This window comes from Meleagris gallopavo, chromosome 22 (assembly GCF_905368555.1).
Source record: "Meleagris gallopavo chromosome 22, MGAL_WU_HG_1.1, whole genome shotgun sequence".
NCBI lineage: Eukaryota > Metazoa > Chordata > Aves > Galliformes > Phasianidae > Meleagris > Meleagris gallopavo.
In genome coordinates, this window is record NC_139425.1 from 11,564,677 (window position 1) to 11,703,478 (window position 138,802).

Sequence of the window (138,802 nt, forward strand, 5' to 3'; positions counted from 1 at the left end):
CCAAAGGCTGTGTGACTCGAATCCCTTACATCAGCCACCAGTCCCTGCTGCTTTTCTCTTTCCTCCAGTTTTCAAATTCTGTTCTCCACAGAAGTTTCCTGAAGCAGTGGAGCTGTGAAACACTCCATATTGTAAATGTAAATCAGTGAAGCGTAGCAACAAAAAGATCACAAAAGCTATTGTAGTCATTCAAGTCAAAGGAAATAATTGTTGAGTTATTGCCAATTACTAGTAAAGGTTACTACAGTGATTAGCATTTACAGTATTTGGAAAATAATTGTGCACATTTTGATAGTTAACAGATTTCATTGCATCAATAAAATCCACACCTTCCTGTATGCCAAAGGACAAGAGCAAGATCAATGGTTGATGCTCCTGCCTTGCTTTTAGCATAGAGGAAAATGATGTTGTAATATAAAAGTGATGGAATGATAGCTGTGAGGGGAAAAATGGGAGTGAAAATTTAATCAAGGCGGGAAATGCCAAGCCTAGTCTCTTCCATTCAGTGTCTGTGGGGATGGTGGCTGCTTCTACCACTTAATAAATGCAGTGTCTCAAGCTGCACCTTATATGGATCTCTTCAGGGACCAGAAAGCATTGCACATGGGAGCAATGTATGTTTAACAACGTACGTTAAACAACGTATGTTTAGCACTTGCCATCCTTTATTGAGAGCTGAGGTCCAGGGCTGAAAAATGATTTTAACATTTACATTAGGATCTCCTAAGCACAAAGTAAGGTACAGATTCTCAACAAAGTTGAAGACATAAGGGAAAAAATGGTAAGATAGCACAGATGTGGTTTTGAAAATGAGAACAGGAAGTCTTGGGTTGATTAGGTTCAACAATACTGAAAGGCCTGCCCTGCTGAGTGCAGGGTCCCTTACTGCCAGCTGCGACATGAAGACCCAACCAGGCTGGTGAGGGTGTGGGTGTGAAGGTTAGTACTGAACTGTGCTCACTCTGACTGAATCCATCAAGTCAAGGGAGTCTCAGGGCTCCTTTCCAGCCTGGTCTCACAGCCAGTTGTACCCACAGATGGGGAGGTGCACAAATCGTGTAATCCTTGGAAGTCCTTGCAGTTTTTGTGACATCTGTACAGTCTCATAGACTGAGTGTCCCACATGAGTGTAAGATATGCAGCTAGGTGTCCCTGATCTGGAGGCTCCTTGCAGCAGATCTAAAAGGTATATACTCTGCAACTATAATGAGGCTTTCTCACTGCTCCTCACAGCCTCATGCCTAATTTACTCTTGCACTTACTGTCACCTTGGCTGCAAACTTCTGCGAGCCCATCAACAGTGACTAAGCTTCTGATCCTCAGGGCTGCCTTTTCATGGCAGGTTGAGACGTGTTAGCAGGAAAGCATGCTCTATGAATGCCTCTGCCTCGTCTGTACATAAACACCAGACGTCAATTCCTGCCATTGTTAATCTGGCCCTTTTGATGAGCATGAAATTGGTGTGATGAAAGACTCCATAATGAATTTTTCTTTTGCATAATAGACGTTTTGCTGGTTAAAGGCATACCAAACCCCACTGCAGATGAATGCTTTCACTACGTTAGCAATTTTTATATCTTATTGGCAATGCTCTAAAGCAGTGAGGATTCAGACTCCTCAGTTCCCCAGAGTTTCTCGTAATTACAACACTGACTGCTGGCGCATGAAAAAATGTCATTTGGCAAAATGGCCGTCTTGGCTTCCTCTGTCTCATCCTCCCCTCTCTCAGACTTCCAAGTCCTGTTTGTTCAGTTTACTAGACAAACACATTGTTTGCTATTTGCCAGGGCAGATGTTTGTTTAATTCGGCACCTTCTGCTTCCTTCCTGAGACTGAGGAAACTCATAAAGTCATACTGTTCACTGTACTTTCTTTTCTATTTAAAACACCTCTCCACTGCCAGCCGAAGTGTAGGAAAGAGAAAGAACAATGCTTGCTTTGAAAATTATTTATTCAGGTTATGAAAAGTGATTCCATGTGCTAACATTTCTACAACCTTAATCATCATCTCCTCTATTCTATAAAGGACAGATGACAACACAGAGAGTATCTAGCTGGTCTGTGTCCCTGTGCAAAGAGGTGATATCCAAAACTGGATGTTTTCACATAGAGAACAAACCCTCTTTTTCTTTGAAAGAACATAATGATCACAACTCCAAGTGACTCATGCTCTCATCCAGCTAGGTCCTGCCTGAACGATCCTGCTATGGAGAACCAGTGTTGCTGAGAAGAGAGTTTGCCTCGCAGTACGGACTGACCAGCTCCAGGCTGCAGAAAGCCCGCATAAAACTTCTGTGGCACTTTAATGCTGATTTGAGGGCTTAAAAGGTGCAAAGTCGGGGACAGCGCTTCTGCTATTAGATGACAGCTTGCCAATATGAGTGCCTGATGGAGAACAGAGGGATGGCTTTACACACCAGCAGATTACTCTCTAGATGCTCTCGTTTTACAACCCATCTCTGTTCTAAATGAAACTCTTGTTACTGAAGTCCATATTCCAGTAGTCTTAGCAAGGGTTTGTATTTATTCCCATTCCTTTTTTCTCCCTTCCTTTTTTTTTTTTTTTTTTTTTCCTGCTGTGGTTGGCTGTGATTGGCACAGTGTGCTTTCTTCTTCCTTCACAAAATTTTGGCATTTTTTCATGACCTCCACTTCTTGCTTTACATGTGCATCTGGTTTCTCTGAAGCTCTGTGGTTTGCTTTGCCTTCCCTCCTCAAAGCACGGCTTCACATACTGAGTGCTAGAAAACTCTGAATTGATCCAGTACAACAGGAGTATGGAGTTGTGTTCTTCTTTTAATAAGTAAGATGGTGCTATTGGTCCTGATAGGTTTGTCACTTTTCAGCAGATTCAGAACTAGGCCTATATCTACATACTGTATGCACCCAATTTTCTGTTATGTTTCTTTTCTGAATGAAAAGAACACTCTAATTGCCATTAGAACCATTTGTTGCAATTCAGCAACAAGTAGGCAATGCAGATTATTCGTTATAGAGTGGAAAACGACATGCGTTGACTTGTTACTGCCTCATAGAAACCAGGCAGGAAGGATGGGGGCTTTGCATTAAGGAGCTGATGTGGTCATGAGTGAGCTGTGCAGAGCAGCGCTGCCTGAGATTTACACTGCTGTGTGCCACCTGGCACTGCAGGCCTTCCTGATAGCGCTCTCACATTTATTCCTGCTGCGCTATGAACTAACAGACTGACTGGAAACTTCAACAAACCTTGCTGTGAGTTTCACATTTCAATTTTTACTCCAGACTTCTTCGCTTTTCTAGGTTTGTATTAGCAGAGAAGCCAGTGGAAGCAAGTGCTTTGTGAGCGTTTGCAGATCGGTACTTCATTTATGTTTCCCCAGTGGTTGTCTCAAGAAATCAATATAATTGCTTTGCAATTAGTTCTGCCTAACATCTATTGGAAAAATTCCTATCTGCATGATCACAAATTTTCTCACAGTTCATGAGATTGTCCTGTTTATGTGGCATCTTCTGCACAAACAGAATAACCTTTCTGGAAAAAAAAAGAAAAAAAGAAAAGGATTGCCCAAACTAATCAATGTAACAAATTCTCTAGTTGTTAATAGTACAGAAGTGGTGCCACTGTGACCTGGAGCTGAGTTGTGCTCAGAGCTCTGCTGAAGAGTGAATCAGAGGTTTCTATATGGCATTTGTATATATCATTTCCTTGACTTCTTTTCTGTCTCATTCTTACCACGTCCTTCTTATTCCTTGATTTATAACTGCAGTACACCTGACAGACAGCTTCAAAGATTTTTGTATTATAGCCCCCTACATCTTCCTTTCTTGACCATTATTTTTTGTAGCTGGTAAATTTAATAAGCCTTTTTTGGTTTCATTCATTGCCCCAAGACTTGTAGCTGGCACTGCTTTCTGCTTTCTGTCTCATTCTGGAAGACGAGAACAGCTCTATAGAGTGCTCTGGCTTCTCTGTCTTCACTGTCTCTACACCTGCAGTTTTAGTTGTCAGCAAATACAAACTCCTTGCATTATAAATTCCTATTTAAGCTATACCGAATGGGTATCTTTGCAACCCTCTCGACAGTCTTTGATAATAGATAAGGTTGTCTCAGGTTTTGTGGTGTTTCTTTATGAAATCTGTGGGAATTTGTGGAATGCAAACCTTTCAAGATGTTACCTGGCTGAAAAGGTAAAAGGCAAAAGGACTGCTGGAAGTGAACCAAAACACAGTGACGTTATTGGGAATCTTCTGTCAGATTTCAAGAGCCTATAAAGCACCAGTGTCAGTTCTGTAGCTAACAGAGGATACCCAGGAATTCCCCCTTTTGCCCAGAAAGGCTTTGGGGTGCAGCTGATTTCACTTTCTTAGACAACAGTTGTATGCTGAAATACTTACCTCCCTCAGGCAGAATTATTCACTTCAAACCATGACTCCTTCTAATAAAGTGTAATAGAAGATGCTGTCAAAAAGGCCAGCAGCCAAATTCTTCTTATTATTATATGTTCATAACAAATCAGTGAACAGAATTCTCCTTTCACTTCCATTGGTACAGGGGAGTTAACTCCAATTTAGGCTTGTGAAAGTCTGCTGGGAAAAAAAACCAACATCTTATGAGAGGAGTGAGCCTGTTGATTCAATCTCAGTGCATAAATATAAGTGAAGGCAGAACTGAGTCCTTATTATTTCCTGTCTATAACATTTCTTTCATTTCTTCATGGCAGCTGTGAAGATCTCTACATCTAAATCATCCTTCACCAATAAAACTATACTGACTCACATAATAGATTAGACTTTTCAGACTAAATCTAGTAAACAACATTAAATAAGTCTCAGATTACTGCTGCAGAGATATCCCTATGAATGGCCATCTACAATGCAGATGTTTCCTTTCTCTTTAGGAATCACTTTGGTGCTCATGCAGATGCTCATTTGCCCCTTCCCACTTTGGAATGTACTGCTGGGCTCATGGTGCTCCCAGTCTTTCCTTTCTGTGAATGTTTTTATGCATTTTGTCACTGTATAGCTGCTGTTCCAAGGGGAAATGCATTAGTGATCTCTACCCTCCTCATTTGTAAAGACAGAAACAAAATTAAGCAGCTGTCTGTTGTTGGAGGCCTCCTTGGGTGACTCCTGCTTAGGCTGCCAAGGGTCTCCTATGCTTTTGAAGGAAATATTTAACAATTTTTCCTAGTTTTCCTTTTTGACCTTTTATTTTTCAGAAAAACCACTTTACATTTTTTTTCTAGAAAAAAAAAAAAAAGAAGCCTTTGAACAACGTAGAACTGTTATTAGCTGTTCTATATTTCTTTTCCTTCTTTAGCTATTCTTTTAACTTGCTCCAGCTCTGGGATGTGTTTTTTTTAACACTAGTTCTCCCCAATCTGCTTCCTTCCCAGACTGTTTGTGTTTGAAAGACTTCCACATTTTGCTGATGCTAATCTTCCTATCCCCACTTATTCCCATTGGCCTCTCTTGCCATTTTTCCTGTTGGGATGGATTTCAGTTGTATCCTCTCCAATTATTTAACATTTTCCAGCTCTGTGCAGTCAGCTTTCTGGTGCACCATAGAACTCCACATAGAATTCCTCTGGGCAGTTCACATTTCCTTCAATTTCCATAGGGTAAAGAGCATTTGTGATTCTTGAATTGAGGAATATTTCAAATGTAATGATAACTCTGTCCCAGGTGTGTCTGTACAAGGGGAGCAATCAACAAGAGGAATGCAGCACAGACATTGCTTACCTGGTTATGTGTGTGTGTGTATCTGATTGTTCTGTGTGAGCAGATCAGCCCATGGGCAAATGTAGGTATTTCCCACTTGGCAGGGATACCAGAGGACTCTCAACCAACCTGCTGCAGAATTCAGTGACAGCCAAGACTTCTCACTGCACAGAAGCCCTGAATACTCCCAGTGAAGGGAAAGACCTTTAGCTGCTTGCTGTGGGCTAGCTGCTGGAAAAGATGCTAATCAGCACATCATACTCTCTTTTACTCAGCTCTATTGCTCCAACAGATCCCAGGATCATTTTTATTCATCCTTAAATATGAAGTCTAAACCAGTACAGATTTTGGTGCATGATGGTGACTAGATGCCAGGTTACTAGTTCCAAGGAAGTCAGTGGCAAAACTCCAGCTGAAATGAGTGGGTGCAGGAAGACTATCTGGTGCAAGCCAAGTCAAGATATTTGTAGTCAGGACTGGATTTTTTAAGGACTGGCCTTTTAAAGCTTGATGTTTGGAAGCAGACAGCAATCACAGTGTGAGCAGATGCTCTGTCCTTGACCTCCCATTTCCTTTCCTTTGTTCACGTGTGCCAGGGATCCAGAGATTCACAAGCAGAGTACTTCTTTCAAAGGCAGGGCTTGTTTTTCTTCATCCAGTTTCACATTGTCTTTAAAAAATAATAATAATATGTAAAACTAGTTCTGTGAGGCTACAGGGAGAAGAAAGTATTTCTCTGGAGTCTCATCAGGATCTTGGCTAGAAGCACAGCAAACACCATCATTATGGTTAGCAGCAAAGGGCACAGCATCGCTTCCAGCAAAATCACCGCTTCCTTCAGCGTGAGCAAGATCAGACCAGGAAAATAAAACAGCCCCCAGTTTAATAGTTAAAGGAGAGACTGACTTTGGCTAGACAATAACCATACTCCAGGCCAGCAGTGACACCATTTAGATTCAAGGCTCAAGGAGATACTGCCTTTTCTCTGTTACCTTCCCCAGTGGATTCTGCTCATATCTGTAACAACACCAGCAATCTCTCTTTCCCTCTCTCCTAACGAGGTGTTTTGTCCATCCTCATTCTAACTAACACTTTAACTGAAGTGATGAACTGGAGGTCCTTCAGATAAACACAAACTGTAATTTGGTCATATTCTGAGTAAATAATGTGTGGGTGGAAGAAAGAAGAAAGAGGGAGGGAGGCAGTGAGCAAAAGAAAAAAAACAGGGCTTTGGCAGAGATACAGAGCTGCAGATTCTTGAAAGTCTCTGGTTAAAAATGGGAGCAGTTTGCATTAAATAAGAACTTTAATTCCATCATTTTTGGTGATTAGAGAGTTTTTTAATTTTTCATAATTCTTAATGCTGAAACACTGCTGTTACTCTTCTGCTACAAACTTCCCTTTCAAAGGGCAGCAGAGGAGGGGATCTCTGGGAACTGTAGGTCTGAATGCTTACAGAGAGGTGGTGGCAATGTCTGGTTGGCTTTGCAGCTTTGTAGCCCGCCTGCTACAGTGCAATCCATGTTATATGACCTCATAATTTGGACCAGAGAGAATATGTATACTGGGTCATCTGTCTTTAAACTGAGGAGCATAATGGGAAGCTTTGTATTGTTGTGGTCAATGAAGTGCCAGTAAGGAACCTGCCTGTGCTGCCAAGGCATGGAGAGAACTGCTTCCACTCTTTTCTCAAAATTCTCTAGATGTCTACACGAGGAATGATTCCCTCCCCAGGAATAATAGGCAGCAGCATATTATGTATGATGCCTTTAGTGGATACAGCCCAGATAAGTATTACATTCACTTCACAGCCTCAGGGCAAACTCATCCTAGGATTTGAAAGACAATGTAATGTCTTTTTGAGGGACTCAGCCCTATCTTCTTATGTAGCTATCACTGTCAGTATTCAGTCCTGGCAAGATCTTGGCTTTTCTCATTACAGGTTTCAGGCCCAGTCACTCCTAAGCTATCTGCTATTTTCAGCCTGCTGCTCCTGCTCTCAGGTAGACAGACATCAGCCTCTTTTGAAGTCAGGTTCATTCTCAAGTATCTTCCTCTTCCCTGTGCAAACTGGACTGGGAAGCCAGAGAAGCAAGAGATGGAAATGAACTTGCAGACTAATGTCAGTATTGGCAATCAGTGCATGCCTGCATCATCTGAAATGCTGGGTACATTATGTGACTGCTCATACTGAAGCCTTCCAAAACTGTCATCTTAGACACCCAATCTAATTCTCTACATTTTGTTATGATGTTAATAATGATGAAGTAAACAATAACATAAAATATGTTATATTTTCGTTCATCCACATCAACAAGTTACTTGCTCTATGCAAGAATTTCACAAAATTTTCTTATCTTCTTCCAGCCACTAAAGAGAAGGTGCAGCTAGTACTGTTGAACAGCACGAGTACCTTTTCTTCATGGCATTCTCCCATAAGTATAGTATATATAGCCTGTATTTCATCTGTTTCTCTATGAGGTTGTCATGGGAAACAGCACTGAAAGCCTTACTGGTGTTGAGATAAATAACATCCACAGCTCTCCCATCATCCACCAGGCCAGTCTTCTCATCATAGAAGGCTATTATGTTGGTCAGGCATGATTTCCCCTTCATAAATCTACGCTGACTACCCCTAATCACTTTCGTGTCCTTCATATCATTGGAAATGGTTTCCAGGATTATTTGCTCCATCACTTTCCCCAGACCAAGGCGAGGCTTGTAGTTCTCAGGATTCTCCTCCTTGCCTTTCTTTGGAGGCTGAATTGAAATTTGATTTTCATTTTTCCCAGTCCTCAGGAACACCCCCCGATTGCTATTACCTTTCAGCCATAATTGACTGTGACCTGGCAGTGACATCAGCCGGCTCCCTTGGCTCTACTGGGTGTGTGCCATCAGGTTCCCCGGACTTGTGTATGCACAAGTGCATGAACAAATGTAACCTAACCTGATCCTCCTCTAACCAGCGTAAATCTTCTTTGCTCAGGATTTTTGCACTGGCCTCAGAGGCCTGAGGCAAACATTATCACTAAAGACAGAGGAAATTAAGGCATCGAATTCCTTGGCATTTTCCATGTCATCTGCCACCAATCTCCTGCCCCAGAAAGAAGTGGGCTCAAATTTTAACTGGTCTCACTTTTGCAGTTGGATTTGCTGTCAATAAATTTGCTACACCAAAAAAAAAAAGAAAAAGCTATCTCATTTGGTGGGTGCAGAATATGGTCAATGTGCATGTTTCTTGTCACTAAAATACCTTGTGTTCTGCTTAAGTTCCATATATGAGATTTTGGCTTCCATGGTGTTTGCACTAGAAGATAGTTTAGAATATATTTTTTAATATATCAGCGGTTTTCTTAGACTCAAATCTTATCTTGGATTTTAATCTAATCACAACATTCAAGAGGGTATAAGTTTACTTCTTTACTTTATTATACCCTTAGAAGACATTTCTTCCCAATGCACAATGCTAACCAGCTTTCATTTCTGATATGTCAGTTTTAGAAATATTTATGTGACTTGGAAATGGAGGCTAGAGGACTGAGCATCCATGAGCCATAGAGGGTTAACAGCACCAAAGCCTTCTTGCTGCTGCAGGACTTAGTGTGTTCTTATTAGAGTGGGAGGGAACCATGACTTAAATTTGATTTATTTTGCATAGGCAAACTCAAGACAATAGAATTTCCTTTGTTTTCATCTGCAAAACCAATAGAAAGACCAAAAATAAATAGAGGTGAAGGGTTACACAAGTCATATTTTTCAACCCTGTGTGACTGTGTCTTCAGTATATCTTGTGACCTGCAGATATTGCTTTCAGCACAGTGACCTTTGAATAAACAGGATTATGGTATCCAAAAAGGAGTGAAATAAAAGGCACAGACAAATTTGAAAATGCCATCAGGTCTGTGACTTCTTTTCAGCTAAACTGGATACTCAGAGTGGACTTCAAATATTAAAATAATAAGACAGAGAGATCTAGAGAAGACTCCCATGAGAATCTCTTTCTTTAACTACTAATCTGCTTCTGCTTAATTCCATATGGAAAGACTAGTTCAACTGGTGACCTTCCCGTGCCATTTTAAGAGTGAAAAATAAACCCACTGCACATTTAGCAAACATTATAGCTGTGTCAGAGAGGAGAGAAAAAAACTTTGGACTCCATGCAGTTGTTGGAAAGTTTATACCCCATTTTCTCTTCTGTAAACATAAATATAGCCAACATTTTACTTCTGAAACTAATAATTTAAGCAACTTCTCATGAAAGCTAGAATTGCCTTTCCCAATTGTGCACAGAGCCTGAGGTTTCTATTCTTCAAATCAGTCAGTCAAAAGAAGGGAAAATATCCATGCATCTGCACATCCCATTATATTCTAAACTCTGAATGTAAAAATGGCATCTGAGTAGTGAAAAGCTGTAAAAGCCATTGCTGAAAGGCTGCTATGGCTTGTTATGATCTCTACTTGCCTACCTTGCTATCGTTTCTTATTTTTTCCACATGAATACCTTTCAGGAGGACTGCTTATTACATATCCATACTACAGCAAAATGCATTATTTTCTGTTCCAAACACACTTTCACATTACTCACAAACTTTCCAGCCATCAGAAAAACTTTGTTATAGTCCATCTACCTCCCTGGAATACGGCCTTTGAGGCTGTTTTAGGGGTTGCTTTACATGATATGCTGTGACTAGGTACATAACTATTTCCTTACAACATGAACTTAGCACACACAAATGCAAGGCAAGTTGTCCCGGATCCTGGGCCTCAAGCCAGCCTTTTTGTAGTACTCAATGGAAGTTCTGAGTTGAAAGTAAAACTCACAATAAAGAGAACTTCTGAGATGGTAAGCTGCTATCTATCTGACCACAGTGGCAGCAAAAGCACCTGGCAAGCATGCAGCCATCATCTATTTTCAAGCTCAGTCTGACAGCAAAACCCATGACCTCAGTATGGATTGTGAGCAGGAAGTCAGAGCAGTGTGTGGAGAGGCTTGCGAGGGAGGGCAAGCATTTTTCACTTCATATATCATTGCTCACAGCTCACTGCTGGGATTCCACAAAGTCAGCCAGTGCTAAAATGTTGTGGAAAATGACATTTCCTGGGTTATTGTTTTTGGCAGTTCTAATCGCATTGGACAATTGGGCATTAAAACTAACATGAAAGTTCCTCATGTTAATAAGAAAAAGACATACGTTGAGAAATCTGCTCTGGTAACTAAGCAAAAAAAAGAAGACTGAAGCATTACTGAAACAGATGCAGGGTATTTTCAGCATCCAAAAGGGTCTTTGCATCTGTCTGTAAAGTAACAGCAGTGTATGCAGCACTGCTGCAATAAGTAGAAAATGCAGCACCTGCAGATTTCAAAGCGAGATGCCACCTCACCTCACGCACATTTCTTTCTCATAACTTCTCTTTCCAGCAACCTAATGACTTGAAGCCTAACAGCAGCTGAGGCAGAGAAATAACTGATAGGCTGGAAAGGGAATAAAAACAAGGCAGGAAAATTTTTTTGCTCTCTCACTTTTGACTTTCAGTCTTCAGGAACTGCAGGCATTTGTGTAGCAGCAAGCAGCCTCAAGCTAGATAAAGGCATGGAGCTCAGCTCCTTCCCTCCTTGCTGCAGCCGTGTTCAGACAGAGGGTTCAGACAGTACGTCCAGAGTCACAAACAGAGCTGTGTGTGTGTGTGTGTGTATATTAGTTCTGTGCTGAGGAAATCCCAAGAAGAGGAGCTTCAAACCCACGAGCATGAGCTGAACCTTAAAGAAGGAGGTGAGATTCCATGCAGCAGTTCCGTTATTCATGGCAGATGTGATGGATGTGGGATGATGTTTAACAGTTCCTCTCAAACAACTTGCGTTGGCATTTTGTTTGCACTGACCTGGGAGGGACTGCTGTGACTTATTTTGCCTCATGTCTCAGAGGGCATAAAGAGGGAAAAATGCTGCTAGAGAATAAAAAAATATTGAGTTTCTCTTAGCACAAAGGCAGGGAGTAAACAATAAAAACACTTAGGATAATTAATTAGCTCTTATTACCACTCTGCAGTTGTCTCTGTAGACTGTCTAAGGATGACCTCCGGTTAGGCCTTCTTCCCACTGATCTCTCCCACCTTCCAGCTGGGTGCAGCCAGCCATCTCCCCAGGCTCTCCCTGTAGTGACCCGAGCTGTCAGGAGGCGGCACTGCTCCTCTGCCCACTGCCCCTTACTCACTCCAAGCTGCCCCCTGCCCATTGCCCCTGCCCATTGCCTCCTACACCCTGCCCTTGCTCTCTGTTCCCTGCACGCAGGCTCCTTCTGTCACTGCCTTAGCTTCCCAACTGCAGAGCCAGGGGCCGTGCCCTCAACATCTGTACAACCCCCTGGTGATTTCTTATCAGAGCTGCTCAGAACTTGCTACAGTTTTATTTGCAACTCTGTAGGGACCTTGGCACTTTGCAAGACTGCAAATAAGAATCTTTTCTGCATAATGACTCATATTTGGACTTGCTTCAGATCAATAAGCCCTCTATGGAATAACCCCAACTCAGCCCCAAGATACACTCATCCTATTACTCATTCTCATTTTGGAACACTCATCAGCAACGTAGGCTTCACAACTTGATCAAAAATCCCAGGCTCTGATGGATCAAAGTGGTGACCGGAATGGGAGCAGCTGCTTCATGGCAGACCGCTGTGATGCGACCCGTGTACAGAGGAAGGTTCCCTCATAGGATGTGCTGGGATCATTTGGATCCAAGCTGAGATGAGCAGTGTCATTTTACATTTCCTATTGAAAATAATAATAAATAAAACAAAGCAAAATCAAACCCTTCTGTTGGAAACAGCTGATATGGAGATTGCATTTCCCATTAACAGGAACTTGGAAAACTCCTGATAGTTGCTTTGAAGCTCCACCTCTGAAGAGGATGATCAGCATTTTCATTTCCTTCCCTTTACATCCCATCATACTGACTGAAGGGATGTTACACTCTGCAGCAGAAGCACCATCCTGGATAACCTGCATGGGTAGTGCTGACTTCTTCATACTTTTCTAGTTCCTAACACAGTTCCTAAAACAGCTGAAGGCCAGCTGTTTTTAATTCTTCTAAATGTGAGATTAAAAGCACAGGTGACTAGAAGAACTTGCTTTTTCCCTGAGAGGTAGCCAGTTCTCAGAAATCAATGTGCTACTAGACCTAAAGGTTATAATCACTGATGGCAGCACTGGGATCTATACAGTCAGTCATGCACATGGCATTTCTTGACTTGTCATGAAGTTAAAAGACAAAAGCACTAAAGAAGTGCTGCACCCCAATGTCAGACAGTCCCTTCCATAGGGAACAGATAATCTAAGTAAGTAATTACAATTTTACTGAGAAAGAAGTGCAGCCCAGAGGCTTTGCTTGCTTTCATGGGCTTCTGTTGGAAGTTTTTTATGGATGCAAAGCACAGAGAATAATTTCAGCTCAGCTGCTGTGATTTGGGCAGCCTGACTGCTGGAGTGGAGTGGGTCAGTGCAAGTTGGACCCTGCCAGCAAGCAAGGCAGGAGTTGCAGAGCACAGCTGGAACGCTTTGTTGCCAGATGCTCTGTTTCCTTTCCAGTCTTCTCTCCTGTGAAAGAGGTGGACCAGTAGAAAGGTCCCGCTGGACCCCGAGGGAGATGGAGCTGCTTTCTGAGTTATCCCCTGTCCAGGTCTGATAGAAGATCCCAAAGTCTTGGCACTCGGTGTGAGGCGATCAGGCACCTATGCATCTTCACTTGGACCCATCATTTTTATACATCGGTGTCCATTCTTCTGTGAGCTCAGGATAAGTTTCTTCCATGCCCAGTACAGTGCTGCAGTCACAGATGTTGTACTGTGGAGAGCTGGAAAATACCACTGTTGTTGCTTGAGCTGTGAATGCTGAAGGGGAGCTGGTAGCTCTATGTTTAAAATGCAGCAGACTTTACAAACTGTCACTGGATGAGAGCAGAGCAGTCCTGGCTGTACAGAATGCTACCTAGAATAGTATTTCTGAGTTGTTTTCTAAAACTTTCTTTTCTCTTTTATTTTTGTAAAATAACTGCAACAATAATGCTAAAGAAAACCTCTTCAAACACAGAATAATTTATGTTGTTGTAGAATTTGTTGAATGCCAAATACCTACTGTGCTAATCTTTGGAAGAACAAGAAAAGTTTGTTCTTTGTATATGTAGATTTTTTTCAGGGTATTGTTTGATTCTGTTTTTGATAGGGGTCATTTTTCTGGGCTTAGCTGGATAGTTTGTTTGTTCCTATTCATTAAAAGGGACCCTGCAGCTATCTGGGGAGGCAGTGTGTATTACATTATTGTTGCTCCAAAAAGTAAGGACAAAAATGTATTGTAAAAGTTCCAAGGTTTCTAGTAGGAGTTCTCTCCGTAATAAATACTCTCAGTCTGCTGGAGTGTGGTTAATGTGCTAGCATCATGTTGGGCTAATTAGATTGATCCTCGAGGTAGAAAGTTAAAATGTACAGATAATTCTGTATATAAGCTCTCGGCACATCAGATTTGTGCAATGGATTGGGGGAGCAGCAATTTCCAGACTCAGTCTTTGCTTTGGTCACCTCGTTCCATGGGCCCAGTGCTTGTGATGCTGCAGGGCCCTGTCTCCCTGCTGCAGGATGAAAGTACAGTGATGCTGATAGAAGTTCTGCATACTGTGGGGCAGGAGAGAAAGGCCTTTGGAGGAGAACAGCACTGCAGAGATCAAAAATGCTTTTAAAATATTGATTTAAGTTGTTCTGGTTCAGGGTAGGGAGTACGAAGCACCTTGCAGGACTGTGGTTGATGGGCTTTACTTCTACCAAAAAAAATTAAAAAAGGAACACAAAATTGTCTCCTCCTCTCGAACTCTGCAGTTTGCCTATGGGGGAACACTCACTGAAATAACTCTATTTGCTCAGGAGTAGCAGTAGGTGGAATGAAGTGTCAGTGCTCTTGATTCATTGTGTCCAATGATTTCTTTTTCCTGGAAGAAACTGCCACCAGCAGGGAATTGTTTTGGAGTTGTTTATCCACAGCAAATCCTTCTTGCTCACCTTCTGCCAAAGCCACACCTATTTCACCTCCTCTGAGAAGTTCCACCGTGCCTTCCCATAAGTGGCCTTTCAGAACTGCCATCATTTCACTTCATGAAACAATGAATGATTTCATTATTTCACTTTTCTAATTGTTGATTTTAATATTTACTCTAGCTCAGAGGTGAGTGCAGTCTGCAATCTCTCTTTATATGGCTTTGTCTTCACTCTGTCTAGCTCTTTACTCACTCACAGGATTATCCCACACCGCCAAAGATGTTTCCCTGCCAAACGGTAACTTTTCCATGAAGACAGTCACAGGAGATTTCAGCTTTGCTGTAATGGAGAGTAATGACAGCATAATAGTATCTAACCTCCTACCAAGCACTCAGCAAACAGGGAGGTTGGCTGAGATTATTCAGTGCTGTGAACAAATCACTGCATTCCACGGGCAGATAAAAACGGCAGCCTAAGAGTTCTGAATCTATCAGAATATTAATGCTTTTAATTAGAAAAAAAATTATAAACCAGAGTCGCAGTGAAGAAAGTCATAACGAGAGTGCAGAGAGCAGTCCAGCTTACAGAGATGGAACAGCACTTGTGTCAGTTCTACAAATGAAACTGAAAAAGGCCACACGTTCAAAACTAAGGCGTCTCCTCTTTCATTTTCTAATTTTCCAGGTTTTCTTTCAAACTCGGAAACCTCAGGGTTTTTGTATCTTTTTACTTTTTTTTTTTTTTTTCATTTTTCCTTCCTTTGTTTGTGTCTGCACATAAATTAAGAGTGAGTGCAAAGCATGTTGTCATTCCTTTCTCCTTTCCATGCCACTTTCCAAACAGATGCAGAGTTTGTCTAATAGCAAAAGGCAAAAGAAACTTGTCACTTCATAAACTCTGAAGTTAAACAATAAAAAAGAGAAAATTGAAAGTGAGAGAATTTGAAGCAAAACTAAAACTGTTCAAAAGCAAAGAAACAATATTCTCTATTTTTACCATATTTATTGTCAGCAGAGTCCTGCCTTCTCTTCGTTTCCTCTTTCTTCACCACAGATTAAAGCTTCATTCACAGTCTGACACCTTTTAGTGCCTTACAGTGCTTAGATAAGATTTTAATGCTGGATGTACAGTTAGCATATTAATAATTATCATTATCAGCCATTATCATAACTCATGTTTCATTAGTGAGCAGCGCTGAACATTCCTTTGGAAAGTCATTGACTGTACCACATTTGTGACTTCAAAGGACCATTTTGTAATTCTAAGGATCATATTTCCCTTTGACAGTACATGAGCAAATTCCACTAAAGCCACCAATGGTTAAAGCCATTCTGTTTTCATAGAATCACAGAATGGTTTGAGTTGGAAGGGACTTTTAAGGCCATCTGCTCCCACTCCCCTGCAGTGCGCAGGGACACCCACAGCTCCATCAGTGCTTAGAGCCCCTTTCCCTGACCTCGAGTGTCTCTGGGATGGGGCACCACCTCTGGGCAGTGCTTCACCTCCCTTAATGTAAAAGATTTTTTCCTTATATCCAATCTAAACCTCCTCTTTTTCAGTTTGAAACCATTTTCTTGTCCTATGACAACAGTCTCTGCTAAAGAAATTATCCACTGAGTATGGATGATTTTGACAAACACCTTCCACTTAAACCACTGAAAAAGCAACTTCTACTGCCCCTGCCCTGCTGTGAAAATCAACATCTACTCACATAGTATGAAATCAGGAGAGTAAGGTCAGACATTTTGTTCTGTTTGGGTGAGGATCTGTAGTCTGATATTTCAGAACTCCTCATGCCCTACTTGCTAATTCCTCAACTGTCTTAAAAAAAATAGGATGTCACAAAGAAAAAGCAAGAAAACTCCAGAAAAATGGCAAGAAATAGACATTGGAATAAGCATTGTCTATTCTATTGTCTATTCTGTTGCCTATGTCTGTTTTTTGCCATTAAAGGCATTGGCACCCAGTTCTCTTCCAAAGACATCCACAGCAGGGAGATCTTTGCATGAGCGGTGGTTTCCAGATGGTCGAGGTGTAGGGCAGCTCTGAGTAGGGGACAAAGTCTTTGAAAGGGAGTGGTGTGAGACACATCTCTCCCTGCCACTTGCTAATGCTTGTGCCAGCCCTGCTCTCTTCTCTCATTTTGGCCATTATCTGATGCACTTAGTTCTACCCATGCTCTGCAGACAACCTGTGTGTTCTGGAGGGCTCTGGAGCTCTCATGGGGACCAGGGACCCAATGTGAAAGTTTGCAATACGTGTTGTCACTTGTGCATCTCAAGCCTGAGATGTCAGTGGGACTGGGCTGCATGAAACAGCTATGGGTTCAGAAACCAGAACTGCAGATTCTTTTTGAGTCTCATTGCATCCTCAGATACTAAATGTTGGATTAATTTACAGTATTGCTGGCAAACCCTCCTTCTTTTTGCCTATAGCTAAAGTGTGTGAATCGGCAGCTTTTGCCAATTCACAAACTTCTGAGATGCCCAAATTCTCCCATTTACCTTGCTCTTCAATTCACAACATGCTGTTCTCTGCATGGGATGCAAAGATTTTGATCCATGCCACATGCTGCACATCTTCCCAATGAAGCAAAAAAGCCTCCCTTGCTGGCTGGTACCCTGCTGACATCCCATTTCTACTAATTAGGACCCTGAGTAGTTAGTGCAAAATAGAAATGTGGCAGGATTCCAAGCTGCAAAAAGAAGAGAAAGTGGGGAAAAAATAGTTGGACAGCTAAGGGAATATGTAAATATATTTAAAATAGATGATTCTAACTGCAGTGAACAGATGAATTTTATTTTTTTTTTATTCCAACTGGATGGCTTTAATCAAAAATGATAGTTCATACATCTGCTCTTTGAAGATAAGCCTGCAGTTACACAAAACACTTAAAAAAAGAAGCTGTGGTGTGCTGATGAGACCTCAAAAATTCTAACCATGACTAGGAAGATTACAGTCTGGTTACTTCAGCAAGTTGCTAATTCTGAAATATTAGAATGAGTTATTTGTCCTGTCGGATTCATGAAGGGATGCCTGTAGACCGTGTTGAAGAAATTAAGACATTTTATAAATCATTAGTGAACTTGCTTGATTGAACAGGCATTTCCCCTCCAGCATCTCCCTGACTTTTCTACAATTGTTTGACCTAGAAAGGCCACTCTCCATCATTCTGGCATTTACTTTACAATGCAAGGTAAAGATTATATATTATGCAAGCCTTAAAGCAAGCCTGATTTGGGGAATGTAGGGCTTCTCTGGAAATGATGAGCTCAGATTTAAATTGGAGTCAGGTTCTCCACCTTCATAAAAATCTTAAAATCAGATGGATACTTGTCTGAAACAAGTGAATTGTTTTCTGACCAGAGAGAGGGAGAACACTGAGTCAAAGGAGAAAGACTCTATGTTTGCTGAGAGCAAAAGTCTACCCATAGTACACAGTATTAGTAGTTACAGTATTAATTGCATGTATTGTCTTGCTTTATTGGGAGAAGAATTTGCTGTCCATTTAAAAGCAAGAATGTGGCTCAAGGAGGACAGAAGCCTGGCAGCTGGGAAGCTGCAGCAAGTCACCAGTTCCTGTTCACAGAGCAGGTCGTGGTGCCACTGACCCCACAGGAAGTGTGTGAGCTTCTTTTACCATTCCCTCTTTCACAGCAGTACTTAGAAGTCTCTGATTCTGAGAAACTTTCACTGGTGAGACTCTGTAGAGGTATTCCTATTTAGGGTTCAGGGATGGCCAGCCTAACCTCTCTTTCCATTTGCTGCCATTGTTTCCCCATGTTCCCATTGTCTCACACCTTCCAGGCTCTTCGGCTCTTCTTTCTGTTTTCCCACACATCTCAGCTCTTTAGGAAGGCACTGAGATGCTGCACTTACAGAAGATAATACTCTCAGATATAGCAATCTGTTTTAACCTTCCTCTAATTTAAGACCAGAGCAAAGGAAATACAGTGGCATTTTAAAGGGTTGCCAAGATACCCAGCTGAATAATGAATAACCTATCACTGGTTGAGAACACAACAAGCAAGCTGGGAAAATAACAACCATGTTTAACACAAGGCGAATCTACTCAGCACCTCAGAGAATTGTTCACCCTGCTGCAGTGATCCTGTGGGTAGCTTTCTGCTGCTCCGTATGTTTTCCCTGCAGAACAAAACTGCAGGCAAGAACCAGACAGTTCTCCCCCTGGATTTACAGAACGTTATTAGAGGCTGCTCCACTCTTGACAACAACATTGCAGTTGCTGCAATTCAAATTATTGCATTATTAGTCACGATAGTTTGGTTTAAGACTATGTGGAGCAGTTGCTAGAGGGGTAGCTTCCCTGAAAGTCTGTCTGATGTGCTCTGTGATGCCACGTCATGGTGACCCTTTGTTTGTTGTCTTCCATAGAGAATGGCACCCATTTCTCCAAAGCTATCCGATTACTTCCTTGAAAGAAAACATCCATTTGCCACACGTTTTCATCCAGCTAATTAGTAGCTTTGATGGATTAGGACATTTGCTTTTCTATCTTGAAAGCCTTTTCAAGAACTGGATGCAGTTCAGTCACACAGAAACCTGTCTGAACTTTTGCCCAGAGGCCATTCTCTCTGGCAGAGGGCAGGTATTGGGCAAATTCACAGCCCAGAGCCCTGCTCCACCACTGGGAAAAGCTCCCTGAGGCCAACAAGTCTGCAGAAATCTCTGCAGGAAGGGGCAGAAAGCTGTGAGCAGTTTGCACGGCACTGCAAGTTCCAGAGGAAGGTTCCTCTTCCTGCCAGGCTCCAACACCCCCAACCATCCCAGTGCCATAAGGCACGGTGGTCATGATGGCATTGTCAGACATGAGGTCTCCTTTTAAGCTCTCCAGTCCCACCATCCTGAGCTGTGAAATAAGGATATCAGTTGTGCTGGGCGTTCTCTGTAAACTAAATTGTTCACTGCTTCAAATTATTTCTCATAAATAGTGGTCTGGAAAATATTATTTAGGAACCTTGTAGGAATCATTGCAAATACATCATTCACACGAACGTTTTATGTTATTCAAACTCTCTGCAGTCTCATGGAAGTGTTTCCTCATTTGATTGTGGTCATCTTACACCACAGTTATTAAAAATGATTCTTAGGACAAAGTGGACGTTTTGATATCTACTTGTTTAAAAAATGTGAGGATCTTTCACTGCCAGTTGTTAAAATGTTCCTTATTCATGTGACTAGGTACAGGGTTGGGTCTATTGCTGCTGTTCCCAAGTTGTTTCTGCAGATATTCAGGGAGATTATGTGATTAGATAAAGCAATTCAGTAAGTTATATAACATTTTCTTTCACTTATCAGTCATAAAGCTGCTAATTAGTCCTATGACTCGACAGCTATTTCAATTCCTAATAGTACCATCACCGCATATTTATTGAAACGTGTGTACTCTATCATCATTCTTCCAGATGGAAGGGAACAACCAGCATCATGCTCGTTTAATTCAGTCTACCTATTCTCAATTGTATCTTGAATCTCACTGTAATTTAGGTTCTAGTATTTGGCTGTATCACTGCAACTAATAAATATGTAGATGCTGGGACTGTAGCAGTCTTTGTGCTGCTATCAGTGATCATTTAGCTTCATTATTTCCCATTTATTTGTATATATTGCCCTGCACCAATACAAAGGGAGCTGCTAATTTCATTTTTGCAGGCCAGCGTTGCTGCCGGTTTAATGCCCACTGGCAGTAAAACCTCCTCATCAGTGATATTCATTTGCCCTGACAACCTCATTTCAAGTCATCAGGAACACTGTGTCAATTGTAGACTAAAAAGAAAAAAATAGAAATAAAAAATCGTCTGTCAAGGGGCTTCTGAGGAGCTGAACAGGCATGCACATCTCTCTGCTACATGTAAAATTAATCATTATATTTCTGCTGCTAACTTGCTTTTCTATTTGTGTCACACAGGGATTCTTAAATGACCTAATATTGAATCTGGTGAATTATATGCTGGAAGACCACAGTGTTTATTATGCACTGACAGAGGATGGATTGATCTAGTGCTTGTGGAGTTTTTTCTCTCCCTTGCTCTGGAGTCTGTTTGCCTCTGCTACCACCTCATTAATCATCCCTAGAATTTACCTTTCCATAAATACTTGGAAAGGACTTGTAATTATTCTTTTCTTTACCAACTATATTTTTTTCTATGTGATAGGGAGAAAAATCACAACAAAGTCATACAGTCACTTGTTTGTTCCTACAAAGTGGAATGTTGGGTGCAAAATTATTCTCAGGTTCGGTGTTGTGCCGCTATGCAGTTAAGTACAAATTTTGCATATGCTAACGTTCTTATGGCTCCTCAAGGGAAAGCATTTGCTAAACAGCTTAGTGCAACAGAAATGTGCTTCAGCAGTGCTTAATTCATTTGCTTAAGCTGCAGCCATAGTGTGTAAAGCCAGTAGAAGTAATTTTCATAACTCCACTTTTAACTTCTATATTACACTTATATTTCAAATTGATCTACTCGGAAACTACAGAAATGAAAGACTGGGAAATACAGAGTTTTGATATTAACGTTGGCATAGAACTCAGCCTTTGGTCTTGTCAGACTCGCCTTTCTTCTCTGGAAAGAGTTTGATCAGCCTTGGCACGTTGTTGCTCTTCACTGCTTTGAAGCCATTTCTTACACTGTTACTAACGCAATTAAACTCAGCGTAATTTAACAACATTTCCTACTATCAGAAATACTGATAGCAAATATGTATATACCATCCTTTTTATTTAAACACTTCATTTTGTGTTTCTTTTTAAATTCTATGGATTTCTTTAACTGGGGTGCCACATAAAGGCACTGTGCTGTAGTGATTTTCCAGTTGCTTAGCCTCATTTTGTCATACAGAGTTTTACCAGCTGGTGTTTCCTGAATACTGCATTGTCAGGCCACCAGTTCATTAATTACAAGTGCACATGTAGCCACTTGTAATTTTCTGCTGGATAATCCTGGTCCTGCTCATACTCAGGGCCTTCTGTGTGGCACAGAGCAGGAAGAAGATCAGGATATGGTTTTGTTTTTATGGATTTCTGAGCATTTCATTAGCACACAAACTGGTTGTGCTTTTATTTCTGTACAACATTTCAAGGCAACTTATATTCCTTCAGTGAAGCTACAATGCATCTATGTTATAAAAACATAAATGGTTTTATTTATTTGTTTATTTATTTATTTATTTATTTATTACTTGGTTCTCCACTGTGGAAAAAAATTATACATGAAAATCCAATGGACAGTTGTTTGTTTATTTATTTATTTATTTATTTATTTATTTATTTTCCTGAAAAACAAAATGTGGAAAAGAAATTTTACATTCAAATATATCCTGGTTCTAAAAAGTTTGAGCAGCTCCCGGAGCTGCACAGCAATGCTGAGTGTTGGGTAACAGAATCCTCTTTGCAGGAGGCAGAGACAAATGGAACTTACTGTTTTGAGATACAAATGCTACAGAGTTAGGAAGATTTAGCAGAGCAGGTGTCCCATTTTAAAACTTTTCCTACAGAAATTCATCTGGATTTACAAAGTATTCCAGTGTTTGAATCATAGAACTCAATAACTGTGATCCATTACAAATGACATTGTGGCCAGTTACAGCCTTTTGTCAATATTTTCAACAACAACATTGAAGCCATTGCTCAAATTCCTATTTAGAATTAATTAAAACTTCAAATATGAGTTTCATGAGTACTGAACATACCTGAATTCTTACTGGAAATTTAAGCATTCTAATTTGCAGATCCTGCACTTTGTGTCCTCACTTGGTTCCATCACTGTGTCCTGAGGATACCCAAGTTCTGCACTGTAGCTATTCTTCTATAGGTTTGATTCTCTCTCGTGAGATGGTTGCTGCCACAGACTCAACACAGCAAATTAATTTTGTTTGGGTTAAATTAGATGCTCCATTCTGGTGAGATTCATGGTAAAATCCTTGTGAGATGCTGAGCACCCTGAACATCTGCCAAAAGTAGTAGAAATTGGAGTTAATTAGTGGTTCTCAGAAAGATTAGCAACATTCAGGTTTTCCATGGAACAGAAACTTCTACAGAAGCGTTCTACATTCTGCAGAAATGTTCCTTCTGAAACAGATGGCTTCGTCTCGTTTTTGCTTTCCAATGGAGAAATTCTTAAAATTGCCATTCTGCACACTGCTGTCCAAGCCTCTTTAATCGTTCCCACAACTTGGTGCATGCACCTCTGTGTGCACGCTTTCAGCTCAGTATTTGAAGCTGGTATAAATCTAAAGTTCAGGTAAGAAAATGTACTGCTGAATTCTAGGAATGGCAAAACAGTTCTTTCTTGAACTTTTTTTTATGACACTTCTCTGATTCCACTATTGCAGCAACAAAGCATTTAATGACCTGCCAGTAAAAAAAAAGAGACAGGCAGGCTTAGAAACTTATAACTAAATAGCAAACTGGGGACTTTGGAACCACAGCTGGTGATGCCATCAAATTATCTCTGGATCAGACTTTTACAAAATGACAAATATTGATGCTGAGAGCAGTCAAAGCGGAGAGAAACTGTCACAAATTTAATTTACTCCTTAATCTTTGTAGGCCATTGCTCCAGAAGAATATCTTGGGTGACATTCATCCACTGCCCTGCAAAGCTTTTAGCTGTTTTGTGTAAACAAGTAAGCAGAACCTGTGTGTTTCATACTTGTGTGGTATAATGCACTGGATTGCTCTGCCACTGCTTGTCCTACACCCCTGCCTTGTCTGCGTGCAGATCTTCATTCTCCACGCTAATCTGTTCTGCTGCACCCGTTACAAAGAATTATTCCAAAGACTATTGCTAAGTTATGTGCACAGTTCAGTGTTCATTGCAGTGGATTTCAGATTTCATTACTGTGTCCACGTTATAATCAATAACCGTCTTTGCCACCCACCTACCACATGCATGTGCACTTAATATTGGAATCGCCCACAGAATTAATGACTCTCTACTAGGCAGACAAAAATACAAAAAAAAAAAAACAAAAAACAGAGTAACTATGTACTGTAAAATGCTCTCTTTCTTGGCATAAGTTGATATTGATTCACCCCAAGAGGAATATTCCTGTCACACTTTCTATAAAACACAGAAATTATCCAGTAATTGCTAGGGCTGGAAATTAACATCAAATGGCTGCAATTTAAGACAGAGCACCGTGGAGGAGGGATGGACATTTGGGTACCAGCATTCAGCCACCATTACGTAAAGGAAATGCATAGGGATTACCTTTCTGTTTTCATGAATTAGTGGGTGGCATGGAAGCAATAACTCCCAGCAGCCCACAGAATCTCTTTCACACACTTCTCTCCTGCAGTGGATATTTGTGCTTGCAGAGTCCAAAGAACTGGCAGTAGTGAGGAACCTAATGTTCTGTTTACTTGTGGGCTTTCCTTTTCAGTACTGAGGGTGCCTTTCTCAGACACAAAGCCTCAAAGCACATTTGTCTGCCCTGTCCTGTGGATGACTTTGAGAGTCCACCTGGCAAGGGTGTCTCATTGGCAAACGGTCTCCATCACTACACTGAAAACAGCCTTTTAATAGCAAGACTGTCCAAAGTGGAATGTGATGTGGTCTTCTGTCTAGTAGGTAGAAACCATATAATGTGTTTAACTGAAGACAGGGCTGGGGGAACTTTTCCAATAGATTACCAGCTCTTTTATAAACACTTACAAGACTGATGTCTTTAAAAAAATAAAAATAAAAAAATAAAAAATACCACACATCTAAATCAGGGTGAGAGTATTCCTTATATCTTAGAAAAAGTATAAGATTAGGGGTGGTAGTGAATTTTGCCTCTTGCATCAATGCTTTGGAATATTTAGATTTCTCTGCACACAGTCCAGTATGTAGCTATACAGGTACTGAACATCACTGAATACAGCCTTGCAGAAATGCCTGGTTTCAGCAAAGGATGAGGTAGGCTCGTGCTGGGTAACATTACATTGCACTGTTAGTGTCTTGCTCTTTATGAAACAACTGGGCAAGGCCTTTTCCATCTTGCAAATATCTATTCCACAGAAGTTGTCTCAAGTCCTAGGGTGAACACTGACAACATGGGGCATCTCATGTGCAACTGCACAGCTGATGTGATCGCTGTGTTTGTAGACAGGAAAACGTGAGCTGAGCCAAACGTCTCAACCTTCCTGTGGTGTAAATGGCAGTGCCTTCTTAGCTGGACTGGGATTGCTCTCCAGCTGGGATCTTTTCTGGCTGTTTCTCAGGCCTAGATTCTGTAGCAATTTTTCCTTTATGCAGAATTGCTAAACTAAGCCTAGAGTTTGCATTCAGATTGAAGATTTTCTTTCATAGCAGAGCTGCACCTGTCAGAGTTGGATCAGCCCTTGGTGTTTCTAGGTGGGAGAAGAGTAGCCTGTATTTATCTGTGAATGATGAGGCTGTTGTCAGCCACAGCTCTGATCTGCTGGTCACCTCCCGCCCCAGTCTCGCTGAATGGCAGAAGCGAGCTGCACCTCTTGCTCATGGTCACACAGAAAGTCTGTGGCAAAGTCAAGAAAAAAACCAGTCTGATGTGTGTTTTAAGAGCTTCCCCTCAACTCAGGAAAGAACAGCATTCATCTTTACCAGCAAACCAGTGTGTGGCAGTCTGTTGTCCTCTGAGTCATCACTCCTGCTGAACGCCGCCCTGGGGAGGGCTGTTAAACTTCTACAATGCTCACAAAATCTTAATGACTTTTGCCAAATGAATTAAGGGCCCTTATAGCTTTCGTGCTGTACTGGATTTTGAAAACTTATGTCAGTAGAGCCGTAAATCTCTTGGAAGCAAGAGGAGGTGGTGAGGAAAGTAACACAAAAAGTGAAAAGTGCTGTCACTTTTGCCCAAATGAAAATTATAAGAAAACATTTTCATGGGGAACTGTATAAATCAGAGATAAAAAGTTGAATAATACAAGAAAAAAAAAAAGAGAGAAGAAAATAACCCAACAACCAGTTTGGGAACCTTTAGAACTGCTGAAGCCCCAGAGCAAATCTGATATTATTTTTCCTTGTGCTTCTGAAGCTGTGTTACTCCAGTGATTGTTAAAAGCTGCATCCTTATCTTAAGGCCAAAAGACCAAGGAAAAGGCTTCTGCTCTCGTTTCCCATTGGGATAAATAAGAACTGGGCTGATATCATTCATTGACACTGAAGTTGTTATGTCTTTCTCTCTTGCATTCTTTCTTAAATAAGCAGACTGAAGGATGGCACCCCTTACATTTGGCAGTGTGACAACAGATGCATTTCTGCTGAGATGTGCAACTCTGGATTTTCTTCCTGAGCTTCTTGAAATGCGTCATTGCAAACGTCTTATCATTAAAAGACTTATTCTTTCAGGTTCAGTAATCATACCAATAAAAGCTGGACCTGGGCTGGAACTGAGCATCCAGAAGGTCAGTTTTGCAGTGGATGTATTTTTTTCTTTTCTTTTCATTCCTTTCTTTTTTTCTTTTTTTTTTTTTTCCTTACAAATGAGAAAAGAAACAGCTGAAAGAAAAAAAAAAGTGAGAAAGTGAGAGACAAAACAACAAGCAGGGGCAACTTGAACTTCTTAAGTATAGTTCAGTTTCTGAGCTGAAACAAATATGGTTTCCTTTTTTTTTTCTTTTTTTTTTAAATTTAGGTCCACCTGCTCACATGTCAGTGAAATTCAGCTCTGGCTTTTATTGCTGGTACTTATTTTCTGCTTCTGTACTCAAATCTCCAGTCACTGGTCCAATCCACTCTTCCGATACTGACTTTATTATCAAAGTTTAATGTTTTTCCTTTTATATTTTCAGATGAAACCCAATGAAAACATTCCAGCCAGACCTAATAATTGAAGTGGTATGTCTGATCGCTTATGAAAACTCTGGTGTTGAGACCCTAAAATATTATATTGTGCCTATCTGCCACCAGCAGCCTGACAGCTCACTTTGAAGTAGCAGAAATAGTCTCGATATGGTCGGAGCCCCAGATGCACATTTACAGCCTTTCCTGAAGGCTCTTAATAAATAGTGTCTAATTTCTTCTACTCTAAGGTACTGTCAATAGGATTCAGCCAATAGGGTGGTAAAAGGTCTGTGCTTTCTGTGAGAAAGAAAAAATTGTGATTTTTGCTGTAGTTTCTCCAACTGGTGCTTTTTATCTCAGTACATCCTGATCTTACAGTTCTTGCAGCTTTTACCTTAAAGGTGAAATTTAAAATCATACAGTCCAACTTAAGTGAGTGCTAAATCTAATGCAAATTATGATCATCATAAAATCAAATTTATTATAACGTGGGCTCTGCTACCACTGGAGCAAGCTCTCTTTACCAGAGTTGCTTCTCAGCAAGGTCTGTGTACCTGCCAGATGTTCAATCAATAAACCTGCCTCTTGTCAAACTGCGTATCATGTCAAGGTCCTGCTGGATGCGCCTTCATTCTAGGAGTCTGAAATGATATCTTGGTTGTTTTACCTTTCAGGTCAGGAATTGACATGTTTTTTCCTACCCTTAAATGTTAAAATCGAAAGGCTTATCTGCTTCGAAGCAGGCCGATAGTGAAGCCTTTGTACCAGGGAGGAATCTTGAATGCTGACCAGCAACTTGGTCAAATGCTGAATCACAGCAAAGCTGTTCGCCTTCCAAGTGGAAGAGAACTTCATTATGCTTCTGTTGTATTCTTCACGCTGTCTGAGAGTCCTGTGTGAAATCTGAAGTGTTGATCTATCTACACAGCGGTGCTAGACTAGTCTGAATGACCTAATATATCACTTCTCTCTCTCCCTGACTTGTTGCAAACACCTACGCTTGTCAGGAAACTTCAGCTAATCATCCCCTTCAAGATGGGAGTGGGAGCTGGAATTCTTACTCAGAGCTGCATTCCTCTGGAACTTGCTTCTCCTGGATCTTTACCTGACCTTTAGCTCAGAAAATGTTTCTGGGTAAGTTATTATCCAACTCCTAGCCTTACTTCCCCCCTTCCTGCATAGCAGAAGGTGAAGTAAACACATAGAGGAAACATGGGTTCATTTAGCTACATACCCATGATGACAAAAGATGTTTTAAGACTAAGGCTTCTGTTTTGCCTTCTAGTGTGATGAAGCTGGATAAAATTTTATCTTCTGTTTCGCACTCCAGAGATCCTTGGGTCTGCAATTTATATTAATCCAGATCTGCTTATCGAATATTATCTACTTCTTCTGCCATCTCTTCCTACTTAGTAGGCTGAATGAGAACACTAATTAGATTCTGGTACCAATTTACTGATGCACCATCTTCTGTTCACCCCGTGAAGAGAGAGATTAGCTGAACACCACAGCTCCTAGTCTGAGTTACTGGCATGTGATATTTGTTGTAATTCTGTCACGAATGGTATCTGCACAGCATGCAATTATAGCCTCCTTTCTGTATTGAAATCTATATAATATTCTTTCATTTCCCTTGAAGGACAATCGTACCCTGTGCAATTATCTTCATAGTTTCATGGCTACAAGAAGTTTCTAGACAGTTTTTATGGTGGGTGGGAGAGAAACATTGACTTTTAAAGCCCCATATAGTTTTTCTTTCTTTACAGCTATGGCTATACAGACATTTGTTAAGCTATTCTTGCAGCTCACTGTAACAGAATTTAAAGTGAGAAAGTTTACAGTTTTAACACGGGCCCACCACAGAATGCAGAGTATCATGGGATCTGAGCTGATTTTGAATAACCCGTTTTATCTTTCTGCATAATAGTTATCAGCAGCACACAGGGAGTGAGTTTTGAAAGGCGTGGAAGCTATTTTGATATAAAACAAGGCAAAAGCAATACCTAATTCTAAATATTGTGAAATTCTGTGCATGATCTGATAGGAACTGCAAAATATGTCACACTGTCAGCTCTTGTAGTTCAGTAATGCTAAAAACCCCAGCCAGAAACATGGCTGCTGCAATATTTACTGTACTGGCATATCGAAAAAGAGCATTTCAGGCCCAGCAGTCCTGCAACAGGACATAGCAGTAGCAGAAGAGGTGCGATCAGGCTGGCAGACACAGAGGTTGTGTCAAAGACAAGCAAGGACAAGTGTAGTTCACTGATTAGCTTCTCATCAGGAGTAGCTCCCTACACGCTAAATTGGCCAGTGGGTATTTTATTTCTGGTTTCTGTTTGGCTCTGTTTAGACCAGACCAAAGCAAACAAATACGTTTTGTTTTCCATGCTTGAGCTCTAGCGGATGGGTTTTAACAAACACTCTTTCCTCTGCTCCCTTCTGAAGTTCACTCCATAAAACAAATCCTCTGACCTTAGCGACCTGTGTTACATGAGCCCTGACAGAAAGGAAGTTCACCTCTGTGGTGTCTTGCAGAAAGGCACCAAAGCAAACCATCTTCATATTTAAGGCATATTATTATGAAGTTGCTTTTTCATATGCAGTGCCACTCATGCAAGCACGTAGTAAGCAGCATGGTGTAGCCACAGTGAGCATAGAGGTTATGGCAGAAGAGAAGAGGGAAAAATCAAGGAATAGGGGGTATGCATATATAGATTTTTGCTCTAAGTTGGGAAGCAGATAGGTTTGTTTGATTTAACCTTGAGAAAAGTTAGTTATTCAAAACACATAAAAAATAAGAATCCAAGGGCAGGAACAGTGGGGATGAATACATTCCCTTAGCAGCTGAAGAGAATCATAATAGCAGCAGAGGTTTCTAGGATCTTGCTGTGGAATTTTTGTCTTTGAATTTGCAGAACTGGAAGGTTTGTGTTCCCCACACAGTGATAAATTGTCCTTTACAAAATGGACCGAGGAGGAGGAGGGAAGGAACTGGGTGGAATCAATTACAAACCATATCAGACATTTAAGTTTAAACACAAGACCTTGCAAAGGCTTGCATGAAATCTTACTAGCAATATAAACAGGACTGGTGCCAAACTAAGCACCAGAAGTATTCAATAATAAAATACAGCTGTCTCCACTGGCACCTACCCATGAAAGTTTGTCATTTTAGTGTTAGAAATGCTGACAAAGAGAAATCTAAAAAATGAAAACATTTTTTTTTTCAGAAGAGGGAGGTTTTCATGAACTACAGCCTAAATATTCATTTAACTTTGGAACATTCCATTAAAATAATTTATAACATAATTTCTTCTTAGAAACACATTTTGACAGAGTTCGTTTCAAAGACTGTGGCCGAACTTGGCACCACTAATAGCTTTGCTTTCATATCCATAATTCTTAATTATTAAAGTACTCTCTGTACACTTTTCTTGGCTCCTAGTGAGGCACATCAAAGCCGGGGGGCCCCTTTGCTTTGGCTTTGTGCACACCATGTCAGCTGAGAAGGAAGCGAGCTCTGCAGACAAGAATTGGGGTATGCAACCCCGATATGCAGAAGCAGGCCCAGGAAAGCTGCACAGTTAGAAGTGCTTTTAGGAGGAGGCCTGTGCAGAACAGAACCCTGCATGCAGGCTGCTGCAGTACCTGTGACTCACGCAGTGAGCTTTAACCTTTGGGAAATGAGCAACCTGAGACCTGTTATCACTTGTAACTTTTTTACACCTGGATCAATCAGGAGGGACCTTCTTAGGAAATAGTTGCGTGCTTAAGTCCTGAGAAATGAAAGACATACATGCAGCCACACGTGCTCTCACACAGAGATACACAGGCGTGTGCTTATTGTTGCTCTGCAAGTGCCATCTGCTGTGTGCATCTCCTTTGGTAGATAAGTTCTTTCACTCCTTTATTTGGCTTTAATGCTCTTGCTTTACTTTAAAACTGCTTCCCAGATCAGCTGGATATATGATAGCAGTGTCTTCACCTTCGCATGTAAGGTCTTCCACAAACTCTGTTGCTCTTCTTTGCTTTTAGGGTCTCTACAGAAGGGAGGATAGGAAGTAAATTTAAATGGTCCCAGTTCAGAATTCCCTAGATTTCCCTCTGACTATAGTCCTGTGTTTTTAAGGCATAATAATAATATATAATCGTTTTTCTGAACTCCTAGTGGCAGTGATGTGTTTGCTCTTCCGATGACCTACCCTGAATTGTAATATGTTGCTTTTCTTTGTTCCGAGACTGAAGTCCTTAAACTAAGAACTGTTAAGTGCCTGAATTCCAGACTAATGCATAGAAAAAAAACCCAAACACATAAAATGTTCCTCTTGTTAAAATTACAGTTACTGCACTGTTCTACTTAAAATACTTCACAGTCCTGACATTCAGCTTGAAAACTGTATGATCAGCCTCAAAGGAACTGCTGTCAACAGTTCTTCTTGTCAGTCCCATGCAATTTAAGTACTGATTAAATTCTTCAAAGATGGTCAGAAATGACATTTCAGCATTGTGGAGTTGGGCTCTGGGATTGCTTTGAGCTTACAGGTAGTACTCGGGACAGCAATTATTGATGTTTTACTGAATGACATTGGAAGTGATGGGAAGACACTGTAACTTTAAAAGAATAATTTCTTTAACAGCTAAGAGTGACTGTTGGTTGTTGGTTTTTTTTAATTCTATATTTATTACAGCTTAGTCCTTAAATCTGAGCCATGCTATGCAATAATAATGGAACTGCTCAGACAGCAATTTGCCAATGTGCTTGAGGCTGTGTCAAACCACATGGAGTGATGCCATAATCAAATTCATAATGTCTTATCTTTTTCAGATAAAGTAATCATCAAAGGAGTGCTGGCACGAACAGAGAAAAAATTCAGGGCTTAGACATTCTCTAATGTAGTGAGCTGTGACATAAATTGGACTGTCTCTGTTTGCCTTTCTTCTCTATCTGTGTTTCCAATTGGTCTGCCAAAGAAACCCTTCGGGCTTTGTTTCATTCCATCTTTTGAAACAAGAGTCTTAAAAAGAAAAAAACTTGAAAGGGTTAAAATTTCAGAAATGTGAAATGTTGGTGTTCCCCACCACTCTCCTCCCTTGGTTTTATTTTAGTTATTGGCTGGCATTATAAAGAGCAAATCCACAGACTTGAGATTTTCAGTTAAATCAATAAAATATTGTTTTAAAAAGTGGAGTTAAGTGCATTATGTGTCCATTACTCCATTATGGTTTGCCCTCAATCATGGAAGTGAGACAAAGGTTCCCACAAGGCAAATCACATTTGTAGTTAACCTAAAACAGCCTTCCCGTATCGGGAAACTATTTAAGGTTTTTCTACTGGATAATTAAGCATGTGCCCAACTCTAAACATATTAGTAAATATTGCTGAAATCAATGGAATGATCCTAGGGTTAAAGGCAATTGCTTATGTATGTAATGTCCATGCAGAAAACAAGAAAGGAAAATGCTGTTCATGGCTGACAAGAATTTTTAAAAAATCTTTTATATTATAAATAAAATGTACAGGGTCAGAAGAGAAAAAAAAAAAGAATTTTTGTTTTTGAGGGGCTCTATTCATAAGCTAGGATCAATACAATGTTTTTTGACTTCTTGGTCTTGTTTTCTTTTTACATTTTTTAAGCTGACGTTCGGCGCTGGATCAACTCCAACGTCGCCTTGATTGGGTTATGCACCTTGAGTTGCTTCTCTTTTAAATATTTGCTCAGGTCTTGATACCATATCTGACTTGTGTGCTCCAGTGACGTATATGAGGCCCAAGCTTTGCAACAGTCTCATAGATCTTTGTTGAATTTTTGTGAACTGCAAGGTAGTCAGGGCCCGATTCTCCAGTGTGCTGAGCAACTGCAACTGCCACCAAGTGCAGTGAGAGTCGCAGTGAGTGCTCAGCACTGCTCAGGAGATACTGAGCTCTCTGCAAAGCTGTGTCCTTGTCATTACGATAATCGTACGTCATTAGGAAATATCTGTTTTCCACAAACGTATTGCAGAAATAATTAAACTACATCATGTTTGTGATGTTTACATTCCTAGGAAATAAAAGCACATAGAGCTGAATATTTTCAGCCTTCTTTCCAAACAGCGTTACTTACTTTTGGCCCCAGAAATGTAGTTGCTGACATTTTGTCTTCCTAATGTGAATACCCCTCCTTCAAAAGTTGCAGAAAACTTGCAGAATTACGGGACCTAAGTGTAGATTTTAAAAAATGTTATCTTCAATCTATTTTAAGACATGTGGAGCCCACAAATGTACTATTCTGAAGGGGCAAAAACACACAAAAAATCTGTATGAAAATGTACTGCGACGGTACAGAATACTAATCACTCCTACACAGAGAGAGCCTTCATTTTATCTGCTTTTGCAGAAGGTTTTTATTAAGTCAGATTTTAGAATAACTAAAACCCAGTACAACTGAAGGAGACAAAGCTTCACGCTTGATCAAAGGAATGTTTTCTCAAAAAATAACAATGACGGTCTGGTTTGTGCTTTTATAGCTGTGCATATACTAGATGATGGATAAATGATTACACAACGAGAATATATAGTGAGCTGAATATGCTCACCATTGAAAAAAAATCCCAGGCAACTATGCTTCAATGCAAATTCATGTGATGTGATGGCTAGGAGATTTGGCTGAAGCTGTGTATGTATTAGGCTTGTTACTGCTCTGAGTGATGTTCAGACATCCTTTATAACTCACCAAAGAGGGAAAGATCCCTCCAGGGTTCTGACTGTAACAGTGTAGGAGGAAAGTTCTCCCTTTCATTTGGCCTTGGACTTCCCAAGACTTGGAAGTCTGTTCCCATCACTGTTATTGGGCTGGTTTGCCATGCTTTCCCCTTTCTCGTGGCAAAGATTTCCTCTCTTTTCCTCCACTCCTGTGCCCTCTTGGATGTCTTCATTGAATCAACTCCTGACTGATCCATGAACTGAACAGCAAGGCAGGAGAAGGAGAAAACAGTGCTTGTCTTCTTGGCAGATGGATTCTTCACCAGCTTAATCTTACAGGAAAGGGCACAACTGGAGGTGAGCCAAACTGTCTCTGCACTTACATGGAGTGTGCAGGTACTCCATGCTGCAAACAAGAACCACAGTCAAAGAAGGACAGGATTCTGTTATCTTACTGGGGATCAGGATGGAGAGTCCCAGAACTGTTCTGTAGTTAGGAGCTGATTTTCTAAGGCACTGACAGCTCCCACAGGGAACAGGAAGTGGAATAACACACATCAAATAAATAACCTTTGAGACTTGGATAAACCATTTGACTTGATGAATACCTCAGCAGAGAAGCCTTCCAGTACTTACCTATTTTTTGGAGCATGTTTGTCATTTTGGCCTGTGCCTTTATAGTGCACAAGCTCTGACCTGTCCCTCAGATTGTCACTATCCACGTGCCAGAGTTAACTAAGTACTGGTCATTGCAGAATGGGCTCTGTTTTTCTGACGAGGGCAATTGTCATTTGCCACCGACTGTAGTCTGTGAGAGCAGTGGTACAAAGATAAGAAGAATGAGATGCTAAAAAAAACTTCAGTTCATAAACTTTTTTTAAAAAAGAAAGCCTGTTTTGAATTATTTTGATGAGGTTTTAATAATTCTCCTCTGTATCACATCAGTACTTTAATGGTGAGTTTCTCTGTCAGTAGCTCCTCTGAGACTCTGGACAATAAAACCATCAAAAGGCTTTAGAGGGATTTTTTAACTTCTTGTTGTTGTTGTTGATGATGATGATGATGATAATGAGTATGGAGTTTAGGCCTCAGATTAATCAGTCTTCATTGTGGGGGTGGATCGACTGTATTTCAGGAGGAGCTGTGGCCAGTCTGGCTCCATCTGAGCCAGCACACATCTGCAGCACAATAACCACATTTGTACTGAATCCCGCTATGTGGAACCGCTGGCTGCTCCACTGCTAACTCATGGCTTTCAGCATTCCATCACTGATCATATTCTCTCCTCCATTACATCCCTATGGTATATTTTTGTAGATTGGTTCACTGTGGCTTTTGCTTTAGCCAGCACCATCCAACACATGAGGAAAAAAGAAAAGAAATTCTCTTCATTTAATCTGAAATGGTTTGTTCGTGCATTCTAAGTACTGTTTTCACATATTTTATGTTACCAGCTTCTAAAATCAGAGAAATTGCTTGGAAAGCCAGAACACTTAAATTGGGTAAATGAGGTTGAGGTGGAAGAATGCAAGCGATGCTTTGTCATTAGTTTCCATTTATTGAGTGAAGATACTACTTCATATACATTAGCTGATTTCTGTCAATTGTGATTCTTAAGGAGCTTACAGTATTGCACCAAAGAACTATGGTGAAAGAGAGAATGACCTACATCAAAATGTCAAGGTAGCAAAGGTAAAGATTTTATTTCCCTTGTGCATGTTTCTAGAAACATAATCCAAAGAGCAGCAAGAAAAAGTAGGAGATTCATGCTTGGCTTTGGAAAATTCTGTTTCAGCACAGGGAGAGCATAATTGCCCTCACTGCATAATAGTTACCAGCAGAATTTAAACAACCAGGATAAATCACTGTCAGTGACAGCAAAAGGAAGTTAATCCAACAACCTTGAGAACATTCACTACAATTTTTTACACAATTTCTGTCTTTTCAGTGTCTAAATGAAATCTCGTTTCTGTGCTGAAATCCTTGGGGCTACAGAAAGCAAAACTATCAAAGTCACCTACATATCCCTGCCTTTAGCAACAAATGAAAAGCCAACACAACATAAAAGAAAGCAGATGGCCAAGCAGGTGCCCTGGAGAAGATGGTCCAGGTCCCATTTAGTAGGTGGTGAAGAGAATCCAGTCTTCAGCGAATTACACCTCCTGTAGACTTCATCGTGCTTGTCTTAACCTGTGCTGAGTGTTACCTTTTGTGTCTGACTCCAATTTTATCACTGTTTCATTTATATAGAACTATGAATGCTTAGCATAAGACAGCAACCAGGCAAAGTCACTACCTGAACTAGATTCCCGTCATTGCTGATAGAGAGAAATAGGATGCATGTGGCCTATTTAAGATCCCTACCATAAAATAATGCATCACACAAGCATGTTGACATTAAAGGAGGCTGTGATGACTAGATCAGACAGGGATTTCAACAGTGTAGATGTCTCAGACTAGGTGAGACAAGACCTACCCACAGCTATGTGGGTATTGCCTTAATGAATCACAACCACGGAGTTTTCTCCAATATTTTTAGAGATGGTGGAAATCCAATGCTGTTAGTTTCCTGGCAATACTTGGATGGGAAATGAATGAAATGAAATTCTGTGATATTTTGAAATTGTTTTTTTTTCTTAATTTTCACTCACATGAAATTTCTCAAGCTTTCAGTACTTGGGAGAACATCATTTTGATGTTCTGCTTAGGACTGTAAAAAGTGCATTGGAAACAAATAAAAAACTGATTTCAAACAGAAAAGGGGGATGTTTCATGTAGAAAATTATAATGAGCCTTTTTGAATTCCTAAGTTTTGTTTAAAATGAAATAATTGTTAAAAATCAGAGTTTAATTGCTGCTAAATTGTTTCTTTTAACAGAAAAAGAGACCAGACTTGCAAACATTCCTACTCTGCATATCATGATTCTAGATGGAATAGTGCTTAGGAAAAAGATGCAAAGAATCAGTGTAGGGAATAGATATTCCTTATAGATGTTGATCCTGACTGATGTTTGTGTCATCCATCTAACTCCATAGTTCTCTATTACACCGCCTAGGATCTTAACCCCTTGACTTCTTGAGTCCAAATGTGTTCTATAGAGATACTCTATTAATGATAATGAATATCTGCTAGCTATAATCAGTCAAGTTGCAATTGAAAAGAGCTGTCACTGCTCTACTGCTTCAGCAGAGCCCAAATCATGAGCCCTGTTGTACTGCTTCTCTTGGCCAAGTTGCACCCAAACAACAGAACCAAAACAGCTGTCATGTCTCTTCTTTTCCATCAGTAAATAAGTAAAGGGACATAAAACAACTACTTCAACATCAAACATGTAGAATGCTTTCATTCATAGGTCTGAGAAAGTAAAGCAACTGAAAATAAAAGAAAGACTACAGCAGCTGGCTGATGTCCAGATTGGTCTCTGGGGTGGACTTTATTAGTGGTAACTAAACATAAGTGCCCCCAGCCTGGCAGTGTTATGCAGCATGTTGGCAGACACACTGCGTAGTATGAATGAATTAATAATGGTAATTAATTAATAATAGTTTGCATCCATGTGACACATTCCTTTCTGCCATTTAACTTCCTTTATTTCTTGTCCAGCTAAAAATGAACATGAAGAACATTTTATTTCCTACAGATTTACCTTTGACTGGAGTGCTCTCATATCTTCCTCTCATCTCTTCCTCTCTACCCTAAGCAATCTATGTTCCATCAAGATTTCCTTATGTACTTGAATTTCTCATACTTTCTTAGCACTCCTTTGGATTCTCTCCCAGTGGTCTACAGCCTTTTGGAAGTACCGTACTGAACACATAGCACTCAAGGCAAGGCCTTGGGAGTGATCAGTTGACTGGAAAGATGGCTTCACATGTCCTGGAAGTGATGCCACTTTCCAAAAATTCATATGATGTTATTGGATTTTTCTCAGCCTGTAATCTGTGGTAATATCTAGATGCTTGTCTGGTCTCTACAGGGTGCTCTGTTCTTGCCTAACTGTAGTGTGCTCAGTTCTTGCCTAACTGTAAAGCCTTGTATGTCTCCTTCCTGAACTGATTTTTTCATTCATTCTTTCACTTCTTTATCCAATGCACACGATGTTTTCTACTGTGTTCTCATCATAAATTGAACATGTATATGCTGTATTCTACCACAAAAATCTATAGTGAAAATACTGTCTAGTAAAAGATGAAGCATTGTACCCACATATCCTTCCAGTGAACCACTGATCATTACTACCCATGGAAGATATTACGACCAATGTTTCATCCATTTTAAAGACCAAGACTATGTTTTCCCCATCTAGTCTTGAGTTGTCATATGAAACAATGTCAGTATGGAATCTACACCTTTTTCCTTATCTGGAGCAGACTTCCTACATCAGTAAGAGACTGACCACATATAAAATAATCAGTAGAAGTGCAGCAAAGGGAGGACTTCTTCCTTTGATGCTGACAGTTCTTGGGTCAGGTTAAATTTCATACTCATCTTCTTATAGATACTTATAAAGTTATATTTGGTAGTTTATTGTGATACTTCTCTGGCAGTTCTGGATGTCTGGCCTCTTTCTTATTTCCTGGCTCTTATCCTGGTCCCCCATTCTGGGGCCTCTTTGAAGTCTAGGTGTGAGGACCGACCATTTTCAAACATCTGCAACTCGATCCACTCTCCATAGAGGGCAATATCTCCATGGAACCAACTCGCAGCTCTCGTATTGCTTCAGCCAGCTCTGAATGCAACCTAGCAAAAAATAAATCAGGCACTGGGCACGAAACATTGCACTGGATTTCTAACCTTCTGTAGCCTGAGATTTCACCATTAGGGAATGAAACAGTGCATTGGCCCAGCTTATTTATTAATTAACCTAAGCCATCTCCAGATTTATAGCGTGTAACTTTGTTTGGCTGATGTTATTTCAGGAAAAATAGGCTTCTCTCCCAAGTGTTAATATAGCTTCATAAATATAAAATGGAGACCATTCCCCAACCAAACCAAGTCACAGATGTATGTGTGAATTGAACCCTCTGGTGGTGAATAAACTTCAACAAAAAATTTAGACTGTGGCAAACACAGAATAAAATCCATCAGCTAAAGAAGCTTAAATTAAATCTCATGTTTGACGTCGAGTAAAAAGTACATTTTGCTATCTAACATTGTTCAGATGATGCACAATCATTTATTAAGATGCAAGAACCCATTTATGAACCTAAGAAAATACAGAACAAGAAAACTATTAAGCACCAATTCTAAATTCAGACAAGACTTCTCTCCCTCCCTCTCTTTCTTTTAATAATAAAAACCAAGATAAGAACTGTTGAGAGTTCAACCAAAACTGAACTTTTCAGAGAAATGCTAAAGCTGCATTTGATCTATGGGAAATATTTTATTTGACCTGAAATGAACTATTTTGTTTCATTTTTGAGCTATTTAGCTTTCAATAAAGAAGGTGATTTTTAAAAAATATTACCTGAACTTTTGAATGAAAAATGCCAATTTGCAAAATCTTTCAATTAGGAAAATGTCAAAATGATTCTTTTTGGCATTTCTGAGACAAACATTTCACATTAAAAATGTCAACATGAAATGTTTTGACATTTTGAAAAATGTCTCCTTTTTTTTTTTTTTTTTTTTTAAATCTGAAACTTTACCAAAATTAAATTGAATTTACTATTAGTCTGGAAAACAAGAATTGCTTGTGTTGGTAGTTTTCCCTGGGTAAGCAGCTGATCTTTGTGCCAGGTTAGCATTGAAGCATCAGTCAAGCAACTGTACAAATGTATACTGCAGAGCAGTTCTTGCCTTTGCTGCACCTCGGCTTTGGACTTGTTAGTGGTTATCCATCTATCTTCACTCTTGTGCTTTACACTGTCCAGTTACCAATATTGCAAGCAGTTATATGGCCCACAGAAAAATAAAGAATGAGAAAACTGATTACTGTTTGACATGTGAGTAGCATTCCGTTATATTAAAAGGGTATTTTTAATTAAAATCCTGGCTAGTGGCAGATTTATAAAAGTTCAAATCAGAAAAAAACAGTTTATCCATTAAACAGAAGCACGCCCGTTATTCTGAATGAATTTTATAGACTGTTACAGTTAAAATCTTAAATTAAAGCAATCCCTTCTAGAGCAAACTCACAGCATTCCAAAACAGGATTGCAAGCTGCAGTGAAGTAGCATCTTGAAGTAGCTGGCGCTTGCACTGCATTTTTGGGAGGTTGTAGATGCTATATGCTAACCATATTAATTATACGTAATTATACAAAAATTAAATCTCATAGTTTACTGAAAAACAATGTTTTACTCTGGCTGAGAAGTCTCAGCTGTGGAGCAGTTACAGTTTGTATGCAAGAGCTGCTTTTTGTGACATAAATTCTGCATTCCCTTGATTTCACTATTTCTTCAGCGTAAGCTTTAAGAAAATGCTGTTCTACAAGCAGCATGAGCTGAAAAGGGAGCAACAAACCCACATCAGACCCAGGCCAAAGTCTTCTACGGATGCCAAAACAGTGATGTCTGCCCCCTTCGTGGGATGCCCAGCCCTGAGCAAGGAGCCTCAAAATGGCTGCCAGGAATGGCAGCGCTGACAGGGGCAGTGGCACACTCAGCTGTAGCTCAGGCTCCTCGCTCAGGGCTGGGGCCTTGCATCTCTCTCCATGTGGGATTAGTTGCTTGGAACACTCTTCTGAAGGTAAGTTTTCCAACTCCTGTTTTTTCCCCTTACTGTAAAGCAGGACTCGCTATCCTTTACAGTGTGAGGAGGGATGTTGGGAACCATTTCTTTTCTGCAGCATCCCAGTGGTATCGTTACCTCTAAGCAGGGAACGTCTCTGGAAAAGTGGGTTTGAATCCCTCCAAACAAAGAAGAAAATTCTGTCTGTACCCTGACCAAGCTAACCATTAACCAGCTGGATAAAGGGGATTTCTCTGCCCTTGCTTTTAGTACTAAGAACAGATTGCCGCTGCATTTTGCTGTATGGCAGGCACTGACTGAGGAAACCTAGGTGAGGCAGGTATGGAAATGGCTCAGTTCAGAATCCCTGAACAGCATGGATGTATGATAGGTGCCCTGTTCCTCAGTTTTGCACAAATTTATGCACACGTTCAGCAGGAAAACTGTACATACTTGGTAAGTTCTGTCTTTGTGATCTTGAAGTCCCGTAGGTGTAAGGCATTCAAAGAGGGGCTCTGGGGAGCAGAGTCTGGATGGATGTGTTCCACCCCAAAGTCCCTCCTGCTGCCTAGGACATAAAATGCTGGAGCAAAGCAAGAGCATGTGTATGGTGCACATTGGTTTGGTGAAGGAGGTTTTGGGAAAGTGTTAATTCACCCTTGTGGGGGCAGGGGAGGATGCAGTAACACAGCTGCCTGTCAGGACTGCAGAGATCCACCAGCTGTAAGGAATTAATGACTTCCCACAGGAACACTATTAGAGTTTGAGATGGGAGAAAGGAGTGGGTTTGTGCTGCTGTTGATAGTCTGCATGAAAGACTCTCTGGAGTGCCACTAAGGCAAGTGGAGTGGGCTGTGCAGCCTTATCAACTTTTTTCAGTGTGCTTTAGTTGAGAGAAGCCCTTTGGTGCTCTGGAGGAGACAGAGAATGCTTAAACTTGGCACTTCTATTTTACATCTCTTAACTCTGATTTATTGTTTTCTTCTAAGTCAGCTACATGCAGACTATTTCTACTGTTAGGGGAATCTCTCAATTCTCTTGTTTCTAGTTTAAGTACTGCTGGACTTCTATGTTTCTTATTAGCGTGTTTAAGGAAATCACACAACTTGGCGTTGCCAAAAATTACCTAGGAGTTTAGGGAAAGAAAGTATGTCCGTTGTCCATTAACTGTCCATCAGCTGAGTTACACTGATCCTGTTAGCCAGGGTTCAGATGCTATGTTGTCATGTGTAAGTTATCTACTTGAGCGTAGCAAGCTATCAGATGCTTCATACTGAGCCCTAAACTGACACCAAAAGGGAAACTTCCACCCAGAATAGGAATGTAAGGAAACGGTGCAGACTAACCAGAGCTCAAAAAATGCTGAAACCAGAATGGCTTTTATATAATGCCAGTGTTTCTGTGGACACTAAGTCAGTGTTAAAAATACAAACGTGTAGATAATTAAAGGAACTTCAGCTCTTTTTTCATAGTGTTTCAGTGAATGACATTGTCAGCTATTCTATTTTCTATTGATTCCCTCGAAGCTCAGTTATTCCCAGCCTTTCATTTCAGATGCAGCACCTTGTTTTCCTGTATCTTAAAGCAAAGAAATTAGATAAAAACTATTGATTAGCAAGGCACAGAAGGGAGTGATGTCTGTAACCTTCCTTTGTCTTGCAGCTCTGCAGCTGAGGCAGCAGTAATAGGATTCTGTGTGAGTGCGACTGTGATGAGGTCACACTGCTGAGAAGGGAATGAAAACCCCGCAGTCAGCTGGATTGCTTGCTTTTCTGATAGTTGTTGATATTGTTTGTCAAATTGTGATTTGAAGGTTATTTCTCTGGAGGCTGAAGTTGCCTTGTTTTTGTTCTGTGCTTGGCTGGACTTTTAAATTCACGCATTCGCATAAACACCCCTTCCTTTCAAAGTTTCTGGCTCTTATTGGGAGCCTCTGTGATTCTCAGTAATATGGAAGAAAACAATTTTCTTCAGAAATTTCTCATCATTACGAGATTACAGTAGTTATTTGGAGCAGTAAGTCAGGCTTTTTTGGTGCCTGTCTCCTTTTCTCCCCTCTTTTTCACTAGTGTGCTACAGTCCTCTTCAGCTAAAAATAAGTTGAATAAACACTTTCAAGACATATGAGCCATGAAGGGTTATGCTGATTTAGTACATAGTGGTGTAACGTTTATTGGTATCATTACTCAGGAAAGAAATGAGGAATTTCCTTATTTCAGTTCCTTTGAGAAGGTAGTGACCTACCTAGGGCTTCTGCAAAGCTGTGCAGAGACTGCAGAAAAATGAGCAATGCTTTTTTCATTCTAAATGAGCTCTACCATTTTCATTCTTAGCTGCTTCGTTACTATGAAGCAGTATCACTGGGATGGCAAGGAGGAAAGAGACACAGTAGATCTACTGTAATAGGATGTCAGGTGGTGTCAAGTGTAGGATAAACGCTCAAGAATACCTGGCCCTCGGGACTCTACTTTTGGAGCGTAAGGCAGGCTGCATTCCTCTCTTCCCACAGAGGAAGGAACCATGCAGTGTCTTCCACTAATCAGACCTTCAGGGTTCTTTCTCCGTTGGAAAGCTTGCTTGCCTTAGTTCTCCTGTAACAAGACACAGGAAGATTGGTATGGAGATAGCTGGCTCAGAAAACACTCCAAATACATTTCTGCAACTGTAGAAATCCTGTAGTAGGATGCTTTTAGTGGGCAGCTGCCTTGTCTGTCTGAAAATTACTGTGCAAAAACAAGTATATCAGGTCAAGCTGCATGTTTTGAGGTTTGAAGTCCCACCCCCTCAAATAAGTGATGTGGGAAAAAGTCTTCTGGGAATACTCCTTCCCCAGGCTTATTACTGTGGGGTTTCCTGTGGGAAGCAGCGAGACTTTCCCATCCCCTCTTTTATATCATGTGATGCTCTGTGATCGTAATATATGGAACTGTCTCATGCTTCCAAGAACTCTTCCAGAGCTGAACAAGCATGTTTTGGGTGTTTTTCTTTGTTCCCTTCTGTATAATCTTGAGGATATCATTCTTTGCCCCTTGCTTTTGTCATCCATGTGAAGAAGATGATATTTCCTTTCTCAAAGGCTGCTGTGGAAATGTTTAGTTTCTGTGAGTCCCCAGCCAGATGGAGGGTTCTATTGGAGAACAAATCATTTGATATCAGTGATTTCTTTTGGGGCAAAGTTGATGCTGTTTTAGAGAACTTTTTTCCCCCTCTGAATAATCTGCTGAAAATAACTTTCATTTGCCATTGCTGTTCTACTGTTTGTATCATTATCCCCATTAGATATGGCTGCTTAAACACAGCCTACCTCTACGTGGTGTACCTGTAGACTGCCCACTGAGTCACCAGTGATTGCACTACTAGAATCACCCTCATTCCAGATGGACTGTTTGTCAGCTTGCTGCTTGTGGTCGATGAAGTTACACCCTGGTGGTCCAGGGCTGCAGAAGGTATCATCTCTTTAGCATTCAGTGTTACCTGTACACTCCCAAAGAGGCATTAAGCATGAAGGCTCAGAAAAGGAGATATGTATGTTGGTTGTTTTTTTTAAGTGAGAAATAGTGGTGTATGGAATAACACAAACCATATTCTTTATGTCTCTAGAGGGGCAAAACTTGGCCAACAGAACCTTTTCTTTTTACCCTGGCTTGTTTCAAGGGATAAGTCTGTTCTTTAATTCCTGCTTATCTTTTTTTTTTTTTTTTTGACAGATTTTTCCACTTCTATTCAAAATATATTGCTAAGGGTGGCTTACTCCCAAGGGCATGTGACTGTGTAATCACAGCAGCATCTGCTGCTTTAGAGAAATGAAGCCCTAATCCAGAACAATGAGTAAGGTTAGAATGGCACATGAGTAGGCATCCTTAAGGTATTCAGAATTTGGCCAAATTAAAAAAAATAATAATCTCTACTCGCCAGACTTAGGCAAATTTCATATTTAATCTCTTAAATATTCTTGATCACTATTTGGCTCATCTATGTTTGATGGTCATCTATATGGTCATCTATATTTTAGCAAGATCTAAAAGGACTCAGCCAGGTGCGAAGATAATTGTTTCCTTCTTTCAGCCAGCTGAGTAACTCATCGTCAAAGGGTGACAGGCTCAGGTAGCAGCCCACAGATCCTGCTTCTTGTGCTCTCTTGGCATTCAGCCCTCCCAAAAGTCTGTGTGTAACCTTGCACTGGAGAGCACCCTGCAGAAGAGAATGCAGTTCTGCTGAGAAGGAAGTAAAAAGCTGGGCTGGGTGCTTAATGAAGTAAGGAGTTGAAGTTTATCACAAAGGAAGACTGCAGTCTCTGTCTTTCATATTTTGCTTTGACCCCAAATATCCTTCCTTCATACCAAATGCATGTAGTTTTCTTCACACATTATTAGTTTTTAATTTCATAAGGTTCTTTATTAACAGCCCATGTAAGCCTTGACTGCCAATTCTCCAGGTCTGCCATCAATGAAGAAACATTAATTAATGACTTCCATGATCTGCAATTCTACAGATCTGTTGCTGGTGGCAGTTAGACTTCTATCCTGATGCTTTGTTATTTTAGCAGATGGTTTGTAGGAAATTATCATCTTGAAAGTCAAGGAGTGGGAGCTTATCTAGCATTGTACAGGATGGACGGAATAGAGCCTTCAGCATCCTCTGAAGCATAGCCTTACTGAGACCAAATTCCTAAAAAATAGACAACATTGCAAAGGAATGTTCTTCCTACTGAAACCAATGAGAAGCTTACGTACAGTGTAGATGACCCAGGTCATATGTCATGTATTCTGTTACAGATTTGGAAACGTGCTCCTTTTCCTTCACAGCACTGATGCTAAACAGACATTTTCATTTCTAAGTGCTTGCTCTCTTTCCTTTGTTACTCCAAGCTGCCAAAATTAGAGGCATCTTACATAAGAAAGGAAGTCAGTTTTGTTTAATTTATCTCAGATTTATTTTGTGACATTTCCTGGATACGTTTACCCATCGCATTATTAAACAAGAGTTTATTTTCTGGGGGCTAGAGCTTCAGCTTTGGCTATATTTCAGGAAGACAGGAATTTAAATAATGTCAACATGCTGAGAAATTAGAAAGTCTTTCAGGTGTGTTTTGCAGGAGAAAGTTCAGAGCTCCCCTATCTCTCCTAATGTCTGGCCTGGGGCTTTTTCAAATGTATAATCTTATTTTTCCACTCATTTGAAATGTAAACAGAGAATTTTCACAGAAGACAGAGGAATCCATCTGCAAATAATATTTGTTTTTGGCAATTTGTTTCTTTAATTATGATGATAAATATCCAGTATTTGGCAGCAGCGCAAAGAAATATGCCCTTGCATGTCCTTATTCCTCCAGGAGGAACAGAGAAAGTGGGTCTTCTTCAAAAAGAAATTCCCCATCCATTCACATAATTCTTATAATTCACCCCAGCAAGTGATGAGAAACCCCTCTGTTTTCCTCTCTCATGGGAAGGCTATTTGGTATCATTCAGAAAAGACCCCTTGTCTTTCGGACCAACCAGGGCTGACTAAGGGCAAGGCCAAACTCCCGAATCTGTGCAAAAGTGTTGATGAAACTGTCCTGAGTACTGGTATAATGGTAGAGTAGCTGACGCTTAAATTTGGCTTTGTTCACAACTGGGATACCTTATATCAGCCCAAAGCCTTCAGTGTCCAAGAGGTACTTCCTAGAAGTGATGACCCAAATACAAATTGTGCTCATAAGAGTCCATCTCTAGAACAGTGGATCATCCAAAAGTTGCTGCTGACTTACTCAGATGCCGTCCTGGGGATTGGATTTAGCAAATTTGCTAATTAATCTTTAATATCGCCCAGTTCTGTAGCAGCATACAAATTTGTTATTTCAGCCTCCTCTGTAAATGACAGCCAGAGGTGTGGGAGAATGTAAGGGCTGAATCTGAGTCTTTTTTTTAACCTCACATTTATTGTTTTGCCTCCAGATTGAGCCACATCTCCTCTTGAGACTTAAAATGACCTATCCTTTCTACAACTGCATTCTATTAAAATCTGCATTCCGTGGTGCATGTGCTAATATTGAGAAGGAAAGTGATCATCTTCTTAGTGTAAATATTTTTAAGATAATAATAATATAAAAATAATATGTTAAATGTTTCATAGAGGACATTTCATATTCAGAATACATTAATAGGCTTTTCTTCTGGATGAGGAAGAAGGAGCAGAACTGGATGAACTGGATATATTAAATACTTTATTCAAATGTTTTATCCCTTTTCTGGTGCTTTTGGATTTCCCACGACCGAACGTTCTTAGTTTCTCTCTTTTGTAATGTTTGGCATACACTTGGCATATATCCTTAAATACTGGATCAGGAGCCCTCCACATCTGAGTGTTTTATGATGTTTAGTTAACTATCTTGGCCATATAGTTTGGTAAGATTTTTATTTTTTTTTTTTCCTTTTTAAAAATTATTATTCTATGTCTTGTGAACTGTAGCTTTTATGAAGAAATGGGGAAAGTCATAGAGACAGTAAGACAAATCATTCCCAAAGCAAACATAATGAGGGAAATGCAGAGATGGGTTGGAAAAACATTTACATGACTTGAATTTTCTGTCAGTGTTCCTAAAAATAGGAGAAAAAATGAAATGGAAATTTTCAGATGATTTGTTAGTGAAAGGAATAAAAACAATTGCAACCATGAGAAGAAATGTTGCTTTTTATTCCAAGAAGTAGTTCTTGGCAGCATTCAGGAGGCTGTAATAGAAAAGACGAAATGTAGATTTTTATCCCACTTGAGCATAACTCGGTGTACTAGACTAAACAATACCTATTGTAAAATGCTCTGAATTCTTCTCCTTTGTACAAATGTGCAGTTAAGGCTGTAAGCCTGACAAAGCTACAGTTAAAAAGCCAAACAAACAAAACCCCAAATATGTAACTGACTCAGTAGGTGTCTTTTGTACCACATGGGCAGTGTGTTCTTTCTAGGATGTCAGGCACATGGTTTTCATCAGACTGCAGCAATATAAATTGTGCGGTCAGAGATTCTGTGAGAATGTATTCATACAAATTACATCATGATATAAATAACGTGGGTAAAATTCTGGTGATATTTCCCGCGTATTCCTTTTGGGGACTTGAAACCATCAATGAAGAGAGATCTAATTTAACAAGGGTACCAAGAGATTGGTTTATTCAGTGTCTCGTCAGCCAGTCTTTCTGTGCATCACCTGTCATCACCACCACCTTTTTGGGGAAATCTTTTAGTAGCATTCAAGAATAATAGCAATTACCTAATTACTGTTTTGATCATGTTAAAGGTTACATTAATAGGCACAAATGATGATTTAATATGAAGGCGGTAATGTGAATCAAATCATAATCAGTACACTATGAGGCAGGTGTTATGTCAAACTTCAAAGGAACAAAAATATTAATGTGCAGGTTGAATAAAATGGTGTATATTTAACTTAATATGCAACAGAAGACAAGAATTAGCCTTACTTTAGTTTGCCTATTTGAAGAAGTTAAGCCAATTACGAGTTTACTCTCTAACTAGGAAAGCAAGGAACATCCTCCTCGTGTGCTGCGTATGATGCACCAAGACCTGTGCTGTGTCTTTGAGGTGCTCTATAATTTGTAACAGCATGGTTGTGTTCTACACCCATCCCTCTGCATTTATCTTCACAAAGTGTAGCACTGTAGTTGCTTCGAGAGAGTTCATCGGTCACTGAGAAATAAGGAGAAATCCAAAGGGAGCAGCAGGCCAGCAGAGGTGCTCCAGGTCCTGTGGAGCTATTCAAGCAGATGATAAATCAGACTTGGATTTCCACTCCTCAGCATGTCTAGAAAGGCTTTGATATTCCGTGCCATTTTCCAGTAGTATGTGTCACACGTGTGAAAAATTAGCTATTATTATGCTAGGTATCAGAATACATCAATATTTACACTATTTAGAGGTTGCAAGGATTTCAGTCATTATGGAATAGATAACTTTTCATTGTTGGAATGTATGCAGCACTAAGATGTCATCTTACGCCTGTTATTGATTTCCCCAATACCTCTTATGAAACCAGTGATTACAGCTGTATCTTCCCTCCATTTTATAAACCTCAGCATCTCCTGGCCTGACTCTGGGAGAACTACCAGAGACATTTCTAGTTCCAAAACTCATGGAGGGCGTGGAAATTGCTGTGCCTAACCTCTCTGTTTAGAAGGAAAATAGAAGTTGAACCACCCATTTGTTTTGCAATTAGCATTTTCCAATTCTAGTCATCTCCAGCCTATTCTTGCGAACTCCAGTCAGTTTAAGATGAAAGGTTGCACCCTGCTGTAACATATCCAATAGAAGGAAATCATAATATCAAAATAGAGATTTGTAATCAAATTAATTTAATTTGCTTGATTTTCTTTTCTTTTGTTATGGACAGGAACAGGCAAACTGTCAGAGGAATTAACAGGATCTCAGTTGCCATCATGGAAAGCAGTAGTGAGGTATGTGCATTGCTTGACGTGCACAGTAACAGTTCTGAAAAATATGCCCTTCGGTACAAATCTCCTCCTTTGGAGACAAAAGAAAACAAAATCTGAATTGTTCCAGATATGAAAGCAAATTCCCTCGCTTGCCCTACATATGACAGTAAAACTGGGTCAGATGGATGATGGTTAAGGTCTGGTGTGGGTGCGAGGAACAAGCACGCGAGGAGTGCTAGGAGCTGGGATGTGAGCGCAGCGCTCGGAGGCAAGTGTTCTGCCTGTCAGCTCCTGTCTGTCAGGGCACGGCCGCAGGTGTGCTTTTGAGCCCTTAGTGCAAGCTCCTCGAGCTGCTAATTTTGAGGGACTTTGATTCTTGTTGTTACACGGGATGGAGATGAACTGTTTATTGCTGTTAAATAACCAACTGGAATTCAGTGATTGCAGCACATGCAGACAGTACTGATGCAATCTTACCAGACAGGGTGAGAAATGCTGCTGTTGAGGATGCTGGGCTGTGCCCTTTGGCTATTCTAATATTTGTATCCTCTGGGCTCAGTATTTTGCAATGAGACTGGAAGTTTCAGTCTCCCTCCCTGTGCTGGTATCTGTGGGACAAAAGCTTGTGCCTGACTGCCTTTCATAGTTGAAGTGCTGTTGTTTCCCAGGTTCAAATACTGCATAACTTCTGTTTTGTTTCTTTCCCAGAGATTTGTGGAAATACGAGTAATACAGTCATGTTCTGCTCCTTAGGTCACACGTGATAGATTTCTTATTATAGTAGGCAAGGAGTAGCATTATATAGAATCATAGAATCACCAAGGTTGGAAAAGACCAAAGGCAGTTCAACTACCACCTACCACCAATATTTCCCTGCTAAACCATGTCCCTCAGTACAACATCTAAACGATTCTTGAACACCTCCAGGCACAGTGACTCAACAACCTCCCTGGGCAGCCCATTCCAGCACCTGGCCACCCTTTCAGAGAAGAAATTTTTCTTTATATCCAACCTGAGCCTTCCCTGGCACAACCTGGGGCCACTCCCTCAAGTCCCATTGCTTTGACTGCTCCGTTCTTGGTGGCATTTTGTGAAAGCAAATGTGTTCAGCCTTGTTAGCGAGCATGCATCCTAGAACTGATAAAGGTGACTTGTGATAGATGCCTGCCTTCTCTTATCTCAGATTTCTCTCTGAAAAGCTACTTTGGCAAGAAGCCCAAGTGCAAGGGAACAATTCTTCCAACTTAGGCCAAACTTCTAAAGCATATGAAAAGCTAACAGGCTTTGTTGACTTCTTTCCTTCCTCTGCTCTCTAGATGATTTTTTTAGCCTAAGTGTCTGTTTGCTTCTCAGCTTCTCATTTTGCTGATGTGAAACCTCTTAATATCCATCGAGAGAGGTCCTTGTTGCTTTCAGTAGTCTTTGGATCATTCCTTCAGCTTTATTTAAGCTTTGGTATACGAAGATTGAGCTGCATAGTTGAAAGGGTTTACAGTCTCTCCTCCAAGTCCTCATCCAGCTTTTCTCAGTTCTCCGTAGTCCTTAGAGATGAGAGGTCTCAGATCTTCACCTCAGTATCAGCCGTATCTACTACTAACCAGTAACCCAGACATGTGCTACAGGAAGGAAGGAAAAAAGGACGTTGTATCATAATGTTTAACTTGTGAAACAAGAGGAAATATCTTCAACCTGTGAACCATTTAGGTTGCATAAGCTATGAATGAGGTATTGTTAGATGAATATTAAATATACATGTATGTATTAAATATTTAACTCAGTCTTTGTTCAGTTTGCCTTTCTTGTAATCCCTTTTCAATGTTCTTAGAAAACAAACACGATTTTTATATTGCTTGCCAGTTGTGACCTCAAATTTTCTGTTTGTGTTAATAATATCAATTACCTGCACACATGAGTCACATTGAACTTTGTCTCTATATTTGAGGAGTACTTCTTGGAATATGTCCACAACATTTTTGCCATGAAAACACCCCCTATTGCCTGAAATGATCTCAGAGTGGATTTACAGTTTTATGTACATAAATTTTGGATTTTTTTTTTATTTTTTTTTTTAGGATAAATCCTAGAAAGGTAACTTTTCCAGTAATTTAGAAAGGGAAGATAAATAGATTTAGCGAGACAAATACTATTATCAAATACAGAAATGAATGCAACCTGAGATGCCTTTGCACAGTCACTGGAATCCCCAAGTTTGCTGCAGACCTCCAGTATATTTAAACCTTAGATTAGTGTATTCCCACAGTGTGTCCCCTACAGCTGTGAACTGCTACTCTTTGTTTAGGACTGGGCAAACCTCCAGTGGCTATGTTCTTACAAGGAATGCATTTTCCAGTGTTTTGATTTAATGACTATTATTCAAGCTGAAGTCAGTTCCTTTCTCACACTATTTTCAGCCCCGTGTGGTAAACCTTTGTGCCACTGTTCTCTTCAAAATAAAATAAAGTAAAATAAAATTAAAAATAAAAATAAAAATTTAAATGGTATTTTCTTTCTGTGCTAAAACCAGTACAAATTATACACGTTCTGTAACTTATAATACAGATCTTAGTTATCTTTTTAATGAGCAAATCCTGAATTTAAATGAAGCTTGAAGTTTGGTAGTTCTCCTGGCCTCCAAGCCCCCCCTTCCTCCTCACTGTCATTCAGTGCAGTTGTGTCAGGAAGTTCCTGTTGCATGTTTGGTGATGAACAAGTAGAGAGCATCCTGCCCAAGAGGATGAAAGTTTAGATGTTTCTGTTGATGGAATAAATACTGGAAATTTATCTTTTCTTGCTGGAAAACAGAACATGAAGGTAACTGTTACCTGGGCAGATAAACTGTGAGTTGTGAGGGTGGAAAGGAGTCCAGCTTGGACTGCTGTAATGAAGGCCAATAGGGGGAGGCAAGAGTGCGACTATGTAACCCTTCTCTATTCCTTTTGTTTTCATTCCCACATGATACTTCACTCATCAGACTCTCAACAGGACTACCACACTGGCATTATCACATTTTTTAGCCCTTCCTCCATCCTTGTGTCCCTCTGAGATGGTTTCACATCCTTTTCTCACGGTTAGGAGTGAGTGCAGCGGCTGCAGCCTTTGCCTTTAGGGCTGAGACCATGCTCTGTTCCTCACATTTGGGCACTACCCAAAACCTTCTGGATGGAGGGGGAAACCTTTCAGGAAAGTACTTTCCTTATGTAATTGACCAGCACTGCATTGCTGAAGGTGCATGCTGATTTAATTCTTTGAAGCATGTTAGTACCGATTTATGATTCAGAGTAGGTTGAAGTTTCCACTTAATTCGTTCAGAATTAATAAAATTGAACTTTCTTTTTTTTTTGAACCTGTACAAGGAAAAGTCTTTTTTTTTTTTTCTTTAATTTCTATTTTAAAGTGAAGATACCTCTTACAAATTTTATTTTTAGATCTTTTTCCATACGTGCTTTTCTTCGGTAGGCTTAGTTACACAGTAAGATAATTTCATTCTGAAAATTTAAAACCTATTAACAGAAGGAATAAAGTCAAGAAGACCTAATCAGAGAAAATAAGACGTTGGTCCCATCTGAAGGGAGAATAAAACTAGTTTTGAAATCATTACAATTAAAAAAAAATTTGACCAGCTTTGCTCTCCGTTCAGTGACAGCAGATCTGATAAAATGTATCTAATTAACACCCAGCAGATAACAATTATCTTGTATAATTATGATGAGCTCGTTTGTTCTTTAATTGACAGCTTAAGCAATGTTTTATGATGTTTATTTGACCTTGACGCTAATCTGCACCCTGCTACTGTGAGCTGCCAAGTGCCTGGCTGTTTGGATTTCCATCTCCACCACTGGCACTCAGGGCTCGTTACCATCACTGTCACTCTGCAGTGCGATGTGTCCCAGCCCATCTCTCCGTGGCTGCCACGGTGTCACTCCGATCCCTCGCACGGCGCTGAGCTTGCACCCAATTGTTGCCCCTCTGCTGCCTGTCCAGCCACGTCTGCACACGCGGTGTCAAACAGCCGACTGCAGCATCCTGATACTGGGAACCAGCTAAGACGTTTGCTGTTAGAAGCTAAGTCACCGAATGGTTTTACGTGTACTTGATACAGATTTCACAACAGTAGACCCACAATCTGCTGTTAAAAGCTACCTGGTAGCTCAATAAACCTGAGCTGATAGAATAAACGCATTTGGTGTTAGTGCATCCCGGAGTGCTTTGAGAGGATTTTCATTTTTCCAAAAAGGAAGAGTAAAATGTCTTTGCTGTCCGGCAAATAACTAAGAGTTGTGTGTGTCGTACCTGCTGCCATAATAATTCCTATACTCCATGATGTTCTACCTATAGAAAAATTTCAAATTCATTTCTGAGGTGGACTTTCCATTTGGTAGAGAGAAGCAAACCTAATTAGACTGGCATTCTGGGAGAAATCTTAGTGTAGAACAATCACCTGCTTCAGATACTCAAAGAGGACTAAGAACGTCATTGCTTTAAAGCCCAGTCTTTGGTGTACCAGATCACTTAATCTGTGTCTTGATTTTCCACTGGCAAAATGGTGTTAAGCACACCAATTTCTTATCCTCTTTTGGAGGGGCAGTGGTAAAGCTTTGCTTTCTTGCGCTGCATATTTTACAACATCATGAACTTAACTTTCAGGAGCTTCAAGGCTTCTAATTAAAGGGCACTTCTGCAATTATTTTTCTACTGCAAACAAGGGGGATAAAAAGTATTTGGAAATTCTGAGCTCATATGGATTTTCAAACTGATTTTACAGTGGTGGCTTGTTTTTCAGTGTCCACAAGCCAAGAATCTTTAAACAGCTGACTAGCAGAGCAGTCTTCCCAACATGGTGGACTTTATGTTCCAATTCCTTCATCTAAAGTGTAGCTGTATTACTGACAGCCACTGTTTTCCATCTGGAAAGGAGGAAGGAGTTTCTCCCTCCTGAAATCTTTTAAACCTTCTTCCAGAGGGCTCTGGCATAAGTGATGCAATCAAGTTTTTCCCTGTGAGGAATCAACCACTGGAGGAGTCACCAGATTGGAAAGCAAGACGAGTCCATGAATTCCCAGTTCTAACTTCTCATCCTCATTTTTCATTATGACTGCTTTGACTGTTCTCAAACTCCTGCTATGTTGGTTATACCATGATATACATTACATGCAATCTTAGCGAAACTTACGTATGTTAAAATAGCATAAGGGCTATAACATAATCAGAGAATAGCCAGTCAACAAAGCTGCAGTTCCCCTGTTTTCTCTCACCATCCTTGCCTCTGAAGGTTCAGAATGAAGAGGCATTTGAGTTATGAAAGCTGATGCAATCCTGCTTTGTGCACTGTGTACTGTATGAACAAGATTTATGTTGGGGTTACTTATCTGAAACCAATTTGAAATTAATTTAGCGAAGAACAAATATGGAACATCCCCAAAAGAATGTTTTGTTTGAGATTTCTGGATTTGAGGGATCCCATTGAGGAGGGCAATAGCCTGGGAACAGCTTTGCTTACCACACCATCTTGTTGCTTTCATTTCAAGGCAGTATTACAAAGTGCAATGGTGCATAAGGCTTTCTAATAACTATTATTATTTGTTCAGCGTTGTCTTACACATTGAGAACACTGGGTGTCTGTCCCACATAGATCATTAATTTGGGCATGTGAGATTTCTCAAATAGTAGGTGTTCTTTTAATTAGAGAGGGATTATAGCAAAGTGCTCCTTTTTTTAGAAATTGGTTTTTTTCTGCTCTTTTCCTCTTGATGAAGGAAAAGATCTTCAAATTGAATTTAGTTAACTGTACTAGATTGCTGTTTTCTTGAGGTGAGATTAAATATATAAAGCCCTTTAACTCAGTCCTTTCCTTTCTCAATGTGAATTGCTGGTTAGGAAGGAGACAGGAAGATCTGCATAGGTGGGCTATTGGTCTTTTATGTCCACAAGTGTTGTGTACGACCTTCCAGTTTAAGATGGCAGTGCTGCTGAACCAAATTCAGGTGTGCTTGTGTTCTCAGATGTTATGGTAACAAATCCTCTTCCTACACAATGATTCCTGTCTGCACTCAATAGCCAAGGTAGTAGACAGCTGGAGTCTTGGTTCCAGCAGCTGAGATACACCATTAACACCCACCAGTAGGGTTTGGTTTGGCAGGAGAGGAAGATATTTTTCAGATATTTTTGTCTCCTTTTTGGGCAGGATTCTGTGGAGGCAAATCTCTATTCAAGTTAAATCAATGAGGATTTGTGTATCTGCTACTGGTGCATAAAGGGAACGAAGTCTGGAGACGTATCAAACAGTTTCATAGTAAAGAGTATCACCTGACCTCTAAAGTAAAACAGAATTTACCCAAATAGCACAGGAACATTTTATGTGCTTTTTTGCCTGAGAGTTCATAAAGAAACTCTGGCAGAATTAATAACTAATATTTCTTCAGAAAAAGGCAACATATGGCTTGTTATTACTGACTTCAAACAACGATCAGGACATCAGCTAAATAACTCCAGAATATCCTCAGTGTGTTCTCAAGCATCTAGTACATTAGAGCACGACTCCTCACATACTTTGAGACAAGGCTTTACCCACTACGTATGTATGTTCCACTGTTGATATCCGAACACTTTTTTCTATGTTCTGATCTCTAAGCCCATTAAAATTCTTTAGCTTGAGAGTTTTATAATGGTACCATAAACATTTTAAGTGGGCTTGAGGTGACTTGATGATTTTTTTAGCTTAGAAACATTTTTCAGAAACTGAAAAATTCATTAGTACCATTCAAAAATCCCACAAGTCTTTGTTTTGTTTTCTTTTCTTCTCTTGTGGTGTTGGCTCTCCTGTCCCTTAATTGGTCTGATTTTTTTTCTTTTCCCAGGGTAATTTTTAAGTCCTTTACTCAAATTCCCTCTAATCTTCATGAACTGCGTAAACAGATGCAGTGGGATGAGCTGAGAAAACCTAAGACTTGCAAAACTTCTCCCAGTCGCAGGGACAAATAATGCAACTTTTCTCCCTAAGTTTTCTGATATTAGTCACCAGAAGTCTTCCAGCCTGCTCTGGTCAAAGACATCTGATTGTCAGAGCCAGGCAGAGAAGTGCCCAGGGGGCTTCTCCTGCCACCAGGTTGCCTTGTGGCTCTGCAGAAGGAGAAGGACTGGAACCAAGTGCTTAGGGGAGGAGACTTGGAGCACTGGGAATTTAAATCTCTCGCTCATCTAATTTGGCTGTCAGCCATTTTATTCCTGTCTTTGATTGATGTATCTATTTAATGCTATAAGAACCAGGGCTCTTTCTCAGCAGGGGCTTGTCCAGTGCATTGCATAAGGGATCCTGACCTTGTATAGGGTTTTCTGTGTTTCTGAGAATGAAGCAGTAGTATAATAGACTCCTTATACACTGAGGCAACATTTTAAAAAACTTGTTTCTGACATATGCAGTGATTACGAAGAGCTGCTACTGCTCCAAGTTAGCCCTCTTTTCTCTTTGTATATGCTAACTTTAGCTCTCTTTTCCAGGTCTGTAAGCTCAGAGAAAGAGGATTAACTGGCTGTTGAAGGATGGAGTGGGGTGGGCAGAAAGAAAAGAAATAATAAAACAAAAACCAACCCACCCCCCAACAGCTAACAACCAAAAAGCCCCCAGGCATCAAGCTCTGTGTCACAGTGCTGAGCTGAACCCACACTGCAGAGGCTTCCGGTTCCCTTACTGCATTTTGAAGCTTGCTCCCTGTCTTTGCCATTAAAATTATCCTTAGGAGACAGCCTTGTGTCTTTGCTTGGCTGCCTTTGCTTTTTTTTTTCCTATTTCTTTTTCTTTCTTGATGAGTCATCCTACCAGCTTATACCCTATCATCAGATAAACCAGACGATGAAGTCACTGGGGTTGCCTGAGAGCAAAATTGGCCCCATTATCCACAACTGCTCTGTCTGCACTGTCACTGATAACACAGCACTCAGGGGATGGCCTTCCAAGCTTGATGGAAAATCACCAGGAACAAGAAAGCTCCTACCTAGACTAAAATATTTGTGAAGTTTTTGTGTGTGTGAAATGCTTCCATCTGAAAACAGGAAGTCGCACACAAATAAAACTGGGGTTGTATTCTGACATGGCAGGAGGGAGACTGGATTGTCTGATAGCATCCCTTTGATTGCGAGCATCAGAGTCACTGCAGGGACTAGCAGTGCCAGGATACTTCTAATAGACTTCTAGTTTATAGTTTGTCAGAATGCGAGGAAAGCAAGATGCTTGGTTAGAAGTATGAATAATTGTTTAACTCAGTACAGAAGTAAACTGGAACTGTCACTTCTGTAAGGACATGAGTGGAGAAATGATATTTGCCCCACAGAATTTAGCATCTAGAAAAAAAGATGCACCAAAGATGAGAAAAGAAAGCAAGGAAAAGTGAAGTGACTTCCAAAATTGTATGTCAGGCCAATAGCTGCCTAGGCAGAGTAACAAGGTTTTTTGATTCCCTTTGAACAGAGAACTCTTCAAAGTGAGCACAGAGCTTTGATAATGCTGATGCCTTGTGGTCTACTCAGCTGATAATGCAAATGGAAATCACAAAGTGCAGCTAGTCTTTAGGGATCTATAGTAATCTGATGAGGAATTCCATACCAACTGCTAATATTAAACCTTCTTTACAAGTCTATCTACTTGCATCAGCAAAAGACAAAAAAAGCAGAAGAGGAAAGACAGTAAGCCCAGCAAAACTAGAGTCTCTTTAACTTCCTTTTGGTATTTTTAACAAGAGGAAAATCTTCTGCTTTTCTAGCTCCTTCAAGAGATATGCCTATCGGTGTGCATTGGTGAGTCTGAAGTGGCTGAGTTTCATTATCTGCCAGAAGCGATTGTCCATTCGTTTCACAACTGGTGCACTGTCATCAGTTATTTTCTTGAAGCAGCCATTCCGCCAGACACAGCTAAGCCCTGTGCTTCTGGGCACTATACAAACCTGGTAGGAAAGGATGCTTTCCGTTCCAGCCCCAGAAAACTCAGAGCATCTCCAAAGACCGCCAAATAACGCTAGGAGAAATCAGAGCTCCAAAGAGCTGCTTTCTTACGATGCTTTTTTGTGCCATGCAGAGGCCCCGAAGGCAGACCTGCTATCACTGGGACAGCCAGTTCAGCTCTCTCTTAGATGGGAGAACCCCATGGTTTGCAGATTTGCCCGAGGTGTCAGGAGTCCAGAAGCTGACTAAGTTCAATTGTATGTTAAAATTATCATCTTGTGCTATTTTTCCAGCCTGATTCTATCATCCCAACAAGCTGGCCATGCCTTCCGTGCCTTCCTAGCCTTTGTTGTTTGGCTGTGATTCTTGCTTACACTGTCACACTGATGGAAGTTGAGCTCAGTGGGTTTTTTCTCTTTTTTCTTTTTTCTCTCTCCGTTTTTTTCTCCTCTCATTTTCCCAATGTGGCATTTAGGAAGGAGGCTGAAAATATTGAACAAACTGCTGATGTCCCCAAGATTCAAATGTGTGAAAAAGACTCGTAAATGAGTCTAGCACACTCAGAAACATTCTTAACATCTGTTCAAGCAGGAGTACCAACTCCCTTTCTCGGAAAGCACAACTTGTCCTCCCAGTTATTTAAAACTGCAGATTCCTTTGGATTTGAATAATATTAAAGGCTAAGGAAAATAAACTCTCCGATTATGGATATGATATTTACAGTGGGAAGTGTGGATAATACAGAATTACAGTTTTAAATGCCAGTCACCTTCAGCTTCTCCTCTTTGTTCAGCAGTATGGAAGGGGACATGTAGTTACCATCTGCAGTTGCAAACCCTGTGGCTCATGTCCCCTAAACTCATAGACATGGGATTAGTGCCTGCTCTTACACAGCAGGAGAATGGCGTTTGCTTCTGAAAATGTGCTTCCGACAGGATGAAACAGAAGTGTCCTAGAACTTAATAAAAAGAATTTTAGGCTTGATTTATTTTCATCTATAGACCTAGGGAGGCAAAAATCTCACTGACTCACTTGAATTTTGTCTGGCAGTAAACACTGCAAGATTCAGTCCCCAACACATAGTTGCAAAACTCTGGCATCTCTGCAGATCAGTGAGAGAAGGACTATAAATAGGCAGCCGGGCAGACAGCACAGCAGGGGAACCCCGGGCTCAGCGCTTCCCACCTCCTCCCAAACCACAGGGAAGAACTGCAGGCACAAAAACAACCGGGGGGAAAAAAACACCGAACAATGATACCCTGAAAATAAAGGGGAAAAAAAAAAATAAGTCAAATAAATGCTGCATTGAATAAAAATGCTGAATCGCCTCAGCTGCTTAATGGGCTTCGGTTGTAAAACTGCCGCAGTAACCTTCACTTGCTGCGGGATGCAGTTGGGGCACAGGGCGGCTGCTGAGATCTGCCAGGGCTGCCTGTGCTGCTGGGGGGCACCGGGGGCTTCACCATTGGATCATAGGGAACAGATTAGAGCAAGGTTACCCCGAAATCTCTGGCTAAATCTGATTAAGGCACTGCAGCATGCTGTGAGCCCATAGGTTTTGAGGACAGAGGTGGATGAGCAGTCTGTGCAATAGTGTGAGCATTTCAGGGAATGGCACAAGTTTTATTTAATTATAATTAATCAATTAGCACTCCCCATTCGAGTGACTTTTATCGCTACAAATGTCTCGTGACGGTGACAATAATGGCTCTGCTGCAATTATTCCACCTTTTAAAATCCATACCACTGGTTTTAGTTCTTTTTGATGGAGAAGTTATGTAAGACACAAGTTTTATTGCTGATGCAATACTGAAAGATGAAGTACTCTCCCTCTGGAAGGTTAATGTGCTGCAAGTTTCCTTATGATTAGGAACAAAAATATACCAGCAGGTGGGATACAACCGAACAGAAAGAGTTCTGTGAAATTCAAGCTTAAAGCAGGCAATAAAAACTTGCTATGGCATTTCATCTCAGAGGCCTCCTGCAGGAGTGATCTATATTAGGGAGGCAGAGTCCCCAGGAATATGCCAGTCGTTTTGAGAATGATGAGATTTTGCAATTTTGATAGTTTTCCAACGTTGCCCCTAAGTGCCTGACAAAGGCTCTTCCCTGAGACAGGGATTTTGAATGTGACCTCTAACGCCAGCACAAGGACAACCCTTAAATCCTGAACTGCTCCTGTCTGCCACCCTAGTGTCTGCATGACTTGTGCCTTTTTCTGTCACGATTTTTCCATTTGAGATTTTCAAAGCCTCCTATGCAGTAAGCGCAAGCATTCAGCAGCCAGTTCACAAGCCTTCTGCAGTGTGGCTGCCTCGTTATTCGCAGTCAGGTACATGGCTGTATTTTTATCACTGTGTTTGTAGGAAACCCTCAAAGTGGTCCCAGATCAGGAATGCCTTAATCCAGGCAAGTGTGTAAATGCCCATGTGTGAGCCGTCTCAGCTGACATCAGCAGAATTTCTTGCAATTTCCATTCATTCTATCACTGTTTTGAGCTTGTCAAGGGAAGGTTCAAGTGGGAAAAGTCAAGCTTTTTGGTTTGAGTCAGATTTGAAAATAACCTCAGTATTTCACAGTAAGAGGAAATCAATAAAGCCAGAGGGAAAGAGAATAATAGCTATATTAATAAACTAAGACTCTGAGTACAGTGGGGTCATGAGCTAAATGTAGCTTTACCTGTAACCTGAAAGATCATTCCAGGCACCAGAGCCAGTACGTGATGGGAAGCTTATAAATATGACCTACTTGTGGCTAGACACAAGGAATATGGATTACTGGCTTCTTTTTTGGGGCTGGAGGAGCTGTGCTTCTCCATTAGGATATAGAAATACTAATTCCCCAAAATAAATATGACATGCATAATTTCATGACAAATGACATGTTAGTATGTAATGAGATTCTGTGAAAGCAGCAAAGCATTTAAAATGGTCAGAGCATCTCTAATGTTTCTTATCATTTGATCTGGGAAGATAAAGAACATCCAGGACTTGTTTTTCTATATATCTGGAACAGGTTGATTGCATCTAACTTGAACATATATATAGAAAATACTGAATCCAGTTAGAGGCCAAGCAGTGGCCTCCTGGAGACCACTTCCCTGTCCAGTAACTTCATGTTTGTAACAGCTGCAATTTACAGAGACTATATATAAACCTTATAATTTGTGACCAAACTGCATTTCATGGCACTCCACTAATATGATGCTACATATAAGGAAGCACTTGCAGGATTAGGGCCTACAGGCTTTGATCAGTAATACTCTACCATAATACTCTTTTCCAGAAATATGCTTACTCCTGCCTAATTCCCTAGCCTTATTATAGTTTCTATTAGCTACTGTTGCTTACCACATTGCTTCAACATATTTCTGCCTCTTTTCGGTTGCTATCATCTTGTTACAACAGGTGATGGCTTATTATCATACTAAATAAGCGTAGTTTCTGGAATGCAATGAAACCACAGAGCAAAGAGCGGGTGATTCCCACCCATGACCTGTTTTTCACTCCTTGCAGCACCACTAGCTCACCGTGTGACCTTGGATGAATTTCCTCATTAGGAAAATGGGGCTGATTATTTACCCCCAGGGCACAGTAGTACAGCATTACAAATGACAAAAGCTGAGGAAGTACAAATTTCTTTGGAATCCGCCCAGACTCTCTCCATTGACCATATGCTAAAAGACATTACAGGGGAGAATCTTACCTATGCGCAGCGTGGGGTCAGGAGAGTATTTCATGTGCTAGCAGAGGAATGCTTAATGGGCCAGATTTGTTACTTGATATATTGAAGGAGATCTGCAGCAGAGTAGGTTCATAAGACTATGGTGTCAGTGCAGTTCATGCAACCAGGTAAAGGATGGTGCTTAAGCTATAAATATACACTCTGCTCTGTACATTACTTATGCTAGTTCATCTTTTAAACCCTGGCTGTACATGAAACAGCAGAAAATACATCAGCATGTTTGCTGTTACTTGCTGTAAACATGGGGAAGACAGATATTTTCCAGTTAGCAAAGCAGCAATCGTCTGGCTTTTCTTTCTGATTAGACAGTGAAGGATTTGTATCTTTGACTTATATCTCCTTTTTCTGCTATTGGAAGGGCTTATGTACACCAGAGCTAATCTGGTTCTGTTTGCCTGCTTTTAATTGTATTAGCTGCTCTGATTAATGCAGATTTGTTTCTTCTTGCACAGCTCACCTTTTCACTTTGTCATGTACAATAGTGAACTAAGAGGCAAAGACAAAGAGGTTAATTTGTCAGAGAATTGGAAGAATTTGATGCTCAACATATCTTTCTTGTGCACCTAACTGTGTGTTAAATGCAGAATGATACCAGCTGAGGTTTCTCCTTTGTGAATGTCAGCAAAAGAATGAAAAAACCAATGCGCACATTGCTTAGAACAGGACAGGTAAAAAAGTTTCCATCTCAAATTTATTTATTTATTTTATTTTGCAGTAAGTCTCTTATTTTATAAAAAGCTTGATGTGAAACTGTAACTCTTGATTTAAGCTTCCAGAATCCTCTGTGGGCACAGTTCTCTGGCTGGACCACCGTGTGCCTCAACACACCCCTACCACAGGGCTGGCTTCCCCTTTTCTGCTAAAAAAGCCTGGCTATAAGTTACAGCATGGAGAGCTCAGCAGAAAGAGGAGGATGAATTTAGGAAACCTACAAACACTGGATCTCATGTCTGCACTGGCTTTTCCGGATCCAAGCTTTATTTCCTCCTCCTCTAAAATGTCAAAATACTGTTGAAAACTGTAACAAGTATTCTGTATTCCCTTGCTTTCTGACTAGGTCAAGCTCAAGGCAGTATTTACAGGGCTAAAAGTGTTAATAAAAATAAAAGAAAAAAGAAAGAAGTAAGAAAATAATGAATTTGGACTCCTTGGAAACCGAACTTTTCCTGTGTCCGTAACAGGTGGTTTTGGCATTTTGGATTTCACTTTCTGCAAGGTTCATACTAGAAAGAATGTGCTGCAGAAAATATTCCCCAGTAACCTGTTCACCGACTTGTTTCCACTGTCTAATGCTGGTTCCATTCCAACACTGGTATTCTCTTGACTCTTATCTAATCCAAGTTTCACTCAAATACAAATTCCTCTTAGCTAAGCTGTCAGAGCACTTTCACAAGCAAATATAAAACAAATATCTTAAAATATCTTATCTGAAGTAAGTCTGTGTTCTTAACTTCCATACCGACTTGAGAAGTGAGAGGATGTTTGCTGCTGCGAAGGCACTTGACAACCCCTACCCTCTTCAGCAAATTCCCTTTAGTATCACTAATCCAATGTGTTCATGTTCATGTCAGGGTTCTCTTTTTCTCTTCCAAACCAAAGTCTCTTATTCTTTTATGCTGATCTATCAGATTGCCTTTTTTAAACAAAAGCTCATCTGCATTTATGATTTTGATTTGCAAGATGCCATAAAACTCGAAGCAAATATTTGCTCTGCATTACACAAAACAGGAATTTAATTACTTGCTTTATGTCTTCTATATATCTTTCTTTAACGTCTCCAAAAATAAAATATGATGGCAGCAATGAAACGTACCTTCCCAAATGTCTGCATTCATTACTGATACCGATCATCAAGGCCCTGATTCAGCAAAGTTCTCAAGTGCCTGCCCTAATTTTAAGCAAAAATAGTCATGCAAAGTCAATTCATCATTTTTCATATCTGTTTTAGACTGTTTTATTTTTGCTATTGCTGCTGTTCTAGCCAAGCTGTCCCTCACCACAGGCAGCATGGCTTTCTAGGTGGGCATGTCTCTTTGAGTTTTGTTTAAGTCAGGGGTTGGTAAATTGTGTTTAACCTATTGTTACTCATGATGCAAATGCTGCTCCCATGAAGTCAGCAACGTTTCGTACCTTTGGTTATAATAGAAAAAGGCTGCAGCAGAACAGATTATGGGAGCTTTATTTATTTAAACAGGAATATTGACTGGTTAGTTAGACACACAGGAGGGGAAAATACTTCACTGCTTTGACAATCTAAGCATTTCTCTGGGAAAATAGACTGTTATGCTTTAAATGCTACAACTGTGCATCATGTCCCACTATGTAACTACATAGCCCCTTGGAAACAGTCTGAAAGTACAGACTGCTGAACCAGAAGAGACACTGAATGGCAGCAGGGTTGGGGAAAGATGAGGAAGACTCTCTCTGTTTTAGCCACTTTTAGAATGCAATGAAGCGATAATGTCAGAACAAGATGTACTTTTTAGGAGCACTCATTCATTCACTACTGTCAAGATTGCTATAACCTATAGCAAATGCATCTATTCAGTGTTCCTGTATGACCCTCGTGTGGGGAAATTCAAACCAAACTGTCAGATTTGTGCTTTGCAAGTTCGACAGCAAACCCACTCACCAAGTTTGATGTGAGTGTAAATATATACTGGGAAATCGAGCTGTCACTGACAGACTTACCAAACCCAGACTCTTATTTTGGGGCAGCCCTATCACCGACTGAATTAATTTGCACCATAGTCATTTTAAAATGCAAGGTTTAATTGTCAATAAGCCCATGTGTCTGAATTGTTTGCTTGCTACGTTTGTTTTACTCGATATGATGAGAGGAAGTGACCCAGATGTAGGTGATTTTATATATATTTTTTCACACACATGAACAATATATGAATATCCTTCCCCTCCCAATTCCAGGAAGGTTTTATGTTGGTGCAAATGAGTGGCATTTGTTTTGAATTAGCAGACAGACAACAAAATAGCTCTATTGCTGTTCCTCCAGCTGCAGGAACAGAGGTGATCTGCAGTTGCTGGCTGCATCAGTCGCTTTGGATGAAAGCAGAGCAGGCTCGTGGACACCCTCCCTGGCACATGTGATTCTAGAAATGGTGCTAAGGAGCCCCTGTGGAATATCTGCTGTGCACACACTGTGAACTTTTTCCTTTTTCCTGCCTCTACACCAACCTCAGAAAGGGAAAGGGTCACCCAGGAAGGCCATCAATCCTGTCCGCACTTCACTGGCAGGATCAAAGTGGATCCTTAACCATTTTATGCCTTTAGAGAAATAAATCTCCATCAGAACACACGCAAGATGGTTTCTGTGCAAGAAATAATGCCATTGAAAGGCATTCAATTTTTGTTCCTAGCCACGCATTAAAGCAAACAGCCTTCCAGCATCCTGCACTCACGTGTGAGGGAATGAATGGTGTGTAAGAGCTCAGGGTCTGCCAGCACCACGGCGGACCTCCTGCTGTGTGAGGCGTACTGCTGGCTCCACAGCCGCTCAGTGCGACGTGGGGAAGGGCCTGCAGTGATTTAGAGCTGCTGGGAGAGCAGCAGCTCCTGACTGACTTCCTCCATTCATCTGGAGAGCCGGCGCAGCGGAGGAAGCGCTCGTATATTCTTAAGTGTTCTGTACTTGAACATCATTGCCTTCTAGATTTAATTTTCGATGATAAAATACAATTTGTATAATGTGTGGAAAGGTCTGATACCAGTGTGCTGGGAGGAAACTCCAGCTAGGAGCTTGATCATGTTCCATTTCAGGCTAATTGAGTACGAAAAATGCTGCAAGATAAGAAGAGGGAAGGGAGAAATGCTCTCTGATTCACCCAGGAAACCTAATAAAAGGGGAATGCCGGTATTTGCAGCCCGACCTGCGCACATCTCTGGAGACAAGCCCATGTCTGCAGCCCTCTCGTTCTCAAGGGCTGCTGCCTAAGACAAAAGCACACATTCCATTGTCTGGAGGAATCCCCGATTTACTTCCAAGTCGGGCTTGGAGCATGTGGGACTTTTATAAGCCCTCGGCCTGGCCTGCCGCTGACCTAACCCTGCCCAGCACAGGTCACCGCCATTCAGCACAGAACAATGCCATTTGCATGCCAGCTTCGTCAAAGGCCTCTTCAGCGCCCAGAACGCCAGTCACACCCGATTTTGCTGAATAATGCTGGATAGTTTTGTGAACGGTGCCTGTGTTTCGCTAGGCCGTCCACCAAACAGCCACGAACTCAGTTTGCATAGCAACTATGAGATCAGAGAGGCCAAAATCTCCATGGTTGGGGGCACCCGGCCCCATCCCCACCAGGGTTCAATAACCTGGGCCTGGCAGCCAGCTGGAGGGCTGCTGGGATGCAGATGGCTTTTAGCCACCTCTTGTGCTGCAGAGAGAGCTGGGTATGCGGCAAGCACAGGCCCGAGCTCCAGAGTGAGGAAATAAAGTGTGATTGATACCATTTTAAATCCAGGGGCTAAAATAGCCGACTTGAAAATGTCAATACCTCTTTAAATGTGGGTGGCATGTAAATTGCAACCACATATGCAAAGAGCGACAAAGATTTAAAGAGTGCTGGGGCGAAATGAGTTTACAGGCTTGCGTAAGGGACTGAGCAACACCGAGGAAGGAATTATTTTAACCACAAGGATGGTAACAGTCCTTAGATCCTGACTCCAGGGTGCCTTTTTTTTTTTTTTTCCTAAGCCCATCTATTTTTAAGAAATAATTTTAAAATAAGTTTGACATTTTGTGTAAGGATCTGTTGAGAAAATCCTTATATAACGTTCCCTCAGCAAAATATTAAAAGCTTAGCTGGTCTGAATTGGAGTGTAACTGTTTGTTCCACTTACTGGAGTCCCTCCTCCGCCCCCACCCCTGCTCCTTTTTCCACATTGAAAAATAGAATATAGGTACAGCAAACTGTTACAAATCTAAATTCTGCAGCCATAAATACTGCAGTGAATATTCTTTTATACTCTCTTCACTTCCTCTTCTCTAAAATGTATTTGAAACACAATTACTGTGTTTAATGATTCAATTTGTGAAGACTTTGTCACTGGGACGATGAAAGTGGCTCAAGTGTGATAAAGCAAACATACCAATAAACCTTGTTTTTATTGATTTGGAGGAAGCTCAATTGTCTGGGAGAGACAGAGAGCGCTGACATCACTGCCTGGTCCCACTGGAATGCAGTGATAAGTGTCAGCCTATTTTTCATACAGGCAATTTCTCTGGCTATGTGATGTCTGGCTGCAAATTTAAAGTAAATGACATTCCACAATCTGCTAGGGATGTGAGGTAAAGTCTGCATTATTTGTTTTAGCATTTAAAATAATTTTGTGTCTGAAAATTTCCCCGGTGTCTAGACAAGATGTATGACTTGCCTGCTGAAAGTATTAAAACTTTGTACCGTGCACTCCACACAGCCACTTTGATAGTAAACATACCGATTCAATTTAAGATTTTTAAACTCCCTTTTACAGCATATTATATTAGTATTGTTATCTCTGGGGGAGCCAGATTAAATGTAATTCAAGCAGTCAAACACAACTTGTGTTGCAGCACTTCCCTTAAATCCTCTTAAGCATCTTCATTTGAATCTTCTGCAGTTTGTTGTCTTCGGTATAAGTGCACAAATGCAGCAGCATATCTGATGGGGAAACTGCTGGGGCAGCTGTGCATACAAAACACAGTGTGATCACAAGAGCTAAACGAGCAGTCTCTTCTATTTCCAGCTGCTTTATTCTGCATGTTCCTTTACTTTTCATACTTTATTTGAAAAGGCTAGGCAGGCAATTTTAGGCATACAAATGCCTGCCACTTTATAGAAAGATCTTCGGTAGAGACATCTTGGATTCATTTTCCACTTTCTGAGCTTTCCGGTAGCTGTATTCAGGCCCAAGCAATTGCCTTGGTAATTTTTCATTTGTGGGTTTGAAAGTGCTTGAGTCTGTGCCTTAGTCTGACACAGGCAAGCTAGCCAGGCCTTCTCTGTTTCTGTCTCAACATCAGCTCCTTTGCAGCTACTTGCTCTCCCATTTCATCTGTTCAGGATATACTACCTAGAGCCCAAAGTCTGCTCTGATGTAAGAGCAAAAATGTGAATTTTACCCACTTCAGTTGATGAATGGGTAAGAGATAATATCGAAATATTTTCATCTTCATGGGAGAATGTAAGATATACTACGGATTTTCAGTATCCAAAGAATGCAAAAACCATCTTACTGAATTTCAGTAAATAGACTGATTCTGTTATATCTGTAACATTTGGTATAGCAATCTCGAGGCATATACATGTAACATATCCATCAGTGTGGGTAGACAAAGTTGTTCCTTTTCTTGGGATTTAACGATGGTAAAGATTTGGTATTTACTTAACATGATAAATATTTAGGTTCTTTGGACATCTTTAAATAGGTCAACAAAGGCCCTGTGATAAGTTTTGATAGTGGAGCTCATTTAAAAAGAAAGACTTCTATAAAACAGCCTGCTCTTAGGGCGGTTTTTAAAAAACAAATTAATTCCATATTTGTTTTTATATCATAAAAACATATATAATAAGATAAGGATTCTTGGTAGGGGTAAAATAAACCAGGCCAGCAATGTTCTATTTGATGTCCTCTGACCTGATTGTTTTTGTTAAAAGATATCAAGCCACATATTTTTGTTAAAAGATATCAAGCCATATATAGCCCCCAAATGCCCTCTTCTCCAGTGAGCCAAATGACTTTACCGTGTTCAAACCATCAAACTGCTGGTGAAATTAAGAGTAATAAAATGATGGACCTTTAAGTCACCAGGGACTGTGTAGGAGAATTGCTGAGTATGAGAGTAATAGAATTTTGCTAGCCTTTAACAAGGCTCCCTCTTCAATTCTTTAATGCTCACATTTTAGTGAATAAATCTTCCTTCTCTTCATGCTTCTTAGTAACTCCCCCTGTTCCCTACTAAGAGTTTTATGTTTCCAGCATTTCCAAATGCCAGTTCTCAAAAATCATGAGCCAGGCCTTGGGGAAAAAGAAATCATGAGATTGGCTGAAACTAATATTCTTTGAATTCCTTTTATTGGCCTTCTCTCTCTGGAGCTCTACAGGGGCTTCATGTTTTCAGGCTCCTTTCCACAAACTTAAGAACTAGAAGATGAATTTTTTAAAATGAAAGATGAGAACATTTTGCAATGCATGAATTGAGCAGCTGGGGCTTTAAAAAAGAAAACCTGTGGAATATCGTGAGACTTGCAATTGAATACAGAGTGCTGTAAAATCAGAGAGTGATTAGAAGGCTGAGGAAACTCACGTTATTAAAATATCCCTGGAGTCCCTGCACGGACTTTAAAGAACTAAGAACCAGGAGCAACAGCACTAAGAAAATATCTTTCTATTAGTATCCAAGTTTCCACCTTCCTTGGGTGCATCCCTATGAGTGGATGCCAGCAGCACAGCCCAGCACACAAAACTTGTATAGCCAAAAGTGAGCAGACAAAAAAATTATGTCAGCATTAGCTGAGCTTACATAAGCTGGGTAAACACTGGAAGAAATATTTATATCAGCAAACAAATAATAGAAGGTAAGCTCTGAACCTAGGAGCTTCCTATACTGAGATACAACACTGAGTAAACAAGAGGCAGGTGCTTTAGAACAGGTGAAAACAACTGGGAATGTGTGTGACCAGTCATGAATTCAGATGTATGCCCCTACAAAGGAGAACATCTTTACCAGAAGCATGCAGAAAAGTTAGTAGTGTGCACCTCTCCAGAAAGGAGCTTCTTCGTGCTGCTGGAAACAGGGATTCACTGCTCTGGGAGAGCAGACTGTGCCATCACAGAAGAGGAGGAACAGAACTGATGTTAACCAATAATTACTGGGGAAATGAGTTAATCCTCATTCCTTCACACAGTTGCGTGAACAAAATACCTGACAGTGGAACTAGTGACTAATTAAAAGAGATGGCCCTCGTGAGACTTAAGTCATTTGAATTGTGACGGGTAAGAAATAGGTTGGCACTATTCTGATAGCTTTTCGTGCCGAGTAGTGCAGACAGCCGTGGGACGGACTGAAGGTTAACGAGGTTGTTCTTCGTGACAGCAGTCATCTCCGTGAAAGTTTTGTTGACATCACCTCTGGAAAGCCACTCAGACTACCCTTTGGCAAGTAGCAAGGCCTTCAATTACAAAGTGCTCAAAAGCTCATCCAACCATTGCGGGTTGTCTCCTCTCCAAATTGCTTTTTTTTTTTTAATTGTAAACTCACGGTCAACATTTGATGGGGAAATTAATTACCGAAGAGATGATAGAGAATGCCACTCAGGAAGTAGCTGTTTTAATTTTCTGCAGCCAAATAACGTATGACACATCTGGAGGATAAGCGCTGTGGTTCTGCAATTCCTATAACAGAGTGCCACACACAAAGGGAGAAAATGTAAATGATTTAAAAGTCAGACATTGCTGCAGGATGACTGAGGACTTTGCATTTGTGCAAAACTAGAAGAATAAATGTTCCCATCTCTTCTTCCAAGACATGCTATTATGATACAAATTAGCTTTTCCATCTTACTGCATACACTGCAAAAAAAAAAAAAGCAGGTTGTTTGATAATACCTTTTCCTCTTCTTTTACCTTAATATTTTATCCTGCAAGGAGTAACCATGTAAAGAAGGTGTTTTGTGAGAATGTAAAACTGCACTTAAAGCAGAAGACAGGCAGTACATTAGGATTACATCAGAACTATAGTTTGATCATTCCATGGCAGACACGTAACAAAAAGAAATTCATAGGGTGCTGCTAAATGCTTTGCAGCAATTTCTCAGCTTTGTGATTTTCCCTTTGCTCATATAAATTCTGTCTGGGATTCATCTCACCTGTTTGGAGATGTCCACAATGTAGGCATCTCTGTGTGAAACGGTCTTTTCAACTTCTTTTGTACTCAGTGCAGAGAAAGAGACACTTTAAAGGTGATAGTCACCTTGACTGGCAGCTGGCTACTGAAAGAGGTTGGATGAATCACATCGCAAGTGTGATTGCCCACTGACTAGAAAGGAAGTCCAGCCAAGCAGATCAGATGGAGACATCTGAAGTTTGGTACTGTTTAACCTTCCTTAGGAGCCTGTGCATACAAGACCTTTCCCTTTCAACATATAATATTAAAGCAGCTGAGATGTGTAGGTGCAATGGCCTAGATGATATATACTGTGACAGTCTGGAGTTTGGTACCTCCAAAAGAGAGCTGTGAAAATTCAGGGTTATTTGCCCTCTTAGGATTTCAGAGCGTTCAGACTACTCCTAGAGGAAGGAATGGCAGCACAGCCTTCATTCTCACTCTGCAGAGCCTGGCAGGCACGCTGCCCTGCATGACCCCTGCTTCATCTGCTGGGGCTGCACAAGCAGTCAGCAGAAACCTCCTCCCGGCTTTGGCAGAGCAGCTTTGGTGTATTTCAGGAACAAGAACTGTGTCCCCACCACCTTTGTGCTTCTCTGAAGAAGCAGAGGCTGCACCTTAGTGGGGAAATTAATTACCAAAGAGATGATAGAGAATGTCACTTAGGGAGTAGCTGCTTTAATTATCGTAATGCTTGTAACATTATTGTAATACTTATAATAGAGAAACCCAGTTACAATCTGCAGCCAGCTTCTATACACTCAGTACTAAGTACTACAGGACTATTTTTTATAATACGATTAGAACACTTTAAAAACATCTCTGTAATACTATAGATCTCAAACTCTGTGGGATGCTCTGATTATTAGATATTTTTGTTTGTTCTAATGTAACTTTGCCCTACGTTTGAGCATACAGAGGCTCACATTTACAGCTGATGTGTGTCAGGAAGGACTTAGGATCTTGGGGCCGTTCTCTCCCATTTGCTTGCTGCAATGCAGACTGATAAAGGCAGCTTTCTTGTTAAAGTGCTGCTGAAAATCGGAACATCCCATCCCCAATAAACCTGGAGCAGTCTATGTTCATTGCTGGGATGCACCCTGTGAGTCAAGTCAGCAGAGAGAAAACAGCCTCTTGGCTTCCCTCTTGCCCAGCACACAAGTTTTGTATCAGGTCATAACACACAGGTGGGAAGGTGAAAAGCTGACAGACCTTAAGAGCACTGGAGAGAAAGCCACCAAGAGGATCTCCTCACAGCAAGGCAGCAGCAATGGGCGCTCAGAGCATGTGTCAGGTTGTGCCTGCATCATGGCAGTGCGGGGAAGGAGGGAGGTGGGCTGCAGCCGGGTGACTGTCCTTCCACAGCACATTAGAACAAACATGTCCAGAGTCATGCCTCTGGGGATGTGGCTTTTATGTAGGTGGTTGCCTTTATTACTTTGGCTACTGTACAGTTTTGCTCTCATTTCTCAGTGCCTGCAGGTTCCTGAGATGCTCCTTTTTTTTTTTTTTTTTTTTCCCTCTTTTCTGGATAGATTTTCTGAGCAGGATCTCACAGGATGTTTACGGACTGTGGTTAGTTTGCTTTTAGTCCCTTAAATCTGTGATAGATTACTGGGTGAAAGGCCAAATAATAATTTTAGATCTTGCTCATCCCTCAGTGAATGCTGTAGGTAATTAATACACGGAAGACAATGTCTGATTTTCACTCACATGCTTTCCGGGTTCCTGGAACACCTGCCTTGAACAAAAATTGCAGGTGTCCTTTGACCTTTGTAGAAAATGAGAAATAGAAATGGGCATGCAGTGCATATCTAGAAAACAGTGTATTTAGAAAGCTGCAGCGTAGATGGATGTGTCTAGTTAAAACATCAGTCTTCCTATAGGACTAATTGGCTTGATGCCAGTCCTTGAAGAATGAAGCTGTTCCAACATGTAATGAAGAAACTCCTGAGGGCCCTCAACTGCTGCCTTAATATAGCCATACCTGCCACAGCGACGAGATGGCTTTCATTCTCAGCCAAGCAGAACAATCTCCCTTTGGAGAACAGCAGCTTTGGAGCACAAATATATTTGTAGCTTTCTCCAGCCTTGGGGGAAGGGAATCCTCACACTATAAACAAATTGAGATTCTTATATCAATTGTTTGTGCCTTAATTATGGCAAAGAATAATTAACTAATCCCACAAGGGCTTGGAACGGGTTGTAAAGCACACAACACTTCGTCTTTCACTCAGTGCTAGCAAGCTTGAGATTTGTGATGAAGAGAAAAGGCATTGTTCCCCAGTCTCATAGGGGATTTAACCTAGATTTCATTAAATCCATGATAACTGGGTGACACTGAGTACATCAGCTACTTCTGGAGCTTGTGCACATGCATTTTTCATTGCAGATGTCTGCCACATGCTCAGATCAAAATGAAGAGATGTTGGTGCATAATGAATGTTAGTTGACCCCAACTTTTTCTGGCCCCTGGGCGACAGTGCTGTGCAAATACTTAATCCTACTTTGGCACTTCACTTCAACTGCAACGTTCTATTACTATTATTATTATCATTTTTATTATTACTATCATCATCATCATCATCATCATTATTATTATCATCTTTTTAAGTTTACGAAGACTATGGGAAGGTTTATCCAGCAATGTTTTTCAGAGTTCCTATGGTTGCCCAATTCCAAACAATTAACAGCAATCTGTTAACTTCTGCTTTCTAGAAATTGCTCTTGGCACATGGAAACTCTACTTCTGCAGAAAGCTTCCACTGTGTGCTGAGGGGATTCACTGTTTATCTATCCCCTATGATAGCAGTTGCCTTTCCTGCCACCCCAGACTGTTGGTGCTGTCATTGCTGCAGCTGTGTCTCACTAACTCTGACTGCACCCACTGCTGAGCTGCTTCATTAAGAGCGAGAATCTTTGCTTGCCTATAAAAACATCTTGTGAGTCAGAGTCAAAAGACTTGCTTAAATCAAGCCGTGACAACCATTTCTCCTCTATTCCTGTCATGGAAAGAAATGAGCTCAGTTTGATGCAGTCTCTTCCCAGTAAGTGTATGTTTGTTCATGCTTATTTCCTTGTTATCTTCTGTGTGCTTACAAATGCTTTGATTCTTTCATTTCAGCATCTTTCCAGAAGCTGAAATCTATTTGTCAGCCAGGAAGTCCTCAGTTCCTCCTCATGGACAGGGAAAAAGGAACAAGCTGGATATAGTCCACAGTTTACCTGATGTTATTTTAATTTTTTGTTAAAAGGGAAATTTTCTCACGTATGGTTGCTCAGATGAGTTGAACTCTGAATGTTACTTTTGACAGAAATAAATAAGTTTAGCTTGTCAGTGGGGACAAAGCTCGCACATTCGAAACTCTGGCAAAGATGCTCAATATGTCTCTTAAGAAATACTTCCAAGTCATATGCTGGTACTGTCCAGGAAGCCATCCCCTGCTTCACTGTGTGATTTCTGACCAGTTCTGATGAGAAATATTTTTGTTTTGTTAGGGGAAGGAAAAGGTTTAAAATAGATTTGTTCTAGTTGGGAAATATTTATTTTGACAAATATAACTGCTCCTAAGAGAAAACTTATAGTATTGATTTGTCCAGTTCCTCCTGAATCCAATGGAGAGTCTCTCATCTACTTTTCTGGGTATGAGAGTAAGCCTCAAAAGGCTCAGGCTGCAGTTGGAAGGGAAATAAAAGCCCTGGTCTGTTCCCAATCCTCTGAGTGCAGCTCCAGTAGTGTTTTTAATGCTGCATGTCAGAATGTGCTTCCAAACTAACTTGAAGTTTGGTCAAAATCCATTAAGTGCTAAGTTTCCTCCTTCCTGAAAACAGCTTAGGCCAGGTATGTACTGAAAAATGAATGCTCTCTCAATGTGTGTATGGGCACTCATACTCAGTGTGTGTGGAGTTGCTCCAAATTTTTGTTGTTCCAGCATGTAAGGCCATACAGATCTGTAAGGGAAAATATATGCTTTGATCTTGGTCCAAAGCTGAATTTAAAACTTTAAAACTTTTTGTTGATCTGAATAAAACAGCAGACCACTAGGATGTTATCCATAAGTGAAAGTGGCTGCTCATTTCAAGGTAGCACAAGATGGACGGAGCCAAGCCGTGCATGACAGAAACCTCAGCAGTTTCTGCCTCCGATTTCTAGAGAATTACTGCATTTGAAAAATAAAACAGTGAGAAAGAGGGCACAGATATAGAAAAAATATATTTATTTTAGTGTAGGTGACAGCAAAATGCCTAACTGGTTCCCCAAGCCATGCCCTTCTTTTCATTACCTACATTGTCCACCAAAGTGCCATCCTCTACAGCCTTCCTCAAGCAGCTCCAGGAGCGTGCGCTGAGTTCATGAAATAGAACAGACAGAAAAATCCCTATGGAGGGGCTGTTCAGTGAATTCGTGGAGCTATCTGAGCAAAAACCCTGCCTAGGTTTCTGAGATGCAAAGGAAAACCAGACAACAAGAACACTGAAAAAGCTGGAGACAAGAGACTGGACGTCTGTCTACTTTCCATCCAAATCCTCTATGCAGCCACATCAGTTTCCTGTGCAATGATGTTTCAGATGCTCTTGGACAAGTCTGACTTTTGTCACTGTCTCTGGATCATTGAGATGTTTTTGCATTGTGTGCCCTCTTCACACAGGTCTTTGATAGTATGGGTACCACGAGCCCAATCCCAAAGGCTCCAAGTGGTCAGTAATCTCTAACGTTGTAGCTGTTTGAGTGTGGCACAAATTTGGAATTGCACGCATAAAAAGGACTGAGTCAAAATGTAATCAACATTCTTTATTCCATTCTCCAACTTCTGCTCATTGTTTCATATCTGTGAGCATGCTGAAGCCTGGAGTGATTGAGGGGGCATGCTGTCATCGCTACTCAGTCTGCTCTTCACGCTGAGCACTTTATGTTTCTCTGCCTGGAAAATTTCAAATAAAATGTCAGTCTGTGCATCTCATTAATCTGCTGACAACTGAGCTAAAGGTCTGAGTGCTTTAAAGATATAACACAGATTTTAAGTTCAAGGATACAGTTGAGGTTAGAATCCTATCCATCCATCCATCTATCCATCCACCCCTTCTGCCAGCAATCTTGTTATAATGCAGTCTGAATCCAAATCAGCCCAATTGGAAAAAGGCAGCGAGGTTATATTGGTTAGTTCCCAAGCAGAAGGAAAGGTAGTTGAAGCAAAATCAATAATTTTGAGAGACAAAAGAGTTACAAAGCCTTTCTCCTTGAAGACATCTGTCCGTGCATCACAAGAAACCGCCGCCACATCTGACATTCACTTGGCACCATTGCTGACATCGTGGCTGAGCCTTTCACCTCTGTAAGCCTGCAAGATGGAACTCCATCTTCCCTTCAAGGAGAGGGACACTGGGTCAAATAAGCAAGATTTTGGTGTGGCTTGGTGAAGCCCTACTCAGCCTGTGCTTCGAATGGACACTCGGTCTCCTGGGAAGCTGTGTTAGCTTTGGATGGACACCCACTCCACTCATCATGTGCCGTTTCAGTTCCTTAAGCTCTCAAAAGACCCGTGTATTTTCTTTTTCTTAATCCCATGTTTATTGATTCATGTGTGTGTGTTTGTGTATGCTCCATATTATTATTTACTGCTAACTTTGCATCCTTTGCTATTTCCTTCTCCCTCTTTTGTTACATTATATGCCATATTTTCATGCCATATGCCATTTAAGCTGCACCTTTATGTGTACAAAATGTGTACCTAATTTGCATGCACAGTTACTACCATTGTAGACACAGGCACAGAGTGAGTAGGCATATTTGCATGCAATTATCTGATTTGCTTGCCCAATTGCAATGATTTGCATATGCAGATTTTGTGCACAGTTGTACATTTACATTTTTTAAGAACTGGCCTCAGTGGTTTATTAAAATAACTTTAAGCTTCCTCTTATAAAATATTGAAGATCCTAGAACCACTATGGCTTTTCAGTATTATATCCCCTCAGTAAATGATTTCTGTATTTTTACGTTCCCTCTCTTCCTCGTCTATCCAGTACTCAAAAGTTCAGTCCACTGATTTATACATCCATTATTTCAAGGTATATTTGATCTCTTCCATATGCCTCTGTTAATCCATCTTAGATGTAAGTAGAGAGGAAAAAAATACCCTTGCGTAACTTTCAAAGGATATTCCACCTATCCAAGCTTGTGTTTTCCAGTTAAACTCAAGGTTTTTTTCAATGAATTAATTCTGACTGAATCAAAAAGATTCTTTTCATAACAGTGATTTCATCGGGGCAAATCCAAGATTCTCACGTGTGCTCTGGGATTACTTTAGCACAAAGGGACGAAACGTGTCTCTGAAAGTATCTGAAAGTTTTCCTGAGAACAGACTGAGTCAGAGGAAAGCTGCCAATTTGGTTTCTGTGCCTTAAGTTCTTACAGACATGAAGTTTGCTTTACTACGATTTCCCAGTCTATCAGACCTCCAGCACCCTGGACTTAACTTCTCCCACCCATATCACTAGAAAAATTCTTGGTAACTTCACAAGCTGTAGCCTGGAATAAATGATCCCTTAATGCTTGGTGCTGCATATACCTCTATTATATGTGAGCCATATACTGATAATGAATTTAGCTCAGCAATCTGCAGTTTTATCAGGCCACATTGAAACCTCAGATATTGCTGCTGCTTTAGACAGCTCTTCTGTAATAAACATGGAAGAAAATAAGGAGAAGATGGCATCTCCAAACATACAGGAAAAGAAGGATAGAAAATTTTTATAATTTTTAGAGGGCATAAAGAAACAACCACAGCAGTGTTTTATAACTGCTGCTAATAACTCCATTGGAAATTGAGCCAGCAAAAGCCTGTATGTTTTACAATTATGGCTCAATTCTAAGTTTTGGGAGAACTGGAAGCCATCTACGTTTCCTGGAGATCCCAGAACTAAGTTTGTATTTGTCGCACAATAGCAAGGCTGTCTCTGCTTCCTAAAAGTCTTTGGAGAAAGAATTCTCCAGTGGATGGCCACAGTAAAACGGGCAAAAAATGTTCATACTCTGAGTACTTTGCAGTGCTGCAGATGCTCAATTTTGTCACCTGGGAAAAGGCTTTCCACAAAGGTTGCCTTGCAGGGAAAGGAAGACCCAGCATTGTAACCAGATGGAGTGAGTGAGCCAAGTCTTTTGGTTCTACTTCCCTCAAAAGCCCCAGAAATTTACATCAAATGACAATTCCCCATCTCCGTGTCACATCCACGCAGAAGATGCAGACTCTTAGGAAGACCTACAAGCTCAGCATTGCCACCTGACCATTGCCACACTCTGACCATTGCCACACTCTGACACCATCAGTTGCTGGAACTTAGTGATCCTTTCTTCTGGTTGCCACTGACACCCCGCTACAGATTATATACTGTGAGTTTTGGGGCAATACTCTCTTTTACCACTTCCAAATTGAGTTAAAATTGCAAAGAATTGATGGGAACCGAGATTCTAAATCAAAAGGAAAGCAATGTTTTCTTCCCACTCTGACTAGCGGTGCTTTCTCTTCCCTCCCTCTCTTTTCCCCAGGGTGTCTGACACATGGTGAATCACAGCCATCAGTGCTAATACTAGGCTCAGCTGAAGCAGAGGAGGAGAGGAGGGAGAAAAGAGAAAGAAAAGGTTGGAAATCACAGCCACCTATCTGCATCATCTCTTACTCCCTGGCCTGCTTTCCTGGTGCTCTGCACTCTGAACAATCATTTTGAAGCAAGTGTCTGCAATTCCCATGGATTTATTCTGAGGAAAGGTACCACTAATCACCTGGCATCAGAATTAATCATACCAAATCAAGAAAAATATGTTTAAATTTGGGTCCTGCAGGGAACCTGCTATTGGATAAACTCCTGGTTCTGGTGCACCCAGCATCTCTCTTTGCCATCCCTACTGTGTTTCTAAAAATGAAGCTACGTGTATAAATGGTTTTTGCTGTTCAAGGTGAGAGAAAAGCAAAACAAACAAACCACAAAACTATGTGAACAGCTTTAATTAGAATAATATTTTATAGCGATAAAAGGAGATTTAAGGACAGTCTCATATGTACAGAAATGTGTAAGTTTATAGTGTTGTGTGTTTGAAGACTGAGACTGAGCACTTCCACCTGTGCTTAAAGTGTACTTCTAACCTGAGCATGAGCTGCTACTGAAATAATAATGCACACAAACAGAAATTTTTGCAGTTTCAGAAAGTAATGGACACAAGATTGTAAATGTGGTCTCCAGAATGTCATCTGAGTGCCTGAAATGTGGCCATTCCCAGAAGCAGGACTGCCTTGGAGGAAGCAGAGAGGCAGAGTGCTCCAGGTGGGGAATGCAGCAGTTACTGCCATCGGGGCTGCAATAAATGTTCTGACTGAGAAGGATCTTCAGGGAATTGCTTTTTCCGAAGACCTTCAGAACGGTGACATAGGAGAAGCTCAGGAGGTGGAGGAGTTACTTGGCACAGAAACTAGGATGGTGCTGTGGTGGCAAAACACAATATTTATCTGCTTATTGGTCTCAGAAAAACGGCTGAATCTGAAGCAGAAATCTCCCCAAGATAAGAACATTTTTAGTGTGTTTTTTTGTGCTTTTTCACATGAGTTTTCATTCCTGCTTCTAGATAGACTGGAAATAGCAAGCCTGTCATTTCCCATGCAGCCGAGGTCGGCGCACAGCAGATGTGTGTGTGTGTATCTGGTGGCCATGATTTGCATGCAAACAGTATCATTATCAAGTTGATGGTTGACTGTTTCACTACATACAGACCTTACACACATAATGGCACCTCTAAACTGTTCTAAGATCTGGCCTGCAAATCTCTGTTAAAATTACAAGTTGGTTGACTGGTGAGAGCTTTGCTGAGGGTAGAAGACACATATGTGAATTCTGAGGGCAGTGCTACATCAGACATGTGACAAACCAGCAAGGACTGTGCAGGCAAGGGAAAAAGGCAAGCTTCTGTGGCTGAAATGGCTCTGCTTTGGTGGGATGTGCTGCTTGTCTGAGTCCTCATTCACATGTCCATGTCCTGCTTATGGCACCTGCCAGCAGTGATGGTGACTCGGGGGCCTCTGGCTGTTCTCGGTGATGGTTGTTGGAGAAGGGCTGCTCAATCAGAAGCCCACTGCGTCGCTGTCTCTTTGAAATAGAGACTTCTTGCTCTGGACCAACGTTTTAAAAAACTTTTCCCTTTCCTTTTGAAAACCCTTTCTCACTTTGGGGTTAAATCTGTCCTTGCTGTAACTCCCCCAGGGCTAACCTGGCCAGTGTTTTTCCTTATCTCTCAGCCAGAGAGCCAATTAAAAGAGATCCTGACAAACCGTGGAGCAGAGGGAGTTATTTTCTCACTAAATGCTCTCCCTGGGCTAAATCCTTTATGTGAACTGCAGTCTTTTGGTAGCCCATGGGAAGCTGGTTGCAAACACATCTGATGTATCTGCTCATTCAGAAGACCTTCTTATTTCAGCAGGAAATATCTGGGCCTACTCCTACTTGCTACTGCTCCTAAATATCCCCAGTGGATATCTCAGCAGCCATTACACAGAGCCAGTCCTGAAAGCAGACATTTTTTCCTATTTTATAATGGGAGAGTTCATTTATGCTGAGAATACAGTTTTTACCAGACTGCCTGCAGGACAATACAATAAAAGATTTATCCTTAATAGCATTTCAGTGAAGTTTCACCACAGGAGACAGGGCTTTTTGTTGTGCTTTTTATATTTTCCCCTTCAGTTGCTATGAAAGTCTACGCTCATAGCTTTTTTTACAGTGCGTAATCCCTGGATCTCCTCTGCCACTTTCCCTCAACTGATTTTTTCTCTTTCCTTCAGTCGTTTCTCCCCTCTGAGACACCTCTCTCCTTCTGGTTTGCTTTCTTCTTCTTATATGGTCAAAGGAAATCAGAAAATTAACAGGTTCTGAGCACAGTAACCCTGGAGCTGGGCAGAAGGAAAGCTGTCTGTAGCAAAATTAACATGAAATGGAAACTGGCCTTTGCTCACCTGCAACTTTATGCTGATTTGTTGTTTTTTCTAAGCCTCTGATACAGTCTGCCAGCCTACAAGCTGTCACTTACATCTCCACCACTGTTTCGTTCTCCCTTCTAGGTTGCTGCTGAGCCTAAGGCTCACATCTGTCTTTCTCCCTTTTAAAAGATATTTCCCTACTCCGGGAGCTGTCTCACCTTTTGCCCAGGTTAAACCCAGCCATGGCTGAACTTCTAGCACTTGTCCCAAATGGGGGTAGGGAGAGACAGCATCCTGCAGAAGACTTGCTCCTCCAAGTGGGATGAGACACCCTTGAGAAGTGTCTGTCTTTTCTCATTAAGCTTCTATGAGTCACTAAGTGCCAAGTGGCCAAATAAGAGGAACACAATATTGTTTGAGTGATATCTCTGACAAATTGCCTGAATAAGGGTTTACTGCCAGACTCTAGTTCTGTGTATTCCTGTCTGAGTCCTCTGGAAGTGCAGTGATGCCTGGGGTGCACGGCCTGCCAGCTGGGTTGGAGGGAGACTTGCAATCGTAGCCTGGCTCATAGCAGACCTCCATGTCTACCTCTTGTTTCCCTGCCACTAAGTAAACAGAGTGGTACCTCCTTCAGTGCTGCAGAACTCAGCTCGAGCAGCATGTCTCATAATTAATTGTTATCCCAATCTTCCTCAGGTGCCTGACTACTTGAACATCTAAGAATTTATGGGCATTTGGTAACATCCAAAAATGAAAAGAGTCTCTTTAATATGCTTACGATAAGTATTTGCACTATTTTAGAAAGCTATTTTCATTCTGCTCAGACACTTGTTAAATAACTTTTTAGAACTTGAACATTTACTGCTCATTTTATATGTGAAATAAATCAATCAGATTTAACAAAGGAAAGAAACTGATTTGCCCACAGGCCTGCCTGAGCACAGAGGTGCCATTCTGCAATCTAATGAAGCTTTCAGTTAAAGAAATGAAAGGGTGAGGGGGAGACTTTGATGCCTAATAAAAGTGATTCAGCATCCTCATAACTTTGACAAGTAGTGTGACTTATAAGCCTTCTGGTGGAGCAATATAACAACAGAGTAAGAACTTATAAGTCTAGACCACAGAAGATGTCTACCAGCGATGATGCATCCTCCCTAAATCCAGTAGACCTTTCAGAAAGAAAAGGGCTCCAAGGAGAAAGGTGAATATAAACAGAATACTGTCATGAAGAAAACCCATGACAAGAAAGGGTGTTTGCATGCACTCAGCTTTCAGTTATCAGACCTGCCTACGTAACTAAGAAAATACTGAGACTGTAGGCTTTTAAGAATGGGAGTACCTCTCTGTGCTTGCCTATGCCTTGCACAAAAATGAGATACTACACTGTGGAATGAGGTTTCTTTGTTCTTAATAATGCATTCTGGAACGTGTAACACATCTGGAAAGCGATGCACTTGCTCCAGTCTCTGCCTAGCTGTGGGGATACAAGTGGATCCAGTCCCAACCTCCCTTAGTGGCAAGCAGAGCTCCAGACCAGTAAGGAACCAAAGCGATTCAATGCCATGAAATCAAAGTGCAAGATCTGCTTTGGTGGGCTTTAGCAAGGAGGAAGATACCTGACTTGCTAGTATAGCTTGTCACTGCCTTCTTGGCACTTGTGATGACAGCCACAGTTAAACGCAAGAGCGTTAAATGCAAGCAGTTAAGGGCAGTTATTGTTTGGGGCTGCTACACTTTAGCCTCACATATGCTTAACAGACAGCAGATCTCAGGGCTACCAGTGCTCAGTGCCTTTAATATGGTTGCAGTCTCTCACTGCACATCATTCAGTTTTCTACTGTTTCTGAAACAATGCATTATTTTTCCTTTTCTTTTCCTGGTACTTCATAGTCAATCAGTAGGAACTTTACACCAGGGTTTCTGTATGCATAAAAAGCAGACCTTTATTTCTTAACACCTTTATAAATCACCCATCCCTCACAGTCCGAGGTTATTACCAGATGGGTATCTGTCGAGGCCTGTCTGAGGAGACTATCTGTGACTTTGATGTATTTTTCCTATGCTGCTTACAAATGGGTCACAGCCCAGTTAAGTGATTATACAACATGTTTACAACTCCTGCCTTACTGAAGATGCACAGAATACTGCTTGGTAAGAGCCAGGACATGCATCTTGCGTGGTATATGGAGTCCTGCATCTCTCCTGTGCATCCTTCTGCATACAGAGGGAATCTCACACAGACAAAACTTCCTCGCTGTCATATTTGAGAATGGGAGAGCTGATTCACACAGAAAGTCTCTCAATCTTTAATATGCTTTCAAGCTCTGCTACAAAAAAAAAAAAAAAGGATTTAAATTGTACTGCATGAAGGCTTCTGTGTTATGAAGTATCATCATCCAAACACTTTAAGTAGTATTCTATAACATAGTCTACCATAAGTTCAATTTTTACTCAATCACTTGAAATGCACTCAGGAAAATTGCTTCTTTTGCTGTTTTCACAACAGCTCTGGAAGTCAGCTTCTGGTTTAATGATAACTGCTTTAATCACAGTTTGGCTTGTTTCATTTTGACAGCATTGATGTAACAAATTATTTATTTTCTGTATGCTAAATATACTATCATTGCAGCTAGAAGAATTTTGTTAGTGGTGCACTAAATGCAAACGACAAGGTTTGCATCTCATTAAGGTAATTTGTGTGTGTATAATTTTCAGCAAACACAGTGGATGAAATCACATCTCTTTTCTACCCAAAGTGGCATCTGAAGCGATTCGTGCTTCTTTGAGTAGCGAAACGTATTTTTCAGACCTGCTATATATAGTAAAAGACGTGTTTTCTCAAACAGGGAAGCCAGACTGTAAAGCGAACGCAGCATCCTCAACCAGGAACTGCATTTAAAAATATTGCTACACCATTATGGTTGAGCAGCCACTTTCTCATTCGCCATGAATTGCTGCATTAGGAGCCAAGAGCAGCTCCTACAGGGTGCACAAGATGCAAAGGACGTTTGCTCCCTCACCGTGTGCACGGAGATGGGGGAATTCTGCCACTAATTTGTTCTGATCCCGCTGCCTCATTAGGGCAGCCTGTAAAAGATGGGAAATGTTTACCATGTCAGTGAATGTGAACTTTCTGCATGGAGCTGTTAACACAGTAAATAGCTCAGGAGGAGGGAGGGAGACAGCTGGAGTACATTGTGTTTCATAAAGACTATACCGAGGCCTTGAATCTTCATTTAACCCATCACTGAGGTGACAAATATCCACTGCTTTGCTGCTGTGTGATGCCGCTGCTGCTTGCCTGTTAATTTATCTGTTTTCAGGCTGTCTAGACATTGTTTGGGTCAAAAAGTGCTGTCTCTCCCCTGCCGTGGGATTTGCCTGCTCAGCTCTTGCTGCAGGCTTCTGTGCCAAACGGGCTTTGCAGAAGAATGCTCCCTCTGTCCGGATGCCTTATTAAACAGGACTCCAAATATACGGAGAGGTTTCCAATCAGGCTGAGGCTTCCTACAGATAAAGTTTATTTTAACCTCTTCTCTCTAAAAATACTGTTAGGGATAAATAATTCAAATACTTTGCTGTTTTTTCCCCCCCTTTATGATCACAAGTCTGCTAGAAGTGTCCTTGAAATGTTCTCTTGTGAGGTTCAAGGATGTTTTGGATGGTGCAACCCCAGACTAAACTAAGTGCTGACTGGGGGCCCCCGCGGTGCCTTCCTCTGGGGGTTCCGTGCCAATACAGAGAGACGTGGGCACTTACTGGAAGTCCTTTGTATCACTGCCAAATAAATGCTAGAAAATACTTTTAAAATGTTGCTAACACAAACCCTGACCATCCATTTCGTGGTGGTACTTGTAAAGATGTTTCCCTTGGAGGACTCAACTGTGGAGATGTTTTCTATGTAAAGATCATCCAAGTGCGTTACACCAATTGTTGCTATGAGGTTTTCAGCAGGAAATAACCAGAAGCTCCAGAAAAGCCAAACTCCTTTTCACGATGAAATAATGCTGCATTGCATTATATCTTTGATAGCAATATTGATCTCCTAATGTACCTACGCTATGATATTAGACTGTAGGAATAACGTTCAATCTGAGACTTGTCAGAATTGCTCTTCCCTTTCCCCTCCCCCTTTCTGGGACAGAAAATTGGGGTTTGGATTAACTGAAATACTTAGTGAGGACTGCAATGTGTCATACCATGAAGGAAGCCTCCCAGCCTGAGGCATGCAATGTGTACATGTAGGTGGGAGCCATAGTCCTTATGTTTGGTGCTCCTATTTCATTGTATCAATCAGCTTGAGTTCATTTTTCAAGGTTTACAAATGCCTTGTGACACAGGTAACTCTCCACTTCTTACTGCCTCAATGCAGAGCTTAGGAAAGGTACCCCATCCAAAGGAGGGACTGTGAAAGCCGTCTTGAGCACGTGTGCTAAGGCACTCCACCGACTTCAGTGAGGCTCTGCCTGAATCCTGGCCCTTGGCCACCTGGAGTGCTCCCAAGAAGCAGGCTGCTGGATGTCCAGGGTTTGGGCAAGTGTGCCCAGACAGCAGCCAGGAAATCTCAGAGTGAGCCCTCAGAAATTCTGCTAGGCTCTGTTGGGCTCTGCTGGGCCATCAGCGATGAGTACCCTTAAAGCAGTGTCCTGACAGGGCTGCTGAAGAGAGCATGGAAGCAGCATATGCTCTGATGAACAGAAACTCCTGACAGCATTCACTCACCCAGAGAAGCTTTAAGTCACTCTGTGAGATTCTCAGGCTTCATGTCTTTCCTCACAAAGGACTACAGAGAATCTTTGTTCAAACTTTTCTCCCTCCTCCGCATTGGAATTTAAAACAAAATGTCATGGAAATACAAGTTTTGTTGCAGCTTGCTATTACAAAGCCTAAATTTTAGGCCAAGTTAGATCTGAAAGAGTTCCTTTATTAGTATTTTTCCATTACTAATTCTATGTAATTTTCACAGAATTTGCATAGGTTTTCTGAAATAGCAACAATCAATGCAGTAATTTTACTGAGAGCGTTTTCCAAACTTCACACTGAATAGAGGTACTATGCCTGTTTTACTTCTGGATCCACAGCGACTAGATTTGCCACGATCCTTTTTACTCTGAATGAGTCGGTTCAAGGAAGAAAACCACCCAAGCTTCTCATGCATCTCCAGAGCAGACAGTGACTGAGTGGTGTCTCCCACTGAGGCAGGGAACAAAGTGAGATCTAAGGAAAGGAACCTGTGGGAAGTGGGAAGGATGCTAAGAAAAATTAAGAGTTCTAGTATGTTTTCAGCCCACACAAACTGCTAACCTTCTGCTGTATCACTTACAAGTCTCCTGCTACAGGCATCTCTCAGCACCCTATTCCCAACTTACAAATCGCATCTTTCCTTTCACTATCCGGGCTGAAATACGCATCTGGTGTTGCCTGACACTGCGCAGGGTGCCACAGCTCAGCGTTACTGTGGCAGCCACCTGGGCGGGCCGCCGCTGGCTGACTTGCATGTCAGATATGTCTCGCTATTCTCATGGCTGATCTACTGCAGTCGTGATTTCAGTGACTCTCTCAATAAATCAGGTGCTAAGGGCAAAGGAATCTGTTTCAATTCTCCAGTTGGTAATGAGAAAGCAGAAGCCTTAGCTGAGGCAGTGCTTGCTTGTGGTGATGGAAGAGATGTGAAGGCTGAGCCCTGCTCACCACTGGTTGCACTAACCTGGAAGCTGACCTCTGAGCTCAGCCTGTTTTTTAGAGCTGATGGGAACTGGGAGCACGTCACTGTTAATGGGTGACAAGCAATAAAGCGTGAGGTTGTGCTTACACAGGCTAAGAGCAAGTGCCTGCCTGTGGTGCTTTGGACAAAACAGGAGTGTGGACAGGTGACATTCCCTCTTTCAATAAGCCCCACAAGGCAGCTGTTATTTGGATGCCAATGTCAAAATTGGACAGGGTTAGATGTGGAATCATCACTCCTTGCTTTGGATGCGCTTAAACATGCACAGGATATTTCCAGTAGGTCTGTGGGGCAGTTTTCAGTTTGATAACTACATTATGTTGCTTTTTAACAATAAAATATCCACTGATGGCATCCAAGAAGTTACTCTTCCCTTATCTCAACACTCAGAAGCAATAGTTTTTAGAGCTGTAAAGACTGCTGATCCAAAACCAGTAGGTGATTTTCTTTGATTTGTCTTTCACAGTTTTGTCTGCTCAGTTTCCCTATAGCTTGCTGTCTAACAAGTGCACACAGGCAGCTTATCCGCTGCAGATGGGTAAGTAGGCTTAATTCCAAACTGCGGTTATGGAGAAAGCACCTTCCATCTCTCTTGGCCTTATTCTGAACTGGTAACCCTTGCGTGAAGGAAGCTGGCCTCTCGTTCTTGCATCTCAGAACAGTAATGGTGCCATGGTAGCATTTACACCTGACAGGATGTAGTGAGTTAACAATTCCATCAGGACTTGGAGGCTTAGGAAAGGGGAAACAGAGTAAGAAATACTTGATTCTCTGTCTCCCAGTTTTGAGGCACTGGTGAAAGTCCCACACCTATTCAAAGCTATTCAAAGTTTGCTTTGATTTTTATTCAGTTCCTTTTTCGCTTTTGGAGACGATCTTTGTCGCACCTGGACATGACTGAAGTGAAGCACAAATGCATGGAGTTCTTACCGTTAGAGTATTTTCCAGGCTTTTTTCTTATTGCAGTCCATGTCCTTAGTCTCATATAAACACTCATTTGGCTTGTAACCCTGCAATGGACAAATAACAAACTGAAGCTCAGAGTTCCTGTTGCTCTCAGCTGCTGATGGTTTTGTTCCTTTGTTTATTCCATCTGAAATTGGTTTATTGTTCAGCCCACTTCTGTTCCTGTTGGATTTTTTGCTCCATAAACTGTATTTCTCTCTGGCTAAAAAGTCAACAGCTGCTGACTTTCATTTCCTCCTGAGAGAGTGAATCATAACCAGGCTGTAAGACTGAAAAACAAAAGGAGAGAAGTAATGCGTTGGATCAGCTTCTCCAGGATGTGTGAAGTCTGCAGGGTGCCATTACAAATGCAGTCCATGAGCTTGAAATAGTTTCCTTTGCAATGGGGGAAGTAAAGGGACTCCTGAAGGTTTGCTTGGTGATTCCAGTCAGATGAACTCGAGGTTTCTGAAGAACAGCCTTAGAGCAGCTCCCTTCCTGCTTCCTGTACATACTCTTTTGTACTCATTTGCTGCAGCAGCAGATGAACTTGATGACTTCAGAGGCCTTTCCAATCCCACATCCATGGCCTCTGAATATTTGGAGGGATGTTCAAACATGCAGCACCACTGTAGACTCTGGGCTGGAACTTTGAATGCTCAGTGTGGGTTTCCTGAATCTCTATTCTGAATCAGCTTCTATACAGAATGAATCTATATGGCCTCATTAGTACCTTCCCTAAAAAGCATCTTTCAGAGAGATAAAACTGCCAGAGCAATGGGTTCTATGGGACATTATCGTTTCCTTTGTAACAGAGTGTAGCTGTTTACTGAATATTTTGAGAAACTCCTTCCCCATGCCAGCAGTGCAGGGCTGTTGCAGAATATCATGCCAAGTCTGGGTTGTAGAGAAGAGGGATGACAGAATACATGTTCAAATCAACAACCATGTATATGATTGCATGTGTTTATTTAACTTTGAAAGCTAATATTTGCATGGAAAATATGAATGGAAGGAAAAAATATTTTTATTTTCATTGACATTTTCTTGAGAAAATGTATTTTCTGATCAGCTTTATAGTTAGGAATACTTTACATTGTATTTTATGGAGAAAAAAATCCTGTTTTCTCTCTTCCAACCAGTGGAATTTTTCTAAAATTAAAAAAAAAAAAAAAAAAAAAGTTTGAGATCTGGCTTAGTTTTCAAAACAAATGAGTGTTCCTCTGGGACTGTGCCATCCTGTGCTAAGGCAGCCCAAGAAAGTATTAAATCACAGAATTGCATGGTGGTGTGGCAGATTGTTCAACTGGACACACGGACAGAAACGCCAAACAAAATGCTCCATGTTATTTTCCAAGGACAGCAGATAGCGTTTCTGGGTGTTCACTTACCTCCAATGCAGAAAGGAAGCAGTACAACTGTACTGCACGTCAGCTGGAGCTCAGCATCAGCACAGAACAAAACCACCCGTGGGACTGTCAGTTCCGCACCGCCGGCTTTTGGGTGATGCCATCTTACTTGGAGTTGAAGTTTCTCTAGTTTTCTACTTTAAGATGGCACACGTACATGCTGAATGGAGGTATCAAAAGTTCAGCAGATGTTTGGGAAAAGATGCTCTGCGATTTGTTGAGCTCTGCTCGTATTTGAACCCTTCTTTGTCCTCCATGGCTTGGTCTGATGCCCGTTGGTGTTCATGGAAAACTCCACTTGAACTAGATGAGTTTTGCAGACCCAGTTCTGTAACATGACAAGTTCCTTCCACTCATGCTAAGAAGAATGGAAACTGGTAATCACACTGCAGGAGGTGGGTGAGTGCTGTCTGAGCCAGGTCTCTGGGTTCTGCCTTTGGATGCAGAGAGAAGAAGGGCCAGTTTCCCGCAGCGGCTCAGTCTGGACCTGAAGCAGCACTCAGACTCGTGTGCTCTTGAAAAACCGACATCTTTCTCTGTGAATCACACGTGCAATTTGCATCTTGTGTCACATACACACTGAATAGTGGAAAGAATATGACTCAGTTCTATTCTTTTTATGAATTGAACCCTAAGACAAGATGTTTCGCATTGCTCTGGCAAGCAGTCTGAGTTCTCCTCTCCCATACCTCACAGGGGCACACACACCACGACCCCTCACCGTGCACACTCCTACCCCTTTGCTCTCACCCTCCCACTGGAAGTTGTTTACTGCTACCTATTCCCTACAGTGACAAGTCACTGCTGTTATTACTGTACTGTTATTCTTATTTTTGTGCCAGTCACTCATCTGGACAGGAAAGCTTTAAGAACCTTAATTACTTTGTGGCCAGACATGGAGCTGTATTTCTAAAAGTAGCTTTTCTTTTTTGGAACAAGTTCATTTCCTACAGTGTCTGGTTTTATGAGTTTGCTAAAAGCTTTCAGGTTCTCTGTACTTTCTTCTCAAGCACGCACAACACACAAAAATGAGTATATATATTTAAGTTTTCAAAATGTGAAGTCATTACATTGTTTTCAGTTCCTTTTAATGACATACCTGGAGTCACTTGCACTTTCACTCTGCTTTCACTTCTGGGCTAAATACGTTTCTAGAATGAGCTGTGTGCTTATCATATGCTATAGCTTAGGATCTTTTCACTTGAAATGTTCTGTTGGAAACATCACTGCCAGTTCTGAAACGCAGTTTCTGGCCTTAGCCACCAACTGTGTTAATTTTTATATGTTTTTAAAAGCGGTGCATCAGAAGCAGTAATTCCCTTGAAGCTACGTCCCCACTGGTTTGATTTTCCCCTGACAGCTCCCCATCACGCTCTGTGCTTATTTAGACAAATAAATAAGAGGGCTGCTATCTGCCAGCCTGGCCTGAGGGCTTTTAGCAGCACCAGAAAGTCTGCCGACATTCCTCCCAGCATCCAACAAGGCTAGCAGGGAATCAGCCTGGTGAAGCTGAACGTTGTGAGCAGTGAAAGGAAAGCAGATCTGAAACTTGTGAATTGCACAAGTAACATACATCTGACGTGTGATGGAAAGCAAAGCCGCTGAGTAGGGCTCACAGGTGCTTAAGAAAGGATTGGGGCCCTATTCTGATGCTGTACAGAGCATTTCTGGGATGTACTGCTATGCTGGGGGAGATGTGGATAAAACATTATGCTCTGAAGAAAACAGATTTGAGTCAACTGAAACATTTTATGAGTTCGACATAACGAGTTGTTTCATTCTTAAAATGTAAGCAAATCAAAGCGTTCTCTTTTAACATTTTTACATGAAACAGTGCACCATTCCAAAATGTACCTGCATTTGTTTTTTAAGTGTTGACAAGTGAAAGGACACTTTCTATTTCAAACTAAGTGACATATTTTACTCATTCTAAATGATTCACTTCTAACTATATTTTTCATTTACTTTTTCATTAAACAAACAGAAGGAAAAAAAAAGATATTTTTTTCTGAATCGACCCTAAGAGGTTAAACTACCATTTTCCAGTGCAGTTTTGCAAACAGCTCCTTCCTCTTCGTGAGAAACTCTTTAGTTCAACCACAGAAGCATCCACTCTGCCACCTGGTCTCCACCTGGTCTCCAAGGGAAACTTCATCTCTCTCTTTCAGTGCGAATCTGGTTTTATTACACTGAGAATAAAGCAGTCCTGGCTGCTGGGCTTTGGAGGGCAGGCTGAGAGCTGTGATGAACCTGCTCAGTCTTTGTGCCATTCAGCTAACTGACTCGCTGCCTGATCACAGATGGACTCAGAACTTCTCAGTCATATACAATAGGGATGAACTCACAAGAAATCTAGATTTTTCTAGATTTTTCCTATCAGCCTAGTACCTCTGTGAAACCATGCATCTTTACGCATAAAAGAATTCCAAGTTGAAATAAATGATGGAGCTGTGTCTACAGTCATATGGGTATTTGGGGGGATCAGATCTCATCTGACCCAATGACACTTTGCCACCAACTTCGTGAGGCTCAAATCAGTAGTAACTTTCCAAGGATTGCACCATTTTTTTCTAAGACAGGTTAGAAAGCTGGAAAACCTGTCATACAAAAGAGAACGGTCTCATCACAATGAAGATCTTCACAAGTTGAAAGACCTAAAGGAGAAACAAATTATATCTTTCCTTAGCTTTTTTAATAAGTCCATTTCATTAGACAGAGCTTAAAGTGACAGCTTTTAAAAACCACTTTTCATTCTTTGTTGTTCTCTCTTTCAACAACACAATCACACCCCAATTAACTAACTGTACTGCTTACAATAAAGACTAATGATCCTCCACTGGCCCCCACCTCCATTAGCAGCTTCAGAATCCCACCAGAATCCCAATTAACACATTGATTTGCTTAAAAGGAAAATAGTGATCTTTGGCTGTCCATTCTACCAGCTGTGTGTTCCATCACCCGGTCTCCAGCAAGTCCATTGATTTCCTTAAAATAAAAACAGCAAACGGCCATTAATTCCCCTCCCCTAACCGCAGGGTCCCACTCTGATTCCTCTTTTTTGCCAGAGTTCATTGGGAAACTTTATCTAAGGAGCTTAAAGACTAATACGCCTTGTTTCTCTCCTGCTGACCCGCCGGTTCATCAAACTGATTCCAACTGACTGCTGGTGTGGGACTGACGGGAAAGGCTCAGCAAGGATGGGCACTGCACGCCGCCAGGTCCGACGTGGAGAAGCATCCCGATAAACTGGGTGAAGGAAAAGGTCACGAAAGCCTGTATGTTAAGGCTGTGTCCCCTACAATCGCACTCTGATAATTAGACTTTGTAATGAGGGAGCCCTCATTATCGGCAGCCTTACAAGGAGCCTGCAAATGTTATTCTTGTGGCTGGCGGGAGGTCAGCAGGGAGCACACCCACCACCGATGTGCCCCCAGGCCCGGCAGAGCGGCGGTCTGCTGAGCCCGAGGGAGCTCTGCTTGGGATTCCTCGTGAGGGAAAACAGCAGAAGCTGCACGTCCAAGAAGTTTCCCGTTAGAGTGCACTCATCATGATGCGCAATGCGCTGCAGACAGAGGTTATAAATAATTAGGAATGAGTGACCCGATTTGGATAATAGAGACAACCTGCCTGCAGCTCTCTCCGCCTGGGACTTCTGCAGGATGTGCACGGAGCAGTGCTGCAGACGGCTTTTAGAATAGACGAAGCCAGGAGTCTTGAGGTTACACTGCACCATGAAGACCCCAGAGACAGAAAGCTCCACTTCGGCTGGGCACCTCTTGCCTGTTTTCACTGGCAGACTGCAGCAGCTGAAGCTTGCTCCCTGATATCTAACGCCAATACTCACAAGACTCCTGTAGTAAAAAGTGCAATAAAATACACTGTGAAATAATAACCGAGCGATAAAATCACAAGTAGGAACACATAAAAAAAAAAAAAAAAAAGCACATGCACTGCGAGAGCAGTGATAACAGCCTGCCTCTCAACCTGGCTCATCTCACACGCAAACCACACCCCTGGGTATTGCCAACCAGGTGAAAGCAGGAGCAGAGTGAGGGAAAGCATGGGAGGTGTGATGTGCACCAGCTATTCGGAACCCATGCGATTGCGTTTGGCTGCTTCTGCTAGATTTCCTAGGAAGGATCCTCCCTGGCTGGATTTGAGAACCAGAGGGCAGCGTGGCATGGACAGACCTCTGGGGGTACTGGGATGTGGGGTGTGATGTACCGCATGGTGCCAGCATTCTGGTGCAGGGGCCTCTGAGACTTCTCTTGGGGAAAGTTAGTGTTTTCTTTCTTGTTGTATCTGTCAGTGAAGGAAAGAAACGAGCAGTGGAAGGGGCTATTGAACGGGTACAGGGAACAAATAAAGCAGCGGTAGACAAAAATTATGGATTTTGTTGTAAAATGTGTTTCCCTCTTGCTTTTCTTGCTGACTGGCCAGTCAGAAAACAGTGATCTGTTACTTTTCAAGCAAAGTTGAGTCGATCTCAGCCTCTTGGTTTCCATCTCCTGTGTCAGTGCAACAGGTTAAGGCACAAACCATCCAGCAGTGCTGTCTTATTCACAACGAAGCCAAAGGTTGGCTAATGGCTTAGACAAAGACAAGATTTCACTATCCTTGTACTTCAAGTCTTCGTACATGCAAATTTCTTTCTCTGCAAAGTGATTTGAATAATATTTATCTTCAGTTTTTATGAACAGAGCACGCTCAGGCAGGACATATCAAATCAGGTTATTGACTTCAAAGCCAACACTTACCTCAGTTTCATTTTGTTTCTGCGGAGGGTTTTTTTTTTGTTTGCTTTGGTTTTTGGTTTGTTTTGTTGTTTTATTTCTTTATTTTCCCTTTCCTTGCATTTACTGAACTTCAAATGCAAACATAGAAGAAGCACATCTAGAGCTGGGCCACATTTATCTTCTCAATTGGAGAGATCATTCCACATACTGAACAGGATTAACACGCTGCAACTTGAAAATCTGTGCAGCTTTTAGGTTCTCTACTGGATGCCAGCAGACTTATACTACCAGAGATCTGGAGATAACGACAGGGCATTAGACAGTCTCTAAATCACAGCAATTATTTTCAATGAGAATAAAATGAAGATAAAGCTGAAAATAGCATCGCACTTTAGAAAGAATGATTACAGGGCCTAAAACCTGAGCGGCTATATGTATTTTAGCAAAATGCAAACTGCATGCTAAGCAAAGCCGGCGTTTGTCATCGTTGCAGCTGAGACCTAAAACAATTACCCATGGCATGCACATGCTGAAAGTCCCCATTTGAAGCACTTAGTGGGAGGGTACGTTCCCCAGCACACCGCACCAAATACGACCTTTTTGTGCTCACTGAGCAGAAGCACAGCTTCTGCTTTCTGCGCTCTTCTGTACACCCTCATCTAAAGCCCACTAAGTTACTGATGTGCCAGCTCCAATTGGGGAGGCCCAGCCCACCTCCAGGTGTGCCAGCGTACCTGGATGGCTGTCTGTTTCCTTCTCCCTCTTTTTCTCTCTCTTTAATGTGAGAAAGTTACTGCCAAGTACTGATTAGAATTTGCAGTGTGAAAATGATTGGGTTAAACAATTTGAGTTTTAATTCTGTTCTAAAACATGCAACCATTTGCAGAGCTTAAAGTGAACTGCAAGCACTAATTGTGTCTGACAGTGTGCATGTGATGGCAGATAAAGAATATTTAAGCCATTTCACTGATAGGTAAACAGAAGTAGGTAAAAGTAATACATACAATTTCCCTCATGTCGAATTTCTGCTATGAGGGTGGGTTGAAAACTCATCATTTCTGAGCACTATGTCCTATGTGAGAGAGAAGGGCTCCAAGAAAGTGCAGTGTCTGGTTAATTTCTGTACCGTGAGGACTTGGGATACTGTTTTCAAAATAACATCTGCTAAAATACACAAGCTAATAGATACATCTGCATTCACAGGAATAATGCAGCTCTACATTCAGATTTCCACATGCAAATCTTGAATTAGTCTTCTAACAAGTTCATTATGTGCACGATGCCTAATTTGCACATGCTGTTTTGGCAACTGTCTGTGCAATTTTCTACACGCAGGGCTGCATGCCTGCCCTTTGGAAACTGAAGCTCTTTAGCAACCCTTCACAGAAAATTCTCCATTTTTCTTCCATTGAATTAGGCTGATCTGAGACTGGTTCGTTCTTTTTTATGATTATTTAAAGGGAACCAGCAGAGAATATTACAAATGACATCCTTAAAAATGTGTTGAGTATGATTGACTTTGAAATCACTTTAGTCTTCCAGTTCTTAAAGAGGTTTATTCTGATTAACTGACCTGAATGTTAACAGAACTGGAATTTTAATTTGTATTCAGCCTGTAAGAATATCATCCACTCAGATGAGACAGTGTTGTTTAATTAGGTCTAGTAGTTAACGTAGAAGAAAGTAAATGTACTGCTAGAGGTTTGGAAGGCTGTGATGGGCTCCTGGGATTTGTGGGAGTTTGGAGAAGCTTAAAAATAAGAAGTCAGTAGTTTTAGGAATTAGAAATGAGCGCTTAGAAGGTATCGGAAAGGTTCTGCAAACTCTGCAGTCAGCATCTTTTAACTTCATGCTTCTCATTACTGTGATGACCTTGGACAGATTTAGAATTTTGAAATCCAATAAATAAAGTAAATCATCTATGTGGAAGGTCCTGTTGTTGTGATTCCCAAGAAAGCCCTCAGATGCTATGATAAATGATATCTACGGCACAGTTTGTGTTTCACAAATGACCTCTGGAAATGACCAGCAATGCGTACACATGGATGGCAGCCATTGGTAGCAGTATAAGGATACTCTCTTCACAGTTACAGCCTGAATCTTCCCCATAGCTGATAAAATAACTTTGTCATCTTCTTTCAGATGACCATGCCCACATGGTTTAATATATTGTTAAGGCTTTGCTTCTGCTTTTTTTTTTGGTGGTGGTGGTATTTTTTGGATATTTGTTTTAATCGAAAGAAGCACTGCAAATGGAAGGCTGACATATTCTTGATGAAATGACAAGGCAAGCAGAGAGCCATACAGAGCTGACAACATGAGACAGAAAAAGGGAACTATTCTTTAAAGTTATGTAAAGAAATATGAAAATTGATTCAAGAACACTAGCTGTTTTCATTTTTTATTGCCGTATATTTTAAGGACTCCCATGTTCTTACAAACTGGAGTTTACATTCTGATACGAAAATACAATTAACACTTAAATTGACACTTTATGTCCTGTGGAGTGGAATTTTTCTGTGAGCAGTTTCTGAAGAAGCACAGTGGCAACCAGGCACCCAGGCATCTTTCACTGGGGTGTGCTGCAGGAGTCACTGCCGTGGGTGAGTCACTGTATTTGTCCATGCAGTCAGGCCTGCCTGCACCCAAGGATGCAGCAGTGGGCCGGCTGGTGGAGCTGGGGCCAGGGGAGCACTGTGCTCCACAGGGCTGCAAGAGAAGGGGCTTGCTGTGACCCTGCAGCACATCATCTGCAGAGAGGTTTTAAGAACCACCATGACAGGGATCTCTGGGGACGTGGCTGAGGAGCGGTTGTGAGCAGGACGACATTTCTGTGAGCTTAGTTTGCGTGAATTTCTCAACACTGTGGGAAAACATAGCACTCTGTGATGCATTTTGTGTATATCTGGTTATCCACTGGACTTCTGTGCCATAACACAAGACTATTTGGAAACAGCCGCATTTTCAAACTCCATATTTACTTTTATTCCCTGTGTGCATGCGTGCTCCCTGCGGTTTGTGTTAATGGCTGGCTCATATGAAAGCCTGTGCTGCAAAAGATATTTGCTAGTGCAAAGGCCCTTTCTCAGACTACCTGAAGTAAATGGAAAGATTCCCTGTAGCAAAGCAGCACACACACATACACAAAAACCAACTCCAAACACAGCTGTCACTGTTATTACAGCAATTTTGAGCCGCTCGGCTAGCTGGAGTCACAAGTGAGATGCATTTCTATAAACCACACAGCAAACACCCAGCACAGCCATACCCGAGTTCTCCACACAGGGCAGGGCCTCAGCACAGCACCTTATTTGTTGCAATGTGAATTTTCCAAAGCCAACACGTCAGCGTCTCCTTAGGAGGTAGGAAGGCCTGGAAAAGAAGAGGTGTTCTTGGTGCTGCTGTAGGATCACTGAATGTGGATTTCATTGTCATTACATTCTCACATCACAGGCTTCGTTATCAAAATCCATAAGCAGTGCTAAAACTAATCACATGGTGGGGCTTTGTAAACTCAATCTTCTGCGCTTGTACTGTAGGCTCATTTTATACCTCTACTTAGGTAGTAGTGCAATGATGCACTGTTTTCCATCAAAGTAGCAAACAAAACCTCATTTTACTTAATACAACAAAGAAAGAAATCAGAAATCACGGCTCTGACACGGTAGAAACAAAGTCCTACTATGTCAGCGGAGATGACAGACATGGGCTTCAAGTGAGAAGGATGAGCAAGATGACCAGGGATGGTCTGCATCCCGTGCATTCAGAGGAAAGAAACAACCTGGTAACACTTCTTGCAACCACAGTATGCATTGCACTGGTGTGCTGCTGAGCTGTGGCCTTCATTTTCCTATATGTTTCAACAGCTTGCTGTTAAATCCCTCCTTCCTTTACCATTTAATGACTATCATCTCACCAGCATTTATGAGAAATTCTGGCACTATGGTACTGGGAAGCCAGAAGAGATGAGCAGGTAGCACATGGGATGTCCGGCTGAGTGCTGAGACGTGGAAACGCTGGGCAGAGTGGTCAGAAATATTCCCTCAGGGGGTGTTGGGCAGTGCTGCTCCTCTGGGAAGCCGAGGAGGTGCAGTGTGCCCGGCTCTCCTTTTGTGAGAACATTCAAACAGGGATGCTTTTTCAGCACAATGTCACAAAGCACGAGAGCTACGTGGATGACATTCCTGTCCCTTGCTTCTATCGGCCCTTATTCAGAGAAGACATCTGAGCTCCTCCTGTCTGCGTTGGTGAGTGGGGGGAGAGGATGCAGCAACGCACTGTCAGGAGCACTGTGTGCCATGTCTCGTTCTGGAAACTTCCGAAAAAATGGAGACAAAATCTGAGGGTAAAGACAACAGAAAGTATCTGAAATTTAGATACCATAGGTGAAAAGATGGAAAGAAGTGGATCGGTTCAGTCTGGGGGAAGAAATGATTAAGGAAGAACATGGCAACAGCCTGGTAGTGGGGAGCTGGTAGATTGGAGGAGGATGATGGCTGGTAGAGGTAGGATATCCGCTTAAGAATAAATCAGCTTAATTTGCAGGAAGCAAAAAGATTTAGATTGGATATTAGGAGAAGTTTTCTGCTTATTAGATGAGCTGGGCGGTGGCACAGACTCTCCAGCATAGTTTGAGATCTCTTTCTCTAAAAGGATTTTAAGGCTGCGTTACTCACCTGAAGAAGGCAGAAGTACGCCGGTACCACCATACATAGGTCGTACAGAGCAGGGAGAGGAGGTGCAAAGTTTCCTTCCATTCATCTCTGTGCCCTCCTTATCAGAAGTGTGGTAGTTTGATCTCGGGAAGGTGCCACTCTACTGCTACTCAAACACACTGCTAACGTGAGCCAGTTTCACTGGAATTGTGTTAGTGCCCTTCAGGCAGAAGTGGGAGGTGAGGGGAGACGGCTCACTGCTGGAGTTAATTATTTCAGGTGTTTGACTTTTTTTGGTAAATAGCAAACCGTTTGGGTTTTTTGTACATCTTTTTGGAAGTCTGCATCAGAACACAGATTTTGATTTTATTGAGATAAAACCTGAACAGAAATTATATTTACCCTGTAGTTTTGAGGGAAATTCTGGATTCTTATTCTTGTTTGGAAATGAAGCACGTGACAGCAGCACTAAGACACACGTGTGAACATCTGTATGAGACTGCTTCACTGATGGGGGATGAGAGAAAGGGATGGGAATGTCAGAGGATCCTGGGACTGAATGTGGCTGCAGTTGGGGTGAACTGCTCAGGGCAGCAGTGAGGGCTGCTGCCTCATGCAAACACTGCAGCCCAGCGAGAGGCTCCGTGCTCCTGGGCTGCCACCACGGGGCTGTGAGCAGCTCCCTTCAGAGCAAGCCCAGACTGGAGAGGTTCATTTAAGACATCATCAGCCATCTCCTCGTGAAGTAATCAGCTAAAGAAATAAGACTGGGCAGATGAAAACCTCGGAAGGTAATAGAAGCTGGGGGAATGGATGTTGGTGCCTGAAACAATTAAGAGTTCAGAGGTGAGTCAGAGAAAAAACAACTGCTTTTTATTAAAAATTCATTTCAATTTCATGGGCAGACTAGAGAAGTAATTCCAGCACAGGCTGACTTCAGAGAAATGCCTCCCAGATAGCAGAGTGCAGAATAGCTAAACAGTACCGAGAAGAAACCAGACAGAATTATCATCATCAGAGCAAACTTTTCCCGGCCGGACATGCCCAGCTGAGGAGCACTGCAGGATTTCAGTGAGGTGTCCTTGATGCGGGGAAATTTACAGGCTCTTCTTGCAAAAAACTCCTCTCACCCAACTCTCCAAAATCGTATCAAGTCTAACATCTCCGGAACCAATGATGCACCAGGTTTGCTGCATTACATCACCAGCACCCGGCTTCATTGGCTGCTCCTATCCTGAGGACAAGACATTCCTCCTTGTACCTTTCCAAAGCTGCTGCTTCTCAGGAATTAACTCTTCGAGGGGTGTCACCTAGGGACAGCCTCAATTCTTGACTGAGAAACATATTTGATATAAGGGGTTTTCAAACTCCAAAGGAACAGCCACATCTCCTAGATTATTCTTCAACCTTCAGTGCAGAAAATGAACTATATATTTTCTTTCCTTCAGGAAAAAAAAGAATAAAGCAGTCAGTGACATTGTAAAAAGCAGAATAGTCTATATCAGGAATACTCTGTAGCCTGACTAAATCAGGAACTTCTTAGGGAAAGAGAAGGGCTGCTGCAGCACAACAAACCATTCCTCTAGCTGGTTAATTAGATTCATCGGTGGCGCTGGAAAAAAAAAGACGCTGCAGATGCAGGTTAGCTCTGCCTTGATGCATTCGTACTGCCCTGCTTCAGCTCCCATCCAAAAATAGCTGATAGGCTTAGACTGTGGTGCAGGAAAAAGAGTGGGGTTCATCCCTGTATGTGTGTAATTCGTGCCGGTGTGTTCTTTCCCCTTTTCCCCTTTCCAAATTTCCAGTGTGCCTGGTGTGAGAAATCAGTTTCGTAAGATTACTGCCCCAAATCAGCTGACGAAAGCCATTGCATTCTAAGTAATTCGGTTATATAACTTTTTGAAAGAAAAAAAAAAGGGGAAGAAAAAAAAAACCCACACAGAAAGATGCAAGGAAGTTTCTGGAAGATCATTTCTTGCCTAACTTTTTTTTTCTTTTTTTTTTTTTTCCTGAAGAAATGTTGTTCCAGGGAGTGTCTGACTAGTTCTGCAGCTTGGCAAAAAAGCCAGACGTTACCTCATAGCTGCGGCCAGACAGCCCATTTCTATGCCAGGCAACCACTGCAGAAGCACACAGCACAGGGCCCTGCTTGATTAGCACTTCTGCTGTTTCGAGAGTCCTGGAGTGTTTTTGTTCAAGGTGGGCTGCTGAGTGGGGACTCGGTGTGCTTTTGTGCAAAGGAGCGTGCAGGCAGGGAGGTGGGGGGGGGGAGGGAGCGGGGTGGAGGAAGGCGAAGAGACACAATAGGGGAAGTCTGCATTCATATTCTGCGCTCACGTTATCTGCGGGAAGCAGGATCTGTTTGATCTGACCTGGTCTAAATAAATAAATAAATGCCAGCCACCAATTGCCCAGTCCTAAAGGTCAGAGCGAAAGAGAGAGATGGGGAAACAAAGAGCCGTGATGACAGAGCAGGTCAAACTGAATTAAATGTCTAGTTGTCTCCCTTGTGCCTCATCAAATAGCTTTCTTTAAAGCAAGAGGGATCTTTTCTTCCCGTGAAAAAATTACCAATTCATCAGTGAGCTGGAAGGCGACGAGTGTTTGTAAACATTACAGTCAATATAATTTTCTCGCTGTCTGTCATTGTCGATTTACCTCGTTTAACTGTGTCATTTACCCAGCAAAACTGTGCCTGTGTGCCGTACAGCATTAAGTACCAGGGTCCCTCCATAGGGATAGCTGCCCAACATCACTCTGAGCCTTACCCCGCCACATGGCCCATGTGCTTCTTAGCGACGGCAGGGCAGACAGCAGGGATGGCACAGCCTGTGCTCGGCCCTGCACCATGGCCCTCCTCCTGGCAGTGGCCCAGGGTGACTCTTTTTTGCAGTTGAGCTTTGGTTCAGCTCTCTGGAATGAGGACGGGCTGTGCGATGAGCTGGTGTGGCCATGGAACGCCCAACCGTGCAGTGACACTGCCAGGCACTGGGTGACCTCACCTGACACACTGCCTCCATTCTCATAAATGACGGTAGGATTCAGAAGAGAAAAAGCACGTTTTAATACTTCTATCTTGTTGTGTGATCAGTTGACTGATAATAAACTCACTCTTCGGAGGGTACTACATGATCGACAGAAAAGTTGGTCTCACCAAATGTCTGGGTTTGAATAATCTTTAGTAGGCAATTGTCCAGATGAGAAAAGTTAGATAAAGACATAAAATTCACTCATCTCAGTCGCATACAAAATCTATCGGAGGATCAAACCCTTAACAGCTACTGCCTCTGAGGTGGTATCTGACCCCTGAGGCAAGGAACGCATCCATGGGAGGAATTAATCAGACCTCATTCAGGACAACTTCTGAGACTTCTTCCAAACCTTTTAAAAATGTTTTGGGCTTACCAAGGAAAGCAGAATCCCAGATTTTTAGGAACTTCAGCAATACTGTTTGTCAGTTTGGAAGAGTGAGAGGGACTAAAATGTTATGCTAATAGACTCAGGACGAAAGTGGGATCCATCTGACTCAGTACAGACCGAGTCCAGCTGCTGTGTTCTAAGGCCCAACAAGACATGTCAACACCGGAGTTTGGGAAACCACAGTGGGAGCATTTCCAAGATTTGGAAGAGGAGATGTGCCTCAGATGTTCCCAACTTCACTCCCGTGGACTGAGACTGGTAATTCCAGGTACAGCACCAGGTCCTTCTGCTCTGGATGTCACCAAGGTCTCCTGGAGGGCTGCACTCTGGAGGTACCACATCCAAAGCTTCTGGCCCTTGAGTCTGAGATGCATTTGTCACAGCCTGACAGGTTCAGATGTGGCACAGTCTGCAAAACCAGCACCACTCATAGCTAGGAAACTGTGGCAGCCATGGGACAGTGCACAGCAGTGGGCACTCTGCCTCTGGAGTTCTCAGGGATTTCCAAAGGCTGTAGTTTACTGGCTCTGAGACCACTGCTTGGCTTCAAACCATTTGGCTGTTTGGTTGGATGTATCTAGCATGAGAGTGGTATTTGTGGGAATGTGTGTCTGTGTCAGTAACAACCACAGTGTTTGCAGAGCTTTCCTATGGTGCATAGTCCAGCTGATTCCCTGGGTGCCGGGGAGCAACATGGGGTGTGTTGGAGAATCCAGTTGCAGGGCTGCGGCAGGGCTGCAAGAGGAAAGGAGGGAAATTGCTCTTCTCTTCCCTTTTGCTGATCCTTTTTTGCTAGGTGCTGTGAACTGGCCGTAGCCCACCACATCCTCCCTAGCTCTCCTCCAGATCACTAATAGAAACATATTTGAAATTCCATTTTATAGTCACCAAATCATTTCAGGGCCAGATTTCCTTTTTAGCATATTTATGTTTAGTATGGAGTGAACTTCCTCAAAGTTTGGCCTGGTGCTTAATGACACACTAGTAACCCTTGGCACACGGGAGTGACTCCTAAGCCACTCTGGTTGCCTGCAGAGACCTGGCTGGGCACAAGAACCTCCCGAGGTACTGCTCACTCTCCCACTGCGACAGAAATACATGCTGAGAAAGCACAGATGGAGGAAAGTAAGGCACTGCAGGTCAAGGTACACAGTGCACACCTCAAGGACAGTCTCACCTCCAAGCATCAGGTTCATCTCACACCGCTGTGTGTAACCAGCCTACACCACAACTGACAGAAGGATGGCTTCTTTCAGTGGGAGTGGGAAAGCCTCGTTAAATATACTTATGGGATACAGTAGAAGAGTCATTAAAAAGTAGAAATCCCTGACTCTAACCAGATCCTTCCTCCCAGACAAATTGGAAGCAGTTGGAGAACTGGAGACTTGACAAGAGATGGACAGAAATAAGAATCAGCCCTTCTTACCCCAACCAGGAATGGCAAAGCCATCAGTCCCAGATGTGGTCAGGAAAGGGCTGGGCTGTAGGTGCAGAGAAGGAGGGGATGCTTATTGCTGCATCTCGGTGTGGATGCTACAAGTTGAGCTGTACACGTAGGCATTGCCCATTGGGAAGTAGGTATGGATGCAAATGCAGTTTCCTTAGAAGATAACAGAGATATTAACATTAAAGAGTAGGTATTGTTTAGATTGTTTGGGGGGGGGGGAGAGAAGGAAATGAGAGAAGAGAGAGCTATTTGAGAAGAAAAAGGATTTATTAGCCTTTGAGTGTGGGGATCTGAGAGAGGCTGGAATGGGCCTGCTATGTCATTATGGGCTGCACTTGGAGATGTTTCAGAGAGTAAACTAGTAATAGAAATATTTTATAGGCCACCTGACCAGAAAGAACAACTGGACTGTGAAATGACTGTGCAAATAAAACAGGCATGTGAAAAGGAGAGAGTGGTAGGAATTGAAGATTTTAACTACCCAGGCAAAGGCTGGAATACATTAAGGGGAGGGAAGTGAGGCTGGAGTTATGTTTGCAGATCAGACGCAGGCCTGCTTACTAATTCAGTCTGAGCATCCACTGCATGGCTTGGGTATTGCAGAGGGACTGCACGAGGACACGCACAATGGGGGAGCCCTGGGGAGGCAGCTTTGACAGGCTCCAAGGGAAGGGATTTTAAGACTGGATTGAAGCAAAATAAAAAGAAAGGAAAAAAAGGAATGGTGGGTTAAGTCTGAGCTTGAATTTCAAATATTTGGGCTTTATTGGGCTCAGAGTTCCACAGAAGCAATTGGTGGTGTGTCTGCAACTGTCAAATCATGACTCACTAATTAACTGAATCGTATGATGGTGGCCCAGCTTTACCCCAGTTAAGCTCTGGCTGCCATTGCTCAGGGCTGGGGAAAGAGGGCCTGTAATGAAATGCTGGCCCCACTGTCACAAGTGGTAAAAGTCAGACTTGATTTAACGAGGCCAAGACTTCATGCCTGATGCTTGTGCTCACATTAAGCAGGATGATGAGAAGGGGAAATGGAAGTATAAAGCTGGCTGCAGGAGCCAGGGGGGTCCCTGGTAGGAAGAAGGGCTATGGTTCCATTGCCTGTCATGTGCAGCTCTTAAAGAGTGGAAGATCCATCAGTAGAGGTAACGATTTCACACCATTAGGAATAAAGCTTGAAATTGTTAGCGTCTGCTTCTCTGCAAGCGCAACCAAGAGAAGGGTTTGTTCACCAAAAATGGCTTGGGTGGCCATGTTCCATGTTCCCTTGTGCTCCTGGAGATGTAACCACCTCTCCGTGTAAAACTGAGCAGCAGGTTTGGAGCCAGGTGAGGTGGGGGCTGGTGAAACTACTGTGAAAATGTATGGATTTTATTATTATCATCATTGTTTGGAGACTCCTGCCTTGCTGTTTCTTTCTGACTGAATCAAAAGTACTATAGCCAGCTATGTATGAACAGGACTGTGATTTTATATGGATCGATTCTGGGCAGGGTTCTGCGTGTCTGCATTTATAAAATGGACAAGGAATAGCTAATTTTGAAATATACCTGTCATGAATCATTTGTTGTTTCCTTATAATCCATACACTTGATTTCATCTCATATTTCCTATCTAATAGAAACGAACAAACAAAAAAAGATAAGCAGCATTGCAGGTAACTTTAAGAGGTTTTAGAAACTTGCACATGGCTCTAAAATAGCTACGGATGGGACACACAAAAGGATGTGAATTTTATTACAAATGTGGAGCTACTGTTGAAAAAAGAAATAGCCCTCTCATTCTGTTCCTTTGTAATTTAAGAGACACGTATTTAGAGTATGTGGGTTTTGGGGAAGCAGAGGGAAGAAGTTGTGAAGAGTGAAAAAGAAACCCCAACCTCCTGACACCAATAGGTGCCAATGAATCACAGCTGTTAGTCACCATTGCTGCCTGTGTGAATCAGTAGGAGACTCTGACTATTAAATAAAGATTCAGCCTTTGCATAAAGTATTACCTGATAACCAGCCAGTCTGCATTCTCTGAACGCCTCGTGAAAGGCTCAGGCTGAGACCTCCAAAGAGAGACAGCAGAAGTCACTTAGCAGAAGAAGCAAAAGCTGAATTTTAAGAGTCTTTATAAAAATAATAATAATAATCTGGTATTAATATAATTTCAGTTTCTAATTGAATGAAAATGAGTGCTCCAGTAAAATTAGTTGAAGCACAAAGGCTACCAGAGAGGAAGGTAATTATATTTGTGTTGCAAATGCTTGCTTAGCAAAGTGTAGCACTCTGTGGCAAGTGTCCAAACGCAGAGAAGGCTGCAGGCTGTGAGCCACTCGGGGTGCAGCACAGAGGGCAGAAATGGACCCTGGGCTGCATGCTGGGCAGCTCTGGGCAGGAGGAATCCCCAGTCCTGAGCCCCCTGGGCAGCAGCAGCCACCAGCCCAAAGGCTGCAGTTTGCAAGCTATGTGGGATCATATCTGTGCACAGGTCTGGATTTTGCTGGCATCCAGAGCCAAGGGCGCATCAAGGTTGCAACTACTGTTTGCAGAATGTTGAAACAAATACTGAGGTCCTTTCTCCTTTCTTGCAGATGAAAGTTGTCCTCCTCCTTCCTCCCCAAATGCCTCTGAAAATTTTCCAAATTCAAACAGATTTTCCTTTGGGTGGCATTATTTTTGGAGGTGAGGAGATGTGCATTTGTTCATTAAAACTGAAATTGTTCAGGAAGCACAAATGTGATCTGTGACAACTGTATCTGAGACACTAATCCACTTTTCCACCTTCTTTGGTGGGGGGTGTTCATCCATTCCCGATGCTGACTCTTCATTAAAAGAATGCCCTACAGACTGCCAGGGAATAAGAAAGAGATTTTTTAAATCCCATTGAACTTGAAACACCACAGAGGTGATGGATATCTCCAGTTTAGTTCAACTGGAGAGGCTGTGGGGGCTCCGCTATGAACCTGGTCACACTTCTCAGATCTCAGGACTCCAAGCAGCAGGTGATCTCCCAGTACCTAAAATCGAGGTGTTAAAGCAGCAATGATCTCCCCAAAGGCTGCTGACGTGCTCAGAGAGAGGCAGCCTGGAGCTGGGGTCCAGAACTGCTGCTGGTGCTGCAACCAATGCAGGGTGGGCTCTGGACCCCAGCCATCCCCTGTGCCCACTCCTCCTGCAGCCTGGGAGGGGCTGCATTTGTTCTGCGGAGCCTGACACCGAGCTGATGCTCAGAGTCATTAAACAATAGGAGCAAAATGTTGAATACTGTTCCTCTTTAAGGTGTGCAGGCCTGGAGAGGGGCCACTGAATTTGACTAAATAAACTTAGCAGAATAGGAAGGTTTTCAGCAATTATTGGCTCATTTTTTTCCCCCAGGCTTTCTAACCCATCACTTTAACTTACTGACTTAAGCCATTCCTTTCGCCCACATCAGATTTTGCCTTGGGCCATTCTGCTGCTCCTGACAGCTGTCTAGGGCAAAAGGAAATCACCCCACCACAAATGTTTTCTCATAACTTCATAACAAGGGGATCTGAAGAAGTCAAAACCTCGGAGGTTCAAACCTGGCTTTAAAAAGCGAGATAAAATTAGGACCTGAAAACCAAGCGTTGCCCTCTGCCACCTGGGCTGTATATCCCGTCGGGCTGCCGCGCACGCAAATTAACAGCAATTAGCAGCAATTTGGAAATGGTTACCTGAACTGAAGTCATTGTGGTAATGAGATGCCAAATCACAGCCACTCTGTGCTGCTGTTTGTAGCTGGCTGGAAAGGGATGGGATGCAGCAGTGCCTATGGGGGTCTGCAGCCAGCAGTGCTCCAGTGTGGCATCGCCACTGTACTCCACGTGTCCAGGGTTTGCTGTGCACCTGAAATCTGCTGATTAAAGGCCATCTGTGAGGGGTGACACCAAAGGGACTGGGAACAGACGTGCTTATGGGCATTGCAGCTCTGTGGTGCTCAGCACCATTAAGCGCTGCTGGGCCCTGCAACAGGTGGGTTAGGCAATGACTAAAAAATCATAGGAGCCCACGCCATCTTCCCAAGCAGACAAGCTAGCAAACAAATGACGAGAAAAGAAAAGCAAATTAATGAGCAGCCAGCTCTGGAAGGACTTTTATTTTCTCTGCAAATGGGTGCATGGGAGTCTTGAGACTGCTTCAGGAAAGTCAGGGATCCTTTAAACTTCAAAAGGTTAAAGGATCTGCCTGGATCAAAACGAGCTGCCTTCTAATTCCTTTCTGTTTTATTAGACCTCTCCTCCCTTTGGATCTCTAGAAAAGAGATACCCTTATTCTTCTGTATCTCTGTCTGTTTCCAGAGAGGAGAGGAGCAGCGAGGAGTTGGTGTGCCTTAGTGACTGATCGGCAGTCTGAGCTGGTAAGAGATGGGGCGACTTGCCCAAGGTCGCAGAGAATTCTCTCTGGATTTTCAATACAGCATCTGCTCCAGCACAAGCCATCTTTGAAGAGTTTATTTCACTTCTCCTGTGGCTGCTTTTATATGATGACTTTCCCTTTTTCCTACAATTACAAGCACTCAGCCCAAACACCTGATTTAGAGGAAAGCTGGTGTGCTTTTCCTCGAACCAACTCTGTCTGCACACTGCAGATCTGGGCCTTTCTGTCTTCCTCATTCTTTCTGCAGACTTGTGTTGGGAAATGCTGAGGGGATGTTCCCATAGCTCTGAGATGCACTGCCCAGTTCTGATTTCAGTTCCAGCTGTGATGTGTGGCTGCAAGATCAGCTGCATGCATTGACGCACACATTCTCTCCTTTCTTGCTGTGTGTTCACACTCTCACATCTCACTGGAAGAGAAGTGGAGGCTCCTCCTGGTGCTGCTCCAAGGTGTGTCCAAGAGGGACAGGAACAAAACTGCAAGGCAGCAGCTACCAGCTATTAAAAAGTGTAATTAAAAATTTAATTACTTCTGAAAATAGTAGTGTCACTGGCTAGACATGCAAATCCCATTGCAAGTCAAGTCAGAAATTCAGGTTTCCAGGAGCATTTAGGATGGTGGAGATGGGGATGGGATCCCGGTAAGATGGGCAGTGGGTGCCGCACTCTTCACCTCCCAGACCGCCCTCGTTGCCAGCAGGCTGTCTGTCCGTCTGCCTTCCTCCCATCACCGTACTTCTCTGGCGGTCGCAGTCGCTGACTCTTACTGGCATTGCCCACCAGGCGCGTTGGGTTGGAGCACGTTTCCTCCCTTGTTACAGTTGATAAATGCAGCCCTATTAAAATACCATCTCATCCTCACACTAGATTGCAGTCTAAGATAATATGTGTTTTTCCTATATCGTTTGTACAAGAAAGATTATGTTAAATGCCAGACCCAGTAAATATTTCAAGATCCACTGCGTTGCTGAGAACAGCTTCTCCCCGGGCATATGTTTCAGAGCCAAAGAAAACACTTTTAAAATTTCCTTCCTGTTTAATTTTTTCAAAGGGCATTTTCCCTATATCTCTTACTGAAATAACAAGTTGTCATGTTCTATGATCTTATTACAGTTGCAGATGTAACTCGGCAGGGAATCTGCCCAAGTTTACACTGAAAATCATAAGACCCCGCTTCTGATCTTTTTTTATCAGCTTAAATCTTTCAGTGGTGTAAGACTTCCAGCTTTTACCTCATTGTAATCAGAATGAGAATTGCTCCTAATTATAACACTTAAGTCCTCTGTCGTGCTTTACACTTTCCAAGCTCTCTATATCCATCAATTAATGAATCCCCAAAGCAGTATTACGTTCCCACTGAAAAAATGGGAAAGCAGAGTGTGAGTGTGAGGGCAGAGCGCCGATGGGCTGAGCTGGCAGAGCAGCATGTGGTGTGCAGTGGGGAACCAGCAGTGCCAAGAGGTGCCATCGGGCTCTGCTGGGTGCTGGGTTAGGAAAACAGCTTGAAAAATTGCTTTCATCAGAAGGGGGTCAGAGCAATGGCCTGGCACCACAGGTACAGCCTTGGAGCAGTGAGAGCCTCCTGAAGGTGTTTGTATACAGGGAAGGACATGTAGGTAAGGCCATGCATCTGAAATGAGAGTGAACCCAGTTCCAATCCCAGTGCTTTCTTGCAGTTTGCAGCCTGGCCTCTCTGAAGTCCTCCTGGCTTACCTGTGCTGGGACACACAAGTCCTGCTCTGATGGGTCACTGCGAGCTGTGCTGCCAGGGCTGTGGAACAAAAGCTGTGCCCACACAGAGGCATGAATCCAGAACAAAATAAGCTTCATTCCAGAATAAGGTGCAGGTGAGACTTTTACTCCCCTCATCTACAGTGGATGAATTACTGTGGTACATCCGTTCTGGGAAGGTATTCCCCCATCAGTAAATCCATGGAGAGTAAAGGCGAAATGCGAGCTTGTGAGGGATTAGAGAGGGATGTTTAAAAGTTCAGCTGCGCTTCATGTAAAGGAATTGAAGCCTTTGGAGGTCTCCCCATCACTTCTGGTGGAGGTTAGATTGCTTTTATCAGAGAATGAGAAGGACTGAGATGCAGATTTTTTCCTTCTGAAATTAGTTGGTTGAGAGGGAAAAACAGAACTGACTTGAAGAGGAGAAGCAGGTTACATGGATTTTAGCTAATGGGATTTTGGAAAGTGTGAGTCATTAGGAAAGAAGAAGGGGAAAAATAATTTTCACTAGTCGCTATGCATAATGCAGAACAGTTGTTCCTCTGTTTACTTCTGTTTTCCAGCACTGAAACTGTTGGCACGCTCCATTGTGAGATGGGGATTGTGCAAACTCCAAAGAGAAAAGCAAACAGGCACCAATACAATAGCAGCTGCCTCCAACCGTAGCACCTGACACGAAGATGTTAAACAGACCTAAGAAGGAGGGACCATTAAGTGACACGTATTCTTTTAGCTTTCACTTCCTGAAGGGTTGTTGGGTGTTTTTTTTTCTATTCTTGTTCAGTGTGGTGTTGTGTTTTTTAATAACTGGAACCTTTGCACTGGACTGGAAGTGCACACAAGGAGTGGGATATGGGGATGTCCCATTTCTCCTCTCGTATTCCAGAGTTTGAAAACTGAAAAATACTTCATGAAAATAGAGACAGTGTGAGATGGAGTGGTTTATTCTTAGCACATTTAAAATTTTGGTTCAATATTTCATTCCTATAATTCTCTTACACGCCTTTCTTAAGAAAAACTGATGCTCCAACACGAGCACACCTGCTGTGCTTGTGCCCCTCCTGGCAGTTCTCTCCTGCCCATGTGGGTTTTTTGTCCCTTTCCCCAATTTCTTTCCTTTTTAAACTCCCCCACACTGGTTATTGTCATATTGTTCACACTGTTGCCTACGCTGCCATCAGCCCTTTCAAGGAAATGAACCTAGAAACAGCCAGGTCTGCTCAAGCGGTGCTGTCTGCTGAAAGTGCCTCTGGTCATGGCTGCTTTTCTCAGTAGAACCATTCTGAGTACATGAATCACTGCTTGCTCTGACCTGCCTGCTGCTTCTTGTTGTTGTTTGGAAGGGATTCACAGAGCAGAGTCACGCAGCGATGTCGCAGCACTCCCCTGGGCTGCCAAGCAGCTCCGTCACACCGCGCAGTGCCATCCTGGGCTTTGCTGGAGCCCACGTCCCCAATGCTGCTGTGTGCACACAGCTCTGTGCTGGGGGCTGCGAGCCCTCGGGCCAGGGCAGGCTGTGAGCTGGGCTCCCACAGCTCTGTCTGAGCATCTTGAGTGCCAGTGTTCCCAGGGCAAAGCCCTTCCCAGGTTATCGTGTCCTCTGTCTCTCTCCAGTTATTCTGCAGAACAGGACAGTCTCTGCATGGCAGTGATCCAAAGCTTGCTGGGCTGGAGATGGTTTGCTCAAGGACCTGAGGGCAATGTCAGTGCTGTGTGCTCTGCTCAGCCTTGACTGGAGCTCCCTTGAATGCTGGAGGCCCTTTCCCTGCAGGCGGTGGGGCACAGCATGGGGTCTGGGACCTCCGTGGAGCTGCACTCCTTGGCAGTGCCCCGTGCTTGGAGGTTTTGGGCCCCGTGTGTCTGTCTGTCCCCAGGCTCATGAGAGGAATAGGAGAGAAGCTCAGATCCAAATTCAGATTCCAATCTCATGTACAAAGGAAAGATGTTAGGGAGATTTCTCTTCTTGTGTATCCATCCCCAGCCTTGAGCTCTCTCCATCCCACAGTTACTCTCCCCTACCACAGCCGTGTATCTCTCACTCCAGCTTTAATACCCACATTTATTTTCTCCCAGAGTTTAGCTTGTCTACAACAGAGACCCAAGCTTGCCTCTATGTGCAGGGCTGGGCCAGCAGAGCCATTCGGACGGGCTGAGGAAAGCCAGCCAAGCAGGTCAGAGAGCACAAAGCCTTCATGTGCTTTGTGAATTGCTCTCATGGTTGGTGAAACAGGCAGTTCGGGGAAAAAAAAAAAATCTGTGTCTGTGTATGTGGAAATCTTTGTAGCTCCCGTCTAGACCTTCCCTGCTGTTCGGGGAATGAGGGAAACTGCAGCCGGAGCTGCGAGCCTGGGTGAAATCATAATAGTGCCATTGACATCAGGCTGTGCACAGCCACAGCGCCTGGCGGGGGAAGCGGCTCATGCAGCCGCTGCTGAGGGACCCCGGCCCACATCAGTAGTGCTGCTTTCCCACTCAGCAGCCAAAATACCCATCGGGAGTCCCCCGAGCTTTCAGTAGATCCAGGAGAGCTGTAGATCAGATGTTGTGTAAGTACACAGCACCGGAGCACCCCATTTATACAGGAACGTGTGTGCGGTATGATGAGTCGCTTTTGCTTCCGTAGTGCCATCAATGCTCTGCAGTTCTGATGCGAGAAAATAGCAGGTGGCACCTTAGAGGCTGAAACACGTCGAGCTTGGCCAAAGTCAGTGTGTTGAGCCATATGTTGACCCAAATCGCCGGGAGTCTGTGGGTTTCGTGTCCCAGCTTTGTTGCTCTCAGGCCCTCCCTCGTGTTTGTCAGGCTGCCAGGACCTGATGTCTGGCATTCCCACCCCGTCTGCCACCCTGTCCCAGCGAGCTGCCTGCTGGAACAGGAGCCTTCAGCTTCTCGTTTTGAAATCACTTCGGGCTTTGAACTTCTTTTTAGAGTGTTTTTTAAAATCTCAGCTGAAAAGAATAAAAAGGCTGTATCCAAAAAACTGTTGGCAGTAAATGCAGTATTTTATTTTTTTTTCTGTTTTCCTTTATTATTTTTTTTAGGTTTTCTCCCCTTATTTTTTTTTTTTTTTTTTTCCTGATTTGAGAATGCTTTAGAACAAACTGGAGTCAGGCAGAACTGACATTACAGTGTTATTATCCTCTTTTTCTTTCATTTTCCTGGCAACGAAGCATTGCATTTCCTGCATCCTGACTTCCCCAGAAGACATTTCCAGGGCCTCCTATTCCTCAGAACTGCAGCCCCAGCTCCCCAGGTTGTTCCTGTATGTACCAGATTCATGACATCAGCTCCACCATGCTGTCTCTGTGGCTGCAGAAATAGCAAGGTGGTGACTCAAAACGAAAAGCTCTTTCCAAGTGGTTATGTTGTATTTAGTATATTAACCACCACCCCTCGGAGGAGGCGGATGAATGTGGGGGAGGAAGAGGTTGTTCTGGAGATTTTGTGAGAAACTTCTTTGAGTGACAGCATTCTGTGACAGTTCCCAAATGCAGTGCTTCTAACTGGCTCCTGAATTTGCTTATCTGTTGGCAAATCTCCCCAGCCTGCTGCCTCTCCTCCCTGGGAAACTGAGACATTGCAAAGGAGCTACAAAAGAGGCACCCAACACAGTGCCAGGATGGCACAGCAACGTGCAGTGACCACACTCCCATTCCAGAAGGCCCTGCTGGCCAGAATTTTGACTGCATGTCCCTGATTATTTTCTGAGCTGCTGCTGACTTTTAAGACCTGCTGCAAGGCTAACTGATGGGAAATAAAGCCTCTGTAAGTGCTACTGGCAGTAGTGGTGGGGGAGGATCTTATTATAAAGCCTTATGTGGCACGCTGGCCTACGCTGTAACTGTGTGTTTCGATTGTGCTCTGCAAACTTCGCCCCTGCAGACTGATGGAAAATGGCTAGATGGAGCATGGATTCATTTTCTAAAGGAAATGAGGATATAAATTCATTTAAGAAATGACACGCCAATTTTTCTTGCTCCGTTTTCCTCTCATAATAAACGGTACAGCTGCCAGGAATTTTTGTGAAAATAACACTTGCTTTCTTCTTCTTTTTTTTTTTAATCCTGCTCAAATGTTATAAAATATCCAGAGCCAGTTATATCATATTTACGATCTCAGCTGAGGTAAACCTCACTAAACAAATGAGGATCTGTCCCCATTGACTGACAACGATAGCGACACAGACTGCAACATTACTTCTCCAAAACCAGGAGAAAATATATAACCCATTTACTTAATGGACTGAGCTATAATGTCATCAGTTAAGTGAATCTTGTGAATAAAGAACAAGATGAAGTAATTGCTTCCAAAACATTTACGGAATGAAGTAGAGCTTCACAGTGACTGGTCTCCTGGGGTCCCACTGATAACCTCTTTTGAGCAAAGTTTGTTCTTCTGTGCTGCAGGGATCCTTTCCTGGGTGTCTGAAGGTGTTCGTTCACTCACTGGCACTGAAGGGGCAGCTGTGATCCAAATCCACTGGCTCATGGGTTGCCATCTTGGTTTGGTTTAAGCACAGCAGCTGGAATTAGAGCCTCCCGTAACCACCACACATTAAAATTACCACAGGGCGTAGTGCCAAGTATGGTTAAGCTTGTAAGAGGTTATAGTAAAGTCTGCATGCCTTGAAAACACACCGGTCTAATGACCTCCAGAAGTCAGGCTGCTTGCTCTCCGTCCCACAGATGCCCTGCGGGGCTGGAGGTCACTGCTGGGCTGGTGCTGAGCAGATGTGCCTTCACCAGCAGGAGGCTGGCTGCTGGGGCAGTGCACGTCCTGCTCTGGTTCTGGAGGTGCTGAGCACCTGCGGGTTGGTCCTGCGTACAGCAGCTATAAATGCAGCCACGGCGGGACCAAGAAGTGACACAAAGCTGCAGTCTGTATCCCAGCTGGGACAGTTTCAAAACAAGTGAAGAAATGTTTCTGGGTTAATGTTGCAGTGGTCGTTCTTGGACTGCTGTGGGGCAATAGCAGGAGCGCAGTCTGCAGTATGTGCAGCTGATCTTCCACTTGGGTTTGGCTTTTTTCTTGAGAGGCAAATGAATGGGAGAGAAAAAACAAGCAGTGAGCCATCTCACAGCACAAGCAGAGAACGAAGGGCTCACCTGTCACCATGTGGCGTGGCGACCTCTCCAGGGAGACACTCTGCTTCAGGATTTCAGGGGTGTTGAGTTCATCTGGGGATTTTTCTGTTAAGGAACATAAACTGTGGTTTGAAATACCATTTTTTCTCTTTCTCTGAAGAGTTGTTTTCCTGAATCTTTGCAGCTCTTGATGGTAACCTGTGACAGAGAATCAGAGCATCAAGTTGGAGGGGACATCCGGAGATCACCCAGTCCTGCTGTCCACTCAGGGCAGGGTTATATATGAAATCAGATCAGGCCACCACCAATAACCAGTTTACACTCGGCTGTCGTTTTGTAGAGGTTTCTGCCTCTGTAGCCACACAACGAACGAATCTAGCATTTGGTACAATGAATGAGACGGGAAGTTTCAGCTCATGAGACGAGTCAGCTGTGTGCAGGACAGCCCACTGCTTGGTGGCAGGGCACTTGGCAAGGGGCCCGTCCCTGATTGCCATCTCCCCTCCTGTCTCCACTGCTTGGCTGCTGAAGGCCGTGGGACCCGCACCATTGTGCAGAGCATGAAATGAGATGTTTGTGAGGCTGTGCTGAGGGGTCAGAGACCTCGGGGTGAGGGTGGGAACGGGAATTGTTCAGCAGCCGTACTTACTAAGCAAAATTAGCAACCCTTCCTCGGTCCTAACTCTCCTTCCTTATCCGTTGCACAATGCCTCTGTCTGCCCTTCTCATGTAATTTTTATATTTCCCTCAGCAATATTATTTGCACAATTTTTTTTAATATTTTTTTTTCCCACATGCTTATTTTTGCTGGATACTTCACGTTGGCTGAAATGTTGAGTTCTTTCCATCTAACTTAGAGGTTTCTGGTCTTACATCTGCTCTGGAAAATTTTAAGTGCTTAATTAACATGCAACTACTGGAAAGGAAGAGAAGAAGGAAATAGACGATGATATTCTTTTTGTCTGACAGAGCGGAGAGCCATGCACTACAAATTGCAGGAAAAGGGGTTCGTCAGGAGATTTGGGTCCCATCCCAGCTCTGTGCTGGGTGCCACTTCCAGTCACTACCCCATCTCTGAGCCTCCTTGCCCAACTCCTGCTATTGCGTCTCACTTTTCTTTCCCATTCTCTTCTTTTCTTATCTGCTGAGGTGGTGAGCAGCTTAGGGCAGGCATCAGCCAGCCTAGAAGGTTCCTAGCAGCGCATCTGCCCTGCAATGCCTTTGTGCTCAGTGGGGAAGAGAGACCCTTCAGAATGGTCCTGATCTAAAGTGGGATAAATTTCAGCCCCGAGGATGCCTTTTTCCCTCCATTTGCTGCAGAGGGAACCTAAAACTACTGTGTGACCAATCTGGACAAAGAGAAACTTGTGGGAATCTGCAGGTTAGAGCAAGCAGCTCAGTAACACCTAAGTATAACATTATAATGCTAGGAAAAGCTACTTCTTTTAGGTTCCTTATACACAAAGACTCTCACTGCTGAATATCGCTATCAAAGCGAGCGGAGCAGAAATGACTCGAGCTCTTTTTTGTAGCAGAGATGGACTGTAAGCAAAATCCAGCACTGTTCTTCTGGGAACAAATAAACAGGCAGGGATCTCTGTTAGAGCAATGCTTACGGAAACCGAGAGGAAACTTAAGGCCTGACACTTTGTTTGCAAGGAAAAGGAGAAGAATGAAGGTGCAGGGCTGGGCGTGGGGTTTGCCCTGTTGAGTTCTCTTCAGTGGGAGTGAATACTGTGCAGAGCTGTGCACTGTGAGCTGCCTCACTATAGCCAGGCTGGGTGGAAGAATTATTTGAAGGGGAAGGAACTGTGTGGCATTTAGCTGCCTGGCTTCTAAACACAAAGCCTTGTGGGATTAAGGCAGCAAAATGCTGAACACCAGCAAAATATCTAATTAAAAAAAAAAAAAAAAAAAGGAATTCCTACCCCCAAACCTTTCCATAGGCCAAAGAGTCTTGTGAAATGTGGTGTTTCAGGAGAAAACTGCAAAGGGAGATGGAAGTCATTAAGGGATTTTAAAAGCAGCCACCACTGGGTGGGACAGCAGGGCTGTTTGCTGGACTGCTGGGATCATCCCTCTTCAGAAACCCCCATCACTTTACATGTTTCCATGCTGCTCTCTCTTCCCTGCCCTATTCCCCCTTATTTCTGTTCCTGTTACATCTCTTTCCATTAGATTACTTTGGATCTTTGGATAGCTACACTTTTTTCCTCCAAAAGCACATATTCCTGAAGATAACCTGTCCTTTGCCAGGTTATCTCTAGGGCCTTTCTTTTCCTGCTGCCCTGTGTTTGTGCAGTGCATACCACCACAGAGCTCTGTTCTGCTGCCATGAACCCACCAACCCCCCAGTAGCAGGACTCAGCCAGCAAGTGGGTGGCAGCAGCCAGCATCACCACTGCTTGGGTGAAAGAGCAGTACAATTCTGATCAGTAATTTGTGAAAGCCTTTTCTCACAGACAGATTTCCTGCTACAAAATCATGACTCCAGGCGCACCATTTGCAGCAGCCTGTCCTTCAATGGGTGAATGTTTTTCACCCAACAGGGCACTGATTCCATTCAGGTATTTGTGCAAGCAGAGTGTCGAGGTGTTGTTGTTATGGTAACTCTTATGCATTAGTCTTGATTTCACAGAAAGTGCAATTCTGCATGCTGTGGGTTTCATAGAATCATAGAACAGCCTGGGTTGAAAAGGACCACAATGATCACCCAGTTTCAACTCCCCTGCTACGTGCAGGACACCAACCAGCAACCCAGGCTGCCCAGAGCCACATCCAGCCTGGCCTTGAATGCCTCCAGGGATGGGGCATCCACAACCTCCTTGGGCAACCTGTTCCAGTGCGTCACCACCCTCTGGGTGAAAAACTTCCTCCTAAACTAGTTTAAAACAGTCTGTGCTGAGCCCAGCAGAGGCACCTGGCACTGGTGGTGGTACAACCTGCACGTCCGCACCAAGGCAGGGCTGCCTGCTGCAGAGTACACAGAATAAAAGGTTGAGGGAAAACAGCACCTCGGAAATATTCCTGTGAAAGAAGAGTGGAGAAGTCCATCTTTCCCTTGAACATGTCTCTGTAGCTATGAGACAGACACCTACTGTTGGTTTTTTTTCCTTTTAAATTAATTCAGCCTTGGTTCTCAGGTAATTATGAGTCCAAATAAGCAAGACTGCACCATGCTAATTACAATGATTATATAAGCTGTGATGCTCGTATGCAGGTGCTTAAGGGAAGGCCACCTTCATCCAAGTCTGTCAAGGTCCAGAGACTGTACACTCATGTCAAACCTTCCTTTGCACGTCCCAAAAAAGAGCAAGCAAGAAGTGACCATCCCGGGGCGTGGGATGAACTTCTCTAACACACAGCTCCAAAGTGCTTTGTACTGCCCTGTGGCTACCTCTGACCCCTGGGCCACGAGCCCTTCACTGCAAGTGGCCCACAGGGACATCTCCTCGTCCCTTTCCTTTCCAGATTTAATCTGCTTTTTGCTTTTCTGGATGGGAATTAGTTCAGGCCTCAGTGCAGCGTTAAGGATGCACAGAACTGCTGAGGGCTGTTGATCCAGCACCCACTGTTGGCCTCAAGGCTCCAAAACATTCCCTGGACGTTGCCCAGGGGACTATAAATTTGCTTCTATCTCTTGGACTTTGAAGGACAGACATTTTCTCTTAAACAGACCTTCTCTGTTTTCATTCCTTTATTTATCTGGAGCTGACACTTTAATGCAGTTGGAAGCAGCCAGGCACTAAAAACAAAGAGAAAACCAAGTCCTTGACTTCTTCTCAGACTTGCAGCCTGTGTTTAAGGAGAAAAAAAAATCCGACAAACATAGAAAGTGCTTTTACAGATTTGTCTCTTTGGCTTTTCTAAAACATCAAAGACTGACAGGTTCTTCTATTTCATGAGATACTAAAAAATAAGAATAAAAATATTAAAGGAAAGAAGCCAAGAAACAAAAGAATAGTACATGAGGTGTTCCTTCAGTTTCTTGGGAAAATGTGCAGCGAGGCTCAGGATGGCTTGTCTGCATTTCAGACCTTCACTTTGGGCTTTTGAAAAACATTTAACTAGATACTTGACCCTCTGTGCAGATAATGTGTCTCCAAAAAGAAGCGAGGGAAGGAAGGAAGAAAGGAACTGGCTTTGCTCCTATTATCTTCAAAGACCGCAGCATTTCTGCAGGGCTGCTGGGTGAGCTGGGGGAGGGCTCTGCCTCCTCCCTCCCCACTGCTGGGAGCTGTGCCCCAGCTCTGGGGGGCTGCATTCCTTCCCAACTGCTCAGTGCAGCGGGCTGCTGCTGCAGATCGTTCCAAAGGCTGAAATCAAGGCCTTCCGCTTCACGTTCAAGTACTGCTTAAGGCAAAAGTCAGTACCAAGGGAGAGTGGTAAGATGGCCAGACATCCAGAAGCACTCTGAGCTGGGTGGAGTAAATGACAGCACTTCCTATGACGATTTCCCCATCCTGAGGAGCTCCGCATGGCTGCAGCCTGCTTGCTCTGCTGGGCACAAGGCTGTAAGGCCCAAGCACACAGGTGGTGACGGTGCTGCTTTCAGCATAGGCAGCAAGGCCAGGAATGAGGGCGATGAGCAGAGATGGAGGGGACCAACAGCAGCTTGAAAATATTCAGAAAGCAGATTGGGTGTTGGTTTGGCAAACAGTGCCCTCACCATCCCAGCGGGCTTCGCCATCCCCTCTCACATCAGTGAGGACCACAGGCTGCAACACGCAGCCAGTTGCTCAGCCTCTCAGATAAGGACTTGGGGCATTTATTTCAGGCAGTGAGTTCCGAAGCTCTGAAGCCTGCAAGAGGAAATTGAAGCGGGTCCTGAGCATGAAGAGTGGCTCACGTGGGCCCTTCTGTTGGCACCATGTGAGCCTGGCGCAGGCATGCAACAGGCGCAGAGCCGCGGCCGAATGCGTCCCGACTGCCAGCTGGACTTCAACCAGACAGCCAAAGGTGAAATCTTATCTCCATGCCTGAGAGAAAACAGGAGGAGATGCAGATGGTCTCAATAAACCATCGCAGGAAACAAAGTACGCTTGATAAGGAGCAAGGGAAAAGGAGGACGAGAATTCCTAATGTCAGTGATTGTGTTAAAGACTTTGACCATGCCTTATGGGAAACTGCAAAGTTAAAATATAAATAAACTGACTTTAAAACCTCAATATTGCAACAGTGGTGGCTGAGTTGAATTTAAATTACCTTCTGTAATTCTTGGAATGTCTAATGCTCTAAGAAAGTGTGATGTTTTTTGTACCTCTTACATAACTCTCTTGGTCAATTTTCTGAAGCGGTAAATTGATTTTAGGCTTTAAGGCAAAAATCATTGGGCCTGTTACTGGCTCCTTACCAAGAGGAAGCAGGGCCTGAGCATCAGGAAGGACAGAGGGTTCCTCTCAAAGGCCTTCCCAGAGATCCGAGCCCTTTTCCTGAAAGTCCCTGAGGATGGAAGCAAGATATGGTTGGGACCATCTCAGCAGGGCCTGTCATTTCCTTCTATTTATCTGCTGTATGCAGTGCCGAGAGGGAATCATTCCCAGCTCTAAATCACTGTACACTGTACGCACAGGTCTTGTACACAAGTAGGACATAATGCCGTAGACTATGTTGTGCATTTGCTCTTTGCATTCTGAGAGACCTGCTGGCTAAAGGCACTGCTCATAAACAGTGCAAACCAGACAGACGCACACGTAAGGCCTAATTTGAAGGTTTTGTTTTGCCTTTACCATCTCTGAAAAGGAATGCATATTACATCAGCAACAGCACGATCTAGCTTTGTGGCTCAGCATTTTGGGATACATCCTTGTAGACATGCAACATTCTGTCTTATTGATTAGAATTAATGCAGTAATAACAATATGCTTCTACTGAATACAAAATGATTCAGTAAACCCTGGTATGTATTTTTGGTTGATTTCTTTTTTTCCTTCTGAGGTGGTATATGAGACAAGTGAATCTAAGGGAGACTCTTAGACTGACTGCTGATTCATTTCTGATTCATAAAAATAAACAGATAGCAAGACATATGTCTGAGCCAAACAGCATTTACTCTGTGGGAACATGTAAATGTAATAACACTCTTTAACAGGGTTAAACAATATTAGCCCTCTGATTTGTCATTATTAGTGTCACTAATTCTAGTTTCATGAACATCACTGAAAATATATGGCACGCAAGAAACAACTACCATAATGTGAGCACACCCATCTGTCTTTCCAGAAGAAAAACAGGCTTGGCAGGGACTGCAGTTCTGCAAGGATTTGAAACAACAACTTTTTATTCATTAAAACGTGGTTATGGTCTGAAAATGGACTGGGGGGAGAGGAGGAGGGAGGAAAAAATGATCTCTCATTACAGACAGTGCTTAGCAATTCCAGTTTGTCTTCCATTGGCAATCTGCACTGACAGATACTACGGCTTGTTACTGCCCCTACTGAAGCCAATGGAAAAGTTCCCTGTTGAATGCACTGGGAGAAAGACCAGTCCCCAAATCTGGACTGCTGTCAACGGAGGGGGGCCAATGGCAGTCTAAACTGAGCAAATTTGGTTTTCTTTTTTTGGTCGTTTTCCAAACCTCTTACCATTCCTGTTTACTCTTCTCTGGCCTCTTGCCAGTCAATCTATGTCCATCTCAAATTCTGGTGTCTGAAGCTGGGCATCCTGCTGGAACCGTGCTGCTTTAGATGGAGGATGGTGTGGTAAAGACAATTAGCACAGGACAAGGAGCTGGTGTTTAAACTCTCCATTATCCCTGGGACAGCCTTGCTGGAGGGTTTTAGGATAAAAACCAAGCTGAACTGGGAGCTCACTGAAACACCCAACATAAAATTACATACATTCTTAGTTATGTCCAACTCTTAGATTACACCAAGCCCCAATTAAGCCCTGGAGCTATTGCTTGGCTCAGATATTCACCTCTACATTCACGTCCAGCAGAGTTTCAGGAACAGCATGAGCAGTTCCTCCTGCTCAGCTCTGCTGCTCAACCCCTCTGAGTCCCTGCTGTCCCCACGGTCTGACAGCGGGATGGGGGGAGGAGATGGGCATCATGTCCATGCCCTATCTGTCATCTGCTGGCAGCTATTTATACTGCGCTGGGGATGAGCACAGGGCAACGGCAACACATTAGAGAGCCTCAGAAGCAGCGAGCTGAAAACAGAAAAATCCTGTCGGGTTTTTAATGTGCCAGACTGTGCCTGGGGGGTAAGGGCTCCCTGCCGCCGCACGGCTCTGTGCGGGGCCCACGGCCCGCAGCGGTGCTCTGCAGCCCTGAGGAATCTCTCTGCTCTGAGAAATGCAGACCTCTCAGGACCAAACTGCAGTGCTGGGGTGGCAGCACGCTTTATTTCCCTGTGCTGCGTATTGTCTTTCAGGTGTTTTCAACGTTTGAAAGCCTGTTCTTTCATCACAGAGTTTCTCCCGGCGTTTCCACCCAGTTCTTCTCTTTTCTTGTGCCTCTCCATGCTGCAGAAAGAGGCTCTGTGCACTTTCCCACAGCTGAGAAATCTCTGGGTGTCCGTTCAGATGAAAAGAGGCACGGAAAATGAAATGATTTTATTATGTGTTGCAGTGGTGCTGGCACGGAGGTGGGAGCTGCACGGTTTGGGCTGTGCAGACCAACGAGCAGCGCACTGCAGCACCTGGCATCCTCACTGCCACTCTCTCTTAATTCTCTTTTTCCCCTCAGTTGATTTGTAAGGAGCCATCATTGCCTTTTATTGTTACATACTAAGCTCTGCAGGAGGTTTCAAATGAAACCATTTAATTTTTTTAATCTTCCACTTCCCTCATGGGAAAAAAAAAAAAACAACTACCATTCCCCAAACGCTGTGCGCTCAGTGCCACTGGTGATGGGAAATCAAGGACTACTTTGAAAACAGATTAATTTCTCCAGACAGTCGTGCCGCTGACGAAGCCTGTTAATAATGCTACAGGATTTGAGAGAAGGCAGAGAAATGTTCTGTCCACTCTTTCACCTGCAGCATAACTTAACACGACATGTCAGCATTTAAAGTGGATTGCCTGTAATTAGGCTACCATACACTGGGAGCGTGGTGGTCACAGACAATAAAGCCCAGGGAAGTGTCTTTGCAGTGTCTGAGAGTGGCACAGAAAGGGAATGGCAGTGTGTGCATGGATACAGACGTACATATACATACATGTGCAGGCCCAGCAGTCATGTCAGCCCTGTGTTGCCTCCAGCAAAAGCAGAACTGGGTTTGGGGAAATTTAAAGGAATTTAACTGAAGGTGATGAAATGTACTTCCACGATCCCACAGGATTTGGGGGTTTCTCTGCCTTCCTCCCTGTTTTCCCTTGAGAATGACGTAGGAAAATGAACAAAGCAGAAACAGAGACCCGGTGGCTTCTCTTCCATAGGGCGGAGGGCAGCCAGCCCTCTTCTATCCACCAGGAGCCCAAAGCACTGGCACACCACGGGCACCTACCGCCCTGATGGCACATGGGACATCCTGTGAGAGCACCAGAGCATTGCTCTGCCATGGGACAGAGCTGCGCAGCCACCCGGAGCCCCAAGGAATGGGTGGGGGTATGGCCAAGCACTGCCCCAGCAGGGCACTCGGTCTCACTCGGTCCTCCCCACACGGGTGATGGGGCAGAGAGGTGCTGCAGGGGCTGCGGGGCTGGCACTGCCCGTGGGGTGGGGGGCAGGAGCACCCGCCTCTGCCAGCTGCGTGCTTAATGGCACCGCTCTCTGCAGAGATGAACGATATGGTTGGGCAATAGAAGAAAAGCTGGGAAGAAAGATTTATAATTTTCCCTTTAAGCCTGTCATTCATGTCATTAATATAGATGTGATTTAAGAGGGCAACAACTTTTCCTTCTTTTTTCTTCTCTCTCTTTTTTTTTCTTTTTTTGCTAAAAGCTTTGTGTATGTACCCACAGTCTGACAACCAAATGGGGCTGCCTTTCTTTTTCCCCCTCCAATATGTGGATTGCGTTTAATTCTGTCACTCAAATGGAGCCGCAGTTTCAGGAGGGAGCGATTAAGGCTCCCTGGGAATAAAGGGCCGCCCGCTGCGCCTCACTATTCAGCACTGCGGGGCATGGGGGAGCAATGCTGGGCTGCTGAATAACGTGGGTTTTCAGACATACAAAACACACCTTAGAAATACTGTACAAACAAAGCTCCGCATCTCACAGCGCCGGGCTTATTTGCTGATTCTTTCTGCCTGTGCTTTGTGCTCCCTTCCCACCCTGCACTCCAGCACAGCCCCGGCCGCACACCGCCCTGCACCACGCTCACCAACCGCTTCCTTAAGTCTGTGCTCAGCTCACTGACATCGAATGGACTTCAGCTTGTGCTTCAAGGAAGGCCTGTTGTTGTAGAAGTCCTTCATGGACACTTCTTCCATTTGGAAGTGAACGCGTGGTTTGGGCGAAATATTTGGGGCCAAAAATGCAGCAGTGTTTCCCAAACCAGTGGCAGTTTTTCCGCACTATTTGTGTAAGGGAGGAAAAAAAAAAAAAAAGGCAGTATGAAAAATGTGAAATGTTTGTGAAGATGTTTCTAAACAAAGTATTTCCATTTGGTGCAAACTGTCATTGTGAAATTTCCTCCAGCATTATCTAGAAGTGTTTAAAAACCACTTAGGGTGTTAAAAAAGCCTTTTATTTATAGCAGAACAGCATCTTTTCTTTGACTTCAGATAATTCTCATTTCTTTTTGACTCAACAACTTCTGACATTCATTGCAAGTTCCTTCTACCGAGCCATTTTTAGAGCTATTTTATTAGCATTTCTTTTATTAACATTCACTCTTGTCTATTAGCCACGACTGCTTCTGTAGCCGATCTGTTCCCCATACATGAGCACCTATGGAGGTGCTGCAGCACAGCAGCTGTCTGTCCCCCCGCCTCCGTGCCCCGGCCCAGCAGCTGCTGGCAGCACAGCCTGAAGTGTCTGTGTGCACATAATGCAAAGTGCGAGCGCAGTGCCTTGCTCCTTTTTTGCCCAGCTCAGTGAGAAGCCCTCTCAGTGTCCTGGGATGCAGTGCTGTCACCTGGGGCAGCAGGAGGCACCCGACGTGGAGGCACAGCTGTAGGGTGCTCTGGGCACAGCAGAGCGGTGCTGCTGAGCTGTTCTGCAAAGGATGGGATTTCTGGGGGGGTCAGGGATTCCCCAAACCCACCCGGCACCTCTGCTGTCAGCCCACCATCTCTATGCAGTTAGCATTAAAAACACAGATGAATGGAAGCTGTACTCCTCCATACCATGTGCAGCAAATGGAGGAGGAGGTCCTCGGAGACTGAGCGTTTGTGGAAATGCAAGCCATTGCTTCACTCTGTTTTATGGTGTGGCAAATGTAGTGGGGAGATACTGCTCAGAGCCCACACTCAGCTGAATCTAAACCCAGGAGCGCCTACCAGGTTTTGTCTCATCACTTTTAATGGCTGCAAACATCCTGCACATGTGAGTGTAACAGCACGCTCTGTTTGCTGAGCTACAATGGAGTGGACGCTTTGGTACAACATGGTAAATGTTTCATGAAAGGAGTATCAAATGGACTGCCTAAAACCCTCAGAGACTGTCTGCTCTGCACTCAAACGCAGGACATTATTTCATGATTCCCTGTGATCCCTTTGGCATTGTAATTCTAAACTGTGCAAAGAGAAGTGGATGAAGGCGGATTACGAATCCTAGCCCATAGAAAGGACCTGCAATTATTCGTTAAACTGTTGTGTTTAGTCTCATGTTCTGCTCTCTCCGGACTGGGCTATGCAGTATTTCCCAGTCTAACTCCCCGGTGTGTTACTGGTTCATAAGCACAGTGCCTCCCTTCTCCTGCTTTCTCCCAGCCTGGAGGTGAGGTTGCCCCTGTACCTCAATCCACCTATCTGTATGTGTATTCATCTTGTTTCACTGTGATTTAAAATAGCAGCACTTTGCCAGTCTCCTCTCTCCCACCGCAGACAGGTAGGGTTATTTTGGAAGGTGCGAGGGTTGTTTGTTTTAATTTCTCTTTGAGCCTCCGAAATGGTATTAAATATAATTTTTGTGAACCGCTCCAAACCCACCGCGTTTGCCTGGGTGTATTGTTTTACAGGCTCTCTCCCACCTCTAATCAGCGAGGATTCGGCACAGTTGGCAGTCTCTGCTCCGCGAGCAGACTGTCTGAATCACAGCTCAGCCCCAGAAAGGATGGTCTTTCTAGGTCAGGGCTAAATATACTGAGTATGGGGGTGAGGATGGAAAAGTTCCCATGCCAGCTGCCTCCCTGCTCTGAGCAGACCAAACTCCCCAGCTTACGGCACACCGGCACGCGTCATTCACTGGGATCTGAAAGTGGGAGAGGGAAATCCCGCAGTTCCCGCCCGGTGCAGAGGCACGGCTGTGTGCGGGGCTGCGGTGGGGGGCATCACGTTGTGTTTGGAGGAGGACATCCCAACTCCCCCATGGAGCACCAAGCCGGAGTGCAGGGAGGGCCGGGTCCTTCCCTGGCGCAGCCATCTGCATGGTCCATCCTGAAGCACAGCAGAGGTTGTGCTCAGGGTCTCCTTCCCAGCAGGTCCAGCCCTCCTCCAGCCAGGGAGACTTGGAAGTCTGGCTGGAAAAATTCCAGCACAAATCCCTGTGCTGCTTGAAGGCAGCAGTGAAGCCAACTCGCTTTTCCAGGAGCGGGACTGCATCTCCATCGGAGTGTGGACCCCCTTCTATTAATTCTGTAATGCCATCTTTCATTTGGATGTAAGCGCTTCCTGCAGGAGTTTTCTTTCCTTCCAGAAGATGAAGTTTGAAGATTGTCACAGTTGCTAGAGGCAACTATTCTGCAAAATCCTTTTATAAAATGTATTTATCTAATTAAGAATCTTTTAGCAGCTCCATGCCCGTAGGATCAAATATCTGATTTATGCTGTGCAGGGCTGGGGCAAGGGTTTGCTTCTCATGTGGAAACACAGATAAACAGGGGCTGCTCCACTCAGCTCCTCCTAACACGCCTTCTCCAAACTAAAAAGTGGGATCTGAGATCTTTTTCGTTTATTATTGGAAGAAAAGTAATGGGAAGGGAGGAGGAGGAAGCTTATAATGGAGTGAATTCGATGTAGTTGGCAACAAGAGTAGAACAGGCTTACATCAGTGACATTTTCCAGTGAAACAAACCTGTTGTACAGAGAACAATTTTTAATTAACTCTGTATCTCGTGTGTCGAGGAACGTGAGCAAACTTCTTTATGACTTTACTTTTGGCTGCAGAGTATATCCCAGTGCTTCTTCTCCAAGAACAGAATTGGGATGTGAGTGATGGGGATGAGGGCTCCTAAACATGCGTGTGAAGCTCTGCACAGAGCACCTCTGCAGGCACTCCGCTGATTTTGATTTTATCCCCTCTTTTATGTGATGTAGAGCACAGAGCATTAAACACCATGGGGACAGGAGCCTGCCTGCCTCGGGGTCCTGCTCCCAACACAGGCACCAAGCACTTCTGCGTGTCTGCAGTGGGCAGCAGTTCTGCCTGGCAAAATCTGGGTGGCAAAGCCCTGAGAGGGTACCAGAGGAGGGAATTACTGTCACATACTGTGCTGACATGAGCAGTTTCCCGTAGTTGAAAGTTCAGAGGTGAAATCCTGAAGAAAGCTCCCCATCCCGTGCCATGGGGTGCTGTGGGGCAGTGCCACAGCCTGCAGTCACGCTGAAGCACCGCGCTGTATTCCTCCAGAAGCCGAAGCTAATCACAGCACCCAATCACTGAATGAAACATTTGCTCTGTGTTTTTTAACCTATTCTAGCAAAATAACTTCTGCTCTAATTAACTTATCCAATCAACACCAGAATCTGATCACTGCTAGCGACTGGCACGTCTGGGTAGGCTGCGTTTCTCCACGTTGCTGAGGGTGTCCACAGAGCTCTGGGAGCAGGAACAAGGCAGAGGCTTGCACTGACTGCAGCCTGAGCTAGTCTGAGACCAAAAAAACCTGAGCATCCTTGTTGGGCTTTGCACATCTTCTGACATTCCTGGAACATGGCTCAAAGTATAAATTGCACTTACAGACACAGAAGGAGTTTGATGATTCCCAGTTGAGCTTAAAAAATGAGTTTGTGGAGAGTTGATAAAGAGTTAAAAAAAGAACTATCACCTGTGAACCAGCTGATTTCTCCTGGTCCCAAGGCTCGAGGGGCTCAGCTACTTGTCTCAGTGGGGTTTCCTGCTAGACTGTAACCTCACTGCTTCTCTCACTGTTGTGTATGCATTAGGGCTGCACTGCAGACATAGCAGTGACATGTGAACAGCACAGATCATAGGGGAGATGAATTTCTATCCTTTAGCACAAATTAGATTGCATTTCTAAAATCCTGATAAGTGTAAAGATGGATTCAGAGGGACTGTAACACGGCAATCCGGAATAATAATCTCATCTAGAATTTACCTACTGGGCAAAATGAGAGAGTTATCAAATAATGAGTGCCCCAAATGAATCAAGGAGCATGTGAGCAAGACGACTATGGTCCCATCCTAGGATGCTGGGGTCTGCAGTAGGGCATGAAGAGCCTTTGCAAAGTGTAGCTGTGTTGGAAGAGATGCTGGCAAGTGGGGAGCGGTCTCTCTCAAATACGAGAGTCAAGGAAGTTCTTTATGGATGGATGAATAATTGTTTTTATGAGGCCAAGTCCTTCATTGAAGCTAATGGAAAATTTGTCATTGACTTCAATGGGATTGGTATTAGACCTGTAATGAGAAAATAATAATGGTCTGCGGTACCAAGCCAAAAAAAAAAAAAAGAGCCAACATTCACAGCAGCCAAGAGCCTTCTGCATGGATCTAGGAACACTGTACTTGGTGAATCATTTCTCTGTTAGATAGAGCATTTGTTCTGTTCCTGATTTATCTCCAAGCAAATTTAGACTACTCAGAATCGATTTGCTCATTATAATTTTTTCAGTGCCTATGGGCAAACGTTTGGCTTCTGCCGTTTCCTACTGCTATTCCTGTGCAGCCATTGGTGGCCATGCTGACGTGGGCCGGCTCCTGCTCTGTGCCTGTCTTCCAAAGAGGCTGCTGTGGCCCCAGTGCTCCATGCATGGCACAGGTGAGCTGCCATGGCTCAGTGTGCTGCTGGTCTGCACAGCACGTGTGGCACTGCCTCCTCCCCAGCTATCCCTATGAGTCCCACTTCCACTGTCCTCTCAAAGCACCTGTTCTTAAATGAGCTGGGTGGACGTGTGAACAGATGACAGGAGATGCATGCAAGGCAGCAGCCAGGAAGACCCTAAAGGGTTTATCTGGGAAACCCATTGAATCGGGAACATGCAGATTGCCATTCATGGAAATGCTTTTGCTGGTATGGGTTCTCCCGCAATAATTGGATTGGGTTTGATTAGTATTTAGGAGGAGAACACCCAACAAATGCTACTGGAAATGATGGCAGGGAGCCATGGAGGGTTTGGGGCCATGGCAGATGGGTGTCAGTACGTTATGGGAGCTGCCACTGCTCCTCTGGCTAACTGCTGGATGGGATTTCAGCAGTACCCAGGGGGATGTTACAGACCTCTCTCCTGCATACCTGAATCCTGACCAAATTCCATTCCGGCATTCCTATTTGTCCTCCATTTGCTATTTTATTTACATCTGGTTATTTTTCTGTCCCATCCACCACAGCTCTTTGATTCACCCTGCGTTCCCCAGCACTGGCAGTTCATTTCCCTCAGAGGCACCAAATGGTGCTTTATCACTTTCAGTTCCCATGAAATTCCTGGGGCTTTCCACACTGCCTATTCCAGAAGGCCTCTCAAGGGAGATGCTCCCATTGCAGGATCAGATCCACAAAACCAGCTCTGCACAGCGGCACAGCTGAGCTGTGCCTGACACACGCAGGGAATGCACACCTTTGCCCACCACCAGGTTGGCAGCTCCCAGGCTGGGCTTCATGGTGAACCATTGCACCTTCCTCCGGATCCTTTGTTCTTGCAGTACCAACTGCTAACAATTTGCATGTTATTAAAATGCACGTTCCATTGGGCTTTCCAGTTAATTCCTTCTTCTTCTTCTTCTTTTTCTTTTTTTTTATAACAAATAGGTCTCAGTTTTACCATTGTTCCCCCCTTTTTTTTTTCTTTTATTTAAGCAAAATTTTCAGCCATTCAGCACCTCTGTTGAGATTTTTTTTCTTTCATTACTTTATGGCAGATGAAAGTTAAGAGGCCCAATTACTAACATTTTATGATAGCACAGAATATTATTAAAGCACTTAAGAGGTTATTAACACCTTTTATGTACCTTATTATTTAAAAGCCTGCCATATTTAATCATTTTAGCGCCATTAAATTGGCATTAACAACAACCCTACGACTTACACTCAGAAATGTCACCATTTGACAACACTAATGCAATAAAGCATCCCATGGAAGCCTGGAGGTGCCAGGTGAGCACAGGCAGGCATTCGTTTCAGCCCACAGAGCTGCAGGGTGACCCAGCACCAGTGTGGGGCTCAGCCCCAATGCAGGGCAGCGCCTTGGGAAGCAAGCAGGACTCCTTTCCTTCCCCATCCTGCCCTCTTCGTGTCTATCAGAGCAGTTCCAGCTGTGCTACTCGCTCTTGTAAAGCTATAGCATCACCCACCCTGTCACCCTTCCCCTGGGACCCTTCCCTTAGATTTTTTCATTCCTGAGGGCTGAAATGAAGCCTGGTGGCAGTGACACAGCGTCAGCCACCACCCCTTGGTTATCAAGGACAAAAAACCAGGGGCAGCACTGTGGTGAAGAGGAACATCGTGTTAATCAAGTTAGAAATACTATTTGTGCAGCCTCCTGATTGTTTCTGACAAGCTGCTGAAGCCCCAGGGGCTGGGTGGGTCAGAGGGTCCAACCCTTTCTGTTCAGCTCAGAACTCCAGGAGCGAAGTTCTATTTATATGGGACTTTCTTCTTTTCCAGCAAAATATGGGATGAATTATGTTTTCTCTTTAAGGCATACAAACAAATCCCTTTCCTATAATCATCATTTTCACAGATGAGCATTGCTAATATATTTTGGCACTCTAAAGCACATCCTTGAATTTACTCTGGCAACTATTACGCAGCTGAACACAGAATCGGGCAAATCTATTCTATGACTTCAGTAGCATTCCCTTTCTTTGTGACTGTCTAACAGAAAATGGAAGCAGGCCCACATGGCTCTGGTTTGGAGCCATAAAGGCCTCCTGGGTTGTGTTACAGATGCTGGTGCTCAGACAAGGGGCTGGGTCAAAAACCCCAGTCCCATCTGCTGGAAGGATGCCATCGCCACCATCAGCAGATTGGTTCAGCCATTTGGGGAGAGCCAGTGTCAGTATTTGTACAGAGCAGGGTTGGGGCATTCTGCTGTGAATGAGGCTGCCCGTCCCCAGCAAAATCTACCCTGTGTTTATGAACAGCAGGCTCATCCCTATTGCCATTGCCCGTGGAGGGAGGCATTAATATTCCAGCCCAGCCACACTTGGGTTTGGTTTGTCGTTTGTGTTACATCTGTATCCACAGCAGTTAGTGCTGTAGGTCTCCGGATCTGCTCAGCAAACCACAGTAGCCATTCAGCTGTGGGATCCCACACTGCTCATGGCAAAGCGTGCAAGGCAGTGTGCTGGGGGAGGGAGGCCAGAAGTGAAATGTTGCTATGAATCTGTACATGTTTTGTGCTAGAGTGCTATTCTTAAAATGGCAAAGCACGCATCCTGCCTATGCATGCACCTTTTAGCTGTTCTATCAATACAGTTGCTGCTGCAATGCCACAGAATAGCTCCCACGTGGGCTCTCCTATTAAGCCTTCGTTGCCAAAGAGGTGTGACTTGTATTTTCTTTATGGGCAGTTACCTAATTTATACTATTTTGCTGTAAAATCCAGCAGAGATGAGACTGGAGGCAGAGTGCAGCCAGGTGAAACTAGCCATGGGCCATTTTGTGTTGAGAAGAGAACCGGCTCAGTGCCCATGGCCACTGCAGCCCTGCTATGGCTCTCCACCTTCCAGCCCCATCACTTGTTCTGCTTGTGCAGATGCACTGCACTGGGGCATCCATCCCAGCCCAGGCAGCCAACCCAGCAGAATTTCAGGTGCTGTGGGAGTGTTACTTCAGCAAGCAGAGCTAGGCAGTCTGGCTGTGTCCTCCAAAACCAGCATCATTTATCACCAGCATATGATGGATGAGGCGATAGGAATTGGTGGCTTTGGTCCATTACTGTTGGAAACAACTGATCTCCTTATTGGCAGCCCCAGCAGAAAATCTGGGAAAGATTCTCCATGCCCAGCAGCACCTTTCCATCCATAGGGGAGCTGCTGTCCTTCACAGGAAGCCCCTTGGGATGCTGCTGCCTTCTGCACAGCCCAGAGCTGCTTCCCCGTGCCTCATTGCCCAGCGCCCCAGGCAGGTGATGCAGATCTCACAGCCACTTTCCAGCCAGAGATCTGCATGTCTGGTTTTCAAGACAGAGGTATTTGCACTGGAGTGGATGTTTCTGCCCCAGCTCCCGCAGAGCTGAGTAGAGCTGATGCAGCCAGCACAGGGCATGGGGAGCTCACTCAGCCCAGCCACTGCCTGCCCCTGCTCCATGTTCAGGCTGAAGCTAGCCCCGGCTTTAAGGTCTGTTCCAACCCATTTCTGAGCTTTTTTTGTGAAAAACGATGGGCAATATAAAAGCTGACATGAGCTCAGCTCCTGTCACTCCTTAAGTAAATGGGGAAGGATACCATCAACTTACAGTCAGAAAAGGAAGAGCTGTTTTTCATATAAGCTGCCTTTAAACAAGGTGAGAGTTTATTTTCAGAGGATAAGCCTCAGTAGCTGATGCTGCTGAGATATTTTGTGCCAGTTTTTAATTGTTACTTTTTTTATTATATAGCATGATTCTGAACAGACACTCAAACAAGCGAGATTGGCTCATCATCCTTTCATTCCACACTGTGTCACTTTGGAAGGGAAATGGCTTGGTAAAAGCCAGAGAGTTCAGATACGATGCTGGCAGATCGTTATGAAATATTCACAAGACATTTAGTTTAACTTGGTGCTAATTGAACACTGACAGCACAAGTTACTCCCGCCTGCAGCAATAGTCTATCACGTTTAGGCAAGTGGCATTCCTTCCCCGTGATGCTCCGGGGATGGGAGTGCTGGGGCAGGCAGGCGTCAGCAGGGAGCTGAGCTCAGAGAGGGGAATCCTCTGCCATTCCTGGGATCTGTGGTATGGGGAGGAGACCTCACCTGCAAAGAGAAAATAGCTGGTATTGGATAAGGGACCAACTGGAGTTGATTCAGGTGTTTGGGGGATATCTTCAGTCATGATGGCATTTGAAAGGGAGATGGTCGTTCTCCTGAAGCCATGTGCCAAGCCCCCCTGCCCTGTAATAAGAAGGTTTCCAAGGCAGTGACACCTGCACTGATGAACAGCCCTTCTCTTTGGGGACGTGGCCTTCTTTACTTCTGTAATTCCTACTGCTATAGCTCAGCATACTTTTTGCTGATACTTGTGAATTTGTTTCTTATTGGCCAGTACACAGACATCTAATAGCAGGAATTTCCTTACCATTTTAATTGTCTATTACTTGAGAGCCAAACAGAGCTGAAGCAGGCGGGCAATGTGACCGCTTCAGCCATCAGCCATCAGCAGAGAAACAGCTCAGCACTGCCACGGCCCTGAGCATCGCTCCCAGTGCCGCCTCGGGAGGGCTGGGTGTCCCTGTGTGCACAGAACGCTCTGCTCCCAGCAGCCCTGCCCCGAGGACCGGGGGCACAGTGTCCCACTCCTGCAGCGCACAGCTCAGCTTGCTTCGTGGGCACCGCTCTTCGGGAGGGCAAACAAATGAGGCTTTCAGCATTGTTCTCCTTGATTCATTTCACTGTGGATTAGAGCAAGGCAAATAGACGGTAGGAGGACTTCACTGATAAAATATTATTTATTTTTTTTCCCAAAGCAGAGAATACCAGAAGATAACACAACAGCAAATTACTGCATATTTTAAAGCCTTGTAGCTAAACACTGTGCTCTGGGGCTGCGCCAGGTACCTCGCAGTGCCAATGAAAATGGGATACAGATGTTCACTTGTTTGGATGGAGGCAATAATTCATGCTTGCTACAAAATATACAAAGCCTCACGCTCAGGAAAGAATAGCCGGGTCTGTTTGTCAGCACTATGAAATCATATTCTCTGAACCACCATTAAAGAAAATAGGAGTGGTAAAACTGAACTGAGAAGGGCAGTCTGTCATTTTCTAAGATGTCACTGCTGTTCATCGAATCACAGAATCACAGAACGATCTGGGTTGAAAGGGACCACAATACTCATCTGATTCCAACCCCCTGCTATGTGCAGGGTCACCAACCACCAGACTAGGCTGCGCAAAGCCACATCCAGCCTGGCCTTGAATGCCTCCAGGGATGGGGCATCCACAACTTCCTTGGCGTTGCTCTTGCAGTGACAAAGCCCACCCTGCTGTGTGCTGACCTGCAGTGCCATCACTCCCATGGGATGGGGTCACTGCGTGGAACAGGTGTTGAACTGAGGGTGTGTATGGGCAGGCAGGATGCAGCAGTGTAGAGTGCTGTCTGAGACCCTATTTAGGAGCAACCAAAGCCCTTTAGGTTTGAATAGTGGGTACTTGGCTGTTTTTGCAACCTGAACATAGGTGCTTTAAAAATGTTGCCTCTGATTTCAAATTTGCTTGTGATGAAAATATCGAAGCCTATTGGAGCAACAAGAGTGTTTGGGAATGTGATCTGTGCCTTGTAATGGACGTCATGAAAATGGGAGGTGTATGCCCCCAGGATACATCGGGATGGGACAGGGAGAAAGAAGGGCTGAGCTCAGCCCTTTCAGCCTGGCAGCAGGGCTGGCATGCACCTCCTGCTCCTTTGTGTGCAGCAGCTAACTGCCAAACTGGCATCTGCCCACAGCATTGGTGAGCAAACCTGAGTACCTGCACCACTGGTTTCCCTCCGTTGTGCTCCACTGGGAGGAGTACAAACAGGTTCACACCTGAAGGATGGCTCTGGGTTCCAGGAATGCATGTGCAAATCCAGCAGGTAGGAATGGCACTCCTGACATGATGTCCCACCTCTCAGAAGCAGATCTCTGCTCTCTCTGCCTGCTGCTTGTTTTTCGTTTTCTCCTTGCAATGCCCATATTAAAATGAAGATTACTTCTTTTTAATCTCCTTAGTTGGTTTTCATGGTGGAGCTGCACCTAAATCCCAAACCACACTTCTGGGAATGGAGCATTTCTCTATCGCTCACCTTTCTCAAGTTGTAGGCTGAATTTTCACTCCAATATCTCACTTTGAGACAAAAGCCTGAGCTTTTTTTACTTTGATTCTGTAACACTTCCATGGAGTGTTCTGATTCCCCTCATCTTTTTTTCAGCTGTTTTCCTTGGCTTAGTCCATTCCCCAGATCTGTTCCCTTCGTACCAACAGTTCTGGCATCCCAATGTGCATCTCCTGCAGGACCAGCCAACACTGACTGAGAACACTTTGCCCTCACACCATTTACTACATTCACTTCCTCACACGAGGGCAGACCACAACAACCCTCGCTAGCTCTGTTAGCACAGTGAGATGTCAGTCCTCTCCAGGATGCAGAACAGTCAAATATTTCCAGGGCCAACGTGGATCCCCGGGTGCGGGTTTCTGGCTGCCATCAGAGTATGCCCTTTCCCATCTCTGCTGACTCTTAATGTCCAGCAGCCCCCAGAAGTTCACAGAGAACTGTTTGAGGATCCCCTGCTCTCACTCACACCATGCAGCAGAGCAGCAGTACTCATTGCCCCACCGGTGCTTCTTCAGCAGAGCGAGGCTCAGCCAGAAATAAAGGCAGGGTCTATTTTTTTCTCCTGTAAGTATGTTCAAAACATGAATTTCCATGAGTTTCCAACATAAGACCTATATCTGCATGGTAAGTAGAGTCATTTTCACTTGCAAATGAGGTTGAATCTGCTAAAAAATCTGCTAATTTGCAATAAAAATAGCATCCATCTTTGCTCTGCAAATATAGCCTATTTGAAAACTGTCCCATTTTCAGAGCTGTGGCAGCTTGTAGGATGAGAGAGAGGGGAAGAAGGAAATACCTTGCATTTGAAGTCACTGCTCAGTTCTCCGGGACTGTTTCACACACCTTCAGTCATTATGCTGCGCTCTGTGTTGTCACATTAATTTTCACAGCAACAGACTGATACAAACAGCACGACTGCGGTGCAGAATGGGGAGAGCTGGATGGGTTGGGAGGGTTTGTTCAGACAGAAATATCTCCTGCCATATTGAGGGGAGTAGAAAAAAAGCGGCCAGCCAAGAAATTGCTTTTTGTAGGAACGTTCTGTCTCTTTTTCTTCCTTTTTTTTTTTTTTTTTTTTTCCCCTTGTAACGCATACTCCAGTGTGAAAGACCTGGAGCAGGGGGGGGACCGAGCAGCCATTAGGGTGTGTTTGATGCTGAATGCAGCTCCTCTTTCCAGTGGGGAATACAAGGAATAAAAAGGTGAGGAAGGCGAGCAGGTATGCAGAAGATGGCATTAAATAAAGAGGCCTCACCGTCATGCTGTTATGGGAGAGCCCTGCTGACTTTCCTGCAGGTTCAGTGTTTGAAGGAACTGCAGCGTCAGGCTCTCAGGAAACGAATGCACGCATCAGAAAATTGGCAGCTCAGCACGCAGCCAGGTGCAATGCCAGGTGCACAGAGGACAGCTGGTGTACACCTCCTGTCCTACCCTCCTGCAGCCAGCCCACAGTGCACGAGGACTGCTTAGGGCACAGCAGGGACTGCCCTGTCTGTAGAACAAAGCGTGTCTGGCCATCACTTCTCCACACCTGCGTGTTGGGCTGCTCTACATGTATCTCCAGGGCTCTGCACTTTCAGACACCTGTGAGGGCAGGGTGAGGTGGTTTTGTTGTTGAAATAGTCTCCTGTCTCAGCTGGTGCTGATGTTTCCCATGAGGAACTGGTGCTCTTGGAGCCAGGAGTGTGCAGTGTCCACAGTGCAGGATGTCAGGGCAGTGTAGGCAGCGACCGAAATATCTCCTAAGAGAACATCTGTTGGACTGACATCTCTGTGCAGGCACCCAAAGCGACGTGGTTGGGGAGTGCTGCTCTTGGCCTGCTGTGCCCACTGTGCTGACGTTCAAGGTGTGCTGGCAGCAGCTCCTGTGCTCTCATAGCTTTTCCTCTCAGGGACCAGCTGAGATGCTGCAGCTGCAGGGGTGATGGTTTGAGCTCTTTGGTGGCACTTGTCACTTCTTGAGCATTTTGGGCTTAAGCTTGTGGACTGGTGCAAAACAAAAACACACCAGTAAGGAAGTGTGAGGAAAGGTCCCAGCATCCAAACAAAGGTTTTGCCGTTGAGGATGGATTACAGCTTCAGAAATGCTTTGCACCTCCCACTTCTGCACTGGAGCCAGCTGCGATGGGTCACTGCTTCACACAGCATCTGAAGCTGGAGCTGACACCAAAAGCATTGGGTGGAAACTTACTTATGTCTAGATGGTTTGCAGCAAGCAGAGCTCTGAAAAGAAGAATAGCTAATTGCATATTCATAATGGCACACACAGTGATTGAGAGAAACCCTTAATTTCTGCTGTGGAGGATCCGGAAATTCACCTCTGGCCATGCTCAGCGTGGATCAAGAGGAATTCTGGGTCCTTCCTCTGAGAAAAGCCCACTACTTTCTTCACTTTGAGCACATTATTTTATTTTTTAAACAAAAGAGCACGACACAGCTCTATATCCCAGCTGGAAGCAATGTGATTTGTCATGAATACTAATACACATTTGACAGTATCCTATAAATTCAACACATTTTGAAGAGCGTTAACAAGACTCATAGGAATCATACGTAAGAAATTCTTCCCCCACTTCTGTTCAATTAAATGAGAAGGAAGCAAGCAAGAGTTGGTGTTTGTACCCGAAACAAACACGGCTTGGGTCATGGCAAGACTTCTGCACATCGTGCCAGGCCTGGGTCTGCAGCATGTTCATTGATTTTTGTCTCCACAAATCACCCTAAAGCTATAGGCAACAAAAGCTGAAGCTATGCAGATCTGATTTCTAGTTCATTTGTTGTTCATTAGAAAGATTTTCTCTCTTATTTGCTGCACCCCTGCTGCTGCGTGTTCATTAGGAGAATGGAATGTATTCCAAATATTTCCCAGCTCTGGCAGGGCAGATGGTGGAAAGTAATTTTCCAACCTCTTCTGGAACAAGAGGGGAAAAACCCTCCCAAATCACCCCAAGTCACCCCGACCCACTGGAGGAAGGGGTGTTTCTGAGTGCCGACGTGCCAATGCTTTCTTTGCCTGTACAGTGCTGCGTGTCAGAGCAGTGAAGTGGGCATGAATGGGAATGTATCACGTTCCGTGTGGGATGGGATGCTAGCAAAGCTGGGTTTTTTTTTCACAGAAAACTGCGTTTGTGAGGAGAACACAGCAATACACAGTGCCCTGAGGGATGTGCATGGAGCAGTGAGAAACACTCATCGCCCTGAATCCCCCCACAGGGAGGTTTGCAAAGCCAGCCCCGCCGGGCACGGGGTGAGCTGGAAGTGCCCCAGACATTGGCCCAGACACGCTGTCCCTGTCCCCTGCCCTCTGCCACCGCTCACACAATGGTGGAGGAAGCCGCCCGGGCCGCATTTCCCTTCTGCTCCTTGGAGAATCGGAGCAGCACACAAGCTGGGGACGGATTTAGCTCCTGGATGCAGATGAAACGTCTCCGTGCCGACTGCTCCTTCCCTGTGCTCAGCCCCGTGCTCAGCCCCTCGTCACGGCAGTGGAACTGCGCACAAGGGAACAGAGCAGCGCAGTCAGCGCGGCAGGCAGAGCACAGTGCGGGGAAACAAAGAGCAGGGCTGTGTTTGCTGCCTTCCTGGTGGCATTCACTTCTGCTCAGAGCCGGCTTCCTCTTGTCAGGAGCCTCTTGACCTGCAGATCCCACTCCTCAGCAGCCCTGCTGCCCCGTGCCAGGATCAGGCTGCCTCTTCAGATCAAACCAGCAAAACGCATTGAGCACAAAGAGCCCGAGCTCTGTGTGTGCTTCGAGGCTTTAAGCTCACTGGCGGTTGTCCCTGGGGCTCAAATTTGAGGGGAGCAGCGGGGCTCCCTACAAACACATCAGGGAGGGGGAAGGCTGCCAGGCCCGGCCCTGCTGCTCTGTCTCACAGCCCTTTGGGCGCAGTGTGCAAGCTGCTGGTAGGCTTTGGCCGGGCACAGCGGGCAGCAGAGCTCCGGGCCTGTGCTCAGCTATCAGTGCCCTGCGTGCCCTGCACTGCTGGCCCAGCTAGAACTGGGGCTGTGGGCCACGCTGGGACACAGCAGTGCTGCAGTCCCAGCAGTGCCCTGAGCTCTGACAGCCGGCGGGTGGCCTTGGGGACTAATGGCTGTCAGCAGCTCAGCGCGAGTCCCACTCGCTTGTTTTTACCCAGCTGTGGAAGTAGATTTGAGTCCCCGTTATTATGCTCTGGAGTCAAGTTTCCTATAGGTAACTTAGGGCGTAGCCTACATATGTGTAAAATACTTACTGCTATCATGTTTTTAATTAAAATGCCTATGATAATACCGAAAGGAGAGGAGGGAGCAAGGAAGGGAACCCAGATTAAGTTTTTAATTGTTTTAATAGCGAGATTTGGTTCGGTGAGAACAGGGCACATTGGTTTCCTTGGAAACACCGGCGATGGATGAGCTGCATAAATCCAGCAGGAAAAGATTTGCAAAAGCGGAACCCTTTGGTTTAAACTGAGATTAAAACTTTTCGTTCGGAAAATGAGATCCTCCCGCGGCCCCGGCAGCGCACCGGGCCGGGCCGGCAGGGACCGCAGGAATGCCCGGTGCTGCGGGGGGGCTGCGGCGGGGTGGGGCGAAACGCGCTGCGGGCTGACAGCTCTCCCCTAGCGAGGGGGAAGCACAGCCCGCAGGTAGCGCCGCACGGAGGCTCGCACCGTCACGCAGGGGATGGATGGGGGGGTTTCGGCGCGTCAGGCAATCGCTGGGCTGAAGTCACCGCAGCAGCTGAGTAAATAGAGTTACGGAAAAGGCATTTATGGGAGCGTTCGCGTTCCAGGATCCTCCCCGTCTCCTCGTCCGCCCGTTTGTTTGTGTTCCCGTCGCTCTGGTGCTGAATCCCGAGCGAACGGGGCCGCAGTGCAGAGGGTGCCAGGGGCACGCGCGGCGCGATCTGCCCACAGCGCACACGCCGCACAGCGGATCAGCCCCGCAGCGCGGCTCGGCTCCGCACAGCTCGGCTCGGCTCGGCTCGGCTCGGCCCCGCCCGCAGCCGCCGCACCCCGCGGCGCTCCCCGCCGGCACGGGCCCCTCCAGGCGGCGGTGCGGGAAGGCGCGAGCTGCGCCTTTGTCGCGGCACCGGGTCAGCGCGCGGTCACGGCCCCGCCCCACGTGGACGGAAAGCCCACATGGCCGGGAGTGCCCCGCCTCCTTTCTCCCATTGGCTGCTCGGAGCCCGGCGGCCGGGTCTCCCACTTCTGATTGGCTGAGAGCGCGCGTCGTTTACA

At 43.3% G+C, this 138,802-nt stretch overlaps 2 long non-coding RNA genes across 5 annotated transcripts; both read left to right on the top strand.

Annotated features, from left to right (window-relative positions):
- The first annotated feature begins 23,229 nt into the window (after positions 1-23,229).
- Positions 23,230-94,535, top strand: LOC146542984 (uncharacterized). 3 transcript variants are annotated; one of them, XR_014887729.1, is made up of 4 exons: positions 23,230-26,116; positions 26,504-26,549; positions 27,503-27,629; positions 32,134-34,187. It is a non-coding gene; the product is annotated as an uncharacterized LOC146542984 (long non-coding RNA). The 3 variants fall into 3 exon arrangements; XR_014887728.1 differs by lacking the exon at positions 32,134-34,187 and adding an exon at positions 77,382-94,535 and having other exon boundaries at positions 23,231-26,116; XR_014887726.1 differs by lacking the exon at positions 32,134-34,187 and adding an exon at positions 31,324-32,013 and having other exon boundaries at positions 23,234-26,116.
- A 3,104-nt stretch (positions 94,536-97,639) lies between these two features.
- Positions 97,640-118,512, top strand: LOC146542985 (uncharacterized). 2 transcript variants are annotated; one of them, XR_014887725.1, is made up of 4 exons: positions 97,641-99,469; positions 106,444-106,502; positions 108,198-108,368; positions 108,816-118,512. It is a non-coding gene; the product is annotated as an uncharacterized LOC146542985 (long non-coding RNA). The 2 variants fall into 2 exon arrangements; XR_014887724.1 differs by having other exon boundaries at positions 97,640-99,469; positions 108,198-118,512.
- Positions 118,513-138,802: the final 20,290 nt, after the last annotated feature.